A 102,500-nucleotide genomic window follows, 5' to 3' on the forward strand; every position below is an offset into this window, starting at 1 on the left:
AGGTGAGCGCCATTATAATCTATTCAAAACCGTCTCATCGCTTAGGGCTATAGCCGTATTTCTTCCGAAAACTGTTCTCATCTACACATGTTTTTTTTTCTTCTCATTCTCCACTTGCCGAATGTGTGTGTGTGTGTGTGAGTGTGTATGTGTGTGTGTGTGTATGTGTGTGTGTTTTATAGCATGCTACATACATTATACATGATATAACTTTCACAATCATCCACAAAGAGAGACGATGGCGGTGGGGGGGGGGGGGGGGGGTGGAGAGGACCTGAGAAAGTTGTTGATGGAGATACCATTGTAAGTTATAAGTTGTGGAGGACGGGGCTCGTCTCATGAATTTTCATGGGGGAAAATTCCGAGGCATATGCTGGTACTTCAAAATTCAAATTCACATCCCCGGGGATATGGGAACCCCGCTCGGTGTGAGAACATCAAACGCGCCGGGTATCGCCCGATGGTCGCCGCTGATGATGGGGCTTACAAATCACAAAATAAACATTATGCAGAAATTATGAAAAAAAAAGTGGAAAAAAGAGCAGAGAAAATTGATTGAGGGGGAACAAAAGACGGCACTCGTTTCGGATAACTTTTCTTTTTGTTCATGTATTCTCTCACTTACAATACCAAAGCGGGTGCATTGGATTATTTTTGCTGCTACTGCTCAGCCAATTTTGCCGTGCTTGTTAGGAGGAGGGTCGGATGGGAGGGATACCGCGGGAAGGGGAGGGGAGTGAGGAGAGTTTCACACAATGCATAATGGACTCAACATGTGCTCGTAATTTGAATATCTGCGCAGATTTTGTGCGCAGCACTTAAAGTTCTGGTTTATGCTGCGAGAGACAGAGAAAAAAATATATATAGAGAAAGAACAACAGTGTTTGATGGTTTTGCGCGGAGACATTACAGACATTTACACGCTACATAGTGTATAATCTACACCTGATGGGAACATGGCGGCAATTACAAATAAACAAGGAGGAGCTCGCAAATTCTCTTCAAGAAAAATTCGTATGGACTTTGATAGCTCATTCATGGATTTCTTATTCTTTCTTATTTCAGGAAATCGACAAAAATTGTGTGAAAATTGATCTTACTTCTTTACATTGTGCTGGGCATAAAAATGTCATGTCTCATGTTCGTTTTATAAGTTGTTCTGTTTAAAATGAAGTAAACGTTGATTTGAATTGATTTGAATTGAATCAAATGCAACTGAATCATTATCAGGTGAATAACGTTTATCTGTCCCCGGGCAATGTTATGAGGCGCGATATTTTATCGGCTATTTGGTTGATATACACCGACTCTGACTCACGGTTGAATACAATCCTCATGTACAGTAATAGCTCAATGTCTTTGTTATAGCCTAATCAACGCAACAAGTCTTGTTCACAGTAAAAAGGGCGTAAGTCCACGATCGGACGCCCAAATACGCTCTAAAATCTGTGGGGTGAGTGTCTGTATTGTGTGTGTGTGTGAGTGTGAGTGTGTGTGCGCTGAGTATGAGTGTGCGCAATGTGCGTGGTGGTTCTTCAATTATGAAATTGCCAATATTCGTCTAGATACTATAGTAGGTAATGGCCGTCCATTGCATTATTGCACCGTGCCGTGGTTAAGACAGACTCGAACAGGATTACTAATAAACCACCGCGACATGGAAAGAAAAGAATTACGTGGTGATGCTTTCTACAGAGACACAAACGCAGAACGGTAACTGTATCACACGAATCATGATTGTACACAGAACAGTTAAATGGAAAAAAAAAAAGTGGCCAAGAGATATCGGAGCGAGCGTTCTCGTTACATTACTCGTTTTCACAGCAATTGCCCACACATGCATGTAGAGAACAATGACAAATTCGAGTTAGTATGCCGTAGCAGAGCTTTCTTGGATTACAGCAGTCGTAATCACCCTGATATGGATATCATGTCTTGTGAAAGCGAGGAGGAAAAAAAAACTGCCGTTGATGAGTTTCTCCTTATGTCTGTAATTCGAGAAATCTTGGCCAGTTCGTGGCTTATTTTGGGCTTGGACATGTGCAGGTTGAAAAGAGAAAAATCGGGAGAGGATCCGGGACTAGGTGAATCACACGATTGCCCCCCCCCCCCCCCCCCTTTCATTTCACAAACAGGGAAAGTCGGTCTGCGTCAGCTGAACATCTTTTGTCTGGTGGTTTGTCTCTGGAGGGCGCCTCTCGCGTCCGTACGCGTACAGCTCCTAGCAGACGATGGCTCCCCCCGGTGACGACGCATGCTCGATACGCAAAAGTCCAGCTTCGTTGTAAAGAGAAAACGTGTGTCCGTATCCACGGTCACATGAGAGGACGCAAACGAAAGCGTTTTGCTTTTTTTTTTTCCATAATGTTAATTGTCCTGATGAAAACAAATACCCCCCACCACATTGTTTATGTGAGTTCGTAAAGGAAGTCCTTATACTCGTGCGTTATTGCTAGGCAAGTGTTTTCCCCGCCCTAAATGTGGCAACTCAATAAGCAAACATTGCATCCTGTGGTTGTATTCCATACCGTTGGACAGAAAGGTCCAACTGTTGCCATGCTAGCAAGATATGTCCACTGTTCCCTCCAAAAGACACCGCCTATCTTACAGAAATAAAAGAGTCCACGATGAGATAAATACAAGACACCAAGTTCCACGAATTCACAACAAAGTGCACAACTGATAGAGTTTCGATGAAGTTCCAAATCGTAAAAAAGTGAGGCGAATATTTTCTCTTTTCCTTTTATTCCAATCCTTTACTTGTCATAAGAAAGCAAGTTGATCATGCCGCAGAGGCTCGCTTATCTCTCTCCTACGATCATACATTGTATACACAATGATAGTACACTAGTAAATCCACGAAGAAAGCGCTTTATGAATATCTCGTCTCGCTGTACAATTCCTTGCTTGTTGATCCTCGTGCACGAAGTGAGTGGTCGCGCATCCCTTATTCGCTGGCACTAAGCGGTTCTAGGTCCAGGTGCGTGGTGTGCATCCGGTCGGACGAGTCGGGCGTCGGAGGCAGACTCATGCCGGACCCAGGTGCGGCGTCGTCCCGGGGTGGAATGTCTTTACCGACTGCGGTCTGGCCTAGGCTCTGCTCGGAGAAGTTGACCTGGATTTTGCGACAACAAGGATGAAGCAGAGATCGAGAGATAAATGACGATGAATAATTCAGGACGGAGGACATGGAATTTTATTATCTAGCGTGACATCAAGGCAACTGAGCGAAACGTAGGACATCTGTCAGTAATGTGTTATGCATAAAGAGCTTTAGAACAGATCTGTAAGCATGAAGACAGATTGATATATGAATGGATGAAATAGATGACGATGACATAATTGAAGTGTCAGGCTCCGGTGGGTTATCATTTATCATCAGAAATAGCTATTTTCATATATATTTTAACGAAATACAGATAAATTACTTTTCAGTGAAACAAGATAAGCGTAGACATTGTATTATGCCAGATCAAATAGATTTGTAGAATCTTTTATTCTTAGAATGTCCTCCACAAAAAAGAAGCATCTCATAGAGATAATCTCTATTTATTGCAATCAAAACACACACACATTTACACAGAAAAAAACCCCACATCGCCACTTGCAGAATACATTGCACATACACACATCCACCACCAAACATAATAACACACAAGACACATACAGCGTACAATATAATGCATACCACCATTGACTCATATCACACTCTCCATCTGAGCGTAGCCTCTATTTACATTCATGCACATGTTTGTTTTTGGTCGCGAGGGCAGATTTTGGCGTCGCCATTATACCGACAGGAACTAAATAGTGAGCGATATCGCGCAGGAAAACAAGAAAATGAAACGCGCCATATTATCTCCCTAAAGAAAGTTATGGCAACCAAGAAGGCCCTCCTTTCTAATGGCGTGCAAATGGGTTTTCGTTGCGACATTCTATCTTCTCGACTCCGACCGAACGGAAGCTCCGGTCCGGAAGGTATTTGCGAGAGAACTTCTCACGTCCGCCGACTCAAGGCAAGAAAAGTCTAGATAAAGAGGAAACATAAAGACGTAGATATAGAAGGGAAAACGAAGACGGAGGCAAACCTTGAAATTGACCCTTCAATAATAACAATAATGATAATGATGATAAAAAGTAACTGTCGTGGCGACATCTTTGCAGAGTGAAAAATAAACAAACTGTAGCCTGAGATCACAGCCCTGTTTGACACGACCCTGACAGATTTTTTGGATGTCTGTTTTCACACGCATTCATCGCTATCGCATGGTGAAAGTTAGAAGAGTTCTCATTATGTTGACATTCACCTGCTCTCGAGTACGTGTAACCTTACTTCAAACGAAGTATGAATAATGTTTACACTTTTCCATTCAATTTTGATATCTTCACCACGAGTAGGCAAAGGTTTATGGTATCCAGAAAGAATAATCTATTTTGTAAGCATCACAAGATATGACACTCATCGTAAGAGATGGTGGTGTAATGTACAGGCAAGGCATCGCAAATATTATCATTGTAATCGACTGAAAGCACCCCAATAATAAATGATGTTATTTCCTCCTTCATCTTCAACTTCTCTCTCAGAGTCTGGGAAGCGATGTGTACAGTATAGCCACTGCCTTTAGTTAAATGCACAGTTCACGGGGACTGCGGGATAGCTGAGTGACTATTTCAGTGGGAACTTTGTCATTAACACTTTGTCGTGCCTTGCTCTACGCGATTGACTGCATGGATTTAGACTGACTAAACCATGATGGATTCTGTGCTTAAGACGCCAAGCTAAACACGGTGTTACCATCTTCAGCTGAAGTGCCACATAGAGGCCCGGCAGAACAGTTACTTGTCGCGCGCACGGTACAGTGGTAGGACATGAGGCGATAAAACAGGGGCGGTTGGTCCTTCCATATCCACAATCCCTCGTGTCGCCCTTTGATGGATCGGCAGTGAATGACGAACTCGCAAATGGGCGATCCCCGCACTTAATCTTGATGAGTATTATAGATTGATTTTGTCCATTGCTCCCTCATACCACTGCCAGTGTGGGACTGGGCGATCTCACGCCATTGCGCCGCAAGGGATGCGGGGCGCTTACGGGGGATACCGCTGGATAAACACCTGCGAAGTAAACCGCGAACATGCCATCCGCGTCACTACGACACACCATCTTTCACCAACGCCAGCTCGAATCTCCTCAGCATCAAGTTAAACGTGGTCTCGTATAGTGAACAGTCTACTTTCACGCCAGTTTGTTTCTGAGGGGCATTTTGTTTACTAAACCTTCAACAGATCATGTTTCCATGAGCTTCTCCGACTACTGCATTATGCCTACACTTGCATGTGAGTGTGTGTGTGTGTTTGTGTGTCTGTCTGTCAGTCATTGTGTCTGTGTCTGTGTATAAGTATACCTTAAGGTAGCCTTTCAAATTGATATCCTCATGATACTTCCGAATAGGATAACGAAATTGAAAGCAATAGTAGGCAGTAGAGCCTTAGACATAAGACAGCAACGTCTAGACCTTTCAACTTATCCCTAATATTAAAGTGCTTTTATTACTTTGAATTCAACACATTCCAGTGCTTGACTCTTACTAACCACTGAAAAGCTTTGATAAATAAAACATCATGTACCCGAAAGTACAAACGCACAAAATGATTACATTGCTGTAGTCGTGGTGTCACGTACACGTTGTTCTTACATTATTATCTATTCTAAAGAATACAACCAGTCCAGATTATTATGACGAGCACGAAGCGAAAGCTATGTAAGTACACTTTTTCTGGACAAATTAGTGTGCACTGGAATGCAAGTAACATCTCATTCGTACAGTGAATCAAACTCAAAATTTACACTTCGCGAAACTTGTCCGTTTCCCTCTCTTTCCCCTCCGTCGGCCCCTCAGGATTTGACGCATTTTCAAAAGTGGTCAGACGACTGGCTGTAGATTGTCATCATCTCTTACTCATTCTGGCGCGCTTTTTCTTTTTCTTATAGACATCACATCTCTTTCACTGAATAAGCCTATGGGCATAGCCAAACGTTGGTGGAAATACATTTGGAGAGTGGACACCCTCCCCCTTCCCCTCCCCCCCCCCAAAAAAAAGGGAGATAAAAGAAAAAGCTGGAGAACATTGTAAAGCAGCTCCTTTCAAGCGATCCACGGTGGAGCGCCGCTGTGGATAAAGTGTTAACAGAGGGATGGGCTGATGATAGATAACACGCCGCATTTTCTCTTCTTCCGAATCGGTTTTTCATCCTTTATTTTTCTTTGTCGCGGTTGAAGCAAAAACATGAGGGTATCACACCCCACCATTAGGTAAATGCGCTTTCTCTCTCTCTCTTTCTCTCCCTATCTTCTTTTCGCCTTCTCTCTTTCTCTCTCTTTGCAATCCCTTAATATTTCCCTCTCTCTCTCTCTTCCTTCCCCCATCTCTCTCGAAAAGACAACATCGGGGAAAGAGACGTCTCAAACGGACACCACTTCTATAAGCACTTCCCGCATCAACATTTCTACCCCATTTCGTCAAATTAGCCTCGAAAAGAAAAATACAAGTACAAAGAAGCAGTAGCCGAAGAAGAAGGAGGAGAAGAAGAGGAAGAAGAAGAAGAAGATGATGATGAAAAACAGCAAGAAGAGAGAAAAAGGTACAAAGAGGGAGAAAGAGGGAGATGTGATAAGACGAGGAGAACTTTCACTAATGTTTGATGCTCGTCAATTCGTTGGGCAATCTTTCTGGACAACTTTGGCTGGACTGGGATTAACGCTGATAATCCGATGTCTGGCCAGTGTTTTACTGGGATAACGCATATTGACGAAAAGACGAAATGTTCATATATCGGTAGATTACCCCTTATAGACTGGCCTCACAGTGATCCAAACGGCTGGTCTTCATAAGGTAAGGGGGCATTGGCATCATCAACAAACTCATCATATTTTGACCAAGAGCCCACACAGTTACAACCTTCTCGGCTATTATTAAATGAGTTATCATGGTTACAATAAGACGATGACAACTAAGAAGCGACAACTCTCACCCTGCCTCTAATAGCGTGTGTAGTATTACCAACAATAACAGACTGCATGGGCTCTTGTTTTCATTTGTTCTTAATGATTAAAACTTCATAATATTATGGCCTACTGTGATCCATGATGTACAAAGTGGTTAACAGTCAAATTTCAGAATGCAAGCAAACTGAATGAATTTGGTGGTAGTGGTGGGGTGCGTTAAAAAAAGCCCCACGAAAACCCACATCAAGCGTTTCAAAGTAATCTTGTTATCCATAAAAGTGTAACACAGCCATTTTCTGAGCTTCTGAAGCATAAATGATACGTTAAGAGTTTATGTGCATGTATCATGTCACCATTGAACATTTATGGGCAGTGTACCCGTTCGTCAAACTGCCGGATCACTGCGTATGTATGGGAACGGCAGTTCAGGTTTACTGCCGCGCATAAAGAGCAGTAAACAATAATATTCATCATTTCCTTTTCTTTAGATTGGCTTGGAATTCGAACCCTGGACCTTCTTGATCGGCGACAGAGTGCTTCATTGCAACATCATCTGCCATCTTCATGATCTTACAGATCATTTACACGGGAGTCATATACCGCGGGGGAAAACCCGCTTTGTGAAATGATAATGTTAGGAGTTTAACTCACAAGGACTGCACAAATGGAAGAGGGGGCAAACCTCTCTTTTGCATTGGCCACTGTTTCAACGGCGTATCATTGTATCAATTGAACTTAACAGCAACATTCGTGCCTTCCGAGTCCCGCGTCTATCAGTCATACGTTAAATTGTCAGTGACATGGCGAGGGGAGTCCCGGTAAAACGGCGCGGCGACTCCGAACAGCGCCGCACCGCCAAGGGTTACTTTGTCAAAACTGTTTACACTGCTCGAGGATCCGCAACCAGATGATTTATGGCGCAAAACCTGATCGTAAAGTACAATAAATATTTGCATCGATAACCTAAGCAAACACAGACATTCTCTTCTTCTTTTCAGGGTCCTTTCTCTCCCGCTCTTTTCCCCTGAATTGATCACCAGTCTTCCCGGACCGTTCTCCAAGAGAAAAGAAAAATAATAAAAAAGAATAGGAGAAGGTTAGATGATGTGTTACGCATTGAACCCCACAAATTATATAGTTAGTATCAATTTTAGGATCTGATTTATTATACAACCGGTGCTTCATACCAAACACACGGTGAATCACTTGCTCATTGTATTCTGTGTACACAGTCGAGTTCGATCTTCTTCCTTTCCATAAGTGCCTGCCCCACCCCCTTCACCATCTAATCAGACATGCGTAAGAAACGTGCAGACGCAGATCAAATCGTACATAAAGATAAAGTGTCTTCAAATAATTGTTTCTCATTTTATTATTTTTTTTAAACGAGAAAAATACCCATGGTAATTTTTTTTTATTGTTGCATTTTTGCAATTTTTCTTTCCTTAACATCCTTTATCATTATGCCTGTTTTTGATCTCTAATTTTCTTTTCATCCCGTCTCCAATGGAAACCATTTATTTTGAGTGACAGCCGCGCTGAAATTTGCATTTAGATAAGCTCTAAGTCCGACTGATACCCACTGACAAAGAAGGAGAAGCCATTGCGCGAGAATTGACTGAAAATTATTTGATAGAAGCCGGGCGATCACAAACTGACAGCGCGCCGATTCGCGCGAGAAAACTGACATAACACTAAACAAAAAATAAACACGATGATAAATCCCATCCAAAATAACATGAGATAAAATCAATTTCGGCGTAGAGACTTTGATGCTGCGCGCGTAAACATGTTATACGCCAGGATAAAACTAGACGTAACTATTTGCTCTGAGGGCACTCACACGAGAGGATGGATTGTAGAAAAGATGCGACTTTGAAAAGCTAAAGAAATTGTTTTTCTTCCCCGATGAAGCTCGAATCCTGGATTACCAGTGTAGAAATCCTCTTGTATGAAATCCCTGATCCATATCGATCAACAAAGGGAGATCTTCCGGGTAATTTTTCACACACACACACACACACACACACACACACTCATACAAAGAAAAGGCAAGAAAACAAAGCAAAACGAACAACAGAAAACAAAAGCAAGAGCAAACAAAATAAGTAAAAACAACTAAAATTGTCACAGGATTATTTCTAGTTTTCCTTTCATCAAGCGTATAGAGTAGGGAAAAAAGATCAGGAGTAGTGATTCCACAGAATGATGGCGATTTTTGTTTTGTTTTTTCCTCGAAGGGAAGCACAAAATGGGCAAGAAAACAGTCCGAAAAGCAAAATGCCAAAAAAAGAGAGAAAATCGTGAAGAAAAAAAAAAACAAAGTTTGCCGGGGAAATACATAATATGAAAAAAAAAAACACACGCACAAAAAAAAAAAAACACGCACCTATCGTCAAACCCTTGAAGGTCGAAATTGGTCTTAAAAGCCTTTTTATCAAACTTGAAGAATACTTCTTTCTCGCGCGACAAGGAGTTGACAAAGCGTGCGTCACAGAAATATTGTGAAATTTGTTGACTATCGTGGAAAAGTAAGACTACAACGTACAGTTATTTTCTTATTTCATGGGATCGTACGTGTAAATATCATTGAAAGACAGAACACAAAGAAACTGGAAAAGTCGTTTTTCGTCCGGTTTCTCGCGGCTCGTGTTTAGAGTGAATCTATAGTCTGGTTTTTAGCGTTTTTGTCTGTTTTCTGTTTTCTGTTTCTTTTTGCTTACTCGCAAGCGTGACACGAATTTCGCTTCCCCAAATTGAGCCGTTTCCGCTGACATTCTTCAAAATCACAAGGAACAAAACATATCATTCACACGTTTTTCGGCTCAAAAGTGAGAGCCTTGTTCTCCTTTCGCCTGTTTCAGCTGATACTCGACATCGCTTTGGGTAGTCAAAATGACTGCAATCATAAAGTGGATAAGATATAATGACAATGCTCTTGACAAGAAGCTAGGGTCTGTCTTTCTCATATGCACTTATCAAGCGTGGTCACAGGTTTCGATACCGTACCGTTCAAAGGGTTTAATTCGAAATATTGCATTATTCCTTTCTGTTAATAGCGCTAAAATGATCTGTTATTAGACGCTAGCCATGCGTCCACTGTGAAACATGAAAATCTCTATCTCTGTCTGCCTGTCTGTCTGTCTGTCTGTCTGTCTCTCCCCCAATTATCTATTTATTCATCTAACTAAATAGGCCCATATATAACATTATAATTATATCTATATCAATCGTTTAGATTTAGAATTACAATAATGATAATATAATTATAATGTAGGAATGTTCGATATAAATACGGTCGTGGTAGTAATAAATGTATTTTCCAGGTTCGATACAGATGATGAAATTAAAACATGAATATATATATGCTTATTACAAGCACTCTGAATAATCATTATTCAACAATAAGTAGGCCTATTGAGTGTTATAAAGTTCATACAAAATGGTGACGATATACGCATAATACCTTATTTTTCATGCGCCGTTCGTGTCCATAATGTGTCTGGAGTAAATCTAGTCATCACTGATTTCGTCGGATTATAGTTAAATTGTCGTTGATCCTTTACGTTTTTTTGTTGTTGTTGTTGTTGAATTGAACAAAACTAAACTGAACTTTCCTGCTATATTATTTATATACTTCTATTAGCACTCTCGACGTACAACAGCGTAAATATGAAATGAGACTCTTTTGGCCAACAGCGCCCAAAATTTTCAGTCAGATCCTTAACCTATCAAGTTTGAGTGCCGCCTCCCCCCCCCCCCCCCCCCATGCATTACCCTCCTCAAGGGCCTTTCCAATCTAGTAATAAACGCGTATCCGTTGCGGGTGCGGAAAGACGCGACGGGCTTGGATTTCATATCAGTGGAAATAACCAATTGCTGATTCGCTTGTGTGTTGTGATAATGACGACATAATCTTTGTCACCTTTACGCCATTCGCGGGCGGCCGAGGACACATCTCTTTTCCGCTGCGGATCCAAAATGGCCGCGTCTCTAGAGACGGACAGCGCATGCGCAGCTAAGCAGACGAGAAGGGGTCCAATAGAGTGGTTTTTACTTTTCTCATGTGAATCTCGAGAGAGAGGCTCTTGAATCTGTTTTTTTTTAAAGCCCACGTGACTTTGTGATGGTGCGTTTGAAAGAGGAAGAACGGCTCTCGCTCCACTGATAGGCGTCTGTCAGCGTAGAGCGTTACGGGAAGGGGACGTGGAAACACGGACTAGCGTTTCTGCGAGTGAACATCCCATAGCCCCACGTGTGAAGTTCTATGTATGGAACGTGGGTGCATTGCCCTTTATACGCCTCCACACGCCTCCATAAAGTAGTACATGTACTAGCCTTATTCGATAATCTTCGAAAGAATTCAGCTTGGCTTTGAATAAGACTTTTAATGTATAGCTTGGTCTGTCAACTTTTGCCACACCCTTTCTCCTTTTGATTAGTGTATATTAAGATTATGGTGGTGCTGCTGCCGATGATTACTGTCATTATCATTGTTATCATCATCATCATCATCATGCATCATCTTAACCATCAAATATTTTGTATTAAAAAAAAAGAATTGCGTCCCATTTCGCCTAGGTTTTGTTGATGATGCTGACTTTCTTTACATGAACGTATACGTCTAAGGAAACACTTTTTTTGTGGCAAATCTTATTTTTGTTGTAATCATCGCTTGTTGCGGAGGAAAAGATACGCATGAATGGCGGGAAAACAACAAGTGGTTGAACACGACGGACAAGCACACACACACACACACAAACACAAACACACACATCCATTATCAACGGAGAAAAAGGTGGAAATTGGACAATACACTCAGTCCATTTTTCGAAGAAGTGAATTCTATTTTCTTTTGTATTAACGGGTGCACTTCACATCTAATGGTGACGGTCAGTGTGAAGCCATCGGCTCTCGGCAGTTTCTATGTCAATTAGACGCTGATAGAAACAGCTTTCGACACGTAGGGGCCGTGTATCTTCGTTCCTGGGTCAAGCCAGGTATACTCAGTAAGCCGAATTGTCTTTTCATTATATCGGCCACATGAGATTTACAATAACAGGCTGACCGCGGTAAAACTGGATGTGAATTCTCTTACTGGGCTGCGATGTTTGACTTTTGTTTGGATAGCGTTGCAGTGTAGTCATGGTTTCAGCTCTCTCTCTCCATCTCTCTTTCTCTCTGTATGAATGTATTTGTTCCTTAGTTTTCTGGGTTGATCTGGATGGCCGTCGCTCTGTAACATAAATTTACGTTTTTCGAGGGGCTGTTTTATCTGGGGCAGCACGAATTCTGCTAAACACACACCATTTTCTCCTCTTTGTTTGTCACAACAGGCGAATATCTAGGCGAGTTAGAGAGGAGTATTTATGTGGGTTATTCCCCACCAGGATATCTTATTTAAGCTTGTGTGTGTGTGTGTGTGTGTGTGTGTTTTGTGTCTAAATTTGCCCTCTCCACTCGAGTCGAAACATCCTTCAAAGAGTTACAAATTAACATTGTCGAAGATAAACACGGCGCTTTGAGTCAGCCACAAGTTCGCGGCCAGTAAACATATAAATTACATCAGCTCGAATATTTTCTCCGCTCGCCGTGCCAAAAAACAAATATCCCGGGAAAGATACACAGGGCACGAGGCAACGGTGGGAGAGTTTTCTTTTCTCTTTTGTTCCCTCTTTTTCCTCCTCCTCTTTCTAGTGTCCCTCCGAAACAACGGCCACCGTCAAATATCACGCAGGCAAACCATAATTTTTGGCTAGCAGTGTCATTGTCGGTTCGTAGAGCTATATAGAATCCTCGTGCTCGTCAAAACCCCCCTGCGTGTGGAAGAGAGCTAAGCCACGGCGACCGGATGAATTATTGACCGATTCCCGGGGAATGTAGTTGGCTGGCCCACCGTCGGAGTGATAAACTCTGTCAGGGGGGTTTTATGGGATGAAAGACGGGGGAAAAACTGATTTGTTACATGAAGAAGCCCGATACAGTAAAACATACGGGTAATTAGGAGGCTTGTTTATACTACGAGATCAACATCCACGGGATGCAATCTTCTTCCTGGTCAACCATGAACGTTATATTCTGACCTCTTTCCCATGTCCGAGCAGGCAAGGACAGTGACAAGCGAAATAATGTACCTGTCCTCCGTCAAACTAGCCGTTATCACAAACGAAAGTCATAACCAGGCGGATAATCTAATGAGCCCATGTATGCAGTGGCCCGAGCGAGCACGCAGGCTCTGCTTCGACCCAGTATGGACAGGCCGACGACCACCTTCATTTTACTGGGGAGGTACATCTCACCTCCCTGATTTTACCATGGAACTACAACACAACTCACGATTTTACTACCACTCAAACCCGTGCATTGATACACGTCACAGCATCTGATACACTTTTATGGTGTGCGAAGAAAAATGATTTTTTTTAAAAATGACAAAGGAATGGCAAGAGAAGAGTGGAGAAGAGAGATATACAGATACATAGATAGATAGATGAAAGAGATACATAGATATATAGATAGATAGATAGATAGATATATAGATAGATATATAGATAGATAGATAGACAGATAGATAGATATATAGATAGATAGATAGATATATAAATAGATATATATATATATATAGATAGATAGATATACAGATACATAGATAGATAGATAGATAGATGAAAGAGATACATAGATATATAGATAGATAGATAGATAGATAGATAGATAGATAGATAGAAAGAAAGATAGATAGATAGATATAGATAGATAGATAGATATAGATAGATAGATAGATATATAGATAGATAGATATATAGATAGATAAATAGATAGATAGATAGATAGATAAATAGATAGATAGGTTAGTATAGATGGACAGATAGATAGATAGAAATAGATAGATATGGGTGAGTCTAATTTATAGACTACTAGGTTTTACTTCGCGCGTTCTTTTCAAAAAGACATTCCAGAAATAGGACTTTAAAGGCAGACGTGCACCTACCGACAATTACACAGTAACATGCCATACAATAAGCCTCACTTGCTTTTATTTGTTTAGAATAATCCTTTTAATTCTTAGCAAAAAGACCTTCATTATTTTCACTCTCAAATCGCACAGCAATAAACAATCCATTCTGGATACAAAATAAAACGTGCAAATACAGTTCAGACGAAATCAACATCAATTTACAGCGTTTACTGCCATAATCTCTAACTTTAACACTGACAACAATAATAAGTCATCTAAAGTCAAACCAACTTAACAATACTAACGTAACAGTACATATTATGATATGCATTATGAATTATTTTGATTATATTAGCATGTGAAACCATACTTCACTTGAATGTGTTAACATGTAACTCATATTGCAGTTATATAAAGGAATATAGGCCTATATAAAAAAAACAAACATTTATACAACTCCAGGATAAAATCTCTAGTAAAATCTTTCATAGATTTTGCTCAAATGTGCACACACGCAACCACACACACAAAGATATATTCTACTTTGGCCTTATATTCATATGTGAAAATTTCACATAAAAGAGGAGCTAGTTCGATTAAAACTACTAAAGATATGAATAGATTAGAATTGGACATAAGAGAAACAGAAGTAGATACGCGCCGTAAGAGAGAGAGAGAGAAAGGAGAGAAAAAGATGGCAGGGGAGAGAGAGAGAGAGAGATTAAAGAATAGATGAGGACTCTCAGAGAGATATATAAAGAGAAAGAAGGAGAGGGAAAAAGAGAGCGATGAGGAGAGGGAGAGGAAGGAAGAGGGAAACAGTGAGGTAGAATCAGGATGCTCTTCGTATGCAGACCAAGTCGTGAGATTTATAAAACTTAATATTGGCTCCGTCATGCAGAGAAAGGAGGCGGAAAGGAAGCGCCATATTCTCTTGACTGATGGCCGAAGCAGCCGACACCAGACAGAGGTAAGTCTTGTATGGACCCGAAATAGATGGTGACATAGAAACAACACGAACAACAATCGATGAACCTGCTTCAACCTAAGCACTTACGCACCGGTCCATCCATCTCTGGATTCGATGTCCTTTTTATTTCTGTAAATCCTTCCACTTAGAATATTTCCTGTTACCACAAGTGACTCCACTCTTTTTTTTCCCTACCCATGCTGGGGTGCTGTGCATTAGGCAAATTTTCAAGGAGAAGTATAATTTATATATTTCGTTTTGAGAAAGGAGCATCTTGTAGACAGGCGTAATCGCTCTTCCATTTAGAGCGGTTGCTATCGAAACGGCTAGTGTGATGCTGGGTGAGGTTGGAGGGATGCAGGCTTGATCGCGGAAATCGATCGCCAAAGCTTCTGACGCGCATCATTTTACGCTAACTACGTAAGAGATGTAAAAGAAGAAGACGAATAAGTCTAAAACCCTTAGTGAGAAGACCATAAAGAACCACTTAGAGTGGTATTTCGTCATGCCGAAATATCATGTGTAATGTAAAGTAATGCTCGTTTTGGCCTTCCGCTTTAAAAAGAAAAGAAGCTGTTGTTTGTTTTGTTTTACGATGCAAAAAAATACGCATTAAACGTATTCGCAAGCACATTCTGTGAAATATTCGGAAATACGTAAGGTCTTCGAGGTCACCCGTTAAGCGCAAACAGTGGCCATTTTACCCTCCCATCTCCTGACAAGGGCGAAAATAACTCAAGTGAAGAGGCATGCGTCACATTATCTTTATCGACGAAATGCCATCAATTATTGGGAGGACGAAACTTGCATGTTGCCACTTTTAACGCGGAAGACGTATGCACACGCTGTGCATTTAAGGTGAAAGAAGGGGGAACAAGCAGCGAAAAAAAAAAAGGGAACTTGTGTGTTGCCTTCGTTCTGTGTCGGTATACCGCATAGTGTGCATGTATGTGTGTCGCTGAATCGCCTGTACCGCGATGTGAGTTCATCGGCGTTGGCGTTCGGCGCCGGTTGCCATGGCGACAAATGGACTCGTCAAAGTCACCGCTGTTTGCGCGCTGGAAATGATGCAAGCAATTTTTCACACCGATATTTTCACCTAAGTTGTTTCGTGCTTAAATCCCCCACGTATTTTTCACTCTGCTTTTCTCTCCTCTCCTTCTCCCTCCATCTCTCCCTGTGTATTCCTACTCTCTCTCTCTCTCTCTCCCTCCCCCCCCCCCCTCTCTAGGGCCGTTTATTTCCTTAGGATTCTGTTTCTCTCTCCTTCTCTCTTGGGCTTAAGCGCAGAGACAGAAGTGCTCCTAATACCTCCCTAAAAATTAGTAACTCTACCTAACGTTGATATCAGAAAGGTGTATTCTTTGAAATAAAGAATTTAAACGTTTTATTAACATTCGTTCTTCGAAAAGTGTTGGTACCATTACCTTTCACATTTGTTTTTATATCATTATTTACAGCGTCAGCAGCATGTGGAAGCTATGGGTCAGATATCGGGACGTGCGTGTCATGTGATAGTGGTGTCAGGACTCTGTGATTATCGCGAACAAGAGGGGAAGATGTTGGGAGTTACATCAATATAATTTCGCGGCGTCCCGTCAGATGGTTGGTTAGGCATTTACGATTTCTGTGTTTCAAAAATCGTGAAATCGGGCAATTCTAGTCAATACTCGTAAAACATGACGTTATTATCTTCATGCAATGGCTGTGCTTTGAAAGGTGATTGAACAGATCAAAGATATATACATATAGTCGGTATATTCCTTGCAATGAGAAAGAGGAGCAAGTGAAACACAGGGTGAGCATGACTCGTATCTCCCCCTACCCCCCCCCCCCCCAAAAAAAAAAGAATTCTTATAAAAGACGAGACAAGTCTTCATATAATATTGTTGAAAAATATTTGAGCATATCTCATCTTTAGTCACCTAGATGACATATCTAGTATCTGCTGCGTTCACGATTGGCGAAGTGAATGATACAAAACGTAGAGAACATTTTTATTCAGGGGACATCATCTAATCAGAGTCCTTCTCATCCGACAAGTTCTCACCGTGCCGTTCCCTCAATGTTTTGATTTTCAGTTTCTAATACACTAAAACAAACAACACCGAAACAAAATTCCGGATTTAAAGTTTATATTTTTCCTAGATTTGTCCAGTAGATGAAAAGAGCGACAAATACAGAATCAAAGTGGGATGAACACACTAAGCAATATCTTAACAACCAACATGTTTCATGATTGTTGTTATCATTGTCATCATCAATGATACAAGTGGTGACATCAACCATGTCAACATCGCTGTTGTCACATGAACAAAGACCACTACCACCATAACATCAACAACAACGTCATCACTATTAACGTACACAACAGCATCAACAACGACAATATTACCATCATCATAATCACTATCATCACCATCATCATCATCATCATCATCATCATAGCCATCACCATCACAATAATCCTCATCATCACTATCATCATCATCATTATCATCACCATCATCATTATCGAGTACAACGATAATCAAGTCACCAAGAAAGCGAGCAAGCGACCCATCTCAACCAATCGACTGATCCAGCCACTCAACTAATTCAACTAACTGACTGACTAACCAGCTAACCAATTAACCACAAAATAACATTAATTTATGTTTTTTTTCTTTTGGTTTTTGTTTGTATGATTCTCACCAGCTGTTGGAATGGAGGCTGTTCGATATCACTCTGCAGGGCGAAGTCACTGAGTGCCTTCCAGGGAGGCTGCTGGTAACTCTGCACCTCCACCTGACTACCCTGTGGCATCTGTGAGTCGTGACGGACGGGACTCGAGGCTACCATCGGGACTCCGTTGAAATTCGGGACTCGACGATTCGGGTCCTGAGCGGGACAAAAATATCGAAAAAGAAAAGGATGCAGAAATTAAATATCAGTATGGAATACAGTATGATTATGTTACATAAGGAGACTGAGGAGTGATGGCCAGTGGAGGCAAAAATATTATCTACGATCATCGAGACCCAGTTCTAATTCGGGACTCGAAAGTGTCGTGAATTGTAGAGAAAAAATGCAACTGTGCAAACGTGCAATCATTTCACTAATTCGTAAAAGGTATGTTGCTTCTTTGCGGATGACATCCCAATAAAGTACGATTGGTAGCACATAGTCACTTTCAACAGACTACAATTGTCATAGTCATTTTCAATTGGCCACATTTGCTAATTTGCTGTCATTGAGCATGATACATTTCTTGCATATCATTTCGATTCTAACTGGCGATTATCTTAATGTGAACAGTGTACCGTGATATCTCAGTAGAGCCCAACATAAAGGCTTCTACTACGTCATCATTCGGTGAAGTACGTTACATTATGGCGCCGCATACTGCATCGCTATGAAAACCCAACTCACATCAAGTTAATTCCATTTTATATACCAGGTATTTTTGGAAACGCATGTGTCTCATACTATTGCATATTTCGAATCATCACAGGCTTGAAACGTTATTCTTTCAGAATGCTATACTCCGAAAGAAAGAAAAAAGATGAAATAAAAACAACCCAAAACAAAAAGAAATCCCCAGTATACGAACACGACTGTATGGGTCTAATCAAAGTTAATCAACATTTTAACTTTGACTGAAACAACAATTTTGACAAGACGAAAGAATCACTCATAAGGTATCATTTTGTAAACTTACATAGATTCGCATTTCTGACTAACATATAATAATCATAATCATATGAATATAACATAATACCACCGTTACGGTCACATTTATACATTTATATTCTCGAGCCGAAGACGTTAATGGCTCCTTTAAGACAAACTACTGTCAGATAAATGGAGAAGACCGAGAGAAAGAGACAGGGAGAGAGAGAGAGAGAGAGAGAGAGAGAGAGAGAGAGAGAGGGAGAGAGTGAGAGAATGAAGGAAGGAGGGAGAGATGGGTCAAATTAGCCAGATACAACAATCAAATTACAACAGTCGAATAGATGCTAACAGGCGTCGCTGTCGCCCTTAATCTGAGCATGCGTACGATGGCGTACCATAATTTAATCCTATTTTCCCGCATTTTTTTTCTTTTCCATCCCATCCTTTTGTACCGAGCAAAGCCAATACGCCAGAGCGGACAGTTCATACATACATGTAACTGAGAGGACACAACATGCCATGGGAAAAAAAAAGTGGATGAGGATATACGCAGTTGTTTATCTTGATAAGGATCGGGGAAATTAAAGGGTTACAAAACAACTATAATTCACACACTACCAGACTTAAGTGTCTTTCTCGAACTGTTTTTTTTTTAATCATTGGCTCAGTAATACAATGTATGCATTGTCACTTACAGAATGTTTAATTACAAATTACTGGACGACAGTGGAAACCACGTGTTAAAATGTAATTTTTAAAATGTTTTATTTAGTTTACAATACAAAGACAAGGGTGATTAAGGTCATCTTATTAAGATAATCTTCGTCTTCTATTTATGCACTTTCTTTCTCTCTGTAAGAGATTTAGAGTATCTTGTATTATAAAACGTGATATAATTCACTTTTATATCTAATCTTTGATCTCTGATCTTTAATATGTCCATCTTAAGAAGGCAGAATAAATACCACCCTTGTCTTCCTCCCCTTCTCCCCCCCCCCCATCTCCTTCCTCCGGCTGCGTTTTGTAATTGGAAGAAAGGGTATTCCCCCCCCCCCCCCCCCCATCTCCTTCCTCCGGCTGCGTTTTGTAATTGGAAGAAAGGGTATTAAAACCCGTCATCCATATCGCTTTCACTCGTCTTGTTTTGACGACGTATGACGGGTAATTCCGAAGACTTTGTCGCATTGACTGACTTCTTCATCGCGTCGCCACGACTGCCCACGGTGGATACAATGTACACCCATGGAGCTACAATTGCTCCATGGTACACCCTGATAAACATTTTACACCCGCCATCTTCCGATGCTCTTGTACGACGGGGAAGAAAAGAACAACCCATTGGAATATTGTTATGCGGGCCGGATGGACATGAATGAGTTTTGAGTCGCATTGTGCCTTCAAATGCAACTAGGACGGTAAACATAGTAAAACCAGGATAGAGGAGAGATACGAAAATGCATCAAATTTGCGGAGCAAAGCGTCCTTCTTTTTTTCTTTGATGGGGTCGGGGGGAATGCGAGGGAAAACACAAGAGGGGCTTTCATATTCCAGAAGAGTTTTGCATTTCGGCAACGGGAAAGACGCACTGAACTAATTTTGTCTCGGTGATGATTACGGAGAACAGTAGATGGGTATCTCAATCTGTACAAGAACATTTAAATCAAATAGCTTGCGGTAAACATGGTGGAATACCCGTCTAATTTATAAGCTGCAGTATCGCTACAAGGTATGCTGCATTAGTCATATACCTATACTCGTTCTCCCTATTACTGACGGTACTGTTTTGCGGACTAAGATGACGCGTAATAATATGACAAATGTGCGTTTCACGGAGACAGGGGGTTACCGAGAGGTGACGAGATGAAATAACATACAAGGGAGGCGAGCTCCCGGTTCTTCTTTCCCTATTGTTTTTGTTGTTGTGTTTTTCATTCCTTTCAGGGGATGCTCACATGTTGTCGCTGGAAGATGCCCAGAGGCATACGGTGAATGTGTTGGTTGGGCAATTTGGGAAGAACAGACGTGAAGTCAACACACACATGTACATACACACAGACTTGACAGACACACACTCGCTGGCGCTACCTTGACAAACGGACGCCGTCGTGAGGTGTGCTTTCGCGGTGCGCCAGTTGGGCGCAGATAGCAGTCCGCCAACACACCTCTCTCGTGACCCTGTTATGGTGCAGAAAGAACTTACGGTGTACGAAAATCTTCTGCCTGATTGCCTACTAAGCTTTGCCCTTAGTGTTCACATGTCTATGGTCGGCAGGTATCTTGCAGGGCCCTGCTTTTTCGACGCCGCAACAGTATTGAATCTGATTGCTGTCACGATTGTGGCAGTTACATTGTGATCGCGTATTACAAACTAACTGCATTGACCCCGTCGTCATACAAGGTGCGTGGTCTGAAACCGGGTGGCTGAATATTGCCACATGCATTGTGAATCATGAAGGATGTACGCCCACTTTATTCTTTGTTATACTATGAAAACATAGTAAAAATGCTCCTTGCATGACAATGTCTTCATATTATTATCCTCCACCACTAACCCCTGGCTCATAGTCAAGTCTGAACACTGGAAAATGAGAGAAACAGAACAACAACAACAACAACAACAACAACAAAGGAAGACTAAAAAGTGTGAAAAATAACCCTACTCCAAAATGCGAAGGTGATTTGAGAAAACATGGGACATTTTCCCCCGTTGTTTTTCAACAATAATCCGTTAAGCTCTAGCTAGGGGGCTTGGAAATATTTATCTAAGCACGATGATTAATGTTGTCAAGAGTTTTTTTTTTCTTGAAGAAAGGAGGGGAATGAAAGGGGGAAGACGGAAAGAGAGGGAGACATAGAGAATGAGGGAGGAATAGAGAAAGGGAGAGGAAAAAATGTAGGGATAGTTCTTCTTGCACGGCCGACGGCAATTTCATGGGCATGTTTTCTTTTGTGACGAAAGGGTAACACGATTTCTGCGGCGGAGATTAGCGCGTCGGAGCTGGCGTTGACGACACGGAACGAACTCGGCTGTTGACCCGCAGTGCTGAGGTGGGCATCCCCCACTATTGGCAGCCGCGGCTTGGCAGTGGGGAAGGAGTACGCCGAACGCTCCTTCTCTTGGCCACTCATCCCCAACACCCCCTTCTCCCACACCCCACCCCCCCCCCGTCTTTACAATCCCTGCTGCACCACATCCTTCAGACTCACATACACAGACATACGACTTCATGTCAAGAGCTTGATTTCATTAGACGTTAGATCCGTTCTGCGTGTTTCCACAAAAGTGCCAGTCATTGCCTTTCATTTTATAGGAGCTCCCAGACATCACATTTTCCTCTAAAATCTAAAGTTATGTTACGTTATAGTTATCGAATGGCATGTGTTCAGTTTTACGGATGACCGAAATTATTTGAGATTGGAGAAAACTCAATTTCTGTTGAAAATCAATTTTCATGTACGCCCTTGACCTCAAACTCCTGAGGTAAGTATACCTAACATAATCTATACAGTATCCAATGGTGTCAGTCCATAAAACGGACAGAAAATTATCTATTCGAAAACCTCGCGGTAGAGCATGAAGGACGTTAATCCAAAATGATGCTTCTACGAGACTTAGTTTGAACGGATAGCTCAGAGGTGGATGATCTAATCTCCTTGGTAAAACTTGTAGTTTGGTTACTAGTATACTGTCTCAATTTCCTTTTATTGCTTGTTGTTTGATATATTAATGAGGTAAACAGGTCTCTTGGTGGTATTACAGTGTGTCATGAACTTGAAATCACTGACATTAGAGAACGGACACAATGCTGATGCATAAACTTCATCCTTCTGTTCTTACATTGCAGCATTTTTTTAAATCATATATCAACGACCGCCCTCTCTCGATAACGCTGATTTGCTGTCCAAGTCACTACTATGGGGTCGGTCTGTGTGTGTATGCGTGTATGTGTGTGTGTGTGTTTGTGTGTGCCTGTGCTTGTGTGTCCAGTATTAATTAGCGAATAATTTGTCAACGTTAACAATTATTTATAAAACCCGAAATTTCACAGACGATCGCATGTCGAGAGTTAAAAATGTTTGACATGGTTGAAATGGGAGAAAGAAGGGAGGGCACGAGGAAAAAAGAGTTAAAAAAAGAGAGAATTGTTCATGTCGTCGGCTTGTCTAAAGACACATCTCTCAGGTAAGCTGTCACCAAGGGCAAGTAAGCAAAGGCTACAGGGCGAGTGTAAGCAAGCCCCTCGGGCAAGTTCGGCGGCTTGCTCTCCCCTGACCTCACTCGCCTAAAAGGAACCAAAGAGGTTGGGGACGGAGGGGTGGGGTGGGGGTGACGAGGAAAAACAGAAACGAAAGCGACGCATTAAGGCAAATTGTACATCACCCCAAATCACGACCTCCTGGAGAATGACGCTGTACACAAGTTTAAAGGCAACCGTGGAAGCACACAAGCTAGATTTTCACAAATCTCGTAATGCTGATTTGGAACGCAATCTGGACTTAGAAAAAAATCGGCTCTGTAATTTATCTTTCTATTTCAAGTCTTCTTCTATGCAAGTAAAATGCAAGCGGTAAAATTCGTAATTGTACGAGAGTCAACGTTTCAATATCCCACATTTCTCAAATTAAACTTTATAATTACGAAGTGTTTTACATATTGCATAATTAAGAGACAGAAAATGATACGAACTTTCAAAGTGGAAATAACTAGAATATAGAACGTAGACGAGGAATATGAACTTTCGCAGAATGCAATCCAATATAATGTAGCCTACCTGTACTGTGTACTGTTAATCGTAATCGTCATCACTTAGTTTGCATCCATTGTAAGTGTGAGGCTTTGTGTCCCTGTGTGTGCATGTGCGTGTGTTTAAGTGGAGTATAGTTTAAGCTATAAGAAGTCAACAAATTACAAAGATGTACCGGGGGACTTCGCTCGACTAGACGACACATGATTATTCAAACGGTTTGACAAGAAGGTTGTGTGGTAACTGCCGAAAGCAAAAATACCAACAGAATGAAATAAGATCAGAGTCCTCAAAAGACGCAGAGAGACAGAGAGAGACAGAGGAAGAGGAAGAGAGAGAGAGAGAGAGAGAGAGAGAGAGAGAGAGGGGGGGGGGGCATTTTGTAATGAAAGTGGAAGAAAGGGAGAGCAACAGAGTTGAGAAAGTGGAACAAGAGATGGAGTTCTTTGCTGTTCCCAGTTCCCAGGAGACGACTGGGGGTAAATAAACATTGAACACAAAAATCGGCGCGAATATTCCAAAGATATAATTCTTCAGGCGTTTGGGAAAGAATAGTTCAACTTTGCCGCTGCCGTCGCATAGGAGTGACCCGGTACTGGGCAAGACACACAAAAAGGGGGGAAAAGAAGAGATGTAGACTTCTCAAAACACAAACAACATCAACAACAACAAGGTGAGTCAGATTGCCCCAAACCTTCAACTCAAGATCTATGTATGGAGTGACAGGCACAACACCTTCGTGTGATCATTCAGAGACTCCTTCCAGAAAAAGTTTTTCTTTTTTTTTTGTATAAATCCCAAGAAAGATGTCAAGACGAGCGATGAATTTCGACCTAACAAGTTGTGTTACTTTGGAAATATGTACTTGATGTTTTGCACGAAAACATCCAATAATTGATAACACTTTCAGGTCTTGTCTGCAGACTGCGAACTTGGTCATAATTAAAGGACAAGTTCACCTTCATAGACAAGGGGTTTAGTGAATGCAGCAGTATTAGTAGAACACATCAGTGAGAGTTTGAGGAAAATCGGACAATCCGTTCAAAAGTTATGAATTTTTGAAGTTTCTGCTCAGTCACGACTGGATTAGAAGACTACTATGGCTTGTGATGTCACATGAGTACAACGATATAAAGAAAGATTAAAAAAATACAACATATTTCCATTTTTCTCGCATAACGAAAGAACACTCAACTTCTCTCTTTCAGAAGGCAGGGGGAATAATATTACCCTTAGTATACGTCAGTAACAAGTCAAAGAAATGTGCACTTTATTCAAAAAGTAAAGTTTTGTGAACTTCTCTTTTTATTTTCGTTATATTGTTGTACGCATGTGACATCATACACTGTAGTAGTCTTGTCATCCAGCAGTGACTGCGCAGATACTTCAAAAATTCATAAATTTTGAACGGATTGTCCGATTTTCCTCAAACTTTCACTGATGTGTTCTACTAATATTGCTGCATTCTCTCAATCTTTATGTATATGAAGGTGGACTTGTCCTTTAACCATGTTTACTAACACACACACATACATCCACACAAATAAAAAAGGACACACATACACACATACAGCGTGTCTGAAAGAAGGATAGATGGAAGAGAAATTGAAAAAAAAAGAAAAGAAGAGAAAGAGAGAAAGAAAGAGAGGAAGACGGAGAAAAAAAAGAAAGATTTCTTAAGAGGAATATACGCGAAGAAATCGGGACTCAAAAGGAGAAGAGAACAGACGCACAAAGCATCCGCCGCCTCCCAGACCTTCCCTGCTCTGTGATTGATCGCGCAACATGTAATTATTCCGAAAATTGGCCTGTGTAAGATTTCTTGGGATCGATCAAACATACACAATCGCGACTTTGAGTGACAGTGACGTTCCGTCCGCTGACCCATCCTTTATCTCCACTCTTTCTGCTCGCCGCCGCGTACACAAATGGGGTTAAGGTTAAGAGGGAGGGGGGGGGGGGACTGAAGAGCGAGGAAAGTGAACGTATGAGAGAATACCTTGGAGGTTGTAGGAGGGGAAGAGAAGGGAGGAGGGGAGGGGTATGACGGGTAAGATGAAGAAAATAGGGAAAGCGAGGGCCAAGGTTGATTACATCGTTGATTCAACGTCGCATTATTATGGAAGCCGGAATAACGAAGGAGAACACAAATCAAGCAGAGTAAAGGGGAGTGCTCGAGGAATTAAGATGATGAGAATGAGACAGCGGTCTAATGAGAGGAGGAGACAGACGGATGCTGATGAAAATAAAAGCCGAAGGATGCCCGATTGAGATGGATAGGTCGTGCGAAGCTTGTCTCCCCTGGACTCATTCCCATGTGTTACACCTCCTATTTTTGGTACCTCCTCCTACTTTTCCCTGACTCTTCAGACCAAAGAGGATGGCATCCCGATGATGGAGAGATGACGGCCGTGACATATGGAGGTGGTATCTCTGAGAACCATGCAGATGAGAGACACTCTCTCGATACCAACCGAGGACACACACCATACACACACAAAAACCCACATGTAAACACACGCACACAATCATAAATTTTTCTACACACAGGCAAGCAAAACATAAACATACAAGTATATATATATATATATATATATATATATATATATATATTTATATATATGTATACGTACACACATGCACACACACACATACACACACACACACACACACACACACACACACACACACACACACACACACACACACGCACACGAGCAAGTATACAAACATACGCACACAATCAAACACATTTGACAAAACGGGCACTGCCAAACACACACATTCACTAACATACCAGCATTTTCAAATTTTGACGAAATATCAAAACGTATCCCACCTGCCATTCAGGTAAAGACTCAAACCCAGTTTAGTGGAATTATCACTTTCAAAGTAATCAGTGCATGGGTACATGTCTGTGTATTTAACATGTGGTTTCGTGACAGCGTTTATTGACTCAATACACAACAATCAAAATACGCTCTACAATTCTGGGCCCATCCTTTCTTTCTTACTTTCCTTATTTTCCAATTCTGTCGAGAGAAATCCAACCCCAACCATTTGTCTTATTAACCCGGATGTAAAGTCTGAGAGTTAAAACAAAAATGGCGTTCTAGGAGTATTGAGAGTTTTAAGCGGCATCTTCATAGTGCGAGAGTTTATCTTTTAGTATCTATGTCCCTTTAAGTATTTTGGAGGAGTAGCACGAGGAAGGAAACATCAGGTCTATATACAATTTTAGATTACTGTACGTTACGTCCTTTTAAAACTCATCTGCTTGACGGACGGATACGGACAGCACAGCCTCACTGTCGCGCCTTCAGAGGCGATACGGCGCCTTATTACGGGACGGCGTGTTGTGTGTTTAAGAGTAGAAAGCATTTTATCTTTTTTTTTTCTTTTTCCTTTGCTCGTCATCTTCATTGCCACGCTTTCGTCTCAAACTCCATAGATGGCTGCCCATAGAAACTTGACAAAGGCCTGTACCTTGGGAATAGTCCTCGCCTTCAAGTTTTGCAAATGTAAATGAGCATGCGGAAAAAATGATGGTGAACTTGTTTTGTAGTCCTTTTTTTCATCCGAAGTCGACTCTCGTGTCGTAATTCGACATGTCACAATGCCGTCGAATTTGGCCTGTGTTTTCGGTCATGCGGCGAGCTGCACCGTAGATTAAATGCACGGTTCCCGAATGTCTCCGATTAGTTTTGTCTCCGCTTAAATGCGGATCCAATTACACAAATTAGGTTGGTTGCCAATTTCCATATCTTTTGTACGCGGATGGGTGCGTGCGTTTCGATCGTTTTCTGCAGAGCGTGAAAGCGGCTGTGTGTCGGGGACGAAAAGAAAATTCGTTTAAGGACATCAATCCGCCTGGCGCGTGGTCGCTCATTCCGTGTTATGCAAATCGTGCTCTCTTGTACACCCTCAAAACTCCACGCTGGTTCCTAAATCTAGAATACACCCAGATCTTCAATGATAAATTTTTATTCTTTGTTATCTTTTCATCCGCCTCTTTTACTGCCTTTGGCTTCAAAAGTGAAGATGTTTATTAGCATGTGTGTGTCACGTTTAGCTCCAAGATGCACTTACGGATCTGTGGACACATGCGATATGCAGAGCTGGGCGACCGGCTGACAGTAGGCACGATTTCTCCGCTACTGCTCTTCGCATTTTCCACTACAGGCAATGCAGTATCGAATAGGCTTTCTCATTTTCTCTCGACCCTGCCTGCCTGACAACCCACACCACCCGGCGATATTAAAAAACTTTTAGAATTGCTTTCGCGGCTCATCTTGCTCAAATATTTTCCTAAACTCGGGGCATCTTCTCTCTGAGAGTCGAAGTAAAACACGTAAATATGTAAAAACAGCGGCGGCGAAACTCGATCACCGTTGGTTTGTTCGGGGTACTTCGATCACGATGGAATTGATGGCTTTTTTCCCTCTCTCTCCTCTCTGTCCCTCTTACTCCTCTCGTTGCTAAAGACAAAGACGAATACACATGTAGGCTCAGGGGCATTCTACGGTGTACGTTTTCAAGTGTCTGAGTGTAGTGTGCTGCTCGGCTGGTGAGAGGCGGGAAAGATACCGCTTCGCCATCAAGATGGCTTCGCTAATAGGGCAGCGACGTGCGCGTCACTATCATTCACCTAATATTTCTCCTCTAAACTCCATTCATCTCTCCTCCCCCCACTTCTCTTCTCATTTCTCCCTCTCTCTCCATTTCTTTCTGTCTTTCTCTTTCTATCTATGTCCTTCCCATTCCCTATTCCCTGTCCGCTATGGTCATTCTCTCTTGCCGATCTTTTTCTTTTGAAGTCTCGGTAAAAACATCCGAGGTGGACGCATGTAACAAAGCATTTCACCGGGCCGTATCGATTGAATTGGTTCCTGTCCAACACCTGAACCGTATGTCACATACGGTCGTGTGGATCAAAATGCATAGATTGACGGCCGTTACATAATAGGATGAGCGGGAAACCCATTGAATATTTGAAGGATGTTGGAAATTGGTCGTTAATTTGTCCGTGAGGTGGTTAGAGCCGCATACTTTCTAACTCAGAGCGACCACGCAGATTTGCCGTTACGTCAATTCCAGTTCTTTTCTGAGCTGCGTTAATCAATTTTCATATCTTGAGATTTAAAGCTCATTGTCTCTGCGGATAACGTGTCCTATCAATTACCCTGTCCAGTCCTTCATAGAGAGTACGTCATTTTCTCCACCTCGGAACTTGTCCCACCGACGAACCAATTTCTAAGAAGCTCATTTTTTGACAGTTGTTGTTTTGTTTATTCTCTCCTGCTTAAAAAACAAAACAAAAACATCGTTCGCATAGAGGTAATAGGCCTAAGTGACGAATAAAAATCACATCACTTCTCGGCAGCGTCGTGAAAAGCTACGAAAGGATACCGAGTCCTAAACCAAAAAATGGACGCTCTCGCTAGACTTATATACAATGGACGCGAATGATTCATGCGAAACAAGAGTAAAGTTAGCAATTATCCAACTAACGGGCTAAACCTTCGTCTACCTTCTTTCGAATGGGCCTATCTGTCCTTGGCAAGCGTCCACGCTCAATGTAATATCGACAGGGAGCATGAGGCCCGTCTAAGGAGGATGAATCGTCGTAATGAAAGGTATTAAAAAAGAAAAAGGAGAAGACTTATAAAATTCCACATTGTCGTCTGTAATGACCCATGAACACGATGAAAGAAGAATGACAGCTAAGCGGGGAAGGTAGCCAATCGATTATGCGTAGCTTGAATAAGGTACAGTAGATGAAGGAACACGAAAGGCATAATGTCGTCTGCTCCGGTATCCCTTCGTCCTCCCCATCTTTGCTCTACGGTATCAGCAGGTCACCTCTGCGCCAACATCATCTTTTCTCTTAATTATCGTCTCCTATATTTATTGTGTAACGCTTATCAACTTCTCCAGTCGACATGTCGAATGTGCACAGCTTACTTCACCCATCAACTCGACGAGAGGGGAAAAATCTCCATTGCATTTACCACTGGAGACGCTTATTTAGGACTTAAAAAGAACATTGTTATCACTTATCCGCTTCTGCTCTTGTACTCATACATGTATATACGCGCTTTTGATGTGACATCTCAACACATGACAAAAAATCGAAAGAAGAACAGGCTGTGTGGCTGTCAACCATAGCCTCAACATATCTCTGCAATCTAAGGGAGACAGACGGAAGTTTGTCACAGTATTTGTTATGATACCGTGCTATTCCAGACGTCGTTTATCGAGGGAGAGAACTGTGTTGCCCCGCGTCAATGTCGTCTGTTTGGAGTGTAGGGTCAGCGCGTAACTGCGCAGCGCAGGAACGTGGACGATAGTCGCAGAAACGTTGCCTAGATGGTCATTGTTAAATATCAAAAAGTGCATTTGAACTAAGCACGTGTGTGGTGAGGCCATTGTTGCAGCGAAAATATGAGATGTGAAAACCACAACATGGTCTCAATCACACTTCCCTATCAACGTGCACACTGGTAGAACTGTCAGACATCGAGGGGATTTTAAGGTAATGCGCAAGTTGGCGCCAAGCCTACGCCCAATACTCAGGTGTGGCGCGTCCTCAGTGGATATTAACACCTACCCAATTCCACAGCCCCCACCCCTGGTATGAGCATCGAAAGAACCGTTTATTTCAATCATAATGCTGTCATTGAAGAACCAGAGAGTGAGTGGAATAACGCAAGGATTCCATTTATTTAATAAACCGTGGATTGATGCAAGTCGGGGGGGGGGGAACTTGGCTGAATAGGCTGAATTTGGTGATCAAAATGAAATCGTCTGCATATCTTTTTCACCACACTGCGCGCGAATTGTTAGACCAACGAAAGGCTGAGTAAACTCGCGGCTTGATTCAGTTGCCACAGAATTGGAGATATAACCCAACGCCCCGTCTACAGGGTATCCAAGAAATCTAAGGCTGTGATTTCGAACAATCAATTTTAACACTTATATATATTCTGAATTCGTCAAACGATCCTGAAAAGGGGATAGTACCTGCAAAAAAGGAGTGATATCGCAAAATGTTAGAAATTACGTATAGGCGTATTTAAGGCATTACAATGAATACATGAGGGCATGAACGCTTTCAGCAATTTGAAGATGGTTCCACTGTAAGTGGTTGTTTTGCTAATCTGAAATACAGACGGCTTGAAATTTGATACTACATTTCTATTGAATAACTGTCATTATGATATGACTGGTAAAGAAGTAATGATCGTGCTCTTTTCGTAGGAGCTACTTAATGTATGTCCATTCCTTGACGGATTATTATCGTATTTTCTTTCGTCCTCTTCAGTATTGTTCGGTAATTCTTATCGTAATTCATGATACCTTTTGCAGACATTATTCTCATTAAAGTGTTTATTTGGACTTATTCTCATTATTCTCATTAACTAGACGTGCCCCCAAAAGTCATTTTCTTGAAGCACCGTGAACAAGGCATCCAGAAGCTCCCTGCTTGCATGTACACACATTGCTAATCTTGGCTTCCCCAAGCTTACGCAAATGTTTGTCGAGGCTGATTACACAGTGGGACTAAAACACACACGTCCTTTTCTCCCCATCCCCTCGTTCTACCCTCGTCTTCGACTTTCTCTCTCACTCTTTAATTTCTTTGTCCCCTTCGCGTCTCGCTTTTCACCTCCTTCACATTTTCGATATTCACCTTCTACAATTCTCTTCTCGCCGGCTTCGAGCGTTTGGGCGCTATTAGAAAGCCATTTGTATTTCCGCTGCGAAGCACCATAGAGAAAAAAAAAAATAATCCACACACACACACAACACACACACGATGCACGCACGCACACATCCTTGCCGCTGTCGTATGAGGGCGCCACCGGGCAGCAATGTTTGGGATTACCCACAACGCAGCACAAACAAAGACCCATTCGTCACACGGGATCGACGTGAATGCATGGGCATTTACTAGCAGACGATAGAGCTGGAAGATTTCCATGGATGGCTATTATATTCCATGAAAACAGCGTACTGTGTAGATGACAGGTGAAATGAATATCTGAAGACTCCCCTAGTGACCTTTAGATCTTTCTTATGTGCAGCTTTAACCTCGATAAGATCCAAAAATAGGAGAAAACCCACAAAGAAACATGTACACATGTATCTAATTGGTCCATGCCTTATAATCTGCACGGGTTTTTTTCTTTATATTCTCATTATCATCACCATCATCATCATTTATTATTTATAAATGTGGCTGTGTTTCGGCACAGGTGACAGTTTGCATCCACTCGTCACCATCATGCTCATTCCTTTCCGACTCTGTCTGTCTATCTGTCTGTCTGTCTATCCGTCTGTCTGTCCATCAATGAGACTCTGCCTGCTTATACTGTCAACTTTCACCATGCTAATTATTAAAATAAAAATCTTCTGTCGTCTGCATAGAATATGTTTCTATCGCTCACCATTTCATCTCCTTACGCCATCGACCTCCCATACTGAAACACTTTAAATGGCGCACTCGCTGCGTTTCGAGTTATCTCCCCCTCCCTCCCGCAGCTCCCTCCCAGCGGGCCTACCAAGGCTACTTGTATACCTGTCCCCTGCTCAATAGGCACGTTGAGGCGCTTTACCCAAGAATTCCCTTTCATACAAATCGGCACTGTCATCGATACAGCAAATGGTGAATGCCACCTCCTTTACTTTCCATCTTTTTCTCCTGTTTTCCCCTCTATTCCCTCCCTACCCGCCATCCCCCTTTTCTCTTTCACGCTGTGCATTCCCCCCTCTCTCGGCTTTCCCCCGATACATCCATACGACGGTCGTCCATGAACCTATGTGTGATACGTAATCTCGCTCTGTTTTGACAGGGCCGCCACGACTGTGTACGAAAGAGAGCCTTATATCACGTGGTCCAATTATGCGCTGTTATGATAACTTGCAGAGCAGGGAGAAAGTTTCAATCTCACATCATCCAACCACAGAAGACGCACTTAATGTCAGGCTGCACATCTCCAGTGCCACTCAAAGAGACTGGTAGACAAATCTCACTGAAAGCAATGACCATGAGGGTTGTGGCAATTTCAAAACTCGCGTACACAAGATATGAGCCCTGTCTTTCCTTATCTTAGTGAGATATTGACCTAGTGAGCGTATATACAATTACGCAAGATAAAATGCCCGTTGAAAATCTGCCTTAACTGACAACACAACTCGCCAGTACTACTCTTTCTGATAATGAAAATTCCCTCCAAATTTTGATGCATGATTTTCTTTGGGCAGTGAATGCCTAGTTATACTTTTACAGCCACTTTTGATAGAAAGTAGAAAGGGTGAGAAGAGAGAAGGGATCAGCAATTGATTATGAAACGGCAGAGAATTTTAAAAATGGTGAAACACATGAATATGTGGATGAAAATATAAAGAATACATAAATGAGTTAAAGGAATAAAAGTGAATTGATAAACAAGCACACAATCCCCCAAACAATACATATTACAGACACGCGTATTTATTAACCACTATAGATTCAGCGTTGTATTTCTACATGATAACACCACTCGTTATTCATAAGAACGTAGGGTACTGTAATATACATATACGTAATATACATATACATATACATATATTATACATATACATATACTGTACATATACATATACACAATACATATACATATATATATATATATATATATATATACATATACATACATATACATATACAAGTGTGTATATATTTACTAGTATTGTGAGAGAATTTCCAGTAGTACATACTTCCCGTTGTTTCATTTTCTCATTGGGCATCGGTAAATTTTAAGTGCTCTCCTCGGTTTCGTTCCCGACTCGTTCGTTCAAGTTGTAATAATTGCACGTGTATTGATCGCTGCCCCGGGTAAAACATAAAAATCTAATGACCCAAATCACATCGCTCACTTTAGTCATTCATGATCACATTACACAATAAATATCTTATATCATCTCATTCTCACATAAATTGCATTAAAACATATCAGGCATAGAGATTTCCTTTCAAGGCTTCCTTAAATACACACACACATACACACACACACACACACACGCAGCACATGATATGTACATCATACATAATAGTATACATATACGTATACACGCATATGCAAAAACATTTATACTTATTATTATACATATATATTATGTATATACAAATATGCATATACATTATATACTTATATATAGACACACACATTACATGCATAAACATATACATATAGAAACTGGCCAACGTTGCATTCTTTGTCATTGGGTGGAGCCAGATTCTGAACAGATGACGATTTAAGGCTTGTTCGGCAAACAGTTTTGATCGGCTTCATCATTGCTTCCATGTTTAATGTTTAGATACATGACATCTAAGTTGAAGGCGGACAAGAAAAAAATGTAGATCGCAGCTTACAAAGATCCCTATATGCGAGGAGAATCGACTAAAGATAAAAATCTATGTGATTACTATTAAACCCCTCTGTATATCAATCAGCAGCATCATAGAACTAAAACGAAACCATGTTTCCAACCCAAAAAAGAGACAACTATATGAAAGTGGCTTCGCTTTTTTGTTTCTACGTTTTCATGGCGGTACGAGAGAGGGTGAACCGCGGTTGCTTTTAGCCGACCTTGATTTACGAGGCCATCCCGGCCTCACGGGCGACTGCAATATAAACACTCGCTTACCCGGGCAAATCTTGGCGTCGTCAACTCCAGGAAGACGGTGGAAAAAAAAAACCCCAGAACGAACAGACGAAAAAAAAGCGTTTTAAAAAGAGGAAAATAGCCGCACGAGCGATAGCAGTCCATCGTAACGACATGACAATGCGTACAGCGGAAAGCGACGGCAGAGATCTATACGATTTCATACGGGTAAGAAGAGGGGAAAATTATGAGGAGTAAGAGTGGAGGTGAATGAGTAGAAAACAGACACCATAGGGAGCGAAGGTGAGGTAGTGTGGGGTGGGGTGAGATGACACGCGCTTAACAGTCTAAATTCACCGCAGAACGGCTCGGATGTAATGTTTTGATGTTATAAACAATGAGCCGAATACGTACACCTCTGCCCAACCGTGAGTCACCTCGTAACAAGGGTAGGAATTCCTGGAGGAGACACCGAGAGTTAATATGGTTGGGAGCTGGGTAGCCGGAAGGACGTAGTCACGTATGTCACTCTGTGATGTGTGGCGGGAACAATGTTTGACACATTTTGATATGTAACATGGCGATAAATTCTCAAACGCCATCAGCAATTTTTTTTTGTTTGTCACTGATACCGGTCTCCAGGTTTTCCTTGAAAAGGGATTTTCGTAAAATGCGGTTTTTAGAATACGAAAACATGTCATACTAAATTAAACGATCAGGCCACTGTGAATAGATATGCCTGAAAGTAATGACTTAAAAAAATATTTTAACTTGCAAAAGAAAGCACGAAAATCGGATTACTATTGGGTACATAAGATGATATTCTTAAGAAAACAGGATCACGATGAATGAACTGCATAAACGAGGCTATAACTTTCTCTAAATTGCTTGTTTCCCTTCCACTCCTTATTCAACTGAATTGTTTGAAGTAACATGAAGTTGAAGTTCATCTCCGTCCATCTTGGATAAATTCTTCTTCTATGACCAGCCGATGACCAGTTGATTATGACAATCAGTGCGGTGGACAAACAGCAGCGACATTATTGTAGACGTTGCAAGAGAGTGTAATAGGGCCTACCTGTGTTAAATGTTTCCATGTCGCCAGGAGTTATTACGTATTTCAAGCAAGTTTTTATGCAACTCAAAATTCACCAGTCGGGCAACGATCAAAATATTATTGAACACATGAGTTTGGTATGTGGGCGTGTATCTCATTATCTTCAGCTACAGGAGCATTAATTTTGTCTAGACATAAGCGTGTTGGGCAAATTATTTGTATAGGGCCCCATTTTTCTCTCTCTTCTTTCTTTCTAAAAAACAACAACAACATAAGCGTGACATTAACACCCCTTCTTTCTTTCATGTAATTACTCAATTGTCTTTTTTTTTTATAGTTCACAATAGTATTAAAATTGTTATCGAAGCTCCAAATGAGCTGCTTTGCCTTGTCCTCGTCTGCTCTACAATCCGTTTTCAGCTTTCACTACTTTGTAAATGGATATAAAGTGAATCATCTCAGACAGTTAACCGAGGTTCAGGAAATCCCACTTTTCACTGTCCTCCACGAGATTGCATTTTCTCACGCCCGACGAGAATTTCTCGACCAGACGACACGATCCGACGACTTGCGTTTCACCATTAAGACGGTAATTCAACTTCAAGTCCGATCATGTTTATAAGAAAACTCCAATTGAGTAAATGAGGTTTTGAGCGTGGGGCAATACGATGAACCCAGCCGCACACTCAACCCGACGAACACGGTGTACATACAGCTGGGGAGTGGCTTGTGAAGGGAGGGCGAGTGTCCGCGGAGAAGGCTTTGTGTGTGCGTGTGTGTGTGTGTGCGTGTATGTGTGCAAGAGTTTCATTTCCCGCCAAACGCTTTTCATCGCGATCGCATGGCGTAACCGAAGATTGTGTGATGAAGAGAAAAGCGCCAAAAAAGAGGACTCTGGCATGTTGTTGGGGTATTGGTCGCAGATTGGTTTCACCCATTTCCATCTTCTCCTGCTTTTTGTGAATGGGATGATGGGTCGGAGGTGGGAAGGTGGAAGCAGATGAGTGTCACGGAGGTGTTAAAAACTTGTTGTTCTAGCCAGTAATGAGATTTTTTGCTCTCTCTCTTTGGTATACTTATCGTCCGCTCTGACGCGGAGGGTAATGTTGCGCGAGGATACGCCTCGATTTGGATGACGCCAGATATTGAGTGTAGCGTTGCGGGGGTCAATTGACGCGGTAGAAAGCAGGACAAAGGGGAAAAGTTGACGAAAATCAAGATGTTCGCATACTCATTGTCGCCAATTTAAAACCACAATCTTTCGCGGTATCCTAGAACTTAGAATAAAAACAAAAACATAACACAAAAAGACCCACAAAAAAAAAGTTGTTTATCATTTTCCATTTTGTGTGTTGAGTATTAAAATATGATTTAAAGGGATTATTATCTGTTATCATCTTCAATTATTTTTCTCCATGCTGCGAGAACCCCCACACACAATGAAGGTAAAACACACATACACACACACACACACATACACACACACACACATACACTTACTATATTCTTTATTTGAATTTCATTCAATATCAGGCTCATTTTCTCGGTGAAACTATACAGTATGAAAAAAAAGCAGCTACATTCTTCTCACTTGTGCTGCTGAATCACTCTTCTAAACACACACACACACACGCACACACACACAAGTGATGTAGTTAGTTTTCTCTCATTTATTTTTCTTTGATAAACGGCAAAAATAATATTAATAATACAGTTGCATCCCTGCACTAACTGACTAGAGAGAAATGATAAAATTGTTAGGGCTCATTCCTGCTTATATACAGTAGCACAGACGTTTGTAAAATAATTTGGAAAGAGAGAGAAGCATAATTGTCAAGAATTATCTGTTTTCATCAATCTTGTCGAAACAATAATATGCATAGGACACAAGCCCAGAAATGTGTCCCATTTCATTCCAATGTACAAGAAGCGAACATAAAGATATTAAAAACAATGATAAGAAACACACAAATTAGACCTTTGTGAATTTTCATTTTCAGGCGTACCTTGATATTTTCCTCTTTTTTTTCTTGAACAGACCCTTTAATTGCGAATGATAAGTATATTTACTAGAAATGTGTGATTGTTTTCATTTTGCTGGACAAAACGATACCATATATTGAGTATACTTCTGTTGTGTAATGATTATATCAAAACGCTCTATGTGTACATGCCGCTGTATCTATTTCGGCCTAGGTCATCTCCGAGTATTATTCACGGGAGTCCCCAACGCACGCGTATAGAACAGAAGCAGCACAACGAGAATAGAAGTCAAACAGAATTCCGTCCCCCGTGGCCACGTACGTGAACCGAACGTGAACTCGCATGGAAAGCATGAAATGTCACAATGTAATTGTCGTAATCTCAATTCAGAATGCGACCGCTTATCCCATCCGATTGTAAATAGGCCCCTCGCTTAACTCTCCATTTTGTCGTAATCCAAAACCTGGACTCATTTTTCGGCTGGGATCGACGAAAGTCTTGGGGTGAATCGTCTATGCTTACAATCTCACTGGCCTTTCCATTTTACGCGTTGCCGTACACACTTTCACTGTTTCGCAACGCATTCGCACGCACGTAAAAACATTCAATAATTAACACAAAGAAAATACTGAAAATGTCACTTCACATGACACTTGATTGCGGATCGCATGTGCATCAACATAGGTGCGTTAGATAACAATGTTTGGAGTCAGTAAGACCAAACGTCTGTTCTTGGAGACTACTCTCTCTTTTTTCTGTCTGATCTCTGTCGATTGGCGATCATGTTTTGATCTGAGATGATTTCTCGAAATTCTATTACGTCGCGATGAAAGCCGCGGACTGCAGCATCGCTTTGTACAGCGAGATGGAGATAGGGTTTCTCGGCAGCGGAAATATGGAAGACAAAAAAAAAAATGCAGCAAAAAATCTCCAAGTATCTGTCTCCTTTAACATTTTTCTTCTCCAGTTTGTTCTCTTTAAAAATTGCGGGTTTTCTTATATCTTCAATAGTCATAATCATATGCGACCAATTGTAAAGAAAATCAGTTGTATGACATGATATGATGCAGATTAGCACAACCACTACTATATAGAGATGAAAAAAAATCAAAGTTGTGTAGTATACAATCCATACTATCAGTGAGGAATAAAACAAATGCGTGTGAATGTGTGTGTGTGTGTGTGTGTGTGTGTGTGTGTGTGTGTGTGTGTGTGTGTGTGTGTGTGTGTGTGAATGTGTGTGTGTGTGTGTGTGTGTGTGTGTGTGTGTGTGTGTGTGTTTGTTTGTTTGTTTGTTTGTTGTAGAGGGGAGGGGGCGTTGGTCTCATTGTCTGAGTATCATTTTTTGGCTGTGTCGATACATTATAATGTAACATGCCTACAATGGATGTATTTTGCCATCGTGACGAAGATGTTATGGCATACACTGTACTTACGAATAATTTCAGGAAAATTATGTGTGATTATTGACATAAAGAGCAATTGCCATCAATGGACATCAATGCTGAAAAAAAAATACCAGTAATCATTGTTATCATTCCTTGGTCGAAGAGTTGAGTCATATTGTCGTGGCAGCTCGATAGGTCAAATATCGCTTTTTCTTTCTTTACTCGAGACTGTTTATGTCTTTTTTATTATTCCGTCGTCATTGTCAACAAATGTCAGCCTTTTTTTAATTAAAAAAGTATTCATTGATTCATTTGATATATTGGCTTTGGCAGTATTGCGAACACATTGACATGAATGTTTATGTATTTATACAAAGACTTGGTATCTTCTGCCTAACAATGCATTGACTCGTGGGCGATACATTTCGTAAGAACTGTATACAGGACTACAGGGTATAGCGTTTAACTTGATATTTTTGCATCTCTCAATAACACAATGTGTAGCAGAAGAGAATTTTGACCGGTGATGCCTTAGAAGGGGGGTGTTTTCACAATTTCTACTAAGATGATCATTGCTAAGGATTAAATTTAACATAATTATTTACGTTGCTCAACTCTAGTCTGGCATTTCACAGAAAGGATGCGGCGTTTGTGATGACCTTTCTTGCGCTGATGTAATGCTGAATGCGAATTTAATGTAAAGGAGATATGAAGGCGTGTAATACCACTGTAATGGAATTAGGTGCTTCATATTAAGTCTTTCGTGTCTTATTCCAATAAAAAGCCACATCAACATTTTCCGTCTGCAGTTTTGATCAATGGGGAATGGCTGTTGAATATTCGTATTGATATAAACGTGAATTTATGTTAGCATGGTTACGATGAATGGAAAGCAACACACATCTGTACCGTCATCGCACAAGGTAAGGTGGGAATCGAAATCACTTTCCACAGGTTGATGCTACCTTTAAGTTAATGCGTAATGCTGGGTTGCCTGGATGCAGAACGTTAGGAAAGATAGATGTACCGGCTTTATCGTGAGTGGTACACATGTTTCGCTCTGCGCCAGTCTGCACAGCGCGTGTAATGGCCGAATGATATCGTCAGGGGAGTGCTAGTCGTTGACGCGATGCATCGCACGAAGCGAGCGCTAGAAAATTTCCTCCGTTTCAACTCTCACTCGCTTTATCTCTCATTCTATACCTCCTTTACTATCTCTAGTTCTATCTCCTTCCATTTTCCTCTCTCTCACCCTTCTTACATTTCATTATATATAATCATGTCTTTATTTTTTCTGCCTTTCGTATTATCTTGGTCGATATATTTCTCCCACACTCCTCATGTTTATTAATACTTTACTGTGTTTGTTCCTTTCTGTTTCTCTATTACATTATCATCCTCTTTTTTTCTCTCCTGTCATTCTCCCGATGTCATTGTATATGAGTGTCTACCTATATCTTTTACGGTGTCTTTTCCTATCTTTCTTTCAAAAATGTTCTTACTTTCTTATGTGTCAATATATATTTCTCTCTCTAACTCAATCTATATTTTTATTTCTCTCTCAATCTTTTTGTTTTTATATTTCATATCATGTCTATATATTTTCTATCCCTCTATTTCTCTCTCATATTTTTCTTGTGGACATAGTTCTCTTCCCATAACTCTATTTCTCTCTCTCTCTCTCATTGTGTCATTCTTTGTCTCTATCGCTCTCTCTTTTGTCCTTGTTTTTTTCTGTATTTCTCCCTTGCCATTTCACATTCATCCATCAGTCTGTATATCGTGGTATTCCTAGAGCGCACTTTATATCTCCATGTACGATTTCAATCAATGTATTTCAGTTTCGTTTTCTTTGACTTGACCTTCCATCAAAACCCAGAGATATGACCTTAAAGTTGACCCAAGTTCTTTTTCATCACTTGAAGATACAATGCTGTGAATGAGAGTCGGAGAGACTGGTATTATCTAACATGGTTAAATTCAGAATTCAATAATTGTTTTATTTTGCAGAAAGCGAGATCGTCTCAGGACCAGATACACGAAGACACACGCATTCACACAGGAATTATGCATCAAAACTTTGTATCGTATTTACAGTTTATCTCTTTTATGCGATATCATGTTTGCTGGTGAGGAAACCAACATGTTATGCTCCGTTAAGATTAGGTGTCAAATGAGAGCGACCGAAATAACGTATAACGAAGATAAACATATAAACAGAATTTGTACATTTTTTCCATAAATACATGTATTGAATCTACATACATTGTACGTACTCACAATGTATTGTGTACTTTCATTGAACTATAGACATAATAGTCATACAGCCATGGAGATTTAATACAGATATGAATGTAGATAACGATATAGATTCGAAGAGTGGAAGTGACCTGGTCACATGCAAACACAAATAGCTGCCAGGAGGGAGATAGGGTGGAGGATGAGGAGGAGGAAGAGGAGGAGGAGGAGGAGGAGGGGGGGGGGGGAGGAGAAAGGAACGAGGGGCATGCATCGAAACAAGACTGTCAGTGCTTTTACTCTAGTCAGGCGTGGTGAGGGCAAACACGGTTGATTTCACCCCAACATCTTCTTCTCTATCCCACCTTTTGTCTTTTTTGTTTCGTTTATTGTCTCCAAGAAGAAAATCGCATGATGTGAGTGAGGGGGGGGGGGAGGGGGGAGACACCCTCGAGTCCCGTTTGACCGAGATGAGCAGCTCCGTAAGAGAAGATAGCAAATGAGCACAGATTCTGGTGAAATTACGCCCCTTTCCACCACTTTTCCAAGCGTGGATGCCATTTCGCCAAGTCACTCTTCCCCATCGTATTTTCAATCCAGCCCAGCTGTTAGGGATTTCACTCGTTTCGATCACACGCTATATTTGGTCTCCTTTTCCATGTCCCTTCGCTAATTGTGTGATTCCCGATACCTCGTGAATTTCATGCAAGGAAATTAAGCTGTGTTTGAGATGATCACGTTCTGACTGAGTCACACTATTGAAAAGTACAAATCAACGACCAGCGGTCAAATGCCATTGGCACTTTTTTAAAAACTTTTCTTTCCTCATATTTGACGTTCCCTCCAACGGGGATAACATCTTCCATTATTGCCGACATTACATCTGAAATGACACACACACAGCACACAAAACCTAAGTGCAACGAATGCAATGGTGCAGTAATTATTCAAAGGTAACCAACGTAAATGCATACAACCCGTTACTTACGCTCGAAATGTGTCAAAGGTTTTTATGTAAACATTTTATTTTTTTGTGATGTATGCTTCATATCTAAATATTTCCAACTCTATGTGTACAGTGCTTTTCTTCGTCGCCTTATAAGTTTCAAAAGAAACTTAACGCTCCTCTTTGTCAATGTCTCTCACTCCGTCACGATATTGGGTGCGCCTTTAAGAAGGAGCTAAGATATCGCCGATGGACCCAGGCAGTCGATATGCGGGAAGATTGAAAAGAGACAACAGGGGCGAGTATACGCTGGAGTCACCTCTGGATGTATGGATGGTTAGAGGGCTCAAGAGCAACCTCTACCAGCGATGATGCGCCCCGTCTCGGCGGCCATGTTTTTCTCGCCCTTCGCGGAGCTGAGGGAATTACTAGTGAAGCGCATAATGTCACTAAACGTTTCCCGAGGTGGTGGGGTGTTTTCATCACCGCTTTTTCACTTATCTTCCCGCTCTCCCTTTCTTCCTCTCCCTTCTTCCCCTTCTTCCCCTTCTTTGTCTTCTCGCTCTTCCTCGCGGTCTTTCTTTCTCTCATTCTACATCTCTCCATCTCCCCTTCTCTCTCTCGGTCTGTCTTCAGCTATGTTCCTGACTCACTGATTTCCACCTACAATTAGAAGTGGACATTTGACTTTGGTAACCATTTCCATCATGAAATATGAAGCGCAGCACAATGCGCAAGGAATTGGCATATGTAGCACCACCGTTCCAATTATAGATTTACTCTTTTTCTAGTTGACGTGAACTACTTTGAAAGGTGATAGAGAAAGAGATGTGGCAGTAAAAGACACAAAAATCAATTTCTTTCTGCTTGGGTTCACATCCGAGGTCCATAAAGAATGCGCAATTTGCTGTACCTTGGAATTACTTGATTATCTGTATCAAAATGCAAATTACTTCGAACTTCATCGAGTTAGTCACGTGTTAAGTACGGCTGAATCAAGAATCGAAAGTTCTTTATTGGATTTGAATTAGTGAAGTTTTCATTACATCAAAAATTGTCGTTAAAGTATAGGCCTAATACTTTTTAATATGCATTTATGTGTGGTGATATAATTTTTGTAGCGACCGAGATTTGCATGTAGGTATGTAGGCCTATGCATGTGCGTTTGTATGTTGTATGTAATAGGTATGTATGTGTATATTGTATGCATATGTTTACATGTACGTATGTAATTATCTTATACATGCGTATACAATATACATACATTACTGTTAAGATCAGATAAGATGTTTACGTCGATCGTGCCAATTATCCCCCCCCCCCAACTCTGTCATCTCCGTGTTGTCATGCCTAACCAGATACGCTAAATTTGCTTGAATGTCCAACTACCTGGTCGGCCTTGTTAGTGTCTGTCTTAATTACACCCAAGGAAGAGAAAGCGGCCGGAGGATGAAAAAAAAAAGAAAAAAAGAAGACCGGGACTAATTATTGCCTACCGCTAATGAGACTGCTCAATACAAGTCCAGATTGTTCGCGCCGTGTGGATCACACTCTTCGTGGCAAAGATGGAATACTGATGATGCCGACAAAGCCAGGGAGGGAAATCAATGTTGCTTCATCAACACTTATCGTCAATAATATTCAATGCTGAAATGCTCGGGGCGAAAATTGATTCATTCCCGAAAGATAGGGAGCATTCTAACTACAGTAAGACCCTCTCGGAGATGGATGGTGTTAAAGACGGATTCCTAGAAATTTCACTTCTCTATTTCTCTCTTCTTCTTTCAGTCAGTTCATCAAAAATGGATCTGTTACCACTTCGTTTATCATTTTACATTCAATGACGCCTCTGTTGATCAAGTTTCAGGCATTTCAAATTGGTATTTTAGTAGTATCGTTGGTTTTTTATACTTGAAATCGGTGTCATGCTCTTTATAATTTGAATGTGGAGGCGGGTGACTATGTAATGACACGAATGTTCAATGGAGCAGGTTGTATGATGTCAAAACCTACCGATAAGAGTATCAAATCTCAGAAAACGTACTATAGGTAACTTGGAATTTTTAGTCTATTATTTCAAATGAGAGTGAAAAGCAGGTATTCATCTGTCTTATTTATTGATGAAGGTGATGTCATTAAACGCAAATTGTAGGAGCGAAAATCAATTATCCTGCTGTAGAGAAGTTCCCGAAAATAAACTCGCAGCCTTATTGGAACTTACGTGTACACGTTATACGTAATAGATGAATATTACACTCAGTTTGACAATCTATCCTATCATGTCTTGAATAGAATGATGTATTTAGGAAACGTTTTGTTGGCATTCATCTCACCAAATATAATCTCTTCCTGCCTTTTATATAGAGCATTGAGATCGAACAGTGCGGATAGGCGGAGCAGTGTTCAAACCAAAGACCAATTGATTTCTCGAAATACTCACGCTTCCCGCTGCATTTGGTAGACCTTTAACGAGCATCTACCGCTCGGCTTTTGTTCGCGCCGCGCGATCTTTGCGTAGAATTACGTATGCAAAAACGAAAAAAAAAATGAATCGATGGAATTAGCGCAACAAACAAGGATGACGTGTTTTCTGACCGTGTGGGGAAGCCATCGGTATATCGATGGACATCAGCTTTGATTTTTCACCATGATTAGAACAACCGCTGGGCGAGCATGCAAGCGTGTGTAAGTCATATTTTGCATAATATGTTTATTGCGCTCCCGACCCAGTATACCAGTACGAGATTACAGGGGTCCAGACAACATCATTCACCGCGCATTATAGCTCAGAACGGCATTTGAAAGTCACACCATGTCTACTTCAAATATTAAGATCAGTCGATGAAAAGTTTCAGAAAATGTTGGGACCAGTCAGTTTTGTACTCATGTGTAATGATGGATTAATGAAGGATGACAGTATGAATATGTATGACGTAGTTTGGGCTGGTGGCAATTATACAAAAGAAGCAAGAAAGGAAGAAAAACACGATATCTATTGGTCTTACATATTTCCGTAATCAAAAGATTTCGTGCGAGTTTTAACGCATTCATTAAGGTTGTGGGTTGGTAAGATGAAATGTCTGAACAAATTTGTGTCTAGATTGCTTCGATGACATGTATATTAATGAACTGTTTTCATTAAACTGTAATGGAGTAGTGGCAGTCAATAAAGATTGTTCTCTTTATCACTTCTTCAAATCATATCTTCATGATACACGTATCCCTGGCTACCTTCTTGTAAATCCATAAAACTGGATATCAATTCACATTGCTACATCTTAGGATCAAGAGTCTCCAAAATTTCCCCAATCCACTGCCAATATCACACTAAGAAATTAGAAAAATCTGCTGACGATGTGAGGTCAAGGCAGACAAACAGACTCACATTTAATTGAACGAGAGCCAATCTTGTCCTTTGTGATATTTGCTGGCGTCAAATCAAATTTGTCGTCTGCTATCTGATGACGCCACAATAATTTTGGCGGGAAGTTAATACCTTTCTCATGTTAAAGGAGTGTTTTCCTCAATTTTCCAAATCTCCACAATAGATATCGCGTGTCCATTTCCTCCACTCGTAAAGGTGTTCGTCTTTTAATTGCTAATCAAACAATAATGAATATTGCCATCTTCAAAAGTGAGATGTGACTAGATTAGCTATCGATCAAATCGTCGATATCGAGCCGTGGAATTGGAGTGACACGGTATCAAAGTATATGCGGGTAATGAGCATGAAACTAACCGACGCGGTAAACGATAAAGTGACAATCTCGCAGAGCCCGCTGTTTGGACGGAAGAGCTGCCAAAATTAATTCCCGCTGCATATTTCCTGATCAAACTACACCCTCATCAATCTTTTAATAAGGCATTTTCACTTGTCACGGCAAATGACTGATATTCCGCTGATTTATTGCCTCACTAGATGCCAATAACGCCCGGTTGCAGATCGGGGCTGAATTTGTGTTTCTCTGTATGTGTTGTGTGTTGTGTGTGTATTTTTTACGGACAAATTTGGTGCGCTGTCACTTTTGTCATCATATCATAAACGCGAAGGGAATGTGATATTAAGCGGACTCATCGTTTGCTCATTAGGCGGGCGAGTTGAGAGAGCGGGAGATTCCGAGAAGAATGATTTTCTTCTCGTCATCGAACACAAATGTTTGCTCTCATTTCAAACGGCCACCCTGCAGATAGATCGCTAGTTTATAAGCGTGGGTGTCAAAGCATACAAATTTAGATATACATGCATACATACATAAGTACATTATACATATATATATATATGAATATTATATATATTTTGAATATACTATATATATTATATTATATATATATATATATATATATAATATAATATAATATCTATATAGTATATTATATATATATATATACATATATAATTTGGAATCTTGAATCTTGAATATTTATATACATATATATTATATATAAACATATATACATTTTTTAAATGCACATCGAATAACTATCATTCGTAATCGGTTTGAGCAAGGAATTTTGCGCCGTGGTGAGGAAGTAATAAAGAATAGTTTTACTATTTCCTTTCACTTTTTTTACTCCTTACCTTTACTCCTGTTCACTCAATAATCCTGTTTCTTAATCCGCGTGAGGTTTTCTTCTCCCCCCCCCCCCTTTCATTCAAACATTCGACAACCGGGTTATTCCCGATTGTAGCCAAAGTGTAAAAAATGTCTCATCCCATCATCACTGAGAATAATAAAACAATATTATACGCGCTGACGAAGGCTTGAGCGCGAAGTTTGGGCACGTATTTCATGGCATGATGGCAGGGTAACTATTCACATTTTGACGATATTTAGTCATCAATATGTGACATTTATGGGCGTACAATGTAGCGATGACTTCAACTCTATGAATTCACAGATTAATGAAAGAATGACTCATTTACTGCGAGATTTGAAGATACATTTCATGAAAGTGTAATCAGAAAACGAGGGGGAAAAAATCGTCCTAAATTTGTATCAGTAGGCCTGCAGGTTGTAATCCCTTGTCATTCTTGGGTTGTCCTTGTTGGTTTTTTTTCAGTCATACCAACAAATATGGGTACATAATTATGAATTATACCGTATTTTAAAGATCTCAGTCGGAGAAATATACGGGACTGCTGTAAACACACAAAACACACACACACACACACGCACACACACACACATACACACACACAACCCAAACAATAAACAGTTACACAAGACCCTCAGCGTTGCAAGGTGGATTTCACTGCTATGATCTAATACGGAGAAACGTAATCAACCAGTTTTATATCAACAACATGTAATCAGATGAGTGGGACTGAGGACTTCTCAACTCACCTTCGATGCCTGCTGCTCGGCCATTTGCTTCATTAGCACACTCTTCTTCTTGTCTTTGCATCGCTTGTTCTGGAACCACACTCGAATCACTCGCGGGCTCAGTGACGTCATTTCCACCAGCTGTTCCTTCATGAGCGCGTCCGGGCGCGGATTGGCCGCGTAGCATGTCCGTAGTGTGTGCAGTTGCTTCTCATTCAGCACGGTACGTACGCGCGTCGGCTTTTCCTGCTTGTGAACGTGCGAACGCACGGACGAAGTTCGGTTAGGCATGGGTTCGGCGCGAGTTGCTGTGTAAAACAAACAACAAATTAAAGAAATATATGTCGGTGGTTATGTATCGTTATTACACTTCCTTAATACATACACAGAAAAACATCATCATCAACAACAACAACAACAACAATAACAGCAAAAACAAAAACAAAAACAATGGATCTCTACAAGACAAGCGTTTAGTGCATCTAAACATACAGTAGTTAGGTCAGCTGTGCATTCACAAAATGATTGCAACGAACATTTCAACTTTTCATGTGAGTTATGCTTTGATGTGTTTGCAGCTAACCAGTGAATGTCACACAAGATATGAATCCTCTTTTGCCTGAGAATCAGGCTCATTGTTGACGTACCGACTTACAGTGTTTGAGGAAATCAAGTAATTTAGCTGTGTGAATAACCTGTGTGTCTCCCAACAATGTTCTGATTAAACGGAACCCCCATACCCAGTTTGATAATATTGCTTTCCTTTGACTTCTATACGTTGAGACGCGCCAGGAATGAATTACATCAAACTTTCATCAAATCCTTGTTGACAGAAACAGGTAATTTAAGGCACTTCCTTCAGAAACACCATCCCCGAAAAAAAAAGGACCAAGAGAGAACAGAGACTTAGAATGGCAGCGAGAGAGAGAGAAAAAAAGACCCAGAGAGGCGCCGGTCTACTAACGTATTTTATGCAGTTTGTGCCAATTCTTGTGTACAAAATTACGTTTTGCTGTCAGTTTCGCTCCTCGTATCAATCAAGTTTCAATAAATGTTCATTAGACGGAGGGTTCTTGGTCTCCTTTTCACAAGAATGCTTGGATATTCGCCCCCCTCCCCCCCCCCCACATCCTTTTTATATGAGAAGCGGGAAACACAACCCAATCATTTGAAACAGAAATTTCTTCTGAGCGCTGGTCTGTTCAAGAAGCAATTTGAGTAGTTGTCCTGAAACCATAGAAGCAATTGTTCTAAATTCGAAAGTAAAATAATGATACGCATTCAGGTAAAATGTCAAAAATTGCACTTTCCTTTTCCTCCCCCCCCCCCCCCTCTCTCTCTCTCTCTCTCTCTCTCTGCGGTTCTGGGTATTTTGATATGATGCTTTAATAAGATACTTAAAAATGCATCTACTCTGATATACACATGTGCTTGTATATGATTTTGTGTGTGTGTGTGTGTGTGTGTGTGTGTGTGTGTGTGTGTGTGTGTACGTGTATTATTGGGTTTGAGAGTTTGAGCGTGAATGTGAAAGGAAAATATTACAGATGATATTCACAATGTGTATATTCCAGTCAGTATACATTTTGCCAGCTGTAAGATTGGTTTCCCTCCCTCGGTCAAAGAGGCAAATATATCTCTCTCCTCTCTTTCTCCTTTTTTTTCAATTTCATTTCTAAGACGGTGCTTATGCTTACAGTCGCATGTATTTCTATCGTTCCCTGTGAGCTGATGGAGAGCCATCAGAGAACGGAAACTTGCGCTGCACATCGCGAGGTCGACAACGACCGCTTTTTTCTTTTTCCTTTTTTTTTCCAGAGATGCGTCGATGCCAGTACGGGGACACCCTTTGACCTATCTCAATAGACTAATTCCCGCAACTCTGTCTGCCATAATCCAATTTCTCATCCAAATTAACTCAAATTGGATCCGACTTTGTCGTCAATGAAAACAGCATTACAACCTTATCATTCCCCCACCCAATATTGAATACAACGTATGCATTTTTGCATTATAATACGCTGTTTTGAAAAAAGAAGAAAAAAGCAGGGGGAAGGGGGATGGGAGCAGTCGAAAAATACATGTATAACGAGGAGGAGGGCTGATCTAGTTTTGATTATACCATTGAATTGTTGGGAGGATCAGGAGAAAAGAGGATGGTGGGGGGGGGGCAGGATGTGGGGTTCTAGAAATGGATGGCTAGGCCACCTCTTATCTAATCTATACCTCCATCAAGCTGTCTTCATCTATACTCTTTCCTTTCCCTTATCAACTGGCTCTGATGAAGACGAAGCTTGTGTTTATTCAGCAATAGTTCTTTCGACCTCTTGCTCGGAGTCACGTGATTTTCGTTCACTACCGCGAGGTATGTATATTGTGTGTGTGTGTATGTGTGTGTGTGTGACCTATCTCGTTCTAATCTCTCTCTCTCTCTCTCTCTCTCTCATCACACACATACATATCGCTGTATTGAGTATGATTCAAAGACCATTTTTTACTGCTTCCTCTTAGAGTGATCCCCTATCTCTGCCATTTCAGAATGATCGACGTTCTTTACACTATGCAAGATAGCTATCCCCTTGGGTTCAGACACGTTATATCTTATAACGACGAAGAAATGTAGTAAAATGTATCCTTATCATTTTTCATTTTGTTTCATTTCATTTCATTTTTTTGTTGGTGCTCCGTATTATTTGTCTGATAAAGATTGCATAACATGACGTGAGGGATGGAGACTGTGATAAGGAGATACAAGAAAAAATAAAGGGCAACTGATGTTGCAAAATTATAGGAATAGAGGGAGAAAGACGGACAAAAATATGATTATATAAAGCACCATAAGTTATAATCATTTTTCCGGTACTGCTATTGCTACTCCTTCCATACTAATGATAACTGTAATGATAATGATGAATGTGATGCCAACAATACTATTATTGACAGTACAATGATAATAATAATAAGATTGATGACGTAACTTAGAAATGAAAATAATGGCAAGAATAACAAGAATGATAACCAAATATTCAATTTATTGTTGTTGTTATTGCTATCATTATTATGACCGTCATTGTTCTCATTACATTTAATTTTCACCATTGTTTTCAGTATGGCCACCATTTTTGTCAACATCAACCGAGTGGACGCGAAAATATCTATTCTATATCCATTCTATTCTATTCTCTATTTCATCTCATTGGTGCACAGTCTCATTATTTCAGCCGTTATATCTCTTATTGTAACAAGACTGCATTTTTAATATTATCTATTTTCTGGCGCCAGCATCTGTAATGATGCTATTAAAAGATTCAACATATACCAAGCAAAGTAAAGTCAGCGCGACGAGTTTAAGCTCCACACTGCTCGTAGATTTTTCGTGCAAGTCCTTTCGAAACAGCAACGATGTATAACAGATAGCTCGGTATAGAGCTGAAGAAACCGACTCTTTTCTCCCATCACCATTGTGCCTGTAACCAGGGCAGACGATAGAGTGGTCTGATATTCCTATTTACCAAGAAAACGGCGGGGCTTCCGTTCTTACAAAACGAGAAAGATGAATATATATATATATTTGTATGTATGTATGTATGTATTTTATATATGTATCTACTTAAAGCCCATCACTTTTTCCAGCCGCTGTATCCCTTTCCTTTTGACTATATTCTCCTCAATCCTTTTCTTTGTTCTCTTCGCCATTTCCCTGCATTGGTTTGTTTGTTTTTTGCTTCTATCTTCTCTCCTCTTTGCCGTTTATATAATCATGTAAGGAGAGTGAACTCTAGTGCGTTTTTGTAACGTCGAATTCAGTTTAATGTGTCGTTTGTTACTAAATCTGTACGTGATGGGATACTTTTGAATATGGATATATAATTATTGTATAATATCCTACATATGTGTACATATATACATGTATATGAAAATAGAACATTATGTTTCATATCATATGCACATGTATAATAGTTGTGTTACAGCTCTTTGTAACTGGTGACGTAAAAAAGGGGCTTTGTACATGTTACAATACAGTGTTACACTGTTTGTGTGTATAAACACATACTATGTATATATATGTGTGTGTGTTTGTGTGTGTGTGTGTGTGTGTGTGTGTGTGTGTGTGTGTAAGCTTTCCCTCAATTATATATACATACTAAACTGACAAGGCATACTCTTTACTTCAAACCTCGTTTGTTTTGCACGGCAAGGAGTCACCACAGGGTGAGATGTTATATAGCTACCGCCAAGTGGCGCCATTTATTATTACCAAAGCCGCCACGCTTCGTATGGCGCCTTGCTCGACATGCTAGCACCAGTCACGATCAACAGGTATCCCCCTTTACACCACGCTCATCAAAGTACTTAGCACTGGCACGCATCGCATGTGCACGGTTGGGAAAAAAGTACTTTCACACGCAAATTGAGATGAGCTTGGCACCGCCGACCATGCGGCAGCCTACACTCTCACACGCTCCTCCTCAGAACCTTCACGCGGGGTACACCTCCACAGGGCTCAGTTGTCTCTTTTCCGCGTGGCAAGCAGAGCGCGAAGATGACTTGTATTATCAAGAGTATCATCTTGTGTAGTGGCCGTTCCGCTTCTTCGCGCACGCCATATCATATTTATACACACAACAGCATGGGGGGAGGTGAGCAGCTCGATGTGAGATGCTAATAATGTATTCCCCTCGCACGCGCGCTCAGTGTCCAAAAGATCTATATACATTGTACAATACTACTGTATTACACTGTAGTAGTATTCGAATGCAAAAAAAAAAAAAAATCGCTAATATTTCCGTATGGCTTGTTTTCGATGCAATGGATGTTTGTTTGTTTATTAGCTTATCCATCTGCCTGTTTGTGTGCGTGTTTGTGTTTGCTTTACTCTTGACTTTCATCTCGTAATGATAACTGACCGAATTAACCAGCATCTCATACAGATTTATCACAATACACATACAATATGTGCAATGATACACATATTTTCAGTTTGTGTGTTTGTTTGCTGGTTTGTTTGTTGTCATTTTCCATCCGACACGACGCTAGATGACCCATATTCACCTGCACTCGTTGATCTTTCACGGGGTCCAGTTGTGTGTATCTGCTTGAGGAAGACCACTTGACTGGGTCATGCAACCTTATTATGCATCGCATAAATCCAATTTCCTAAACTATACCTTAAAAAGATGTTTCCTCGCATAAAAAGCTAAAATCTAGGCATACGATGGTGGTAACTTTGATGGATGAAAGGCATTTCGCAAGTGACATCACACTCATGTGATGAAAAAGAAGTTTTTAAATGTGTGAATGTCTAACTTAGGACATGTCGATGTTCATGCGATAGTGCTTGTCCTAACGTTTTACCCAAGTCCGCTTAAATTTCATTCTTCAAGTGTTTTTTTTTTATTTGACAATGTCAATTAGATAATCAAGAATTATCTTATTTCGTTACAATGTCCTCATCCATCGCGATCAAGTGACTATTTCCTCCAATGCAAAACTATCCTCTCTATGCAGTCCATTGTGCCCTGCAGGTAACAAGAGCAGGATCATAGAGAAGATTTTTTGTTTGTTTAGTTGTTCTTCTTTTTGTTGGCTATCTTTTCCTTTCAAAAAAAGTCGAATTGATTACATTTCAGATACCAAGCGATATGTACTGATATCGAAAGGCACGAATCCATTGCCTATACGGCAGGGTGTAAAGCTACTCCGTAAAACGACCAACAACGTATGGATAGTCAGAAGTCAGCGGCAGTGGTAGTGGTGTTGGTGGTAGTGGTAGTAGTGTTGGGCGAAAGGGACCGGGCCTTTGCTGGACTGGTAGTGCCTTCAGCCGTGGTGGTGGAGCGGCAGTGGGTCTGTGCCTGGAGAAACACCCCAATCTCTCTCAGACGAGCGCATGAATCATTAATGACCCTATAAGCACCAGGTTTCACGGATCGCGCCAGCAGAATTAATTGGAAAATTTCAAGCTGAAAAATGATTTCACGCCTCCCTGCATACCCATCTTCCTCTCCCCTCGCCCCCTCCCCCTCCTCGGGAGAAATAAAAAAGTTGAGAGGGAGACAGTGGAAGAGATGGAGAGAAGAAGAAACTCTAAAGGAAAGATGGATAGGAGAAGGGAAGGATTAACATGAACAGGAGGAACACGAAATGAAATGACTCAAATCATAATTGGATGGTTGCGAGTTGAGCTGAAGACACCGAGAGGAGAAAGCACAGACCCTTGTCACGTAACATGCTGAAGCAAATATAGTACAAAAATACAGGTTGAAAATGCAGAGGGGGGGGGGGCAGGGGGAGAAGAGCACTCATAATGAAATACTTTCTCTGTAGTTCTCTTAATTAGAAAGATCGGCAAATCCAAAATTCATGAGAAACGCACAGAATACTGATCACATCGTCTGACGAGCCGGCTGCTCGTCCCGCACTTTATTTCAAAATAATTGTGAAAGAGAGAGATGGAAAAAGGAAGAGAGAGGGGAAGAAACAGACAGAAAGACAAACAAACAGAAACAGACGAGTATTAAGCAAGATATCGGCGAAGACTCGAGAGCACGCGACCAGCCTACATTATTTTGGCGGGTAAATTTATGATTGAGACGTATACATTCATGTAAACGAATCAGCTCCACTGTGGGGAGTTGGATTCTCGAGGACTTTTGTGCTGTTTACGTTAGATGCAATCGGGTTGTCTATGTGCGTACTATTAAAGTGAAGGGACGCGCGCGGGCAGAACCCCCTTCCGTTTACGGGCCCAAGTCGGGCGTGTGATGAGAGGACGGAGCGAGACATTAAAGAGGGCATCTTACACGTGTATTTACATTAGGCTTGTCCGCTAAGAGGCATCCACGGAGTGATAAGGACGAGGTATGTCCGAGAAGGAGACGTGGTTTGGGTTTGGGGCACGGCTGAGGAATGGATGAGAGAAGATAAAGAGAGACGGAGAAAGGAAGAAGGGGGAAGAGTTCCCGGAGAAGAGTTTCCAACTATCTCATAACGTTTATTACTATACATGATACTACCAAGGACATAACTATTTAACATCTTTCTGCTCTGTAATAAAAGGAAGATGGGGTGAACAGGAGGATATTGCCCCCCCCCCCCCCCGGCACTGCCGGGGGATGATATGTTACTGCATGATATGTTTTGTATACTTATATTCTATGTTGAAAATGAAAATAAATAAAATGAAACAAATGAAATGTAATGCAATGATATGTCTTTTGGAACTCATTGAAACAGGATTATAATGTCAAAACCTTCAACTCTTAGCTGCATTGTAGGTTTAATGTATTTTCTTCTTTACTGACACTTGACTGACGTCTGGTTCCATCTGGGACATTCAGTGGACGTTTTGCGCATTGTTTGTAATGAAGATCACTAAATCTCGTTTTGGGTCGCTCTATTAACTAAAGTTCATCGAAGTTTATAGCTTTATGTATTTGCAATAATGTGCATTTTACACGGCGTTTTCCTTGACTATAAGCAAGAAAAAGGGAAACCAGAGATGGGGACATAGGCGGCAACATCCATGTTTTAGACTTGGCAGGTGACAAGATGGAAAGAGAGAGGAGTGAAACCATGGCAACAGCAAGTTCGGGAGACCTGACGATGATGATGGTGAAGCTGGGACTGATGGATTGGTCTCATTGTAATGGTAGTGGTGTCGGTGTGTTACCAGTTTTGTTTGTGGTGTTTTTAGGAGTGTCGGTATAAAGATAGTAACAAGTTGTGTCGTGTGTGTCTTGAACCTATAGTGCTTAGGAAAAGTTTGGTTCCTTCTGGTGATTGTGCAGTGATCATATAGATATTAATCATCATTGGTGTTAAGGAGGTGGGAGTAGTAGCGGCGTGTATATCTGATCCGTATAAGCCAAGGGCGTTGAAAATACAAGAGTTAGAAAGTTACATCTCTATATACTGCTCTGTATAGATAAACCTAATACTGTCTGTTGCTGTCAGATTATCGGTGCAGGTAACGCTGCGTCATGATGGGCACATGGGCAAGCCGCCATGATGGAATCGTGGGCATACCGTGGCGGTCTTGTGGCTGTCTGTCCGCTTTCTAGCGCACAGCTCGTGACGTATTGTGACGGCTATATACATCGGGGGTAGATTAGAATGGTTCTTAACGCATCTGTCATGACTGTGGATCTTTATAAAAGACCTTTATACATACACAACCCGTATAGAGCTTGCTCCGTCTATATTATGTTGATATCTTGTCAGTCGAGGGACTGCCTCCATCATTTCTCAATTTCCTCAATGATTGTTACATTGTCGATGTGGAGGACATTGTCCAAACGACTATTCAATAATGAAAGAAAAAAATCCACAGGTCTTAAGTTCTAAACTCAAAGCTACTTTACTTTTCTTTTCATCACGAAAATTGATGTCGAGCGCTCCGCTGCACATCGGGAGGATGGTGGTAGATTTGAGGTGGCAGGTACAAATGGACGCGATAATCTTGGCGTGAAATTCGTCGTCTTGATATTCCCTCCGAAATGCAGCACGGTGTACCCATCTCTCGCCTCATCGCCCCGCTCATCGACTCATCAAAAAGCGGCGATTAGCGGGCACTTCAGCCGTAATTGGGTGGTTTTTCCGCCACCCTGCACGCATCGTCGCCTATTTGCATAATATCCCAAGTTCCTAGCGCTGCGACGCGACGCACCCGTACCAGAGGGAACGGTGGATGGGAAACGGTATCTTTTTCTCTGCATATTGTATTTGTGTGTGACTTTGTGTGTGTGCATATGAGCATGCGTTCGCACGTGTGTTTTGGTGTGTGCATGAGTGTTTATGTTTGTTATTTTTGTTCTATCTTTCAAATAATTTGAATCTGAAAAAGAAAAAACAAGCGGTGATGGACAAAGCACATTGGCACAATGAGCACAGCAACGATCGAAACTTAGTACCAGCTTGTGACAGAAGCATACATTTCTCTTGGCTTGTAAGGAACAATTCAATACAAGATTTGTTGAATGAAGTCACAACTGTATGCTTTTTCTATAAAGGAGTTAATTGCAAAGGACCAAGTCAGTTTCTACTTTTACGGTAACAAAAAAAGAATAGCTGATAGGACTTCCACTGCTAGATAATATGGTGTAGAGCGGATTTATAGGGGCTCATTTTCGGTTGACGTGTTATCATGGGATTCATCCTCAGAAGACTATGCATTGCCCAAACCAGGCAGGTGATGAGACGATTCTCGTCTCTCATCTATCCTCCAACTGTCATTGCGGCTAGTTATAGTTGGTAATCCTTACTTTGGCTATGTCACAGATCAATCGATATTAAGTATTGTGTCGGTAAAATTTTAAACTTGTTTACATTTTGCTACTATCAAATATGGCTATAAAAGGTTACATACGAAATGTTCACCGACAAGCTGTTGGCATCTTTTGGTCCGACGTATAACGTCCTCATACGCTTAACTGGCTTTGCAAAATGGGAGTTGCGTTGGATGTAATGGGCTATACATCAACACGTTTCAACCTGATATCTAGTCTATAGGGAATAACGAATGACTAATCTTGACGTCTACGGACATTGACTCCAAACGGAACTAATATGTAAATACCCACTGAATGATTTTGAGGTAAGCAGCATAAACTGTAACTCTATACTTGTAGCGTGCTGTTTCTGTTATGAAACCATATACACATGTGGGCTTTTTTTAAATCATTTGTCTGAACAAAAATGCTACCACCAATTCTGTAATCATCATTATGTTTCCGAAGGACGTAAGCGATATGGTATCCGCAAAGATGAAAAAAAAATCAATGAACGCTGCGATAGTAGTAACTGAAACTCTCTTCCCGCGGGGCATCACTGTACAAGAGTTGTAGAATTGTTATTCCCATTCAGAATACACACAGCTAATACGATTAGGATGGTCCACTTGAATTCAGGAGTTATTTGAATTTGTATGTATAGGATCAGTCGCGTTTCTCTTTTTGCCAGCTTTCCTTTTTGTTGCTCTATGTCCTCCTTCTTATTTCTTGTCGTTCTTGTATACGCTGATGCAATGAACGCAATAAACAAAATACAGATTCTTTTGAACATTGTGCTGTATATATTTATTATTTTCTTCACTAGTTCAGTTTCCTTCTCTCTTTCTCATTCTTTTCCCCTCTATCTCGCTCCTTTATTACACTTTCTTGTGAATCTGTTTGTACGTGTGCGTATACTGCATTGCAGCTTGGCGCTATGGGTAGTTCCTGGCCGAGAACTTCTTCATAGGACAGTCACGGGGCATGGTGCTAAGCGACCTGTCGACTACGAAGATTTTGTATCTATTCATTTTTTTTTCTTGTTGCATGAAACCAGAAACTGGTAGGTCCAGATAAGCTGTGGGTATCTTTAAAGAAACTTATGATTACAAAAGAAGCACTTTTGGAGTTATGATTTTAAAGCCGCTAGTCTCAATTTAAATTGTACAGCCTCTCCAAACAGAGAAATTCATCGGTTTTATTTTGTGTTTGGATTTCTTTTATTGCTTTATTTGCTTGCGTGTTTGTTCGTTTGTTTGTACTATCACTTTATGTGTCTATTCTTCCACATTTCGTCAATACATAGGAATAATCACTATTCACTGTTTTTTTCATTTACTTATCCATTCATTTAGAGTGCATTGGATCCTTTTGTGCAGCCACATCCAATCAAAGATAACCCTGTATTCATCCATCTACCGCACTGCACATATACTACATGCCAGTTTTATTCCACGATAATTAGAAGATATTTACAAGGATCCTTCCCACGCACGGTTCTCATTCGCTCTAAATAGCCCGAGCACATGTCCCAGTTGATGCTCCTTATTACACGCCTCTTCAATTCTTCGGTTTTGCCCCTTAACCCCGAAGGGAATCGACTTCCGTCTCACCCAGCACGTCCACACTCGGGAGTCCGCTTTGAGAAACAACCCCCTTCCGTATATATCCTCCCCTTTTCCCTAGCCCGAGTCATGAGAAGCGGTACGTTTAATCAAGAATTGAGAATGGGAATAGATAGACTTCCCCCATTCACTTATCCTATTCCGATGCTGCATCGAGGACCCGGGACAGCGGAGCGAGCGTCCGCCCTCGCCGCATTCCCGACTAAACCCGCCCGGAGCGCATAATCGTCCGCCACGCCGTGACTGATTTCGCCGGATCGCAACGCGAGCCTTAATTCGCTTCTTCTCCTCGTTTGCATTGCACGAAGACGTCGAGGACGTCTTCCCTCGACGCTTCCCGCGATTCATCGCGGAGAACGACACATGCCCACAGGGGGTCCGATCTCGATTTTGTAATAATAACATCTCTCTCTTTCTCCACGGAGACTTCTCCCCAATGATGAATTTAAAGGTCCGTGTCAATGGCCTTTAGCCAGAGTAAAATTGAACGCGAAATGAATTTGCTCCGTTTATACGTGCATCGAATTGTCGCAGATATAAACGTAACGAAAGAGTTTACCATCGTACGAGAGCAGAATACTGATTAGCTTTGGCAAAAGCTCGCAAGTGACAAATCAACCAACCCTGAGTTCTTATTGATGTAAGATTGGAATATGCACGTTGTACTTTGGGGCCAAAAGTCAAGCAGAAACACTAGTATACGAAAAGGTGCCGACATTCAGCCGTCATGACATTACACCGACATTAATCTGATGTAAAATAATACATTTTACTCATTGAAAACAAAAATCTTGTGTCACTTGCTTCCTTTTGCCTCTAAACATAAAGCAATAGTTGCATGACGGGGCAGGGTACCAAAATAATGAAACAGGTGCATGCATTGAGCGGGACTGATACAAGCGTGATGCAGAGCGGTGTTCGGAGCAAATTATCTACGAACATTCGCTGCTAGTGTTATCTGATGCTATTCGGTTGAAAGCTACACTTCTTAAGCTTTGATGTGCCAGTGACTTTGGACAGTGTGTGCAAGACTATTGAGTTTTCTGTGCCAATTCGCAGTCAAAACACACAAAGGATTAAACAGAGCTTAGTCTTGTCAGGCGAGGCAATCTTTGAATAAAAGAAGAGAAAACTCTCTTGATTGTGATGATCTGAAGCATCTAGCCCAAACTCTTCTGGAGACTCGGTGTGGAGGCAATCAATGTGAAAGTCATTCTACTCCAGAAATGGCTTATCGAAATGAAGGGAACGAAAAGATGATATTCCCTGCGTAAAGGCAAAAAACAAACAAACAAACAAACAAACAAACAAACATATTATGTAAGTACATCAAACGTGATTGTATGTATGTTTGTGCGTTTGCGTGTGTGTGTGTGTGTGTGTTGCATTATGGGCATGATGGGTGAGACTGGAGAATGTTTAGTTAAGGGTATGTGTGGGTGTGTGTGTTTGTGTTTCATGGGGATGGGGGAGCGTCTATGTTAAGTAATTACGGGTTTCCTTTTTTTATTCCTATTTTTATTTGTTAATCCTAAGTGAACTTTATGTTTTATATTTTCATTTTTTAATGCTGTATTCGTGTTATGAATTTATACTGTACAAAATACAACTGTAATAATTGGCTGTGTTAAATTACACTGTTAAAATGCAATGAAATGAAATTATATTGTGGGATATGCAATTGTAAGTATTGGCTTTAAGATTGATTCGTTGTATCATTCGAAAGGAATTAAATAAAGGTTTTTAGAAAAAACAGGAAAGGAAAAAGATGTGATATCATTCTAAACCAACACAAGACTCTTTCGACAAGCATATTTAAGATAGCAAACAAAAAGCGACTAAGTAACATGACTGGAAAATGTAATGTGTCACAAAGCTGACAATGACTCTGAATTTTGTGATACAAGGAAAATAACAGGGGAAAGAAAAAAATAATGCGAATGTCAATTATAATCATTTCAGTGTCATTTCCAACGGGAGATGAGACGAGCCACGGAAAAAGATATATGACGCATCGTCAGCTGGCGAACGATACCACGTTTGTGTTTGGATTGGCTAAAATTAGGAGTTTTCATCCTTGGCGCCCAAATTGACCAGAAAATTGATGATTCCTGCATGCGCTGTAGGTGTCAATTTGGGCAGGGTGCTCCGACACTTTTGGATCTATCTTTGAATGACTTATGAGTGCAACAAATACACAACGCCATATTTGCGCTTGTTTTCGTCCCCTCGTTTGGCTCCAACATTGTCCATCATTACATCTCAATATATGTATTTTTGTCGCAAATTGGGAACCTCCCTTCTTTAAAATGTACTAGGAAAAAGACAAAATGATGAAACGGAAGTCAAGAGGAATGCTCAGCTAGGATTCTTCTCCGTAAATTTGTCCTTGAACGATGTGGATTCTGACAACGTGCTGAAATGAATGAATGCCCAAAAATATTTTGGAACAGCATCCATACACTAACTCTATCAGCCCTTTCACGCGGAGCTTTTGAGATTAAAGACGGTTTGATGTAAATGAGCGCGCCAATTTCATTTCAAGGTTGATGTATTCATTAAACTCATAGACATCATTTCCCCAACATACGTTGGGCTGGCGTACCGCACATCTCTGTATATTCACTCAACAATGTATTCTGAGAATTATTTGACATTAATGTAAGTGGTGGACGGGTGTCTGCGGCTTTGCTATCTTCTCTACGACTGTTATTCTAATCACACACTCACAACCACACCCACACATGAACACATACATACACACGTTTGAGAGTTTGTCGACAGACCCATTTATATTCAATTCGTTTCACGGTGCTCAGTTTCAACCGTTGATGATGATATTTTGCTGAAACATCGAAATATAATATCGAGAGCTGGGATATTATGAAATTTGATCTGCGTTCATTCTGTGGTACAACGAGTTCTCTCTCACGTCGCGTGGACGGACCGGAAATATCACTTTTGTATTCTTGGTTGATTAATTGAATATGAAATTTCAGTGAGAAAAAATCCTTCGCAGGACAGGAACGGCTGCTTAAAGGAAAACGACAGTACTCTTGAAGAACCTACGGACTCGTGAACTGAATAAAGATCAGTTGTATATAAAATTACGGAATAACGTTCACTTTCAAAACTGGTTCGATGTTCTTTAACTATCACTTAAACAATGTAAAATACCCTATATCGTGATACGGAGAAAAGATGCCTAAAATCCTCGTAGGAAACTTATGGAATATTCGGAAACATTCTGGATAACGACATTGCGCTTATCCAAAACGAGGCAATTAAAAACCTTATTACAATATCATCTCAGGCACTTGTGAAATGAAGGGCAATTAAATTTTGGCTTAGTCTATTAGTGATGTGAAACAAATAAAAAACAGCTAAACATCTCTCACATGGGAGAGAGAAAGAAGAGAGAAAATATAGTATATAGTATATATGTATATATAGAGAGAGACATATTTTATATATAATATATCATAATTTATATATTCTACATATCAAAGTATACAAAGAGAGAGGAGAGGAGAGGAAAAGAACGAGAGAAGAGAAGGTGAAAGAAACTAAGAGGAGAAAGGAGGAGATAAAAAGCAGTTCTGCTCACCATTGATGTAATTCCGATGGGCGACGTTCTGACTGGGACCCGAGTTCCTTTCCGGCGATCTCTCCATGACTTCGTGGTCGGCCTTGCAGAAGAGCCCGTCGTCCCGTAGCGCGAACTCGTCACCGGGAATCAGCTGCCTGCTACAAGCCACGCACCGAAAGCAGTCTATATGGTAGATCTTATTTCGCGCCCTCATCACGAAGTCGTTCTTGGTGAAGCCCTGCGCACACTTCGCACATTTAGTGCCAAACAACCTGTTGAAATCGAGTGTCAAATGTTTCATAATTCTCATGATTAATTTCCCATCTGTAAAGGCATTTTTTACTATTTGCAGATCATTTTTTTTATAGTTTTGAATGATTGTTAAATGTTTCTTAGGGGCAACATGTGTGGGCTTACAGGCCTACGGGCGATAGGAAATGTGTTTACTGTTGTGTGCCCTGATCCTCATGTTGTCTCCATTATTTCATTTGCATTTTGTGTAACATGTATCACAGTGTATCCCTTTGTAATGTTCATTTTTGTTTTTGTTTCTTGTTTGTGATGTTCATGGGTTGTATCCTATATTCTTTACCTGGTCGAATAAATAATAATGATAATGATAATAATAACAAAAATAATGAAACAAAAAACCCAACTTTCGTGCTTCAAAATACTTCTAAGATGAGAGTTAGGGATAGAACCAACCGATGCAAAAATTGTAATAATGTTAATCAATGGTAAGTATTGCTAAATATACAAAATGTGAACAATAGTTATAATAAAATTGTTTCGAGACTAAACCGTCTGCAGTTAGAGTTTATTGTGAAAAGCAGTGATATCTCCTTGTATTTTAGGCTTTAATGCAAAATTATCATATGTAGGACATTTTGTGATACAACAGACCTATACACATATGCATAAAATGTGATAACTCAAACATTTTTTTATACACTGCTCCCTACAGATGGTAAACAATACCTTTCATGAATAAATAAATGAATAAATAAATAAATAAATACATGAATAAATGAATAAATACATGAATGAATAAATAAATACATAAATAAATAAATAAATAAACATATTTGATACATATTATAATGTGTATAGATACATTTATTAGCATATATATAAAGGGAGAGATATGAGAGTAAGATTATGTATGAGAGTGAGAGATAGATTTCGAGATAGACATGTCGAGAGACCTTTGCAAGATATAATCCTTTATCTATGTGGCGGCGGGTGTTCTTTATTTATCGTCACTTCTTATTCTATTTCATTCTGTACGACATAGTTGACAAAGTGGCTTGGTTAATTTGGTGCTGGGCAGGCGACTACACTATTCTTGCCTGCGTTTGTGCTTTGTAAGCAATCGTGTGGAGCAAATTGATGTAAACTGAACTGAAGTGATCTGAGGCGTGATCATTTTCACCATCAATTAAAAGTTCTTAATCACACCGACGGAGACCACAATAAATTGTACGGCAAGGACCGAACAGAATTCGTTTTCCTCGCCCTCCAGACTAAACTCAAAGAGTTTTAGTCTGACTATTTGAGAAGACGAAGAGGACGTCAAATTAATTGGTGATGATTTTTTTTTTTTTGGGGGGGGGGTGAATGACTACGCATAGCTGGTTTCTTTTTACGTACGTGAATGGCAAACACCAAACCTTCTTTTCTAACATGAAAAACAACAAACAAACAAACAAACAAACAAACAAACAAACAAACAAACCAAGGGAAACAGAAGAAACTGAAACAGATGCTAGAAACATCTCATATTTAATGTATTGAGAGAGAGAGATAGAGAGAGAGGGGAGAGAGGAGAGAGAGAGAGACAAATACAGACACTGCGTTTCATATATGACAGGCTGTTGTATATACATCTTTACAATGGCGGGAATGAAAAATGATCTCATTTTGCATTTCTCTCCCATCTTATAATTTATGTCATTCTTGTGCACACAGGTGTGCCAGCTTCATTGAAGAAAGGACACAGACATAAAATGTAGTTCTAAGCCGATTTGCGGATTCGTTGAAACATCAATAGAAGCGTCCCTCAACATATCGAATGTCATACGTTATTCAATTACCAGAAAGCTAATTTGCTTTCGTTCAATGACACAAACCATGTTATTAAAAGCTTTGAATAACGTCACTTACAAAATGAAAATGGAAGGTTTTTTATTAATATCTTCACTCTGTGCACTCTTTTGTTGTTATTGTCTTCGGTTATTTCTTGTTTAGATCATACTACCTAGATGATGATACATTCTACTATCGACAACTGTCGTACTTTTAGTTTTGAGCAAAAGAATGGGAATTCTTAGGACCTAACATTTATAAAAGTCTGGGGATATGAGACTACAGGGTTTGGATGAATACACATAGGTGAGTTAATTAGTACGGTCTTCGCATTGTCAGGTAGGTGCGAGATGAGTTCCGCGGACGATTGCGTACTATCGGGCGTAATTACACTGACGTGCATTGAAATCAACCAGCGGATATCCACTTATCACCTTGGTAATGAGGGGGTAAGCCATGTTCTCGGCCAAGCCTGGGACTCCCTCAAGCCGATGGATGAGATTGAGGGGAGAAAAAAAAGAAGAAGAACTGGAAAAAAAAAGAGAGGAAAGGGTGAAATGAAAGAGGTAAATTGAGGAGGTGTTGCTATCAGCATTGTATGAGATCATCGCATTTCTTTCTTTCACTGCGCTTTAGTCTTTGTGTGCACAGATGATATGTGCGCGCGGAGTTTAATTTTCCGTCGTCTGCTCGCGTTCTCGCGGCCTGGCCAGGCGACGATTTGTTCGTGTGTATTTAGCGGGTAAAACGGGATGTCGGGTGCTCCCGAGGTGTTCCACCAGGGCTAATCAATCCATCTCGGCGGGATAAAACGCGGAGAAACGAAGAAAGGGGAAGACGATGTGAGGGAGAAAAAAAGAAAGTGAAAAGAGGGGAAATCAAATGAATTGTTTTCACGCCTGGTTCTCCTGTCTAAGGTCTGAGGAAAATCTGGTCAACATTGGCATTCATGCCTATTCTTCTCTTCTTCTACTTTCTGTCAAATCATAGGGGCTTTCTATCTTTTCGCCCCCTCTTTTTGTGGCTCGAAATCTGCGTGACTTATCGCAGACTTCGCAGGTAATACCGCAAGCCCGTGCTTCAGTCACGAACTCACTCCTCTCGTAGTATCCCCCGCACGCAAAGGACTCCGTGTATCAATGGATCCAGCGAGGTTCAAATCCCTCGCTCTCGGGACTCTGGCCCGCTCGTCTTTCACGCCAATTCGGCTAAACAAATACTCGAGCTATTTATGCACATAGCGACGGCCCGTGTTGGGGCTTCACTTTTTTAGGTCAGCGATGTGTCCCACTAGTTCATGTCTTTTTCCCGATCGAAATGGGAAGGGTTCACCGTAGACGTCTTGATCAGATCGTTACATTCGCTTGCTCCGCTATTCAGAGGAGAATCTTTTCACATCTCTGCGAGAAAAAAAAAAATCAAAACAAAACCCGGAGTTTGTGAGAAAGAATGGTCGACCTTCTGTCGTCAGAGGTCAGGGGTCAACCAATTTGAGCTAGAGGAGAATGGCATTATAGTCATCTTTCTAACGAGCACGTGACTGATAGCATTCGACGTGTTCGTAGGACTGGTTGAAGCACACGCCCAATGCACACAATTTCTGACATTTTGATAAAAGGTCACGCGCTTTCATATTTTTCATTATATTATTGAGTTCCAATGTTTCTGCGTTAGCGTGAGTACTAAAGAGATGAAAATGACGCACCTGAATAGCAAATAGAGACATTTTCGACCAAACAAGACTGGCACACTATTGTTCTGTTGTCGATCGCTACAGTGAGGGAATGGTAATGAGTTACGTTGGGTCCATTAAGCCGCACAGGACCACTCTTCCGAAACACTGTTGGCATTTCTTGTAATACAATTACTATACTAGAGATAATTACAGACTTAAAGAATGTATGACCCTTTAATTTAGAAGAGCTGGGAAGCACGGAGTAATTCTCATTATCATATCTTTCATTTGCTAAATGAGCATGATATCATAACGGCACGATGAAAGACCAATGTGTGTAACTCTGGTATAATTGGCAATACATTTGAAATGTTGATGTAATGCGTTTCTGTACCTTCGTTATTAGAGCTATAAAATAACGACAAGGTGTAGGACGTCGAAGCTGAGTCAAAGGAAATTGAATTCAGAGACCTATGTTTTCTTCTTTTTGGGGGTGGGTGGCGGAACGTCTTGGGTGACGTGATAATGATAATTATTGTGATGAGATTATCAAAATGGCGATCGTGATGCTGATGCTGATGATGGCGATGGTAATGATGATGATGGTGGTGAAAACAATAATGGTGACGATGATAATGATATTGATGATAGTGGTGATGGTGGTGGTGTTAGTCATGGTGATGATGGTGATTGTGGTGATGATGATGATGATGATGATAATGATAATGGTGATGGTGATGGTGATGATGATGGTGATGATGATGGTGATGATGATGGTGATGATGATGATGGTGGTGGTGATGATGATATTGATGGTGATGATGACAGTGGTGATGATGGTGATGGTGATGATGGTGGTGATATCATAATTGTGAAAATCGGGCTTACAATGTTGATGATGAGTTTGATATTACAATTTGATAACTCAAGCTTTATATGAACTAATAAAAAGACAATGATATCCACAAATGACCAGTATCATACATCTTTGATACCATTCAAATTCGTTTAAGAAAAGTTTGTAGTTGCCATGAGAACCAAGAGAAGTGATCACCCGCTCCAAACTTCTCAATGGCATTGTTCACTGTGGTTTTGTAGAATTAAAGGGACAAGTCAGTATTTCCGCGGTATGTCAAAATGACAACTTGGGAATAAGAAAGTGACGAAGAATGAGAAGGGGGATAGGCTTAAGTTAATAGCGTATTAGACCAACATTAGAACGATTCGTTCAAAATTTGTTAAAGACAAAGTCCAACGCTCTATAGTTCATCTGTTTCACTCGTTACGATTCTGGCGTTTTTTAATCAGTTTATTTCGTGGTTGGAATTGTGTTATGCAAGGAACGTTATATTAATTTTAAATCCAAGTTCAGCCTCCCATGCTTTTTATTCAGTTAAACTTTATCAAATGATTACTCTGTTATGTCAAGCGAAGTTTCCTTTTATACAAGCTTTAAAGATTTGACACTCCCCTCTTTTTTTTTTCTTCATCGTCATGACCATGAACATTGTTGTATCTTACAGAGGAGAAGCATCGCACTGTGAATGGGAACGAATTGGAGACGAATTGAATGGAAGACATCCATCACGTAAGCAGACGAGCAGATGGGATGATTAGTAGGTGAGATGTGGAGGAGGGAAAAAATACAGAGTGTAACCATGGCAACAGAGAGTGCTAAAATGTTCCATGTACTGATACTCTTGGTGAACATAATACATGAAAACCAAACAGGCAAGATTGGCTTTGTTTTTTTGTCTGCAACCGAAATTGACAGTATTTGTTTTTAAATAATGATAATGTCAACGAAAATACAAATTTAAATGTCATTAATGGCGTAAGTTATAACAATGTTATTGCACGAGAGTAATATTTTCCTTCATTTTTTTTTTTTGCCATTCGGAGAGCTCAGGCGACATGTTTCGCAGATATCACACTCATCATGCCGATTTTCTTTCAAACCGTTTTATGATACAGACGATAAAGAATGGGAAACGCGTAATAATAATCATTGTTTAATCAGATGTTATTGTAAACCGAGCGCAGTTGTGAATATTTATATCCAAAAACGGACTGCACAATCAGTTGACTGGTTTGATCTCCACTGTATTTGGTCTTCATCTCTGCTGACGTTGGTTCCCCCAGCTTTCTGTCCGATAATTTCGCATAAACCAAAGCCCTGCCCAGTAGGCAGACACACACACATAAAAATCTCTTGCGAGTGTATTTCATTATGTAATTACCCTTTCACCAAATCAATTTTCAAGTACAAACAAGGATCCTGCGATTTGTTTCACCTTGACTTTTTCGCTGTTGGTGGAAATTCATCAATGTTTAATCCCGATAATCAAATTAACAAACCGTCATTTCATTTTCTGCCAGCGCTTGGACGAATTGTGAGCTTTACAACGGATTGCTTTGGTATTGCGATTTTGCACGGGAATTGCGTAATTTCTGAAATAAGGGGAAAAAAAAGCATACCAACAAAACTTGGAGCTATTTGGTGAATTGGTGAAGATTCCCTGTGTTCTGTTAAAATACACAGCAAATCGTCTCTATTTGGTATTTCTTGCAACGGTATTCAATTTCACATGGGATTCAATAATACGTAAATTTCATTACACAGCGAGGTCAGATTGTGGTAAGAATTTTTCATGAGAAAACAGCGTCATGTGAATGACAGTTATAAAGGGTCGATCCCGTGTTATGTTGCATTCCTGCACTGTAATGTATTGATAACAACATGACCACCGTGGATGTATGTTTATTGACCTTGAGCTTGCAGAATACATAAAACGAAGGATATTCACACTGTGCGGTCCAAAACTTTAGGATACATCGTATCTAGATTTGTAATGATACGAAGAGTTTGCCTTTTTGGTATAGGTCTTGACGTATCAATTATCTGCCTTGCGAGTCGATATTTTTTTTTCGTAAATCCTCTAAGATGTTATTTCCTCAGACGAATTTCTGCGCGAGACTTGTCTGTGATAATGGTTAGGTACGGGGATGCTTCCGAATCGGCCGCTCATTGTATACAAAAGCAGCCAGTCAAATCAAACCTCCTTTTGTGTGGTAACCTCTCGCAAAATTGCGGGAGAACGGCCTTCCTTCTACACTCACATACAGGTATTCTTCAAGATGTACATCCAAAATGCCATAGTCGCAGCTCTGAGTCAGTGGAATGATATGCAAGAACATGGAAGAGTGTGTGTGTGTGTGTGTGTGTGTGTTTGTGTGTGTTTGCCAATGTGTGTATTGCCTTGCAGGTGGGGGGGGGGGGGTGGTGATTAAGAGCGAGAAAAGGAGAGAGAGAGGGGGGGGGGGTTGAATGAAGAGAAAGGGAGACAGGGAGAGTGGCGTACAATAGTGCACGCCAGGGTGATATAAAGCGGTCGTGAGCCCTTTGAGAAGCTTGCTGGCCACAGAAATCGGAGCGAAGCGCAGCCACTTGAATCGCCTCCAAAGAAACCGAATACAGCTCGCCCCGAGACGAAGCAAAGAACTGCCCCTTTATCACAGGGTAAGGAGGTGTTCGAGTGACCGTATTCACAACCTGAACGCGCAGTGTTTATGAGAGAATAAACAGGAATGGAGCACTCTCTCCTCAAAACGTGGTGTCTTCCACCATAGTATTGTGTATGCTTTCAGGTACTCTGACATATTTTGATGCTTTCTTCTCTCTCACTGGTCAATCAGCGTCACATGCTGTTTGCATTGCTGATGAACAGGAAATATCTTTGACTGCTTTCAAATGAAATCACTCTATTTTATAGGCCTATATTACTTTGCAAAGGTTACGAAGAGGGTATATAGATCTAACTATTAAATCTTAGCTTGCCAAGGTTGCAATTTTGCAACCTATGCTGTTCACGAATTCTATAGGGCAGCAATTTTTCTGGCATTTAAAGAGTTAATCATCAGACCTTATCATGGTTATGATCCAAAGGCTCGAACCACACTCCCCCCCCCCCCCCCCCAACGTAGATAATTAATTCTTGGTCACAACTAGTGATTATGGTGAGGTTAAGAAAAATGTAATTTCGGGGAGATACAATTTCTCATATAACCTTTAAGTCTGTCGTCTGTATTATATAGAGTTCAATGTATAGGAGAATCATATATAGAGAACTGATTTTAGCTTCAGTGATAATCCACGTTAGACGTTGTAATTTGTCCTCATGGTCGTAATACTGTTGCAAAAGATATATCGAGAAATCTAACAATAATTGATTATGTCGTTGGCATCCAGGACGACTTAAAAATGTATGCAAGTCGAAAATGAAAGGGGCACTTCTAAAATTCTGTCATCTCTTCACCAGTTTGATATGCAAACTAAAATTAGATATAACCCATCATTCGACTAAATTATGTCTATAAGATGAAATTCAGTGGAAATTCGGAGCCTCACAAAAGGGAACACCCTATACACCTTCAGACGTAGCACGCGATTACGCACACCTGTTTCATCAAGGTAGATACGGCAATGAGAGAGATACGCGCAGTGAGAATGCTAAACTCAATCACAGTAGGATGTTGTATAGTTTGTTGTAGATAGTGCTGGGTAAAAGAAAAATTGGGGGGGGGGGGGAGAGAAGACAGAAGAGAGAAGAGGAGTGTGAGACTTAGCAAGAGCAGACGATCTTACTGTTTTTAAGAATAATTCCCCCCATGAACTGCGATATCCAATATTGTCTTCCACGCAAGTCGGGTCGCCGCAGTTCGGGCCGAGCCCCTGAGCGTCCGACGTGTTTTCACTTTCTACCCATGGTCGTATTTTGCCAACTGTCACTGTCCGTCCAACGTGACAGGGGCCTCGCGCCCGTTTAGCCCGGGGAATAGCGGCGGAGCTATTACACGACTGGCGGTGTAGACGGTACACATCTGTTCGATTTTCAGTGCAGTATAGCCCTTCTTTCTTTACCTCTATTCCCTTCACCTTCTGTTTTTTTCCTCCTCTTAATTTATCCTCTGCCCCGTATAACGTGCTCTTCTAGTCATATGCATGCGAAAGCGCCATACATAACGTACAGGAGTTCGCTTCGTGGGCCGCCGTATAGCGGCTAATGAACAGCGGCAATGCTGGGCCTGCCAGCACGCCTAATTTGGTCGTGCAGTATTATGATGATAAATCAATGGTGCAATCTGTCGGACGAGGAACAACAGATATCTAGATTTGGGTGGGAGGGATGGGGGAGGGGGGGGGGGAGATCGAGAGAAAGGGAGGGGTATGAGTCAAGGGTAGAGACAATGCGCGGGGCGTATAATTATCATATTTAGTTCTATAATGGGAGCCCCTCCCCCTTCTTGCCCAATGTCAATGCTAAACAAGAAGCGTCAAATTATCTGACTGGGGAGGGGTGGGGAGGGATAACTATGTTTGAGAACGTATTGAGGGACATACCTGCACCACATACTTAGCCATTGTGTGTTTTCGTTAGCCTAGCATTTAAAAACGTTCGCTAATAATGAAGCATAATCATCCGTATAGTTTCTCCAGTAGATAGAAAAGTCTTGACTACACACAGCTTTTTCTTTCCGGCAGTGTTTTATTGCATAACCCTTTAGAGTGTCGTCCAAATAAAAAAATTTACTTCCTATATATAATAAACTGAAAGCAATGATGATGGATTGAATAACCTGATAAAAATAAAAATCCACGTCATCCAGAGTTTAGCTCTTTTAATTCCTATGTGATGCAAGATGACATTGTCATTTTTGAATTACCGCGAAACAACGTTAAAATATTTATACGAATTCATTCTCTTAAAATGTATTTAAATTCAATCGAAATCAAATGGCTAAAGGAACAGGGGAAAACAACGTAAATGTCAACCCATAGCATTCACTTTTCAACTTTTTTCTATCCCTTTCCAAGCGAGATAATAATCGTTGAAGAGACATGCTAGTATCTATGATTGATTGTCCATATAGCCTGTCACATTTCGTAGGTGGATTGTGGATCGTCGAGTGCTCGAAATAAAACAATTGACCCGCTTTCAGAGTAAACATATACCTCACACATACTGGTGATTTCGCCCTCTCGAAATTACACCAGTCGTCTTGAGTAGGTGCCACACTATATATGGAGATAGTCGTAATCGATACACAAACAACCTGCAATCATTACCCTGCGTTTACGAGCGATTTCCCTCTATAATCTGTAACGGGACAGTTCGTCAAGAAAATCATTTTTGTATGGTGTATGCCAACGACGTATTTCATTTATGTAATTTGATGGCTTTAGGAAACGTTATCCATGGATGTAATAGACTCTACCTCTCGCGTTTGGACGCGAAGATGGTGAATTAAAAAGATTGTTTTATTTTAAGCATTCCCAGCCTCCGCTACTATCCGTAATTATGAATTCTATGAATTTGTGGTCGTTAATGTCGAATGCGACGGCTTAGTACATGAAAATGAAGTAATACAATTTTGAATATTCCATGATTTATTCCATTATAATTTGCCTGATGCATGAAAGCCGTAACTTGCAATAAGATCAGTCCACATGGCAACAACCAATCAGCTTCAAGGATTTCTACACTGTTGCCATAGTAGCCGCTAAAGTCCCCAATACATGGAAGTAGGTCTCGTGTATGGAGTGCCTAATCACCTGCTATTCGCACCAAGATTAAAATGCTAATTTCCTCGTGCGAAAACAAAATCACATCGTGAACATAAATCGATTAGCAGATGTTGTACGGGTTACAAATTGAGTGATATGCTATATATGTTTGTTGAAACCTCTCAGCACACAAGGACTTCAATCATGTCACTCTTTTCAACAGAAGAAAAGGTATATAGTTTGGTCGAGTAATTTCTTTGCACGAGCAAATCTCTTGATAATTAAAGAAAGAAATATATGTATGGTAACAAGAATCATCGAACAACGGTCTGCTATGGGTGGCGGTTATCGGGGAAGTAATCAAAACTAAAATAAAAAGAAATCAAAATCTTACTAAGATTATAGACCTCTCACTTGGCAACGAATTCGCCAGCTGACATTCAATAAAGTTTGCTTTCTGATCTTGCTTCCACAGCTAAACCCTAGATGACAGTCAAAATCAAAACTGTAAGATCAGAATATTTCACCCACTTTACCTCATCGATATAAGATCTTATATTGATATCTGAAGTAATAAAATACCATCCTTGGTATCCAAGCGGACATGTCACTATCATGAATACTTTATACTTAGAAGAACTCAACGCAGATTGATGATACATTTCGCGGAATGAGACACTTTATTCAGTAGACACTGGTAGAAGTTATTTGGTATAGTGGAGGAGAGGGTGGCCAAAACCATCGCATTTTGAGGAAGTGGACTCAAGATTGGACGTGGTTTTTTTTTTCAAGGCTGGTTCCTAATATCTTTCAAAGTTTAAAACTTAATTCGCATAGAGTAGAGTAAGGTATCATCGTCCCTTTTAGTTTTGACGAGCTTTTCATTGTGTCTCAGAAAGCTTGATTAAGGTTTGATGTAAAAGATATTTTGGAATCAAATACCCCTTCTATAGCAGACAACTGAGAGTACGTGTTAACTGCGGTTGACGGATTGATCGTTTGTTTGATTGATTGATAGACAGATTGATTGCTAATAGTTTATCGAAAAAAAAAGCAAAATAGTAGCCCAAAAGGCTAAATTATAATATTTTCCATAGTTATGTTATCTCAGGCAGTGATAGGCGAAAGAGTCTAAATTGAACGCTCATCGTAAGGTCAATGAGAAAATGATTAATCACGATCCAAATGTATCATCCATTATGGATGTAAAAGGAACGATTGGATATAATCATCATTCATTACCAATTATCTGCTGTACAACTTTAGCGAGATTGTGAAGTGTGTTTCCAAGGCTCGGTTTCTCGGATCGTAACCAAAACTCCACAACATTACACACATGCAGTAGTCATTTGAGTAGTACGTAATTATCTCAGTCATTTCTGTGCAAGTGGTATACATCCCAAGTGTGACCACAGATAGTGCATGGACGCAAAACTCATTGAGATCGGTGGGGACGTCTGCTATTCAAATGTAAATGACTGGACAGGCCATATGCGGAGGAAGGAGTAACGTTGAAAAACTTCGTAACGAGAACGAAGTTTGTCTGATTTTTGCATTACAACACTTGTTTTATATGAAGCGTGCTCTCGATGTTCTAAAATGAAATAACTCTAGATCTACATTGTTTTTAATCTGTTTAGTGGGGAAGGGTGAGGGAATGGAAGGGAATTTCTCAATGAAACTCAATATCTTGTCGTGGAGGGCAAGTGGGTAGAGACGAGAATACCAGCAGTACTCACCTGAGATAATCGCGTTTACAGTACGGCTTTCCGTCCCGCACGAAGCACGTACACGTCTCGTCCAGGTACGTGCCACAGTCGGCGCACTTTAGGCAGGCGGCGTGCCACTCGAGGTCGGGCGCCACCCGCAGGATGTACTGATCCTGTATGCTCCCACCGCAGCCGACGCACAGGGAGGCTCGCCGCTTACACGTAACTGTCAGCGATATTTTAGACGTAGACGTGTGTGTTAATTAACAAACCTTTTTGACGCATGCCACGATATTATGGTATATACCTAGGCTTTTAGTGCTAAGACATGGTATATTTTCACGGACGTCTTTTATGCTACATGAGCGCGATGTCCATGATTATATATGACGCATATTCGTAATGGTATTCCACTTTACAGGATAAACCAATTTAGCTGTGTGGTCACACAAAACACTTACAATATCGTTTGTATGCTGTTTACAAATAGTTGCGTAATAGTGTTATTTCTTTTGTGAGAAATATGAAATGTGGGCAGCTTTTCTTCAAAGATTGTTTTTTTTTTCGACTGCTCACCACCAACATTAACAATGACTAGGTCACTGACACAGTCACAACAACTTATACAATGATTACTACCTCAGTAATTCAAAGCTCTAGTATTCTTTTTATCATTGTTCGTCACAAGTCTTGAAGGAAAAGCAATCAACCATATTATAAACTTCTGGTACAAGGCTTTAGGTATCGAACAGTAATGCAAGAAAATTAGGTATCATTACCTTCAAAAAATACTCACTCAAAAAGTCAATCCTCTTTCCAAAAAAAAAAAGAGATTTACTAAAATAACTCTGAAAATTGAGACAATTGTTGAAATGATGAGGCGCTTCGTTATTCATTACGTTATTTGTTGTAAACTTAGGGAGCGATAAGTTTATGAAAGTTTCTCAATTTCACGTAAGTGTACACTATGAACATTAAACATATAAGTAAGAGACTGGTGTAATTGCTTAATAATATTGTGCAACATAGTGGTCAAGGTATCACGAATACAGTACTGATTCATATCTATCTAAAAGATTTATGTTCAGAATGAAGTGTGAGTATGACATCAAAAGTGGGTGATATAACTTACGTTTGGTGATTTCTTCCATCATCTTAGCGGCTTGGAATGAAAAATAAATATCTCCTTAGATCCACGAACACAAAACGTGATTTGGCTCCTGATTCCAAACAGAACGGAGGGGGAGGGGCAGAGCGACGAGATACCAGCACCGACTGGGGGCAAAATATTACCCCTGTCTCCTCCGACCAGTCAAGAACTCTAGGGAGTGGTCCGCTAGATGTCCAGTCGTCCAGTGAGCAACTTGACTAACTTCGATATAGAGAAGAAGTTACGATGAGATAATCATCGGGAAGAAGTGATCGACATGGACTCTTGTTCTATCCCCTTTCCCTTAAGAGTGGAGGGATGGTTTCCGTGAAGTGAAGTGAAGTGGTACCACTCTGATACCAGCCCACAAATTGCTGGTAGTCGGGAGATGCTATCCACCACTTTCGTTAGATCCAGAGGGAGGACAGACTCATGAGGAGTGGTGGTGCAAAGGAGGAGGAGTGAGATGGTGTGAGAGTGGAGTGTGTGGCAAGCAAGATAACTGCCGCTTCTCCAACGCGAGACTCAGGTGGTTTTGTGTACCCTGCCCGACCGGCATCTGTCGGCCTACTCAACCCTCAAGCAGCCCCCTCGAAAGTGACAGCAGGCGAGCACGGGCCTCGACGTTTTCTTGCTTTTCCGCCGCAAAACACATACACAACAAGCTCATCGGGCCAGACAATATACACACATTCCGCATCAATACGGCCACGACGCTATGTAGAGAGCAGCGCTGGACAATCCGGAGCGCTGTTGGAAGGCGGATGGAAGCGAGGAGGGGGGTCGGTCTATACTCACTGGCAGTATGCTACATCTCTCGTACGTCGCGCGCGCCCAGTGAAAGCTCACCCACACACCTACGGCGCAGAAGGGGAAGAAAATTGACTGGCAAACTGACAGTGAAAGAAAAAACCCCTGCGCGATTTCGCGTCCTTATTGGACGATTTCTCCGGCACGTGACCTGGCGATGGTTTCTCGTTGGTAGCTTCTTCGTCCCTTGATGTGTATGTCGTTCGTGGATCTCGCTTTTAAGTTATCCACTGCCCAGAGGCACCCAATCCACACAGCTCGTTTTCATGGAAAATTTTTCGAAGAAAAACCTTGTTCTCAGATCCGAAAGTGAGGTCCTCACGCTGTCCAGGTTGGTCTTTTTAGAATTCAATTATTTGAAAATATGCCCTGTTCAAAATACTACAACCTTGTCATCCCTCATAAACGGTTACATGATAGTAAAATACTCAATTCCAAATGATGAGCTTGCAGAGCGGATTATTCATAATCGAGCACAAAATGGGAATGAACAGAAAAGCAGACGGTTCACTTTATTCAAGACGCACAATCTAAATACTTCACAATACACAATCTAACCAAAAGCAAGAGAACAATGTAATTACATCACGAAGAAAACAGGTCCAGATAGATGGAGAAGTTTGTGTTTATTTGTAGTTTACGAGGTTTTATTGATTAGGGTAAGAATTTGAGACCAAGAGGTTACCAGTCCGTCTCTTTCTCAACGGTATGACACAGGCACATCGCTCCAACCACAAGTCTATCTCTGAAAGAAAACAAATTCACACCCCTCAATCACACCCTATTGAAGGGTGATTGTAGGCCCGTTATAAGATCCGATAATTGGCCTCATGCCCGCTAATCTCATTCTAACGAGAAAGCGTCGTCTTCGAAGTGATCCACAATCTTATTTTAAATTTCTCATCTATTTCAATCAAGTCTGCGAAGCATGTCTAGTTGTTGGTTCCCAGTTGTGACCGTACTATAAAAGATATCGCAAGGACGCGTTTGTTATACGAGGCGCTGGACAGCATTGTATACTCTTCTTGTTTCTTTTTTCGTTAAATCAAATCCCCCAATTTATGAGCCTTCGTCATTCAGTGGGACAAAACGTCGTTCTCCTTTTGGATTTATTGCTTTTGAACTGCACGGTCTTCTTTTCAAAGTCGTATACCAGCTATATGGGTGGTTCTCCTCTCTCCCCTCTCTCTCTCTCTCTTCATGTATCTACCCGATACCAACTTTTTGAATAGTTACAGAGATATGAAATTTATCATTAATTAATAATAGCATGACATCTCCTTCTGAGACAGAATAGTGAGGAGGACTTTGCTTTTTTATTTTGCTGAAAATGAGGAACACAAAATGGACACCATGAACCAATATTCATGACTGTTATCTGGAAATAGAAGGTTTCAACTCGAACAGGGTACACGTGTTTAATTTAGTATCAAATCATAGCTATAAGAAATTGACTGACAATTGAGTAGTATAAGCAATACATTAAACACATAATGACAGCAAAAAAAAGACGACTATCTCTCTATTTATTTTCTATGTCATAGTCGTGAGAAAAATAAGATGAATGACATACAATTTAAAACTATGTTTGTTTTTAGAATTAAATAGTGTTATGTACATTTTAGCGCTGATACAAGGTATTAGGTAGTATATAGAGATCTAAGTACATTAGTAAAATGAAAACAATGGCAAAGAACACATGATTTTTGTCTTAACTTTTGGCTTGATCCAGCAAAAGGCTGATTTGATTGAGAAAGAGAGAGAAAGAGTGAGGGAGAGAGTGGGTGAAAGCTGTCTATTCGCTTGTGTCAGCCAAATGACAAACTATTCTAATTTCCACTGTGTAACTTCTCCGCGTTGGGTGACTCAATGCATGTATATCGTCGATGGCCAACGCACCGGATCGTTAGGGCGGTGTCAGGAGTATAGAGTTTATCAGTGGTCTCTCTGCACGCTCGGGATTGACGCGGGGGTTGTATAAAGAGCGCCCACAATCGTCAGCTAAAGAATGCTCCAGCGGTTGATCTTAAAGGTAAAATCGATGTTCAAAATATGCATGAGTTTGTGTGTGTGTGTGTGTGTATTATGTGTGTTTCTCCATGTTATTCTAAATGAAATATAAAGTTTTAGATTGGCCAATTTCTAGGTGCTCCTTTAAATGACTGGTTTCACAGAAGGAATTATAATCATTATGTTAATCTTGAAACAGTTAGTTTCATTTACCATAATATAAAAAATGCTAACATGTATATCTCGATTGGGTATTTCGTATACTCACTGTACTCTATTTACAAAATCAAGCAGTTCAAATAAAAATGTAACTGTCAACACGCTCCATGACCGGAGTTTATATGTTTTACAGCACATTGTTTTAGAGTCAACTATATAGGCAAGAGAAGATGCTCGAATGCTGTTTTATTTCATCATCAACATATAACGTAATCTACGCCTGTTCTTTGTACGTCAAGCTGTCTCAACTTTTTTCTAATTTTTTAGTAGATGAATGTTTAAATTCTCACCATCGCCACTGACTGAAAAAAAAGTCCCTCATCAAAATAAACAACCTTCCCTACTATTTGCAAACTTTATGGGGATTTGAAATCGAAATCGAAATTGAAAATGCGTATTCACAAATTTTCAGAGTATACCTTACAACGGTAAAATTATACGAGAGTGTGATTATCCTGACCTGGTGGTATAGTTGTAGTTTTGAATTATCATATCAATATTGTTTATATATGTATGTCGATATGCATATTGTATATATAATCAGATAATATATGATAACACACACATATACAATATGTGTGTGCATTCATACATAAATACATAGAAGGATTTTGCCTATACATATAAATGGAGAGAGAGAGAGAGAGAGAGAGAGAGAGAGAATGAATAATACATGTAGTTATCTACCTCCAGTTTCATGAGGAAAGAAAGAGGCCTATGGAATGCAAAACTTTGCTCCACGGTAGCCAATCCATTCCATTCCAGTTTCGCGCATAGAAGCATTGAAATACCAAAACAACCTTTGACTTACATCTCCGTGTTCCCCTCCCCCCTTCCCAACTAAAGAAAAGCTTGACAAAAACCTTGCTTACAAAGCAGGACTGGCGCGGTCTACTACTACCGCTTAATCCGCCAAAACTCGCCCCGTATTATTTACGCAGCGCCAAACATTTTCCGCGGAACCTGCGCTCAATAGGTCCTCTCGCCTCCGTGAAAAATAACAGTTACAATTTGGACTTACTAAGCGGGGGAAAGTCTATTATCGAGCTTTGTTCCCTCGTTTCTCGCCTGATGAAGCACGCTGAAAGAAGACTATGAACTTGGTTTACAGAGCGAGCCGGTAATCAACGCTGTACAGTTTAAATAACAAGGGCCAACAAGAGAAGGGGGGTAAAGCAGGGATAAAGGTAGGCCAGTTTTGGGGGACGACAACAATGGGTATGGATTTGAGGGTATTTGGCAGGCGGGGCAGCGCGACAAAGATGTGAAAAGACAGTCATTACCCTCAAGACGATTATAACGCTCCCTCTCTATAAAGACCACTCCCCCTCACTTTTTGTGTAATTAGGAGTTTTGTTATAGATTCAAAACAGCCATTGACTACCGAGGGGTTCGCGTTTGATGGAATTAGGCCACTAGATATCGATCCACGCCATTGCAGATTTGGGTTTTGAAAACCGTCTATTCCTCTAGAATGGAAAGTTAAATCGTTGCGTACCTTGTTTGATCACTGTTCGTCATCGTCGTCATCATCATCGTCGTCTTCATCACATTACTGCAGTCATGTCCTTCCTGTTCTCATTTCCCGCTTCTTCTGTCTGTTCCTCGCATCTTCTTGTTGTTCTTTCATTCTTGTTCTTTCACTGTAATTTGTTCTTCTTCCTCTTCTTCTTCTCCTCTGCTCCTCCTCCTTATCATACTTCTTCTCAGACTTTTTTTTCGTCACTATTTTTCTCCTATTTTCCTTCTGACTTCTTGTTCATTTTTCTTCATTCTTTCATTAAGATCAATGATTCAAGAGCGTCAGATTTAGGATAGACAGCGACAAAGGTCACACACACACACACACACACACACACACACACACACACACACACAAAAGGACAGATCACGTCAATCTGTCAAACATATCGATACGAAAGATACTTGTATCTTAGATATTGAAACCGAAATGGACGGGTGGATAATACAAAGCTGGGTCGTGTCTATTTCCAACAGTTAATAATATCATATTTCTTTTCTAAACCCTGAATACCGAAGCATCATTCTCATTTGTCAGAAAAGATGATAATTTCTTTTGATTCGCGTTTGCAGCCTGCAGGAATTTTTTTGACGATTTCGTTTCAATTTCTCCTTTCCGTTGCTGAAATTAAGACTTTGTGAAAGTGTTTTGTTTTATCTTCAAAATAATACACACTGAGACGGAACCTTTCCTTCCCTTACTCCTCACTGCACTGATTATCCTTTCATAAGCTGAGCCAAAGCTTTATGGTTAAGTTGATGTTGTAATCACTAAAACTAATTTTCGTTTTCATGCCATAAAAAGCAGCAGGTGTACGGAATGTTTAAGGAGAAACCAGTCACAATCATTGATAAAAAAGTTATGAATTACAATAATGACATATATACACAAATTCTTGAAATTTTTAGAAAAATCAAACAATAAAGAATATTTATTAATTTGAATGAGCATTGAACACCTTGCTTTGGCACCTAAACGACACCACAAAATTGAAGTATCCATTTTATGTAGCTAAGCGTCTCCTTGGCTGGTGTCACATAAAAATTTGAAGTAGCCCGAACCCAGTTCGAAGGAACTTGCTCTTGCACAGACAAGGGATGTTGCCCATTGGGATAAACTTCGTTTATTTTTTAGTTTTCTTTAAAAAACACATCATAGAAATAGAGGCGGACATAACTTGCTCGTTTTGTATTCTGCGAGCACGAGAACGGACGGTGCACGTCATTCACGTTTGAGGAGTAAAAATCTGTCCAAAAGTGATTTTTGCCTTGATGTATTCGAGCTTCACAAACACAGACGCTGTATAATATTGTAACCCTCTGTGCGCCACATTCATTTCCTGTTCGTAGGAATGTATGTGAAAATTTATGCACATTTGAACCATTGGCAGAGAAAGGGTTAATCAAAGAGGTATATTTCCCCCCTTCTATCTGTATGAACGACCAATATCCACGTCACCAGGCGAGGAATGTTCAAGTACATTAATCCTTGGGTAGCGGATTAATAAGCGTAATCCAATATTGAACGGGAAGTGGTCACAGTTATACAGAAGACCTTCATTTGCTTTTCACTTACATCGATTACAGGTTCTGCCCCACACAATGCGTGATTATGTGATTAAATGCTAACTGGCGTGATCGTTAATTAGATGAAGAGAACAGTCCACAGAGATTAACCGGGCTTAACTTACAGGTATATCAAACTTTCTGGGTAGCAGAAGAAGGATAAGAGAGAAGGGGAGGTCATGGGGTAGAGAAGGGGAGTGGGGGGGGGGGGCGGAGGGATTGACGGGGGGGGGGGGGCGTGGAGTGAGAAATAGCAATATCAGTTGTACAGGGCTGTGATTATTAGAAGAATAGGTAAGTGTATTTTGTGTTTTCATTCTTTGTGTGTATGTCATTTTGGGGTTTTTTGGTGCGATTTTGAAAGTTCTAAAATGAAATTTGATATTTTACCATTTTATTTGTAAATTCTGCAAGTATTGGAAGATATTACAGAAAGTAGAAATGTAGAGGGGGAATTTATAAGTCCTATTCTGTCTTACAACAGGAATATTATGTTTGAATGATTGGAGTGATTGTTCACAGCAGTTTATAACAAAAAGAAATTTAGTTTGTAGAGTTGGTGTTTTTTTTTTTGGGGGGGGGATGGGCAATGGTCGTGTAAACAGTTAAGTCTGCATAGAATATTTTGTAAACCTCGGTATGACTAGTATAGATCTATTATTGATTTATGAATGTCTTAAATGTAATATCAGATGATTTTGAAAGAGAGAACGTTATCACAATGTGGATATGGCAGCTTTTGACACAAAAAAAAGTTGATCTAAGAGATATTCATTCCAAAAATGTGTACCCATTTTTGGTTAATGATCTGCGAAACTCCTGTAATTTGCCGATGAAATACGGTCAAAGCAATTTTAGTTATAGTGATGAAGAAATTAGAAAAATATACATAAGATCCATAACGTGGAGATGTACAACTCTCCTAAATAAACACTGACAATTTCAAGTCAAATTATTGCACAGTGTCATTTACACCAAAATACAACTTCTAGTATTTGGGTGGCTTTTTTTTTTTGGAAATATCTATATTTTGCTTGTCAGAATAATATAGAGACATAATTATCTACATTCATTTTCGTATTGTGATAACTTTAAAGATATATAGAAAGTGTGTGTAGTTTGTTTTGGTATGTTATGATGTAATAGAAATAAGAAATATGGATTAGAGATATTGTTGGAATGTAACATTACACTGTAAAATATGTAACATTTAAGTTTAGAAATCAAGGCATTGCCATTGTTTGATAGAATAAATGAAATTGTATAGGAGTATGTGGAAAAAGAAAGAAAGAAAGAAAATTAGGAGAGGCGAGGGGAAATTAGGAGAAATATTTATCAAAAGTGGAATATTTTAAGAAGAAGTTGATTTTAGCAATGTAGATATAGTTTTTACTGTTGAGATTTAGATTTTTACATATTCACTTGAAGAGTAAAGACGACTAAAAAGTAAAAGGAATTTTATAGGGAGGGTACAGTAAGAATGAATTATGTTGTACAGGTTGTTTGTAATGTGATATCTTTGTTGTTTACTCTTTGTTTCTATGAATTCTTTTATAGTATTTGTTGTATAAATAAATACATTCGGGATAACTGTTTAGTAATTTGATATCAATTTCAATTTTCAATTCAATTTATTTTCATATTCCTCGATGAAAAAGTACATCAAATATAACAAAATTAAATAATACATGATATCCAGCTAAGAGACATTATAGAATATTGCAAACATAATCATAGAACATAGAGGTTGATCTATGAAAGTTGGAATCTGAGAATGAATGCTAAAGAAATATGATGGAACCTCCTTAGAAGAAAGCTTGTCGAGTGTAGGTCCCAGTTAAAATCGAGCGTAAAGATTAAACCAGTAAGGAGCAAGAGTACAGCAAACGACCGAAACATAGAGAAGAAGGAAAATACAACAGAAAATAAAATAGTCATGGATATAGCAAATTCTTCTTTGATGCAGGTTTGGGGGTCGGATAAGCCACATGCTGCAAGCGGATGAGCCGTTGTCATTCTGGCAATCGTTAAATCGTTAAATTATGAAAACAAAATAGTAAAATTCGTGGATGGTTGCTAGGGAAAGGTGGGAGGTGCGACGTATGTGTTGGGATGGGATGGATGTTTGGATTTAGGGAAGCAAGGTGATTGTGATGAATGACAGGTGCCTTTATGCTGGAATAGAGAATTTAAATCGTATCTTAAGCATCATTTTGGTTGAAAAGTTGTGACCTGAAACAGATCAATCTTATAGTTGCATTTGCATTTCCATTTGTGTTTGAAGTGCATATTGTTTTTGTGTGATTAAGTGATTAAGTTCGCTTTTTCTTCCCCTGGCAACCAGCGGTATGCACTAGAATCACCACAATCTTTGTGTCATGTAATGTGAATTTCTGTTTGTATTTTATGTTGAAATGCCAAATAAATAATTAAATAAATACATAAATAAATGATGATAATAATAAATGTCATGATAGAAATAACAATAGTAATAATGATAATGATAATATGGTTGCTATTTTCATTTTGTAAAACACAGTGAGGGAGTCATGATTCATCTCATTTCATTTCTCGCTATGTGCTTTGGGACCAATTTCACTCGTCATGAAAACGTGAGACACTTCAAGAATTCATAAGTTATATTCTATGCTTTCATGTTCTGATTTTGCTGGAATTTCTGTTTATTCTGTTTATTTCATTTGTTTGAGGTTGCTCTGTGTAACACTGTCACTGTAACCACGTTCATCACTCATTTCACACCGAGGCTCGGACTGAGAGCTGTTGGTTGCCTCGGCGAAGCACAAACCCCTGGCTCACCCTCCTCCACTTTTCACACGTCATGTGTCTGAACTTTGAATTTCGCGATATTTGAATTAATGCTGAAAAACATACGAGATGAAAATTACACAGGAGAACAATACACCTACACTATAGGTGAAGCGAAAAGAACGAAGGGTTTGCAGTGGTTGAAGAATTGGTAATAGTGGATAAAAAAAGAGCAAAATATGTGTATAACCCTGTGTAGATATGACGATGAACAACTAACTAGATATTTTCATACAGATGAAGATATATATAATATGTTAATATCTATTAAAAACATAAATGTGTATTGGTGAATACATATTTCTTCTCTTTTTTTTTCTTTCTTTTTTGCCCAATAATGCAAGGTGGGGATAGGACCAGGTCCTGCCGTAAAGCAGGTCTCACGGCTCCATTCATGGGACTTGTTCAAACACAGACTGACTGGCGTTCTTGTGCAAACATTGCAATTTGGTGCTACTCCTCCTTCGAGAGGAGGCGAGTGAGAAAAACAAGAGGGTGGGAGGAGGAGATGGGGATGATGATGGAAGAGAGAGAAAGAGAGTTAGAAAGAATAGTGTCTTCCGCTCTTCTTTATTCATCGAGTTATGTTACAAACCAATGTTACAATCCATTGCAAAGATGTGATGTATAGTGTGAGATTGCATTCTGTCAGTAAGATTCTTTTAGCCGTAAGTCTATACGTGCGAGTCCTTTTCGATTCGACGGGCATTTAACGTTTAGTGCGTCCAATTCTTTCCGACTCGACGACGATAAACCTCTGAAGCATAACTGTCTAATGGGGGGAAAAGAAGACGTTTCTGAATCGATTCGTAGTGGCCTTGGTGACGGTAGCCCTCAATTGCAAGCGTTCCGAGGATGGGCGGTGGGGCTCTCAGAATGTGAGGGGCTGAACCTGAATCATTGTATTTTAAGAAGACTATCTACCGAGGCCCTTCAGTTTTGCCATCACAGTTTTGCCAATGCGCTTGCCAATGCACGTGGCAGTACTTCTTCTACATGATTTCTCTGGTAATTATTTGCAAATTTGGTAATGCGATATAGTTTGTTAATGGAATCAATTTACACATTACCCTTCTACGAATCATGTATCTGTGTATTGATATTTCAAGTGATGTTACTGAAAGGAATTTTGATTAATGTATGAAATTATGTTGGAAGAAATATCAATCAATTAAACAAACCACAAGCAAAATTAGTCTTCTCTAAAGGCTAGTAAGTAGGCCTATAGATATCTCAAGAAATGGGGGAAATAGATGACGTCAGAGAATAAGTGTTCTGTTCTATCTCTATAATGTTCTACGGCTATACGTCGATTTTAAGCCAAGCCACTGAGGGTACCTGATATTCCGATGTCAATCTCGTTTCGGCAAAACAAATCTGGAAGTAACGTGTGAGGACTTGCACAAGGGGATTAATTTTCTTTGGAATCGTTCTTGAGTACATTAGATCATTATATTCTAAGCTTCGAAAGAACCAGCTTACATAAGGATCTAAACAGGTACTATATGTTCAGATCAGATAAATTGAATCATGTCGTTAAACATCTTTCATAATGATACACATTATTGGGCAAGGTTCGTCAATTCGAAATTGAATCAAAGTTAATTATTCTGAAGGTTCGTTGATCCGAAAGTGAAAAGAGGGTGCGTAACTTCCAAAACAAACAGTAATTGATGAATCGGTCATAGAATGTCTGATTTTCATAATTATGTCACTTTTTTATCCGCATGTTTTTTCATATTAAAATATGAGTTTCTTAATTCAATAAATTGTAACTCAAAATAGAAACTAAATACTAAATATGACTTTGAAGGATTATAAAACACGACATTCCATATTCCATTCTTATGTTAGTGATCATTTTGATGATCCAGTCCTTTCAATGAACCATTTTGCATTTACAATTCCTTCAAAATCTTACAGCCGCTTCAAATCAGTATCAAAAACCACATTTTCGATGACAACGATTAGATCTTTGTGGCAATATTAATAACCTCTTTGAAACTGCCATCTTGAAGGCGTTCAACCCCTGAAGAAATAAAAACAAGAACAACGTAGGAGCTAAACAACCTCACTACCTCTATTCCTTTGACTCCCTTTCTCTCTCCGTCTCCTAATGTAACGGTAATCTCTCACACTTAGAGGGCGCTATATACATTTTTGAGTCGGGAGTTTTTCTGTAAGAAATACAAAGAAGATATGACTTGCCGACTTTCCAAACGGACACCATGTTGTGACCCGAAGTGGAACCCTTCGTATCTGTTGCTGGATATGTATGACGTATACTCTACTGTCTTGTAGATAATGGAGGTAACGAGCAACTATCTCAACCTTGATATAACTGGGCGTCCTGTTTGCACGAGATACAGCATTTGGCGAGGTCACTCGAAGGCGCCCGTTGCATGCTCTATACGTTGTAAGATTATAGAATAATATGAATGTAAAAACTTAAAATGATATAAATATAAGTGTTTGAGTGCCTTAATGCGGCCGCGGTGAAAGGTGTTCAACATACTAGTGACAAATTGAACAAAAATTGACCATCGAGGTGATAACTACTCATGATTATGGTGATTATGTAAGTAGTTCATTTAGCAATATGTTTACTGGGTACATCCAGAAAGGTCGCCCTGCTATGACGTCACTAACTTATGCTGTCAGATATTAAAGTAGGCCTATTTGGTTTTATATTTGAATTTCACTTATTTCTCATTTGTCGAAATGAAAAATCTTTACCATAGCTCTGATATTACGCCTGTGTACATCCTACAAGTGACAATATGAGCCAATCTGAGCCAAAATGAACCAAGTAATATGAGACAATTATTTCTGAGGCCATTATCCTCGTCAAGCGCTTGCTTATGGTGATGGTCTCCTGTATTTCTGTTATATCCAAGGGTTTGTACAGAGTTTTTTAAATTGTCTTTCGAACAACAGATACACGGGATCATGATTATGCTTGCATATGCATAGAATAATGCCTGCTTGTTTTCATTTTGCATTGTGTTTGAAAAAAATGTTGGATAGCGGAATTAATCATTAATCTGTTTTAAATGTCAGATTCAGATTATACTGTGCTTAATATTAGTTCGTTCAATTGACTTTGTATTTCATTTATGTATGAAAAGAAATTCAGAAATAAAATCAAATAAAATTAGATAAAATCAATCAATGTGATCATAGTAAGAGACACGCATATCATCCTTTCATCTTATTCATTTTCTTTTCCAATAAAAAAAAAATTCAAGCTTAGAAAAACAACGTACATAATTATTGTAGCCTATATGTCAAAATAAGTATGATGACAATATAATAGGCTACAAAGCATAGATGCACGATATTGACTTAATAACTATAAATTTTAAAAATGTTAGAAATATATAGATATGTGTATGTGCAATGAGCAAGTACAAAAAGGTTACTTCGTGGTCAAACTGTAGTTAATTCCTTTTTTTTTTCGGGGGGTGGTTTGGTTTGGTTTATTTCTACATTCATTCAAATAGAAATTCAACACAAATTTCAAAGACAAAAATAATGATTAGCAAATGCAATGATTGAAATGATATTGATAAGCGTAACCAATAGTCTTGTGGAATAAGCATAATTGTACAAAACATGTTAATAAGATATATCTTAGTAGTAAATGAGAGAAGAGGACCGCAGAACATCGCCATCGCGAGCGATTAAGCTTGAAATGCATGGGGCCTCATAAAAAGACTATCCGGGGACACAACTCTCTTGGAGGAAATTGAATGGGTGCAGTGCAATTGCAGGTGTGGGTGCAGAATGCACTTGAATAATTAAAAATGACGGTAATAAGCCTATGATAATATTGCTTTGATTTAACGAGTGGGGAGCATATTCATATAGTGCAGCTTTAAAGGAGTAAATGACAGAAGAAGTCTTTATATTGTCGGCATGATTATCAAAAAATTTCGGACCAGAATGTCTGGCAGATTTGGGTTTTGCTAATAAGTTTCGGGCAAACATTTGTTATCATATTACTATTTGAGTTTTGTGTAATTTGAAAGTTGAATCATATTTTTTGTATGTTTGTAGTTGTTATATGACGATAAAGTTACTGAATCAATACTTATATTCAAACTTAATTGACCACCATGTTCTACATGACTTGTTTGCAATATTCAATTGAGCATCGTAGCCGGATATCATGTATGGTTTTGTTTTGCTGTATTTGATGTATTTTTCAGTGAGAAATATGACAATAAAATTAAAATGAAACGAAATGAAATAAATGGAACGGTCACCTGATCTAAAAACTTTTCATTCTATCTTATTTCATTTATGATTTTGCATACTTATTATAACCATTCCACTGTTACAGCTTCACGTGATCATAATGGCTCCAATAAACATAATTATATATCATCATGGATATTATCACTTGGCACAAATTGTTACACAATATAATTTGTCAAATGAATAGGTCCTATACTCTAAATTATGTATACATTTTGTTGGACGGAAATAAAGTAAAATTGAATTGATTTATTTAGTTGAATAGGCCTCCTGATTTTCTTAAGTAGCCTACAATTTTTTCTAATTTCCTTCATCTTTTAAAATCATAGCATTCCTTTTATCACTATACAGTAGATCTGAGCAGCTGATTGTCTTCAATGCTGGATAGATATAGTCCTTAAAGTTGGCATATGCCTCTAAACAGAGCTGCTTCATTCGTCACCTGTCGGAGCTGCAGCTGGTAGTGCAAGTCCGCGAAATGGACAGAGATTGGACCAAGGGTAGCTTCAGGCCAATGCCCCTGATGGTCACGCGTCAAATACCCTTGACCCTCAACGCAACTGGTGGTACCCTCTTTCCGTCCTTTTTCTAAATGGCGAAAATTATAAAGACCCCCCCCCCCCCTTCCTATGATTCTTCCTACACCATCATTCCTCTTGCTGATGCACTGTTGATTCCACCTGAGTTCGGTCATAGCGACAAACCTCTTCCTTCGTTATTTTTGTTTCAATTCCTTTCTTTCTTTGGCAATTGTACAATCATTGCCGGTCACGTGGTCACTTCCTTTGTCTGTTTAGAACACATTCAAATATACCTAACAAAGTGTGGTTATATACAATACTGTCATTGACTTTATGTAAAAGAACACCAGGCTCATAATAATGTCTCGTTTGGTTTTCTTCGCTTATATACTTCAGTACCTTTTCCTACATTTATACTAATATTGTTGGCTTGATTGTTATGAACGTGTGATGTGTTACATAAGAACTTATTAATCTTTTTCTTTTAACGAGAGAGAATTGTTATTATTCTTTTAAAGATATATTTCGTCAAAACTAATTGCTACAAAAACTCATCTGGGGCTTTATCATCATACTGTCAACATACTATCATCATCATCATATCATCTTCTGGTATGATGTAGTCTTAAGCCATCCCATTCCCCAACTCCCTCCCCCCCCCCCCCCCCCCATCAAACGCCTATCCAATATCTCGTCCTCATACTTACCGTGTAGCTGGGCTCAATAATTCGGTGACTGGGCCTATATAGAATTTTGATTTTTTTTTTCAAATAATTCTTTTGAGATGAATGCTTTCCCTTCAAATTGCTTTATAGGTATTTCAAGGATTCTTCTTTCATTAGCCTTCCTCTAATATAGGGTGATGATCATCCTTTTAGAACAATAGAAGGACATCAAGGAAAACGTTTTCTTCCCTTTTCTCTGCAAAGCAGATGAAACCATTTACTATACACCATATTGTAACAACAGAAATCTGTGCATTAGGTCACTTGTTGCCCTGTTGCTATATCATGCATTGTAACTGCAGGTACTATACGTTGTAATTGCTTGTATACTCGGGCTACAGGAGAGTGACGTCACAGTCATGTTATTGTGACGTTGAGGTCCCTGTATCGTCACCCGCCTTCTCTTCCTGTATCATCCATCATTATTCATGTTGGGTTTTTTTTTTTTTTTTTCACGAGTATTATGATGCATTCTTTGCACATTTTGACGAGCAACATGATGTAGCTTCGATGTTGTATCTGATTAAGTTATCTATATTTCATCTTGATCATACACTACAAAAAGTGCGGTGTTAGATATGAAATACCGAACTGGTGCTCATTTACGGTGTTAGATTAGCACCTCCGCGTGTCATTTCAAAGTATAAAATTGTTTCCTTTTTTAATAATTTCCTAGTTACTATTTTTCTTGTTGATTTTGAACGTCAACAAGACGATCAAGAATTTTCCGATAAAGTACTTGATTTTTGAAAAAAAAAGGTGTGAACACATTTACACCACAGTGACACCGATTGGCGTGATCTCCTGTTGAAGCTGGACGGGTGTTATACCATTGACATTAACACCAGCAATATCATTTCAACACCATGCGGTGTCATTGCTGAATTAACACCAGCGCAGTGTCAAAAATATCACCATTGCAGCTACAATGTCAAATTTACACCATGAAGTGCCGGGTGAACACCTTTCAACATCATCACAACATACTTTCTACACCTGTGGATGTGGTCCTCTATTGACACTTGATCAGTGTTAGATTTAGCACCCATGGTGTTAAATCTAACACCGATGTTTTTGCAGTGTATCTATTGTTACTGTCATATAACCATTGCATGGAAACAGATTCAAATGATAATCAAACCTCGTCAAATCATGTTATTTTAACCATTTATCGAGCCAAAACAGTGTCTTCAGTATTTTTTCTCAAGTATTCACTTGGTTATGGTCCTTCGTGCACTGCGTTATTTTCACGGAACTGCATAGCGAAGATAAGTTTCCGTCGAATATAGGTTAAATGGGACAAAATTTGGGCAGGGTGGAATGCTTTGGGACACATCGAGAATGGAACAGGTCCCAGTTTGGCTATGGTGACGAAAAATCATCTCTGGTTCTTTTCTTTTCATGTTTGCAAATCACTGCCAAGTTTACACGCGCAACCAGTGCTTTACCACCGGTAGGCAAACATTTGCCCCCCATGTCCCCCCGCGTAGGGACTCATTCCGAACAATGACGAGGGTAACATGTGTACCTATTGTAGGCATGCTCCTAAACCTATTGTGGAGATTATTACTGGTACCACACCAAATAAAGGTTCCTTTTTAAGGTTTAATAAGGAGAGAAAAGAGAATACTGTTGACTTTTCACATGCGCTCAAATCCTCGTTTGCACAAGCGATGACTTCTGCGACAGCTTTTATAGCGTGCTGTATAAAAGTTGAATGACGGACGTTGAAATTGTAATGAATAAGTCTCGTGTCTGAATTTCTCGACTGTCTTTCGCTCCCGTCGAAGCCCGTCAGTCGTTTTTGAACTTTTGTTTTCTATGTGGAGTCACTTTTCTTTCCTTCACTTCTCTGCTCATGAAACAGACTTCATTCTGCGTATGTGCGCGAGTGTGTGAGTCTCAGATCTCTCTCTCCACGTGTCTGTCCGTTCATCTTTCTTTCGCACACACACACGCGCACACACACACACACACACACACACGCAAACACACACGAACATACATAATACGTATTTGCCCACATTATTGTTCTCGTCTGTCCGCTCCTTTCTCCAATTTCTCATATTATGGGAACACGCTCGCGCACACAAACATACGGACGCATTACACGCAGTCGCTTCACGACAGATATTTTCCTTTCTCCATCATTGTATGGAAGAATTATGCACCCACTGGCCACTACATCTGGCCTCCTAATTTATGGCGAAGCTGCGGAAAACAAGGGTAAAAAAGACACGAAGGGAGGAAAAAACCGAGATAAAAATCCAATCATCTGCCAGAGCAAAGCTGCGCCATATGGCTGGGGAGTTTCACGGGATCGGGAAGCGACAGAAGAGACTCATGGTAGAGGCTATGTACTCGCCCCACCGTCGGCCGAGATACCGCGGGGCCGACCGCAGCGCGTGTCGGAGCGGATGCCGGGCGGAATGGCCAGCGCGTGGCGACAGACCCACGAAGTTTTGAGCCGGCGTCGAGAGCGCGCCTGCCCAAGGCCGGATCCACGATGCCACGAACTATTATCATAATAGTCGGAGAAATTAAGGAGAATGAAAGAAGGAAAAAGGGGAAAACAACAACAGAGAAAGGACATGGCCAATAACACGTCAGGGCCCAGAATGGGAAAGTCATCGACAATAAATACAAGAAACAGATTCACGCCCAGCGAAGGAAAGAGTAACGTTTTGTAAACCGATGCAATACTTTGTGTATGATCTGTGTATGTGTGTGTTTGTGTGTAATAAACATTTGAACTTTCATTGTTTGTGTCTTACCACCGTATCATCACGGTGTGTCTTCTCTGTTGCTTTCTAGTTGTTGTTGTTGTTGTTGTTGTTGTTGTTGTTGACTTGATATGGGTAATCGATGTGTTGCCTATTAAGTGGCCGTATCATCACCATGCCAGCCGAATCCTTTTTTCTTATTTGTTGTTATTATTCAATTCAAGTCAATTCAATTCAATTCAAGCTTTATTTCATTTTTCGAAAGGAACGTAAACAGTTCACTTTCTTCGGTGACAGAGAATAAGGTTGCATAATCAAAACAAAGTTAACTTGAGAAAAATATAATTGTGGAACCTTGGGGTAACAAATACGTTGTCATGAAAATTGACTGACTGAAGTGATAAAGACGATATAACAATACGCAAAACATCGAAAAATGGAGGGACCCACTAAAAAGGCAAAGCTTGCAGAATGTGGGCCCCTCAGGTACAGAATGTCAAATAGAAAAATGAACTCATGCAAAAAGGGGGAAAAAGTCTGGGAAAAAAGTCTTTAAAAAAGTCTATAAAAAAGTCTGGAAGCCCACTAAGAAGACAGAGTAACAAACAGACACACATACACACGCGAATAAACATTAAACGATACTGGGACGACGACACTAATAAAAAGAGACTAAAAGACAAGACAGAATGAGACAAGACTAACTTAACAGGAAGACAATACAACGGACAGAAAGGCAAAACAGATCCAGCGATCCTCGACAGAATTATATCGAAAAAATAATGGGATGCGTGAAAAGGATACGGAAATATAGAGAAATAAAGAGAAATAGATGCAGAAGTAACATAATTCAAATCAAATCTACTCTGTAAGTGTATCAGGACAACAGGGACGAGAAAATACGTGACAGTTATTTGTAATCCAAGTTCTTCGAGAAGGAATTAAAATAAGCCAACAGGCTAATTCAATTCTGTGGGATCATATTACAAAATTGCAATAAAAAGGACTTTAATCTCCTTTTAAATAAATATATGGAGGGGCATTTTTAATGTCATTATTCAGAAAATTCCAATAAGTTGGGCCAGTATAAATAAGTGTGTTCTTGGCAAAAATCATTCGTAAAAGAGGTAAATGAAATTCTTTGGAACGTCGAGTGAAAAGGTCAGTGATGTTGTTACTTCAATTCTTTGAAAAATATGACAATTCACACCTGTCAATCTCGTGCAAATGATGGAAGATCATAACATAAAATTGCAGACGAACCAATACCCACGTACGATATAGTAAACATAATTACATATATATTGTATATATATATGATATATATATATATATATATATATATATATATATATATATATAATAATAATAATAATAATTATCATCATTACAAACATATCTATACATGTGTGTGTAATACATTGTGTGCCAAGCTGTAAGGGTTCAACCGGAAGGGGAGATGCTGACCTTTCACTCGCAGCTATGACCTTCATGACTATTATGACCTTTGAATCCATACTATGACCTTGTATCCAAGGCATCCGGGTATTAGATGGGTAGGAGATGGTGCATGATCAAGGAATGCCGATTAGTCATAAGAAGGGAAATTCGCTGATTTCGTCTGTCACAGTTATTTTGTAAAGATTATAATTCATCGCTTCACCATGCGTTTACTCATCGCTTTTCCACTCTCATACTCCATGCTTTTACACACTTTTACTTCGTCTCTTTAACACCCGCTTACTCATAACGCTTTGTCGCTTTACTACTCCATGCTCTTACACAAATTCTCTTCATAGCTTTATTCGTTTACTATAATGCCTCCTCACTCTTCTATACTCCTTGCTTTTACACGCTTTTACTTCGTCTCTTTAACACCGGCTTTCTCATAACGCTTTGTCGCTTTTCTACTCCTTGCTTTTGCACACATTAATTTTGTCTCTTCAGGACCAGTTTACTCGTAACGCTTGTCGCTCTTCTACTCCTTGCCGCTACGCGTTCATTTCGTCACTTTTACAGACGTTTCCTCGTAACGCTTGTTGCTCTTCTACTCACTGCTTTTACACACTTTCATTTCGTCGCTTTAACACCCGTTTACTCGTAGAGCGTTGTCACTCTTCTACTCCTTGCTTTTTAGCGCGTTGTCACTCTTCTATACTCCTTGCTTTTAATTACTCGCCTTTACTTACACTCTTTTACTTCGCCGCTTTAGCACACATTTACTCATATCGCTTTGTCACTCTTCTATACTAGTTTTAACACGCATTTAATTTTATCGTTTCGTCACTCTTCTATACTCATTGCTTTTACAACCCTTTACTTCGTCACTTTAACACACATTTACTCGTATCGTTTTGTCACTCTTCTACTCGATCCTTGGCTTTACAGTCTTTTACTGCTCCATTTTAGCACGCATTGACTCGTGTCGCTTTGTCACTCCGGCCGACTACTTGCTTTTAAACACCTTTGACTCGTTGTTTTATTTAACACGCATTTACTTTTATCGTTTTGTCACTCTTCTATACTCCTTGCTTTTACACTCCTTTACTTCGTCATTTTAGCACGCCATTACTCGTAGAGCTTTGTCACTCTTCTATACTCCTTGCTTTTATGCACAGCACGCGGTTAACTCGTATTACCGCTTTATATAACTCTTCTACTCCTTGCTTTTACAGGCTTTTACTTCGTTGCTTTAGCATACTTTTGTTAAACGCTTTCTCATGTCTTCACGCACTCTTGAGCCTAACCTGGACCCAACAACAGCACTGTCGAAAGTAACATTCGTCGAATAGAAAGTGTGAATTGCGTGCATCGCCGCCGCTAAATAGAGATAGTGCACATATCAAACTCGGATGACAATATAGGGCCGTCAACACTGACGTCGTCATAACGATCATTATTGGGTGTTTTTTTTTAAATAATCTTTAAATTGAATTTTGAAATGTTCAGATTTACGTCATCTACCACGCGCTCTCTGTCGACGCAATGCTTTGATGCTTTATGCTCCCACCAAGTATGAACACCTTGTGTATCGGTATCTTTTGCTATTCTCTTTTTCTTTGTTTTATTTCGTTTTGTTATATTTTGTTTGTTACTTTTTTCAGTGCCTCACTCCTTCTATTCAGCATACATTGGGAATTGGTGTATCGAATGTTTTCAATGAGTCCAGCAGGGCTACAGAAATGATGTTGGGATTCTAAGTGTAATGTTACGGGAAATTGATTGGACATGCGAACACCACAAGTTACAACGATGAGAGTATGTCGAACAACGTCTACGTATCATTGTGCAAAACACACACATACACACACACACACAAACAGAGATCGGGGGGGGGGCATTTCATGAAGGAACTTGTCGGATAAAATGTCCGACAAGTCAATTATATCCGACAAGTTCAGAGAAATCAGCCAATCAGACTAAAGAATTTCTCAAAACTTGTCGGATATAATTGACTTGTCAGATATTTTATCCGACAAGTTCCTTCATGAAATGCCCCCCAGAAAGTATTTACTGATTTGTTTTTTTTTTAAATTGTGTTTATAATTCATGATTATCACCTTCTTATCGATCAACGAAGTAAGTGATATTATGTAATCATGAAAGATGGAGAAAAGTGGACAGAAAATAAGTTAATCCAAAGCGCTTGTGTAGCGGCATCATAAGGCTGCCCGGGCTTTGGCAGTTTGTCGCTCGGGAATGACCTATCTTGTCTGGCGGATAACTCTGTCTTCTCGCGAGCTCCCTGACGATGCGTAATCGTTAGAACTTCAGCGGTCAAATTAATCCAATATCGCGATTTTAATTAGGATGCGCATCCCGGCGCGTTTTACTTTTAGCGCCAAGTGTTGGGTTACGGCGGGCTCCGGGCGCGCCGGATCGGACTACACGTGATGCGATTAATGTTGCACACGAGCTGCCATCACTACACGGAAAAATGTAGTTCGTCCGACCTAGCTGCAATCACCCCCGCGTCTCGTTCCGCGATATACTGGCAGGTGACTTTTCGGGCAATTTTGACTCACGTTTCTCCCCCGACTCATCAGACCCTGGCTGCTTTCTTTTTCTGTTGCTGTTTTTTCTTACTTACTTTATTTTTCTCTGTTTCTACATCTCATGCTTTGCTCTTTCTTCTCCCATTTCGCCTTCCTCTTCCACAATCTCTGTATTATTCTTTGATTTTTTTTCGTACTTTGCATTCTGGATCTTTGCTCACCACATTTCTACTCTGACATTCTTTAAAGTTATTTTCAGTCTACAAGCATGATACAAGCACACAGTAATACTCACATAGACACACACACATCAGTGGCGGATCGGGAGGGGGGGGGGGCGCAACCGGCGCACACCACCTTTATTTGTCGTAAAAAACAAAAGAAATAAAAAGAAAAAATGAAATGAGACCCGGAAGTTGCACCAGAAATATTAGTTGCGACCCCCCCCCCCCCCTTTACAGAATTCCTGGATCCGCCCCTGCACATGATACATATTCATGAAAGATCTTTCTAGACTGTGTTTGTTGTGCATTCTTTGTTAATTAAAATCAAGCTCACAGAGCATTATACTCATATCAACGGTCATCAATATAGATTGAAAAACATTCAGTAGTGATTATACGAGATGTCATTGTTGTTTTTGTTGTTTTTGTTGTTGATGATCTACTTACCTGGATGTTACGTCATCTCTCATAGCATGTAACGTAAACTTGATGCTGCTCCCGTTGTTTTTGAAACTTCAACCAGCCCTGGTTTTAATACCCAAAATAGCATTGAAGAGCCAGTGCACTGACCATACAAATCGCAATAGCCAGTACATCGGGATAGTGCATCACTTTAACTCCTTCTTGCTTTATCTTCATTATTTTCCTTCCTTATCCTTTCTAATGTTTTTGTCTCTTCCCTTACTTCTCCTTTTCCATTCTTTGGAATGTTTGATTTTTCTTGTCGGTGTAATTACTTGCCACCGTCATTTTCTCCCTTTTATTTTTTATTTTTTGCCATCCCCGAGTCTGCTAGTACTTACACGTCCACAGTCGGACATAGCACTCCGCAAATTGGCAGCGCAGTGGGCGTCTAGTTTAATGAGGGATGCTGGGAAAATGAGAATCTTCATGCTGATGCGCAGGAGCAAAAAAAAAAAAAAAGAGAGATTTCACGTGGAGCAGGAATATGACGGATTGCAGACTACTTCGAAAAATAAGTGAAGGGTAAAACGGGCTGGAGGGCTGGTCAGAGTGATTATTTTTAAAGTTACACCATCACTATAAGCGACGAGTTCGAAAAATGTTGGTTGAAAGATACAGTAATAATATATATATATATATATATATATATATATATATATATATATATATAATTTTATATATGTAAACGAGGTATTATTTAGATAATTTTTCCTAAAGTTGGTGTAAGCAATGAATTGCCGTCAATGAATGAGACAAAACAAAAGTTTCTCTGTGACATGCAGAACGAGAGCACAATGACATTCAATATCAAGAATTTTCAAAATTAACCCAAATTGACAGGTGGAGTTTTTTTTAATCATAAGGGCGATTTAGATCGTATTCAATTTCATCTTATTTTGTGTTCGACAGACCATTGCAATATTTCTAAAAATAAGCAAAGAAAAGTGATTGAAACGTTCATGTAACTCAATCAGCTATGACAAATTACAATCAGAAATTGTAATAATTTGAAGCTTTGGATTTTACCGGATTGTAAGGACAGACATGAAGTACTTCTAAGAAAATTTCGTCTGTAAAAATAATTTTAAAAAGAGAGAGGTTTCTTTCTTTCTTTATCAAGATATCGATTCATGTAGATTGAGACACACCCGGATATGCTTATATGGACCACAAAGATTAAATATGTTGATGTTATTACGAGACAATGATGGAGACCATAATACTATGATTCCAATGTAAAGTAACACAATTCTTTTTATGTATGAATGTACGTGCGCACCAGTTTTATGATGCAATAGACGCCTTGAGTTGGTAGGCCTAATAAAGCATTAGAAACAGCAACTTTAAAGTAGTTTGCGGGAACTTTATTTACAAGGCCAACTCTACCTTTAATATTGTTCCCTCTAATATCTGACTGCGAAGTATTCCACTCCAGGCACGTGAAAACATGCTCGAAATAGAGAGTGATAACAACTATTCGCAGCGTGGTTCTTAGTTCCCCCCTGAGCAAATAACCCCGCGGCCACTCGACAGGCATGGGGCAGACGATTCTTCCTCGCAAGCGCTTTCTTCTTCATGCTCCTCTTTTTTCCCGCCTTGTTTCAAATGTGTCGAGTGCCACGCGACAGGCGCGCTTCTTCAACAATTAGCGCGCGAGAATGCTGTCGTCAAACCACCCGTCGAGACTGCATACTTTGAACCACTTCCCCGTTTTTCCTCCAGCCAAGGTAGGTCATCAGTAAGTCTCACGTTTCTATTTCTTGAGGAATCATGAGCCTTTGTGCGTCAGTGTGTGTGTATATATATCAGTGTGTGTGTGTGTGTGGGGGGGGGGTGGGGGTAATCATTCACCTCACTCTTTTCCAGTAAGAAGAAAAAAACGCAGAGGAACGTTTAAATCATCATCACTTTATACCAACAAACCTTGTACTGCGGTGTCTTCTTTCTTTCTTTCTTTTTCCGCTTTCAGTTCCTTCTTTTTGTGTGTCGTTCTTCTATTCATTAACAAACGAACGTTTTGTTCTCATCATCGTCTTACCGATAAACTTAACTACAACGTCTTCATTCTTGCTGGTTCTCTTTTTCTCTTTTATTTCATTTTTTTTAAAAATCAGTTGTGTATTTCCTTCATTGTTCATGCCTTCCTTTATTTTCACTTTTTCTTTTCGTCAATATTAGATCTGTCCTACTAGGACCTCATAGAAAAAAGTGGGATTACCATTTCCTCTCACCAGGTGAATATTCAAACTTAAAAAAAACAACACAAAAACAAAAACATGTAACTCCTACTCCTGTGTGTGTATGTGTGTGTGTGTGTGTGTGTGTGTGTGTGTATGTGTGTGTGTGAAATATTTAGATAGGATCAACATTCATTTTCATAATCCCCTTGTTGAATCGCTGGCGCCTCGGAGAAAGTTATCCTGTACAACCATTCGTCAGTGCGCCGTACATGCGCGTTCTAGACGTTTGTCACCATTCTGACGTCATCACCTGTAGCTCGGAGTGCATATTAAAGACGGACAATGGCCGACGTAGTGATGTCACTGCTGCAGCAGCACTCTACAATCAGCCTCGTTCATTGAATGTTTATAATGCATGAAATATCTCTTGAGTGCCTCCAGTGCTTGGCGGGCTTGGATAAGATAAAGAAAGACAAATACGCATGCCTACTCCTGCGATATACCAAGGGAAATACCTCCATGTATATCCAAGTCGTTATTTCTCGTAGGCATGGGGGCTTAATTACGAGAATAAAAACATAATTACTGTTTTGTTGACAGTTGTGCTTACAACTGATTCTCCACCTCTGTCAGGGATGTCCATTTCTACTTCATTTCAAAAGACATGCGCTGCGTGCGCCTTTTCATTTTTAGTGTTTCGTTTTTCCCTCCCCTATTGTTCTTTTTTTTTCCGCCCGTAAGTCGTCTGTCGTTTTCTCCAAAAATTAATGTACCCGTATGAATCGCGGGATGCGAGCGAGCGGGAGAATGTCCGCCCAAAGCCCCATCTGGTCCCGCTGAGTTGCAAATATTGGACATCAGTCCCCAAACCGTTGTAGGAAAAAAAGAATAAGATAGAAAGAATATGAGATTCCGCGATCCTTCGTCCTTCGCTCTCCCTTTTTTTCAATCAGCTCGCTCTGTGGTTAGAGTGTGGTCGACTGTTGTAATTGAAATGTAGATCATAAACGCGTGATTTGGCTGCTGGTAGTGTGCATCGTGCGGGAGTGTGTAATACCGGATTCATCGGACAATGCCGGACCACGGTAAACAAAGGATAGAGTGAGGTAGAAGGAAAGGGATGGAAAAGAAGAGAGATAGGGTGGGGAGGGAGGAGGGGGCGTAAGACATGATTGGAGTAGAAGAGCGCGATTGTCTTAGAAGGGTCATCGGGAAATTTGGCAAAAAAAGTGTTTTGAAATGGGTCGTAATAGATGCTGCTACCATAGTCAGATAAATAATAAGAGTGATAAAACATTCTCAGTACAAAATAATGTCAATGTGAAGATGATCAAACTAAAGCCACTTTAAAACTTGTTGATATGTTCTCTCGAGTGTGCCTTTGAGGAAAAGTTCTAAAGTGATTTCCAAGTAACACTAGAGAGGGGATCGTCACTGAAAATGATAAGGATTATGACTTTTCATAACAGAAAAATACGCCATAGTCTCCACTTTATTGTATTTGACAAAAAAAGTCCTTATCAGACGAATGAAAAACAAATCGACAACTTGTACAGCTTTAAATCATGTTCTCTTTTTCTTTTTTGATGATAGAAATAAACTATTAAATTGAATTGAAAATCTACACGAGAAATTTGAATACATTCGTCAATAAGGAGCCCTGATTGGAAGAAAGAGATTCGCTTTATAAATAGAGCATGATCTCTTTTTTTCTTGTTATTTTTAAAAGATGATCTCGAGTGCAATACACTTATCATAAGTTCTGATCTCGTGTGCACTATACTACATTATATGCACGATAAATGTCTTAAAGGGTTGATATAGTATTGGTGGAGATGAGAATTGGGCTTTTAATTTTTTTGCGAGATATCAAGAAACCAATGAAATAGTACAGACGAAACCATTTCAAGAGGAATCCAAAGTTCATTTGATTAAAATCGGTTTTGGAATGGCTGAGACATCCAAAAACAAAGTAAAACAAAGCGCTCGTAATAACAGGTGGGTCCTACCTTTTATTAGAATCGCTCTGTTTTGCATATCTCAGCCATTTCAAAACCAATTTTCATCAAATAAACGTTGAATTCCTCTTGAATTAATTGTTCATCCACATTTCATAAAAGGTTTCTTATCTTCTCACCAAAAATGTTAGAAACCTGAAATTATAGGCCTCAACCAAAACTATACCACCCCTTTAATGGACCAAGTGGAGCTTTACAATGGGCGATTGCTAATTTGAAACATAAATTTAAAATCCACAATATGGGATGACGGGACATGCATCGGAGTGAAATAGAGTGCACTATTGACATATTATATTGCACGATCGTGCACTATAGCAACTTCAAATAAATGGATGTCATGTGACGTCACTGCAACTGACCACAAATGATGAACATACAATTGCACATAAAAATGATTGTAATCACATACATATCACAGGTAATCACAAGTCGTGTAGATCTGGAAAGGAGAAGAGTGAACGCGGAAGACACAAACAATGATAATCTAACATTTTATATGCAAATACATCAACTATTTAACGGAAGGCATACCTTTCAAAACGTCGAATCTCCATGGCTTCACCCTGACGATAGGTGATGGCGTTCCAGCCACATGACAAACCAGCATCTGACTGTACAAGGCATGCATGTTGTAATAGCTTCTCCTCGCGTGAACCCTTCAACTTTAAGGATTCAGACGATGATGGAGCTATTCCATCTTTCGCATATTTTATGAATGTGATGCCCTTTGATTTAGGGGTCGGCTCATGGTCAAAAACATAATGTCAGACGAGGATCTCTTGTTTTGCTTAATGTTGTAGTTTTAACATCATTAAACAAGAATAAGACAGCAAAATAGAAACAAAAAGGAAATCACCAGGCTCAAGATTTGTAACAACTCTGGGCAATCGAATAAATAATAAATACACATTATGTAAACACACACACACACACACACACACACACACACACATATTATCAATATTATATTATATCATATTATATTATATTATATTATATTATATTATATTATATTATGTTATGTTATGTTATATTATATTATATTATATTATATTATATTATATTATATTATATTATATTATAAAATGTAAAAGACGCCCTGCTCAAAACCCACAAAATGTAGGCCTAGTGAATTTTTATTTTTATTATTTGAAAGAATAAGCTCCAAGTTTTAAAATGATACATAACTTTTCATCTATATACTGTCCGACTTCTGTGACTGTGTTCGGTGCACATTGTGAAATGACTCCGAATCCAACGTCAGATCTAAATGATTCAGGAGGGGGGGGGGGGTAGGATACATAACCTTACCATCGAAAATTCCCAATCTACATATCCAATCTATGAAATCGGAAGTTTAATCCGGCGGTCAGGCTTAACGTGTTTTCGGCGTTTGTTCCGAGTGCAGCTTTGTCGGAATCAAACTGGTTTTTCTTAAAATTCAAATCCGGGACTGATTAAAGATTGATTGAAGAGGAAATGAAAGACCAAATCGGTAAAATGTATGAGGCTCGAAATTCCTCAACTACTAGTGCTATATTCATCTCTAAATTAAGTGCTCTAATTTCTGCATACTTCTACATCAAGGATATGAGAAATCGTGAACAAGAAAATTACGGTATTAATTTGCCGTTGATGATTAAAAGATTTTGTCTTGATTCCCTACACATGACATGTGAAGCGAGAGAAAGATCTAGCGGAATTGAACGTAATAAGTGCAAAGAAATTTGATAACCTCAAATGTCATTCCAATAAATGGCTAGTAAGAAAAAAGTGTGACCTCTATCCTGCCGGCACGAATTCTTTCACTCTCTTCTCATCTTTATCTGAGGTTAAAGAAGAGTCAT

At 40.0% G+C, this 102,500-nt stretch overlaps 1 protein-coding gene across 1 annotated transcript; it reads right to left on the reverse strand.

Annotated features, from left to right (window-relative positions):
• Positions 1-2,435: 2,435 nt before the first annotated feature.
• LOC139716929 (insulin gene enhancer protein ISL-1-like) lies at positions 2,436-74,653 on the reverse strand. The gene is made up of 6 exons (XM_071628454.1): positions 74,570-74,653; positions 73,468-73,663; positions 61,422-61,675; positions 46,942-47,228; positions 17,630-17,815; positions 2,436-3,115 (listed from the first exon to the last, which is right to left on the reverse strand). The coding sequence occupies exons 1-6, from the start codon at positions 74,589-74,591 to the stop codon at positions 2,948-2,950; spliced, it is 1,113 nt and encodes a 370-aa protein (XP_071484555.1). The 5' UTR covers positions 74,592-74,653; the 3' UTR covers positions 2,436-2,947.
• Positions 74,654-102,500: the final 27,847 nt, after the last annotated feature.

Source organism: Diadema antillarum, unplaced genomic scaffold (genome assembly GCF_040938485.1).
Source record: "Diadema antillarum isolate AM-2024a unplaced genomic scaffold, OU_Dant_1.0 scf00000071, whole genome shotgun sequence".
NCBI lineage: Eukaryota > Metazoa > Echinodermata > Echinoidea > Diadematoida > Diadematidae > Diadema > Diadema antillarum.

Bases quoted from the DNA above. Each gene is read 5' to 3' on its own strand.
- LOC139716929 (XM_071628454.1), bottom strand. From the start codon at position 74,591: ATGATGGAAGAAATCACCAAAC. The intron at 73,664-74,569 runs GTAAGTTATATC...TATCGCTGACAG, and splicing joins GATGGAAGAAATCACCAAAC to TTACGTGTAAGCGGCGAGCC. The intron at 61,676-73,467 runs GTGAGTACTGCT...CGATTTCAACAG, and splicing joins TGTAAACGCGATTATCTCAG to GTTGTTTGGCACTAAATGTG.